General features: G+C 45.5%; 1 protein-coding gene and 1 long non-coding RNA gene across 4 annotated transcripts; both read left to right on the plus strand.

The window, feature by feature from the left end:
• Window positions 1–34537: 34537 nt before the first annotated feature.
• LOC143764452 (uncharacterized) lies at window positions 34538–95543 on the plus strand. Of its 3 annotated transcripts, none has more exons than XR_013213201.1 (4): window positions 34538–34663; window positions 34839–34986; window positions 35270–35368; window positions 95334–95543. It is a non-coding gene; the product is annotated as an uncharacterized LOC143764452 (long non-coding RNA). The 3 variants fall into 3 exon arrangements; XR_013213200.1 differs by lacking the exon at window positions 95334–95543 and adding an exon at window positions 66637–67176; XR_013213199.1 differs by lacking the exon at window positions 95334–95543 and having other exon boundaries at window positions 35270–35433.
• Window positions 95544–95806: 263 nt separating this feature from the next.
• PERM1 (PPARGC1 and ESRR induced regulator, muscle 1) lies at window positions 95807–111025 on the plus strand. Its single transcript, XM_077250024.1, has 4 exons — window positions 95807–95999; window positions 107650–109311; window positions 109404–109520; window positions 110471–111025. Exons 2-4 carry the CDS (start codon window positions 107652–107654, stop codon window positions 110572–110574), a joined length of 1881 nt encoding a protein of 626 aa, XP_077106139.1. The 5' UTR covers window positions 95807–95999; window positions 107650–107651; the 3' UTR covers window positions 110575–111025.
• Window positions 111026–114423: the final 3398 nt, after the last annotated feature.

Below are 114423 nucleotides of genomic sequence, written 5' to 3' on the forward strand. Positions count from 1 at the left end.
TTCATCCTAACATACAAGGTGTATTCCAAGTTCAGAGCTAAATTCTGGAAAAGATTTCCATTCTAGAAGAAGAGATAAGTCCAATGTTATCTTAGAACATAAGCAAGAGGTTCATCATAGATCATGAGATCCATCCGTGAACAAAAGGTCCACCCTAAGCTCAGAGTTTCATCCAAGAACAAAAGGTCCACCCTAGGCTCAGAGCTTCGTTCGAGAACAAAAAGTTCACCCTAGGCTCTGAGCTTCATCCAAGAACAAAAGGTCCACCCTAAGCTCAGAGCTTCATCCAAGAACAAATAGTCCACCCTAAACTCAGAGCTTCATCCTAGAACAAAAGGTCCACCCTAAGTTCAGAGCTTCAGCCAAGAAAAAAAAGTCCACCCTAGACTCAGAGCTTCATCCAAGAAAAAAAGGTCCACCCGTAGACTCAGAGCTTCATCCAAGAACAAAAAGTCTGTTATACTACAAGAGGTTAAGTCTAGAATAAGAGATCTATCTTAGAACAAGAAGACAATCCTAGAACAAAAACCCCTAAATTAAAAATGAATTTTCATGTTATACTTGGCACAAACTTATCAAGTATGGGCGTATCACTAAAGTAATACGTAAATGTTTTAGTCACAGCAATCAGGATGACATTTCAGGTGCTGCATGCTACCGTTATGCTCTCCTTCATGTTATTTTTGGCTCATCTTCTCCTGCTGAAACCACTCTAGCTTCTCATAGGTTAAATCCCAATTTGATATTGGTCTCAAATGTGTAAAAATAAAAGTTTAAAATAAAGAAACTTTGCAGCTGGATAAATACCAAAAGGGAACTTGCCCAAGCCAAAATCAACCCCCGCAGTAGGACTTGCATCTTACAGGGGATATCCCTCTATACCAAAGAAAAGAAAACAACATCATTAGCTTTTCTGGAAAATTTATTACTTACACTTTTTCCTATGATTTGGCATTTAAAAAAGTGAAATAGAAGATAAATAAAATGTAAAACTTTTACAGATGTGTTTATTGTGTTCTCATATTTCTACATATGTGAAGCATGTTTTTATAAAATGACTGTATAATATTGCAGGTTGCAATATGCCCATCAAGGATGACAGGACATCAGTAGGAGAAGGGGCACATCACTGAAAATTGACATTAGGGTAAGAAACATGTTGCTGAGATTTGACTCCTAGGTTAATGTTGCCGTTTATTAGATGCATAGAGCAAATGCCTTGCCTAAAAAGACCAGATCAGCCTGGTGTACTTACTTTGAAAAATAATATAATAATATAAAATAATTTAATTGGATCATTGTGCTGTCTATTGATTGACCTATAATAGATCTTTTTAAATTGCTCCTTTAAAATTCTTAATATGATGCCTCATTTGGCCTGTCAAACTCTTGGGGCCTTGTCTCCATGTGTAAAAACGCTGCTTTTTTTTTCTACAGGTGCTTGCACTAAAATACATAATAGGAATCTGCTCTGATTTTTTTTTTTTTTTCTGCATATTTTTAATGCATTCTCTCTCTTTTTATGTGTTTTTGGTGCAGATTTCATGCTTTTTTTAGTACAAAAATGCTGGATTTCTGCACAATTACGTTCTTTATGTATATTTTTCAGACTCATAAAAAAAACTACCGTATATGGAAAAATGCACAAAAAAACACAGTTTAACGGCGTCTTCAAATGCACAGTGGGCATGACTTTTCATGAGAACACAAAGGCTGCAGATTTTCTGCACACACAAAAATAAACACACTGGAAAAAAATACAGTGTTTTTATGCCACGTTGAAACATCGCCAAACTATTTCTGGACTAGTTGGTTGACAGCCAATTTGGTTAAAATATCCAAATTAACGGAGATGAGTTGCAATACTATATCACTCTCCACAAGGAGAAATGTTACCCCTTAGGCTATGTGCACACGTAGGAAATGTGGTGCAGAATTTTCTGCACTAAATCTGCATCTCCTGGCAGAATCCGCAGGTGCAGATTTTCTGCAGTTTTTGTGCGTTTTTGTTGCGGATTTTGTGCAGTTTTTGTGCAGATTTTACCACTACGGATTTTTATCATGGAGGGGTGCAGAAACGCTGCAGAACTGCACAAAAGAAGTGACATGCACTTTTTTTAAATCTGCAGCAATTCCGCACTGATTTTTCTGCACAGCTTTTTTTTTTTTACCATTGATTTACATTGTACTGTAAATCACAGTGCGGAACTGCACCTTTTCTGCGCAGAAAAATCCGCTGCAGTTCTGCAGGAAATCTGCAACGTGTGCACATAGCCTGAGGCTACTTTCACACTTGTCCGTCGGCATGGGGCCGTTGCAAACCGTCGGCCTGACGCACTGACGGACGGTGTGCTAATTAAGCACAACGTGGGCAGCGGATGCAGTTTTACAACGCATCCGCTGCCCAGTGTGATGAGCGGGGAGGAGGGGGTGGAGTTTCGGCCGTGCATGCGAGGTCGAAAATGGCGGACGCGACGCACGAAAAAACGATACATGTAACGTTTTTTGTGCCGATAGTCCGCCAAAACACGACGCATCCGTCGCACGATGGATGCGACGTGTGGCCATACGTCGCAATGCGTCGCTAATGAAAGTCTATGGAGAAAAAACGCATCCTGCGGGCAACTTTGCAGGATGCGTTTTTTCTCCAAAACGACGCATTGCGACATCCGTCGCACAACGCAAGTGTGAAAGTAGCCTGACACACAAGCCCAGAGCCTCTCTGCAGACACAATTTACATATTTAAATTCCCAGAGGAGCATGCATGGCCTATAAGTCTCCTCACTCTGCCAGGTCTGGCTTGTCACTCTCCACAAGGAGTAATGTTACCCCTTACAACCAAGTCCAGAGCCTCTCACCCAGTCAAATCTGATCTCATACTGTGCACTGATGAGGGGCAACACCCTGAAACACCGTGTCTGAAAATTGAGATTCTGGTTTGGCTTTTATCCTAAAGGCCCCGTCTCACATAGCGAGATCGCTAGCGAGATCGCTGCTGAGTCACTAGTTTTGTGACGCAACAGCGACCTCAGTAGCGATCTCGCTATGTGTGACACGTACCAGCGATCAGGCCCCTGCTGTGAGATCGCTGGTCGTGTCGGAATGGCCTGGACCTTTTTTTGGTCGTTGAGGTCCCGCTGACAGCGCTGAATCGGTGTGTGTGACACCGATCCAGCAATGTCTTCACTGGTAACCAGGGTAAACATCGGGTTACTAAGCGCAGGGCCGCGCTTAGTAACCCGATGTTTACCCTGGTTACCAGCGTAAATGTAAAAAATAACAAACAGTACATACTCGCCTTCTGATGTCCGTCAGGTCCCTTGCCGTCTGCTTCCTGCTCTGAGTGCCGCCGTACAGTGAGAGCAGAGCACAGCAGTGACGTCACCGCTGCGCTCTGCTCTCACTGTACGGCACTCAGAGCAGGAAGCAGACGGCGAGGGACCTGACGGACATCAGAAGGCGAGTATGTACTGTTTGTTATTTTTTACATTTACGCTGGTAACCAGGGTAAACATCGGGTTACTAAGCGCGGCCCTGCGCTTAGTAACCCGATGTTTACCCTGGTTACCCGGGTGCTGCAGGGGGACTTCGGCATCGTTGAAGACAGTTTCAACGATGCCGAAGTCGTTCCCCTGATCGTTGGTCGCTGGAGAGAGCTGTCTGTGTGACAGCTCCCCAGCGACCACACAGCGACTTACCAACGATCACGGCCAGGTCGTATCGCTGGTCGTGATCGTTGGTAAATCGCTATGTGAGACGGGGCCTTAAGTCGTATGGCAAGGCTCGTTAAAGAGTCGGTATTGACTTTTAGGATCGCTGCTTCTAATGACACGAGAGTACTAGTCCTCTTGCTCTCTGAAGAAACAATTTGCATATTTAATTTCCCAGGAGAGCATGCATGGCTTATACGTCTTCTCACTTTGACATGCCAGGCTTGGCTTGGCACTCTCTAAAAGGAGAAATATTACCCCTTTGACCCCAATACTATATGATTAGAACTGATGATACGGGATCTCAATGGAACTTCAGGGTTCCACTTTTAGATGAGCTGAACTTTCACTATTTCACCATAGCTGGCGATCACCTCAAATAACATGATGTCTCTTTATCTCAAGATACATTAAGGTCAATAACTGCATAGAACATGACACATTTCCAATCTGTTGCATATGATTTACTTTAGACTTGTTCTGTTTTTTTATGGTTTGTTATCCTCTTTCTTTATGTTTTATTGTTGCGCTTACAAACAGTGCACACATTAAATAAAGGAAAGGAAAAGAATCTGGTGTGTAAATATGATCATACAATGACCTGCAACACGTACGGTATTGGGGCATGGAATAGCATTGCAAGCCCACGAGCCACGTTTCTCTTCTATGAGTCTAAGGGTACGTGTCCACGTTCAGGATGGCCGGCGGTATCGCCGGAGCGGCGAAGCCGCTCGGCGTTAAGCCCCGCCCCCTTTCTGGGACGCAATGATGCCGGATGTGTTAACTGTACACATCCGGGATCATTGCACCCTCGCATAGCGCCCTGTGATATTACTTGCGGCGACGCAGCGTTGTCGCAGGTAGCATGGACATGCTGCGATCTGAAAAGACGCGCAGCATGTCATGAGTCGCAGGGAAGTCGGATGCGTGTTTCCACGCATAGTGGACACGGGATTTCATAAAATCCCCTCCACTATGCTGGAACATCTGGACGCTGCGTGTTTGACCCTGCAGCTCTGCGCAGCGTCAAACAAGCAGCGTTTACTGACCGTGGACACATACCCTAAGGGTATGTGTCCACATTCAGGAAACGCTGCGTTTTTTACGCAGCACTGAGCCGCAGCGTCAAAAACGCAGCGTCCAGATGTTACAGCATAGTGGAGGGGATTTAATGAAATCCCGTCTCCACTGTGCAGGAAAAAACGCATGTGTTTTTCCCGCGAAAACGCACATGCGGTGCGTTTTTTAAGATCGCAGCATGTTGCTACAATGAGCAAAACACGCAGGTACACCGCAGGTGACCTGCCAGCGACCTCAGGTGCATTTTTGGTCAGGATTTTACTTGCATAAAATCCTGACCAAAGCCTGAAGCAAAACTGAACGTGGACACATACCCTTAGGGTATGGCTCCACGGTCCGGAGGGGCGGCGGTATCGCCGCAGCGGCTTCGCCGCTCGGCGCTAAGCCCCGCCCCCTTTCTGGGACGCGATGGTGCCGGATGTGTACAGTACACATCCGGGATCATCGCACCCCTCGCCATAGGGCCCTGTGATATGCCTTGCGGGGACGCTGCGTCCCCGCAAGGTGTACGGACATGCTGCGATCTGAAAAGACGCGCAGCATGTCCGGAGTCGCAGGGCCGCCGCGTGCGGGTTTCCACGCATAGTGAAGACGGGATTTCATAAAATCCCCTCCACTATGCTGGAACATCTGGACGCTGCTTGTTTGACGCTGCAGCGTCAAACAAGCAGCATTTACTTACCGTGGAAACATACCCTTAGGGTATGTGTCCACGTTCAGGATTGCTTCAGGATTTGGTCAGGATTTTCCATCAGTATTTGTAAGCCAAAACCAGGAGTGGAACAATTAGAGGAAAAGTATAATAGAAACATATGCACCACTTAAGCATTTATCACCCACTCCTGGTTTTGGCTTACAAATACTGATGGAAAATCCTGACCAAATCCTGATGCAATCCTGAACGTGGACACATACCCTAACAATCGAGAATAGGACAGCAGTCATTTGGAGTCCTGCCTCAAACCATGTTGCCAAATGCAAAAAAAAGGCTGTCCTTTGTCGGCTCCGTTTTTTCTCCAGGTGTCTACAGAAGAATATGCAATAGCAACCTGCCCTTTATTGCATTTATGCTGCAGTTTTCCCACTTCTTGCTACATTTTCCACCCATTGACTTGATGGGGTAGTGAAAAAACGCTGAAAAAGGCACCAAAAATGCAGGTATCATGTTTTATTGCATTTTTTGTGCAAAACACAATACTATAGAAAAGGACTATTTTTTTTCAACACTAAACTTTATCAGCAGGCACAAGAGACAAATCTAGCATGCCAAAACCGCATAAAAAAGCACAAAAAACGCGAAAATCACAAGAAAAACCAAGGAAAACATGCTGTTTTTCCTGCAGCTTCTTTCCTGCCAAGAGATCAGGTTTTGCTGCAGAAAAAAAAAACACAGCAAAAATGCCTAGTGTGACCTTAGCCTTAATGAACTATGGAACCAACAGTCCTAGCAAGCCCACACCACCGACTACATGCGACTTACACGGGCGTAAGACCCTCACAGCACAAATCCACACACCCAGCCACGACCTGCACTTTCATGTAGCGCAGCGGGTCGTAAAAGGTGACCATGCTACGCTGCTGTAGATACAAAAATTAGATTGTGAGCTTCACTACAGGCAGGGACTGGCAATTATATTACTTTTTTTGTCCAGAGCTGTGGAATATGTTAGCAAGATATTATATAATGGAAAATTAATTAACGAATGGAGATAAATTGTCCTGCACATCTCAGGTGGAGGTGGTAATATGTTTTTTTCTCTTTTGCACCTTGTTCTCACAAAGTTGTATAGTTTCCTGGAAATTCTCCTCGGAGCATTATTACAGCATTGCTTGGTTATTTCCTTCTGCAAAAGTTCAATGTAAATGGAGGAAGGTGTCAATTTTATTTTTATCATATCTTTGACAAACAATTCACTGCTTGGGCACCAATGGCGTAACTAGATTTGGATAGGCACCAAACTTTTGAATGGGGGTCTCCATTCACTCATTATTCCAGTGCACCCACTTCCCGCTGATCAACTCATCATTCCTCGACACATTAGCCCCCCAGACTTGTCATTCTGCAGCAGCCAACCATCATCTTGTCATTCTGTTCCTGAATCCATCATTACATAATACGTCATCACTAGAGTTGAGCAAATTTTTAAAAATGCGGTTCCGATTATGATCGGCAACGAATATTGTTTTTGCAATATTCGCTGAATGTCGTTGGAGTCAATGGGAGCAGAATTAACCAATATGTTCGGAGCCGTTCATCAAATATATATTCGGCACGAGTAGGTTACCAATATGGCACGAATAAGGCAAATTCAAATTCAGCGACCGATTCCGAACCCCCCAGCTCATCATTCCGTGACAACTATCACCCCCTCACTCTGCCCTATGACATCAAATCAAACCCCTAAAGTGAATTCATTCCCACCTCGCAGCCCAGAACATTAAAAAAAATATCTTATTAAAAGGCAGACATCAAATGGCAGGAGCCATCTGCTTCTGTGCAGGCCCACAACCCCTGATTCATTTGGGAAAATGTATGTAACTGGGTGGAAAAACAAGATCGTAATTACCAATCCATAGTTACAATACCAATTCACTGGAGGATGCGGCCTGCAATGGAGGCAGCACAGGCGCAAAGCACTGATGACCACTCGCACATTGACCATCCGTGGGGGGTGGATGATAACTATAAGGTTACGTTCACACGATCAGTATTTGGTGAGTTTTTTACCTCAGTATTTGTGAGTCAAAATCAGGAGTGGAACAATCAGAGGAAAAGTCTAATAGAAACACGTCACCTCATCTGTATTTTTCACCCACTCCTGGTTTTGGCTTATAAATACTGAGGTAAAATATTGACCAAATACTGAACATATGAACATGGTCTTATGGATGCACACAAAGAGGGCTTGTTCAAGGTGCTGGCCAACTATCAGGGATGGTCATCAGGATTTTGCACCTGTGCTGCCTCTATAGCATTGGGGCCTGCCTGCAGTAAATTAATATGCTGACCATGCATTGGTAAGTACGGCTTTATTTGTCGGTTTGATGTCATTTTCAGGGGTTGTTTCGGGGACTCGAACATATTATTCGAGCACGCGGAAGAAACTCTGTTAGCACACGAGCATGCTCCGATATCACCTTATCCAAGCACGTTCGCTCATCACTAGTTGCCATGACAGCTGAAGTCCCCAATGCTTGCCATGATGATTCTCCTGTGAAAGTGTTTAGCTGGCGTTCATAGAAGACCGTGATTTTCACTATATACATATCAGTGCTGATCTCTTGCTATATATAGCACAAGCGATTAGAGGATCGAAGGTTCAAATCCCCTTAATGGACTAACAATTACACTGAAAAGTGAGAAAAAGTGTTTTTAAAAATATGAAGGAAAAAAAAAAAATACAAAAGTTGAAACTCACCCCCTTTTGCAACATTAAAAATAAAGAAATTAGAAAAATAAAAATGAAAAAATAATAAATCCACTGCAATTATTAAAACTGCATTTGGCCTTTTAGCATTTTTTTTTTAATGGGGAAACGCATGTTGTGAAGCTTCCACATGTCATCTGTCTGTCATATAAATGTAGTAAAACTGACATATACCGTAGTTGACATGTGGAACATCGTATGGGTGAAAAATCATTAAAAAAGATGAAAAATGGCCTCTTAGACTAGTGGAATAGTCAGCGGCTACTACAATAACGGACTCTGACTCTGTCTGCACGAGTCAATCGTCAGGTTCCCTTTAATTATGAATTTTTCACACTGAAATCATGCAATTTATTTGTTAGTTTAAGAAAAAAAAATATTGACCGAGAATATTTTGCTAAAAGCTTTTTACTCCAAAAGGAAGCACCATCTGGCTTCCAAAACCCGAGAGCATAAAAAGAATTCCTAATAGTGACCCGATGCTAACGACCGAGGGTTAACGCCCCGCATACATGAAGGATCTTGTAAACCCGTGAAAAAAGATGAAAGGACTGTGTTCTGCGGAGCAGCTGTATCCACTTGTATCACCTCCAGAACCCACTGATAAAAGGCCTGGTATAGGCGCAGCACGGGCCGCCATAGGTCAAATCCACACTTTCCATGAATAAAGAGAGCAAAGGACTCGTCGCACTCAACATACAGCGCACAATGGGAGGAAGGAAGCGCGCTCAGCTATAGCGGGTCCTTTAATCAAAGATCTGAGTATTAGGATGTTAGAGACAGAAGAGGAAGATAAGGTTCCTGAATCAGTGTTACAAGTGCATGGAGGGGGCTCAGGGGGGATTTCATGGCCCTTAAATAAAACACAATATTAAGGCACGTGACACATATGATAAACATCTTCCTGGTTTTGTCAAGGAGCCACACGTCCCTGTATGTAGAAGCCCTAAAGATGTCAAAAGATCATTTATTCAGCATCCCTTCACCCAGCATGAGAATAGTGCACCCTAGTGGCCACTACCAGAACTGTACAACACCTTGGCTTGCATACTAATATATAGTGCTATTATATTGGCGGTAGCATCGTGCCGCCGGATCGTCCATCTAAATGGGCTCACAATCTCCATTCTAGTTCATCTCAAGGGTGTTGGATGTGGTTTAGGTCATGTTCTTCCATACCAAGATCCTCAAACCTGTCTCTATCCCCTTCACCACCTTGGGATTTTCCATTTTTGTGTTTTTGCTTTTTGCTCCCTTTCTTCCCAGAGTCATAACTTTTTTTTTTTGTTTGTTTCCATCAATACGGCCATGTGAGGACTTGTTTTTTTTGCTGGACGAGTTGTACTTTTGAACAACACCATTGGTGTGCTGGAAAACGGAAAAAAAAAATCCAAGTCTTGTGAAATTGCCCAAAAAATGCAATTCCACAATCTTTATGTTTTTTTATTTACCATGTACACTAAATGCTAAAACTGACCTGCCATTATAATTCTCCAGGTCAGTACGAATTTGCAAATACCAAACATGTATAGGTTGTTTTTTATTTAAGTGGTGAAAAACAAATCCAAAGTTTCAAAAAAAAAAATGGCGCCATGTTCCAAGAACCGTAGCGCCTGTAATCTTCGGGATCTGGGGCTGGTGAGGGCTTATTTTTTGCATGCTAAGCTGACGTTTTTATGTATATTATTTTGAGGTAGATATGATGTTTTGATCGCCTGTTATTTCATTTTATTGCAATGTTGAAGCGACCAAAAAAAAAAGTAATTGTTTTTTTTATTTTTTTTTCTCTCATTAAACCATTTACTGATCAGATTAATTCTTTTCATATTTTGATCGGCTGATTCTGAACACAGCGGTACCAAAAATATGTGTAATTTTTTTATTATTGTTTTATTTTGAATGGTGCAATAGGGGGGTCATTTGAACTTTTTATATCTTTTTAATTTTTATTTTTTTGTTTTACAATTTTTACTTGCTTCAACAGTCCCCTTAGGAGACTTGAAGCTGCGTGTTCTGATCACTTGTGCTACACATAGCAGAGCTTCATCCCTGACCAGGCTCGGACTGGCCCACTGGAGAACCGGAGGATTCTCCGGTGGGCCCAGGCACTGACACTGGCATACTGGCCAGCAGCTGCCTATGGCCAGTGCTATGGGGCCCCTGAGTCAAGGAGGCCCGCCCTGTGCCAGTAGCAGCAGCTGGAGACAGGATCCTGTCCCCGCTGCTAAAGCAAAATGAATATTCACGCTTCCCCACGCCCCAATGGGCGTGGAGAGGCGTGAATACCATTTCTCTTTAATAGCGGGCAGCGTTAGCCGCAGGCTGCAGCTAACACTGCCCGCATGTAAAGCCCCATCACTGCACCACACACACACAGCACCGCACACATACACACATGCAGGCACACAGACTCACACAGAGCAGCTCACCTCCCAGCGTCCTGCTTCCTGTCTGAGACAGCCCAGCTGGATGACATCATCACCCACTGCTGCTGCGGTGAGGTGTGTGTGTACGGTGAAGGACAATGATTGGTGGGGGGAGACAATGATGGAGGTGATGGGCAATTATGGAGGTGAATAGGCAATGATGGTGGGGGAGGCAATGATGGTGGGGAGGCAATGATGGAGGTGATGGTCAATGATGGTGATGGGGGAGGCAATGATGGAGGTGATGGGTAATGATGGAGGTGATAGGCAATGATGGAGGTGATGGGCAATGATGGTGGTGAGGGGAGGCAATGATGGAGATGATGGGCAATGGTGGTGGTGAGAGGCAATGATGGAGGTGATGAAATGGGCAATGATGGTGGTGGGGGGAGGCAATGATGGAGGTGATGAAGGAGGTGCTGAAATGGACAATGATGATGGGGGAGGAAGCAATGATGCAGGTGGTGGAATGGGCAGTGATGGAGGTGGTGGGGGAGAATGATGGGGTGGAGGGGGAGAAGGCAATGATGGAGGTGGTGATGAGGACAATGATGGGGGTGGAGAGGGGCTGCATTATACTTTATGAGGGGGCTACAGTATATTCTGTGGGGGATTGCATTATTCTCAGCGTACTACATTATATTATGGGGGGCTGCATAATACTATATGAGGGGTTACAGTATACTCTATGGGGGGCTGCATTATATTTTGTGGTGGGGCTACATTATTCTCTCAGGGGACTACATTATATTATGGGGGGCTACATCATACTATATGAGGGGGCTACAGTATACTCAATGGGGGGCTGCATTATATTCTGTGGTGGGGCTGCATTCTCTCAGGGTGCTACATTATATTCTATGGTGGGGACTGCGTTATACCTGAGGGGGTTGCATTATATTTTGTGGGGTGCTGCATTATATTCTATGAGAGGGGACTGCATTATATTTTATGAGGGGGCTGCATTATATTCTGTGAGGGGGCTACCCCAACCCTTGCTACATAATTAAGACGTGAACTACCTTATATTATACTCTGATGATATTAGGGCTTTTACCCCACAATTGGTGGTCTTGTATCCATTTCTATGTAGCTACATATTGGGCCCCAAGAATGATTTTCTCTGTTGGGCCAAAGTGCTCCAGTCCGACGCTGACCCTGACATGTGTAGAAGAAATAATCATCTGCTATGAACGCCGGCAATAGGGCAGCGCTCATAGTAGATTGGCAATGACAAGCACAGGCTTCTCCTGCAGACCCCTGGTTGTCATGCCAACCCATCGGCGCCCCATGATCATGTAACAGGGGTGTCGATGGGCAGGGTTAGTGATCATCTTCCTGCCCATGTTAGAGATTGACAGCAGCACTTAACATGTTAAGGCCGGGATCACACACAACGAGATATGTCCAAGTCTAGCAGGTTAAAACCAAGCTCTGGCACCGGCACTCCAGAGCGGAGCGTGCTGCCGCATAGCAATACATGGAGCTGCATGCTCCGCTCCGGAGTGCCGGTGCCAGAGCTTGGTTTACACCTGCGAGACTCGGCCGTATCTCGCTGTAGTGTGACTCCAGCCTAACAGTCGCAGATGGATAGAAAACCGTTGCATGAACCGATGTGTCTCAACTTGAAGTTTAGGTACTGTATATTAGTTCAAGCTAGTGTCATAACTAAAGTCTGAAGCCGGCAGCTGACTCCAGTGTGTCGGCATGGGTGGCACATGATGTCACTGCCTTGTGCTGCGTGTCACTGGCAGGCCAAAATCAGCTGTCGACCTTTGATTAGCCGGCAGCGTGTATTGCAGTGCAGGGAGTCGGAGGGTCTCTGATCTGCAATACATTTGATGTGAATGTGCAGCTGGAGCGCCCCCAGACGCAGGGCTGCGGGGTACTCGGTACCGGGCCTCTCTGTCTCAGTTCTGGGGTGGTCACGGTGGCTAGACCCGGTCCGTGACCCTGCTAAGGGGCATCCAATGAAAGGTGTGATGATGGTGCGTGGTGCGGGTCGCGATGAATAATGAGGACACAGGGTTGCAGTCTCTTTACCTCTTTACTGAAGGCTTCAGGATCCTCAATCCAGAGTACTGCTAACAGGGCTGGCTGAGACCGGCCGGTCCGAAGGCACATCCAGAGTGCCTACCTTCTAGCGCCTGTGTGTTGTAGTACCTCCCTGCTGAGCACCACGGGATAGTCCTCACAACTGTTGTGTCTGTTTCTGATGTTCTTTCTCTCTCTCCGTCCCCCAGATGATATGGCTAGGACGCACCCGTATGACGGGGTAGGCCTAGAGTTATTCTGGGACCCTAGAGACGCCCCTCTCCCACAATTGCCTCCTTTGTCTTCGTTAGGTGATTTAGGTGAGACAGACAACCTATAGTTAACTGTCCTGCCGCTGTTTGAAGTAATACGTAGAGCAGGGGTGTCAAACTGCATTCCTCAAGGGCTGCAAACAGGTCATGTTTTCAGGATTTCCTTGTATTGCACAGGTGATCATTTAATCACCTGCACAGAATGATTCCAGCACCTTGTGCAATGAGAAGGAAATCTTGAAAACACGCATGGTTTGAGGCCCTTGAGAAATGCAGTTTGACACCCCTGACGTAGAGTCCCTTACTTCCTCGGTGCTCCGGCCACCGGCTACGCGCCTCAGTAGGATGTTGCCTCGATCTTACGGCACGACTCCTACTGGCTTTATCTCCTTTGTACTGTGATCTCGCTTCTCACTTCTCCGCAATATACTCCACTTTCGTGTCCTTTCTTAGGAGTCTGCCGCTATGGACTCAAGCATGGCTCCGTAACGTTCTGTCTGTCCTACACATCCAAGGATGCACATCCAGGTGAAATTGATGTCAGCAGGCCCCCATTTCCACAGTTACTCCCCTGGCTCAAGCCAGACCCCCAAAACTCATTCATACCCCCCAGATTAGACTCTTAATCTCATTCAGACCTTAAACCATGCCCCTAATATTCGGACAAAAAAGACCCAAGACTCATTCTGACCCCCGACCAGATGCTTCTAATTGTCACGTGGATAAAGTGCATGATAGACAGCTCATAATAGGGCTTTCATGGACAGGAATGGCACTAGCCCTTCCGTCTACCTTATCCAAAGGGGTTACCCTGGCCAATTATACTATCACGCAGCTCTGTGCATGGAAGCCTGGCAGTTGTTAAAGGGGTTTCTAGAGATGGCATTAGTCTATGGGACTCGTGGTGCTGTCCAGGTTGGGAGCTTGGGTGTTATCTTCTTATTTGTGTTGGCTCCTTGCTGTTAGCATTGGGTGGACCTCCTAGCTATTTAAGCTCCTGGATTCCTGTTTCCCGCTGTGGGCCCATTTCCACCTCCAAAGTAAGTGAAATCGTGTATTATGATGAGCTATTGGACTGCAAAGGGCCCATATACAGTTTTTACACAGAAGCTCTTTTTTGTCTGTGTCCACCAGTGGAGTCACCTATCACAACATTGATCAGTTAAGGAAAGCGTCCCTTCCCTCCTCTTCCCCTGGGCAGTTCCATAGTTTAGCATACCTGTAGGCCCAGCCATGAAATCTCTGAATTTTCCCATAAAACTGTGCACTATTGCACAAAAGCTGTCCAATAACATCACAAAAGGAGATTTGTTCTGCGGTTTTGCATATTTTCAGTTTGTAAATACCTTTAGCTAACTTGTTTGGGATGCCTTTCAGGGGATTATCACTCACTGAGGTCGTGAATGTCACCAGCAGTTTGCTCCTTTATTAAGCTATTATTTAAGGAGCATTTACCTATCTTTCCAGCAAAACAGGGGGTCTTTCTTACAGATGAGTAGACGCAGGTGTCACACTCAGTTATGCCTTGTCCTTTGACAGAACAATTACTTGCATTGTCCTACAGGAAAGAAATATATCTTGGTACCGTGTTAGCCAGTAGATAGAAAAATATTTAGAATTGAGAGTCCTCAGTGGTTGATACCTTTTAATGGCTAACTGAAAAGATGGTAACAAATTGCAAGCTTTCGAGACTACATACGTCTCTTCATCAGGCAAAGACTAAAACAAATTCTGAAGAATCACATATTTATGCACAACATAGTATAGAGAAAAAAAAAAAAAAAAAAAAAAAAAAAAACTATACTATGTTGTGCATAAATATGTGATTCTTCAGAATTTGTTTTAGTCTTTGCCTGATGAAGAGACGTATGTAGTCTCGAAAGCTTGCAATTTGTTACCATCTTTTCAGTTAGCCATTAAAAGGTATCAACCACTGAGGACTCTCAATTCTAAATATTTTTGCATTGTCCTGTCATTCATTGAAGTGACAAACCTGCCTCCTATCTTTTTTTGGGTGGGAAGAGGGCGTTTTTTGGAACCATTGGTGACTCTATACAGAAAACCTTGGCTAACTATAAGTATTCATTCACACCAGGCTGTTACTTTCAGCAAGTTCTACTCATGTAGCTGTAAAAAAAAAAAAAATAATAATCCGAAGGGGGCCATCATGGGGTAATTCGACACTCCAATTTTACCTTCTCCGCTAATAGTCTACTGTTTTGTTATAGAGGCAGTAAAGTATGAAAATATCTAGGATATATGAACAATATCAATCCATATACATTAGAGATAAGTTGTTCAAACCCACCAATTTTGGCAATTCCTGCATTAAAATGGAGGGGGGAGATTGGGAGCAACAGCTATCTGCTAAATTAATTTTTATCCAACATCTATTAAGGGGTATGTGGACTTTAAGCCTTAATTAAGAAAAGCAGGGAAGGGATGATAAATTACTACAATATTCAAATTAACTTGGATGCCATAAACTGTGAGCTCACCTTATAGTGTTGTGTGGAGGACACAATACCTATTGAAAGTGATGGTATATCCAGCTGCAGCTGCTGACCCTGCAGGGGTAGAAGGATCCACATTGTCTTTGCAAGTATTGAGTATCCAAGAAGTATCATTTCTCCATGTGGAGATTGACATGCTAAGCATGCCAAGATGAGGAGACTTAAAGCCGCAATGCTCCTCTGGGAAATATGCAAATTATGCAAATTGTCTCTTCAGAGAGGAAGAGAACTAGAACTCTAGTGCCACCTATTGGAAGGTAGCAATCCTAAAGTCAATGTTGACCATTTAACGAGCCTTGTCACCTGACTTAAGATAATAGCCAAACCACAATCTCAGTTTGCAGACACTGTGTTTTGGGGTACTGCCCTTCGTCAGTGCAAAGTGGAGACCTGGTTTGGCTGTGTGAGAGGCGTCCGACCGATATCCAAGAAGTATTGAGTAGTAATTCCAATGGTGATAGGATGTTCCAGTTATGCCTCTAAAATCATCCAAATTACAAAGGTCTATGCACGAAGCCTTTATCGTGATGTATAAAACTACGTGTTTTGGCACTTAACCAGAGTCATCCTCAGGTTTTATCTAGATTTCGTCATTGGAATTCCTATTCAAATTATTTTGTAATTGTCCATTTTAAGGCTAGTTTTACACCTAACAATTAAAGGGGCTGACCATTTTTTACAACCCTTCTTAGCAGGGTCCCTAATAAATAAGTGATCAATGGTAATCTGCATTGAAACCTGATAGAAAGTGATCAATTTATCTGCAGTGTCACCATTGGAGAAATGAGGCATTACATGCTACTATGCAAAATCATTATAATTCACTAGATGGTGGCCCGATTCTAACTCATCGGGTATTCTAGAATATGCATGTCCACGTAGAATATTGCGCCCAGCCACGTAGTATATTGCCCAGCCACGTAGTATATTGCACAGCGACGAAGTATACAGCACAGAGCCATGTAGTATACAGACTTAAAATAAAAAATAAACATATACTCACCTTCCGAAGGCCCGTTGAAGTCCTGGCCCTGTGTGCGGTGCACGCGGCAGCTTCTGGTCCCAGGGTTGGTATGAGCGCAGGACCTGTGGTGATGTCGCGGTCACATGACCGTGACGTCATGGCAGGTCCTTCTCGCGTACCATCCTTGGCACCGGAACCTGCCGCTTGCATGGAGCGGTCGCCGAAGCGTCGCGAGGAGCGGGAAAAGCGGCGGAAGGTGAGTATATAATTTTTATTTTTTTTTAATTATTTTTAACATTAGATCTTTTTACTATTGATGCTGCATAGGCAGCATCAATAGTAAAAATTTGGTCACACAGGGTTAATAGCAGCGTTATAATGGAGTGCGTTACACCGTGGCATAACGCGGTCCGTTAGCGCTGCCATTAACCCTGTGTGAGCGCTGACTGGAGGGGATTATGGTGCGGGCACTGACTGCGGGGAGGAAGGAGCGGCCATTTTGGCGTCGAACTGTGCCCGTCGCTGATTGGTCGTGGCAAAACAGCCACGACCAATCAGCGAGTTGGATTTCCGTGACAGACAGAGGCCGCGACCAATGAATGTCTGTGACAGACAGACAGACAGACAGATGGAAGTACCCCTTAGACAATTATATAGTAGATGAGAAGGAAAATACAAAGGTGTTTTACAACAAGTCAAGGCTTTTTGGTTTCGTTGAAGAACTTAGATGAGAAGCGAAAGGAAGGGTGGTCAGATAATAGAGTAGACATTAAGTGAAAAGGGGAAAGATCATTGATTAATTTTTCCTTTGTTCAGGACCCCAAAGCTGGAAGGCAACAGTGCTGACCACTGAAATACCATGATACTCTTCAATTATAAAGAACTTTTATTATTTTCTTACTATAATTGAAAATATGAAATTCCATGAATAAATCATCTTTAAAGACTATAAACCTCCATTCCTTTGATTGTAAATTTCTTTGTGACTATTCATAGTATGTAGCCATGGCTGTTGAGCACAGATTTCTGTTGTCTCCAATTGGGAAGTGGGGAGGAGACAAGACAATTAGTGACCCCTTTAATAATACTTAATAACACATCCAATGCTCTCTGGCTTTCTTAACGATGGAGGAGATTATAAATTGGCGCTCTTATATGTCTTGTATGTCCCATGTTCTACAACTTACCAGTATAATTACCAGCAGTATCACTGTCAGCAGTTCTCAAGTGTAACAGGGTATCTTTAGGTCAGCGAATTATTTTGGCTATTTTTGGAAGTGTCACATTTTGCGTATTAATTAGTAAGTAAAGCAGAGAAAGTAATTATCGCGCCTAACCAGATATTTAACAGTTGATAATGAGTAATAGCGGCATAGAAATTGGTGAATAATACCCGCGAGACGTTGTCAGAATGCAAATTTGGTAGGTTAGGTTGTCACAAAATTGTATATACTGTGTATGTGTGTGTGTGTATGTGTGTATATATAATATATATAATTTTTTTATTTTTTTTTACATATTACAAGCAAGTTAACCTAGAAAAAAAACTGTAACAAGTCCTTGAATTGTCCAATAAATATGGTTCCTTACAGGGGACAGGCTCTCTTTAAGGAGACCACTTGTGCACAGTGTCTTTTCTGCAATGCTCTATGAGGAAAAAAAGATGCAATAAGAAAGATAATTCTATTAGTTCCACCTTTCCAAAGCAGTAGTCAACCAGTTTTTCCTAGAATTATGTGGGACATAAGGCTGGAATTCGCCATTTAAAAAAAAAAAAGGGGGGAAGCAGAATTTCGTCAACTCCTAAACTTGATTGCAAAAGGCAGTGCCGTGCCTCTTCTGTTCTAATTCTCCATGGCCATTTTTATAGATGCCTCTAAATTATATATAGTAATTGCTTCCTCTTCATCTAAAACACAAAATGAAGCAATGTAGCAAACATTCTCGATTAAACATATCCCACATTTTCATATCTACCATGGTGACAGTCAACAAACCCAACCTGAGTGGTCACCTCCAGTAGTCGTTCTCCGGTCAGACAGAAGGGAGTATCACTGCAGGATCTGACTACGCTAGAGACTGTTTGTAGTCTGTAACCAGGGAAACACAATCCCTTCACAGTAGCTGGCGATAAGAAAATATAAGATTTTTGTTTTCAACAGTATGAAGTTTTGTTTTCCCAAACCTTTTTATAAAGGTGCCTGTTAAGAAAAAATAAAATTAATAAGAAATGGTTACAAAAGTAGACCTGAGCAACCCATTTTGTGGTGAATCACATTTGCCTCAAATTTTGAAAAAAATCCTGTTTTTTTTAGGAGTTTTTTTGGCTTTTATTTTTAAATTTGCTTCTTGCATATGCAACAAAGTGGCAAAGTGGTATTTGGCTAATATTTTGCTGGATACTAACAGTCAAAAAAATGTTTATATAACTTAAGTTGAGAGGGGGGTCACTTTTTTTTTTCTTTTACATTCATTATGCTTTAGGGTCTGGAGAGACCCCAGAGAAAAAATTTGCACATTTGATTCTCATCAAATAAACTTGAAATTCCCAGGTTGAATTGGAATAAATCTGCCGAATTCTAATTTCATCAGTTTCGAACATCACACATAGATGACACATTATTTAAAGGGAACCTGCCATCAGATTCATGACGACCACTCTTAGGGTACCGTCACACAGTGCCATTTTGATCGCTACGACGGTACGATTCGTGACGTTCTAGCGATATCGTTACGATATCGCAGTGTCTGACACGCAGCAGCGATCAGGGATCCTGCTGAGAATCGTACGTCGTAGCAGATCGTTTGGAACTTTCTTTCGTCGCTTGATCACCCGCTGACATCGCTGGATCGTTGTGTGTGACAGCGATCCAGCGATGTGTTCGCTTGTAACCAGGGTAAACATCGGGTAACTAAGCGCAGGGCCGCGCTTAGTAACCCGATGTTTACCGTGGTTACCAGCGTAAAAGTAAAAAAAAAACAAACAGTACATACTTACATTCCGGTGTCTGTCCTCCGGCGTCTCAGCTTCTCTGCACTGTGAGCGCCGGCCAGCCAGAAAGCGAGCACAGCGGTGACGTCTGACGTCACCGCTGTGCTTTCCGGCTGCTGTGCTTACACAGTGGAGAGAAGCAGAACGCCGGAGGACAGACACCGGTATGTAAGTATGTACTGTTTGTTTTTTTTACGTTTACGCTGGTAACCAGGGTAAACATCAGGTTACTAAGCGCGGCCCTGCGCTTAGTTACCCGATGTTTACCCTGGTTACCCGGGGACTTCGGCATCGCTCCAGCGCCGTGATTGCAACGTGTGACCGCAGTCTACGACGCTGGAGCGATAATCATACGACGCTGCGACGTCACGGATCGTGCCGTCGTAGCGATTAAAATGGTACTGTGTGACGGTACCCTTACCAGCACTGCTCCAAGTGATTAGCTGTGGATGCTGTAGTCGCTCTCTTCACCTTTGACCTTATGGAGGATTGTGATCATCCTCTTTTTGGCATATTTGTAACCACTACCTGCATATCAATTTATTCGTGATGGAGTGCTGCCCTAAACTTGCTATTTTTCTGCTCCAGGTGATTGACAGGTCTCATACTATTGTGTACATGGAGAAAGGCCAGCCAATTGCCTATAGAAGCGCTGGGCAGAGACGGCCAGGAGGAGAGCCGGACTAGTCTGATCTCAGGCTATGTCCTCATCCAGATCTTCTAAGTAGATTATCTCTGAAAATGCTGGAGCATTTAGGAGAAGAATGTACCTGGGTGAAATTGTGCAGCCAGGATCTAAGTTCTGCTGCTCGTGGTTTGGAAGCCAAAATTATAATAGAAACACATCACCATTTCTGCATGTTTCACCCCCTCCTGACTTTGACTTTCAAATACTGACGTAAAATACTGACCTACCGGTAATACTGAACGTGTGAACGTGGCCCTATATTTCCAGCAATGTGGATGGGATTTATAGAAATCTCATGTGCTTTTTTTTTTTTTAACGCAATGTAAACCGACCCTTCGATAAAGACTTAGAAATAGATTCTGCTCCTAAATTCACATCAAATACTGCGTCAAATACTCTTTAAATAAGTTTCCGACAGAATTAGATGACTCCCGTAGTGCACAGTACTGTTTTTTCCACTTTTCCATGTTATTTTTAACATTTCCCATTAAAACTAACAAGAAGCTTATTCAAAGAGTATTTGAAGCATTTTTTTACGTGGACTTGCAGTAAAATCCTCTTCTAAATCCTCGTAAAAATGCTGTGTGAATAGGCCCTAAAGAGGAATAGATCATGGGTGTTTTGTTTACTGCCTAATGTTTCAGAACTCCCATAAACTCATTCACTTCCTACTTTCTGGAATGCCAAACAGGTTAGGAGACCCCATTCTCCTGATGTATGAGGCCTCCAGAGATGTCTACATACTGCACCATTAGTATTTGCCAGTCCCTGCTCCTCAGGGGCCGCCCACTACTCTTCTGGGAGTGGCTGCTCACTGATGAAGGGGGCTGTTTGTCTGGTTTGTTTCTCTAGTTGGCCAATCAGCTTTTTTCTGCGCTTCAGCCAAGAGTCTGTCTTACTATTAAAATGAGCCAGGCAACCATCATATCTTATCACAAAATCCGCACCTGGAGAAGGGAGGATGCCTGTGTTGGAAATAATAATGCAGAATTAGGGGTTTTGGGACCATGAATCTAAAGTAGGGAAACAGGTGAAGATTTAATAATTAAAGTATATTAGGAAATTTAATTAATTTCTGATTCCTAGTTGTAGCGCCCCCACTGCCGCAGGGCCGAGGGGTACCCGGTACCGGGCCTCCGAGTCTCTGCTCTGGGGTTGTCACGGTGGCTAGGCCCGGTCCGTGACCCTGCTGAGGGGCGTACAGTAATAGGTGTGGATAGATGATGGTGGTGGTGATGCTGTAGTGGTGCGGTGCAGTAAATAACGAGGACACCAGGTTGCAGTCTCTTTACCTCTTTACTGAAGATCTCTGGGTCCTCAGTCCGGAATCCGGATAACCAGGCTGCGCAAGTCCGGCCGGTCCAATGGCACCTCCACAGTTCTCTTAACAGGTGGAAATCTGTGCCTTCCTGCTAGCGCTATGTGTTGCGGTCCTTCCCTGCTGTGCTTACGGAAAGTCCCCACAACTGTTGTGTCTGTTTCTTAAGTTCCCTCACAACTCGATTAGATGATGTTCTGCTAATCCTCCGTCCCTCCCTGATGTTACGGTTAGGACGGCACCCGTATGACGGGTAGGCTCGGAGCTCTTCCGGGACCCTAGAGTTGCCCCTCTCCACAAGTTGCCCCCCAAGACTGCATAGGTGATTTAGGTGAGACAGCCTGCCTTAGACTGACTGTCCTGTCGTTGGTTTAGAGTATTGCCTGAAGCTGAATATTGTAATACTCCCTCGGCGTTCCGGCCGCCGGTTGTGCGCCTCAGTAGGATGTTGCCTCGGTCTCACAGCACGACTCCTTTTGGTATTCTCCTTCTTGCTTTGATCTTGTTTCTCACTCAGCACAATCTATGTCGCTTCCAATCCCTCCTTGGGCACCGCCGCTATGCTGAGCAGGCACGGTCCCGTTACGTTCGCTCAAGTTGCCAGGCCTCTGTCAGGATCCCACCCCTGACAGGGACCCTACCGAATCTTCTCCCACAACACCCTCTGCCACAAGGTGTTGCCTGGTTCCAACCCAGTCAGCTTTCTGATCTAACTTCCTGCCTGATCCCCAGTTTACCCACAATGGTGGGGAGTGGCCTAATGAATAGAACCCTTAGCTCCCCCTGGAGGCCCGGCTGTGAAATGTATTGGTGTCTGTGATACCTGGTCAGATGAACTCCTTCAGTGCCATCAGACGTACCATAGCTCCCCTTAGTGGCGGAGCCACAGTACTGCAGCGACCAGGACTCTGGGGCGCTGCACTAATCATAGTCCCAAAAGCTCCACTTCTGCAATGGTTCCAACACCGGCGCAGAGTGCATCATGAAGGGGCTGGTTGCATGGCTCAATTCAATATCTAAGCCAGCCCCAAAGCTAATGCTGAGACAGAGAAGGAGATTGATTTGGCTTTTGTAAAGAACCAGACAGCCCCTTTCATCGCGTCATTAGGAAGTTCATAATGAACACTGAGTTGAACCTTTTGGGACCACGAGAGGGGGTCTGACATTAAAATAAAGTATATTAGTAAGTTCAATTAATTTCTATTTGTCGAAAAACACAAATTAAAATGATGTCCCAGTCACCAGAACCCCTTTAAGGCTCCTCGAGCCCCAAACAAGTGAAGTCTAAATGATCTCTAGGATGTTACCATATGCAAGGGGAAGACAGCAGGTGCCAGACAATAATTTTTACGCCTCTAAACAGTGTTGATTCAAAGATAAAGCCATGTGCACTACTACTAGTGGTGCCCAGGTAGGTTCCCACACCATGTAATATTAGAAGAAAGAATCTGGCACTCAACTTAATGCTTGTGAGATTTTAATCGTAGTAGCCAAAAACGTTTCGGTCCTATATCTGGACCTTCATCAGTTACGTACTGTGATGAAAAAAGTAAATGACTGTAGTGTCATATAAGGCACAGCATGGTCTGCGTCTGGTATTTGCGCAGATAGGTTTAGGCACACAGAATGGACTTATTCACGCTGATATCTGAAACCTATCTGCGCAAATACCAGACACAGACCATGCTGTGCCTTATATGACACTACAGTCATTTACTTTTTTCATCACAGTACGTAACTGATGAAGGTCCAGATATAGGACCGAAACGTTTTTGGCTACTACGATTAAAATCTCACAAGCATTAAGTTGAGTGCCAGGTTCTTTCTTCTAAACAGTGTTGGACTGGGATGCCACAAGCCCACCCGTAAAATGAACTCTAGGGCCGCATTTTTCAGCTACATGCAAATATGACTTAATCTTCATTCACAAATTTCCATAGCAATAAAATGGGTAGATTAAAAGATGTTAAATTAATAAGATGCCGCCTTTGTCTGTACATAGCGAATCAAATGTATTTTCCCAAGTACTACTCATATAAGAGGATAGTTAACACTCCTGCATGGGGGCCCACCAGAGGATTCTCCTGTTTTCCTGTGGGCCAGTCCGAGCCTGCTTCTAAATACCATTTACTATGTACATATGTAAAAATCTGCCTGATTCAGGCCATTCACAGAATCTACGTAATGGATGTGTGTAGAATAAATACAAGTTTTAATAATCGGCACATTCCGCGTCGAAGGAGCCGACCCGCTCTACACCCATATGAACGCATTGAACATTCTCATACAAAAAGGTTTTTGTCCCACCACACGTGCGCTGTGATTAACTTCTCAAACCTCTTTTGTGTCTTTGTGTTATTCTTATACTGCTCCGCACATCATACAGAAAATATTTCGGCTTTTTAAAGTATCTTTTATTGTAAATCCTTCTGTTCTGCGGTTTGGAAACTTGTCTGTGTCTGTTCGGGAATAAATATGATGATGTGGGTGATTTCCAAGTAGCCTGGGGCAGATCTTCTATCTCTGTAATGACAATATGTGAAGCTACTCAAAAGATGCAGAAGAGCTGAATGTGTTTCTTGTGTGTGCTAGGGCTTATATATTCCAGGGTGTGAGCATTATATGTCCAGTGTCAGAGGGATGATGCTGAGAGCGGCTCTGAGATATCCGGGTTCAGGAGGAGGTTATGATTGTGCAGAAGACGATCTCCGAGGAGGGAGCTGCTTACATTGATTTCTCTGTGAGCATCTCCATCCTCATAGCCACAGGCTACAGCACAAACTTTGCTCGTTCTTGAACCCCAATGTCTCAGAGGTGAATAATATGGACATAGGATTGAGAAAAAAAAAAGTATGAGCATTATACAGTATGTTTTCTCCTAGAATACAACTCCTGCGTGAAAATGTGGCTGGCTTCGGGCAAAAGTGCATATGTTTCCAATAGGATGAGAGAAGTTGCTGGCAGACAAAATTAAAGGGGTTGTCCACAACTCAGACAATAATCCTTATATTTCCCCCTTGCAAAATTAAAAAACATACCCCACTCCGGTGCCGATGCCGTTCCATCAGGAGCATCCTTCAGCAACACATTGAATGACACCTCCTTCCTGTTCTCCATGTGCCATCAGTGTCGGCACTGGACCTCACAAAGATCTTATGACATGGATTCGGCGCTGGCATCACTATCGCCGCCCGTGGACTAATCACATACATCCGGAAGATGTGAGAGAGCAAGGGTTGAGAAGGGTTGTCCGAGTAGTGGAAACCCCTTTTTAACTTGCCGAGTTCCTTTTTTCCTGACATCATCTATCAGGGAAGTGCACGAGGTTCTGCCCTGGTCCTGCCAAAAGGAGTAGCTTTGGCCAACATGAATCTAATGTTTACATGGGCCTCTAAATTTTCTGTACACATTAGATAAATTTAGGCAAAACCCATGGATTTTGGTAAACTAGAGCAACCATCTAATGTGTATAGTGCATCCTAAATCCACCAAAACCAACAACGTTGGTGGAAACTACAATACGGAAAGTTAAAATTTAACGCAATTCAATCTTTTTGTTCCCAGGGAAGAAAAGCAGCTTTTCCCCTCTTCCCAGTCAGAATACATGCACACTAAAACACGTCAAGCATGCATGAGTATGAGACAGTCTACAAAATTAACTCGAGTGTTTGGCAGACTGCAATCTTATTTTCATGGTCAGCTTGTATTTCAACTTATCTAACTTGTTTTAAGAGGAAGAATCTTGTAATAAATCAAGCACGTCACTGGAAGCAAGGATTGCCAAGCTACAAGTTTCCTACTTTGGACACATCATACAAAGAGAGCGATCACTGGAGAAGGACATCATGGTCAGAAGAATAGAAGGAACAAGGTGAAGAGGAAGATCAGTAACCTTGTGGCTTGGTACTATCAAAATTACAGCAGAGAAGACTCTGGTGGCTTACACAAGATCGATCTTCCTACAGAACGTTCATCCATCAAGTCATCATGGCTCGGGATCGAGTCAAAGGCCATTAAATGAAATAATAATCCTGTTTCTTCCCAAAGATAAGTAGGGATTTCTGGTGCTTAATGGAAACTACTTAGTCAACTTGAACTTTGGACCAAACAGTTGCAATGTCAAGGGCTATATATTGCTTCTTTTTTAGATATTATTCAATCATGGATGAGACATTGCTAAAGAAGAAAATCTTGGACTGAATACAAGAGCTGGTGCTCAGTTGTTTCCTGCATATTCACTTTCTTCATGAGAATCCCTTGGTCACACCTGCCATGGTCATGATTTTGAGATATGTTCTCCATGAGGACTTTTTAAACCTTCAAGTGTTGTCTTTTCACAGCTTTTGTTTTGCTGGTTTAATAGGATGGGAGGGCTGAATACACAGCTAGGTGACACTTGTCTCCAGAAGATAATGTCCTGTATTACTACTAATTAATGTTCCCTTCATTGTAACAACAGAGGTTAACAGCCTGAGCAAAGTAAGAAAAATCACACATGGTTTGCAAACAACATCAAGAATGCAAATTCACAGTGATGTGTCAGATTAGATGGAGGCAACCAGGAATGGAAAGCAGCACATTGGTGTGAGCCAGTGGAGACCACTTTCCAAGAATGGAATAAAAAGCTGGTTATGTGGGCAAACTGGACCATGCAGAGTCATGGGAACCCGGGGCAAAGAGTGCACGTAACGTGACTAACTCTGTAGTGCTGTCCCATATAAGATGTTGGATACATCTATAGGAAAGGCTATCAATATCAGATCTGGACCTCCACCGACCACCTGTTGTAACTGATGTAGATATTGAGCGGAGCTGAACAGCAGACGTGTAGCAGCCCCTGCTGAGAGCTGCAGGTCAGCTTTTGTTCTCTTGGGCTATGTGCACACGTTGCGGATTAGCCTTAGGAATTTCTGGTGCGGATTCTGCCTCTCCTGGCAGAAAACGCAGCTGCGGATTTGTCGCGTTCTTTGTGCGGATCCGCAGCGTTTTTCTGTGCGTTTTTTGCTGCGTTTTTTTGCGGATTTGCTGCGTTTTTTACCCCTGCGGATTTCTATAATGGAATGGGTACAAAAAGCTGCATATCCGCAAAAAAGAAGTGACCTGCTACTTCTTTTAAACCGCAGCGTTTCCGCAGCGGATTTTCCGCAACTTGTGCACAGCTTTTCTTTTTTCTCATTGATTTACATTGTACTGTAAATCAATTGCGGATCTGCAGCGTTTCTGCACCGCAAAAAACTCTGCGGATCCGCAGAGAATCCGCAACGTGTGCACATAGCCTTACATAGGAGCTGAGCCGCAGTTCTTAGCAGCGGCTGCTACACGTGAGCTGTTTAGCTCCATTCAATGTTTACATCCGACTGCCACCAGGGATAACTACAGCTGATCAGTGGGGGTGTCGGACTCCCATGATCTGATATCCAAAGGATATGGTTTCATTATTGCATGTCAGGATACTGCAACCCATCGAAAGTCTAATCTCTAGAAACTCACATCTTGCTCACGTCTTCTGGATATACAACCAAATTACAGTTTTTTATTCTCTATAACCTAATCTTGGGGACCACAGTTTAAAACTGTTGATGGTTCCTGGCATCCTTAAAGGGGTTGTCCGGACTCAGAGTGACTGCAGACTTGTAGCCTATGTGACTGCAGACTTGTGATTCCTCACATCACGCGCACTGTGTGCTGTGAGGATTCTCCAGTACCAGAGGCGGATGTGTGACCATAAGTAAGTGATTTGCATACGTGCAGTCACTTGCCGACTAGATGGGCGCTGCCTCACTCAGTACAAGTGTATAGAGCGAAGCCGGACAAGTGTATAGAGCGATGCCGGACAAGTCTAGTTGGAATGTGGCCGAAAGTATGCAAATCGCATACTTGTGGTCACATGATCGTCCACTTACAATGCGGCAACTGAGAATCCTCACAGTGAGCAGCACTTGTACCCTAAGGCGGGATAACTACTTTAATGCCATTTTACTAGTTGATAAGTGTTCTCTGAGCAGTAGGACCCCCTCAGAGCTGCTCTGCTTTATTAATAGGCAGGAAAATCCTGCATTACACCTTTATGAGACTTGCCTCAATGATTCCTCCCCTGCTCTCGATTATTTGATTTTGGAATAAGACAAGCGTCCCATTTTAGGGCCCAATATTGATGACTTTGTGGGACTGGATCAATTGCTCCTCTCCATTCTGCAAGGATCTGGGCGATCAGGAAATCGCTGATCAAATATTGACTTTTTTTCCCTGTTTCTATATGTTCTGCCTGAGTTGCTTCTATCACTTAAGTTTTAATCTTTCTATACCTAATCAAGATGATGCAGTAAATGCTAAGATGCTTAATCCCTCTTAAAAGCTTAATTGCCTACTGGTGGGAAGAAGTGAGTCAAGTATTTATCATTATGGATAACTTTTTCTTTTTTTTTTTTTCTCTAGCTATAAGCAGTGCTCTGCATGTGCTCCAGATTACAGGCTTATCCTCACATCCTCTGCTCTGATGCTCCTGAGTGCATTGGGGGGGGGGAAGGTTGTGAATCATATTGAACGAAGCAACTGATCTTAAGTACAATCGGCACCAAACTCCACTGTAAATACGGGACTGAGCTGAGAGCGCAACTTTTCTTCTTTTTTTTTTTATCCGGGAGTTAAACCTGCTGCCATATAGGCTTCCATATTCATGAGCTCCTCTAGTGATTCTAGTGATAATCTCCTGCTGATAAAACCATGAACTAATCACAGAATGCTAGAATTCTAGAATGTTAGAGTTGGAAGGGACCACCAGGGTCATCGTGTCCAACCCCCTGCTCAATGCGGGAGTCACTAAACCATCTCAGACAGATGTCTGTCCAGCCTCTGTTTGAAGACTTCCATTGAAGGAGAACTCGCCATCTCTCGTGGCCGCCTGTGCCACTCATTGATCACCCTCACTGTCCAAAAGCTTTTTCTAATATCTAATCTGTATCTTCTCCCTTTCTTGTCTTTCCTTGTGCAAAAGAGAATGATGATCCCTCTACACGGTGACAGCCCTTTAGATATTTGTAGACTGCTATTAAGTCTCCTCTTCATTTTTGCAAGTTAAACATTCCCAGATCCTTTAACTGTTCCTCGTAGGACATAGTTTACAGTCCGCTCACCATCCTGGTTGCTCTTCTCTGAACTTGATCGAGTTTTTCAATGTCTTTTTTTAAAATGTGGTGTCCAGAACTAAGCAAACTATAGTAAGCAGCCTAGTAAGTGATACATCTCAGCAATCAGGGTCTATACCCCTAGTTCATGCTGTTTTCATATTCCTTTTAAGGCCTTTTGATATGGGCAGATAGTCGGGCGAATATGCATTTGTAAGCCCCTGTTGATGAATGATCATTTGACGGCTCATTTTTATCTAATGTGTATAGGGGCCATTACTGTCCCAGTTGACACTGTTGCACTTAAAGGGATTGTCCACCAATTTTTGAATGATGACCGGTCCTGAGGATAGGTTATCAATGTCTGATCGGCCCAGGTCAGACACGCGGCATCCCCACCAATCAGCTGTTATCAGTGTCGGCGGCGGCCGGAAGTACTCACTTGAGGAGCTGCATTTTATTCCCTTTTATTTAAATGGGAAAAAAATGGTGAAAGAACTGACACAGCATAGACTTGAAAAATACGCTTTCAAGATACAAATCTGCCAGGAAGAAATAAAAGCAGCGTGTGCATGAGATTTCAGAAACCTCATTTTGTTTACTTTTTCAATGGTAAAAACGCAACGTGTGAACAAGTCCTTCCAGGACAAAGCACTTAAATTCTTCTCTGAGCGGTTTGTTGGTTCTGTCATAGGTGAATTTGCTGCTTGGATACATTAATTGGTACAATACTAAATACACATGTGAGTTTTTGGGTTTTTTTTGGTGGGGAAAGTGGTTGAATACTATGGGTGTTTATAGGAAAAATTGGAGATTGTGCCACAGGGTGGGACGCCATAGATACAGCATTCTGCAATTATTGGAAGAAAATTGGGGATTAAAGTAACTGAAAAATAATTTTTATTAAAAACACTGTCCGGTTTGGATCTGGGAAGCACAATTCACAAGGATAACCTTTTCTTTTCAGGTTTATATATTATGTGTATTGGAATAAAATGGATGATAGATTGTTTTTATCATTTCCAGTGTTGTTATAAAGCTCAAACAGATCCCAGGGACTAAGCGTAGAAATTGCAAATAAAACCACCTGCCGAGCTGGGGGGCTTCCAGTGACTTGAGACTTTATTCCCTTTCCCAGTGGGACGGCAGGTTTTCAGCAACTATAAAGGCTACCTGGAAAAGTCCAGATAATGGCAGGTTAGATGAAAGGAAGCAGCTTTGTCCCTAAAATAAAGCCACTTAATAGAGTATCAGCATGAGAAACCAAATTGGAACTGGAGTGTGGATAGGGAACAATGGGGATTGCAGCTCAGTTAGAAAATGAATTGTTTCGCAGATTCTCCGCATCCTGCTCCGGAGCAAATCTTTGGCCCATCCTATCTTGTGTGCGGAGTGAACTCATTAGCTTTCACTAAGTGCTCTCTCATTAGCTGTAGGGCATTGCTACTTTTATAACGGGCGTTGACACATACTGTAAAGTTGGCCATACACGTTAGATGGCTGTTGATCGAACGATCATTCAGTCAACAGTTATTTTGACCGGCTCCCGTTTCGCCGAGCGCTCTTGTGTTCTCTACAAGAAAGCCGCCGATTGACACATGGACCAAGAGCTTATCTCATTAATGCGATCGGCAGTCCGAAATCACTTATGCCTGATCAACACCACTCCCGACCATCATTTGGCCGGCATCCTCCATTACCGTCGTTCGAACCTGTCAATATTGACGGGTTTGTCCGACATAAACCTAATCTGTATGGCCAACTGTTCGATAATCACTTTACAGAGCCCCTTCTTGAATGGAGCAGAGGTGCTCATGGGGCTTCCGGGAAATAGCGGAGTGTCGTACTCGGCGTTCTCCATCAGTCCCATAGAGCATGAATTTAGTGGGGTCAAGTGTTTGCATCTCCGTTTCCTTCATGATGGGATTCTGTAAAGTTCATTTCCGCAGATCGCTGGGGATCAAGAAAGTATGGATAGGGGATAACTAATGATTTCGGGAATAACCTTTCAGATAGTTATTGCATAGAGGTAAGCCACCGCAGATGGAGATGGTCCATACATATTACACTGAAGCTGGATAATAATCTAATAGCTCTTTACTTTCAGGTATGTCGGATTGACCTGACGATCACGTATTCCCCAGGGAGAGGGCATCTGGCAGTAAATTATTACCCTATTTTCTTTGACCATAAGGGTATGTATATGACGGATTGGACAATTTAATGTCCCTGACCAGCTCTCTATGTAGTCCATCCCTTCAGAATGACGTCATAAAAGTCTAAATAAGTACCACCCTAAGCCAGGTGGAATTGTTTCAACCCCTTAAAGAGGATATGTCTCTTGCTGTAATATATTTGTTACCTGGTACAAATGTCGCCATTCTCCTGAATTTGGCGTTTTTTTCCTTTTCCTTTTGCAGCTCTCCATTCCTGAGATATACAGATAAGAAAAGGCCATATAAATCTAGGGTTTTTTCACAAGTGGGTGTGGTTCTCAGAGAAGTCGCCCATAGAACAGAGATTAGAACCGCACCCAGTTAGCGAAAAAGACTAAATTTCCATACAGGGAAGAGGAGGCTATATCTCAGGAACTGAGAGGCGCAGGAAGAAAAGAAAAACGTCTCCAGATTCCGGAGAACAGCGGCATTTACACCAGGTAAATAAATTACATATTTGTTGCAAGTGATAAATTCTCTTTAAGATCATTAATTTGTATTGTATAATAGATGCACACTAAAGCAAATTCCATGAGCTATAATGTCCTGCGATTTCCACATAGATCTAACACTACCCTTCCAAAATTCACAGACTCCGCTGTTTCATCTTTCTGTCTTCAACTTTTCATACTTTCTATTTTTGCATGTAATTATATTTGCACCTCTCTATTACTCTATATGATTTTTTTCCTACATTTGTCTGTTATACAGCCAATACAGGCCACTAACAGCATGGCACATTCATGACTTTTGGATATGGGATGGACCCCACTCCATCTTAAAACCACCATAACTACTGTAAACCTAGGTACTAAAATAAATACACAAAACACATTATTTTGGTTGTCAAAATGGCCACAGCTTTTATTCAAATCACAGGATTAAATAATCACAGTAGGAGTCAGGTGGAGTGCTAGTACATTGGGATTCACAAGTACTGCGATATCCCCAGCTGTCTGACATACAGCACCAGGACAGACAGCCATAAAGGGGTGGCACGCACTGGCTTGCCATTCAAGCAGAGCCAGTAAACTTTCAGGGCACCAATGACCCTATTATCCTCACTCCTGTGCTTAACCACTGTGCCCGCCCCTGATTGATGTTACCATTACAACGTCCTTGAGGCTGGCCACCAAAGCCGAGCCTGCTCACCACCATGAGGTTTTACATTTTCTATTAGTTAAAATGAGTCCACCTTAACTTGTCTGCAACTTCCACCTGACTCCTAAACCGCAAAGCCGTGACGGGTTATAAATTCCAAGTCTCATTTGACACTTTTTTTTAAATAATTAAATCATTTTTGTAAACTTAAAAACTAAAAGTCCCTGCAAAAGCACTAATGGGACTAAACTTGGCAAACCCCCGACTCACAAAGAGTCATCCTACAGCACTCAGAGAGGAAAAACCCCCTGTGGAGGAAACCTCCAGGGAACCATGGCTGAAGGATTGCCCTTCCCTTGGGCTTAGAAGCCAATATACAATTGAACATGGTACAAGATATACAATGACAAATTCAAAAATACAATAAAACATTTATCATTATACAAGCAATAATTAAAAAGTTTAAGGACAAAGATTATTAACAGGGCGGGAGGGCGGGTAATGTTTCCTCCTGTCCATCCTGTCAGAGAAAGAGGGAGAGCCAGAGTTGCCTCCCCTATATAAGCCCCACCCTCCTCACAGTAATACACCAGGCACAAACATCTAAACTTCCTCTTAAAGCAACAGCACTCTTGTTTAAAATCTACACCGCAATACAAACAAAAGCTGCAGGAGTTCTCGGTCCACCCATCCCCAAGTCATGTCCACCTCCGTCTAGTCTCCGGTGGTTTCTTTCCAACGCTTTTCGATACGACTGTGGGTAGCCAATGAGCAGGGCCAGTTTTGGGATTGCTGCTTTCCACAGGTGGCGCTATAGAGTTCTAGTCCTCTTCCTCTCTGATGAGACAATTCACATATTTAATTTCCCAGATGAGCATTACATGGCTTATAAGTCTCCTCACTCTGACTCCACAAGGAAAAATGTTACTCCTTAGACCCCAGTTCATATGTACAGTGTTTAGAGTGGGGTCTTTTTCTGAGCAGGTTTTGAAAAATACCAAAAAAGTGCATGTCGCTTATTTGGAGTGGGTCCTGATGAAATCCACTCCAAACTATTCACTGTCCAATCAGAAGGCTACAAAGACAATTCAGGAAAAAAAAATTTTTCCCAATCACTTCAAACAAAAAAAGCTACAAAAACTTCCCAAATGGGGTGTACAGAAAAAACTCACCCTTTTTGACCATCTCAAAAAAACCCTCTAATGGAGCATACCCCCAATATGACACAATAAACGCAATAGACATATTGTAAGATCAGACACCACAAGGCGAAATAAGATAGAAAATTCTGCAATGCAACGAGATGAGTGGAAATAAAAAATAAAGGCTAAATGGAATTATGGAGAAGGACATCAGCGGCACATTTCATCTGAAGTGGCTCTCATCAGATAAGAAGTAAGGCTCCGTCCTACACACGAAACTCTGAAGAATAAGAAGACACATTATCTCCCGCACTTCAGCAATGAACTAAATGCCATTATGTCCTGATGTTAATTTACTAGAGCACTGTCTTAATATACCGGACAGGTGCACCGAGGTCCTGCATTCCCGGCCTCCCGAAGAATAGGGCTGATTTGCAGATTAATCAGAAGGATATTGTATGCAATAAAATATTCAGCCACTTAGATATTCATGCTTCGTAGCCCCCAGCTACACCACATTTACGACTTCCTGCACATGTACTCCACCAGCTTCCAACACAGAGAAAAGGAGCTAATGAGGGGGAAAATGACCAAATAATGGGAAGAAAGTTGTTTCCATTAGTCGCATCTGTGCAAAAAGGGGGGAAAAAAAACACCAGTCTAATAAAGTTTCTTTTATTAGGGGTCCATTTAAATATTGTAAAAGAGAACTTTGTTGGCCTTGTGTCCATTCTTCTGTTCCAGGTCGGAGAACATCTGCTTCCCTTTTGATCCCAGAAGAGTTTGTTTTCACCAATATTATGTAGTTTTCTTACAAATTAAAGTGGTCCCGTCATGCACTAAATCGTGAGCAAATCGTCACTGGATATTATGTAAGGTTTTTCGGCATGTAATACCGTATCTATTGCATGTATTCAAATTGCCCAATTTGCAAGTGAAAATATATTAGAAGGCAATATTTTGGGAGGCTCGGAATGGAGGGGGGATGTCACATTATCCATCAGCTCTAAATATAAATGGTTCTAAGGGACTTGTTTTTAATCATTTCAAAGACCAAATTATGTGGTAGGAGAAATGTATCCCAATGTATACAGTTAGCGGCATAGCTAGAGTCCAATGGGCCCATGTTGGTCAGATGTTTGGGCCCTTGCAGCTCTCTAGACCCAATAAAGATTCATGATGTTCGGAGCGAAAATTTAATAATGTCCCCCGTCTTGGCCCTTTACATAATAATGTCCTCCCATCCTGGGACCCTTCCTATAATAAGTCCTCCATCCTGGGCAACGTCCAGTAATAATGTCCCCTATCCTGGGCTCCTCCAGTAATAATGCCTCCCATCCTTGGCCCCATCCTGGGCCCCTTCCTGATATAATGTCCCTATCCTGGGCCCTTTCCGTTATTCTCCAGCACATTCTAAAAAGAAACAAATTATATTTCTTACCTTCCCCCACTTCGACGATGTGCGGCATCCTCCTCTATAGCCGGAGCAGAACTGACAGTTGACTTTGGCAAACCGTCATTACCATGTGCCACCCATCATGAGAAAGCCAACGCACTTGACCACCCAGCAGCGTGTCTTGCATCACCGGAATCTGGCAGGTCTCTGCATCACAATACATTTCAGCTGAGTATCCATCCGAGGACTCACATCCAGGTGAAATTGGCACCAGTGTCGTAAGGTTGCGGTCGCACACTTCGTGACTGTGATCGTTATGTCCTAAGTGCCCATGTTCGATCGCTATCCAGAAGTAAACCAAGAGAGTGTACAATGTGGATACATGTACATCAACTGTATTGAAAGTCATTTCTAACTTTAGTTTCCTTCACAGTCCCTGGATAATACCTTCCCCTCCACATGGGAGGCGACGGCCACTAATGCCAAAGCATCTGTTGACAGGTATTGTGCGCATCCTAGTCTACTTCATACCAGCCAACCATGAATGAAGCCAGGAAAGCGGCTGTTCAGTCCCACGTCAGGTGTGTCTCTAACCTCCCAATGCCGAAGCGAGAGGTGCTGTATATCCTCATTTAATGACAGCAATTCCACCTGTTAAACAATCCAAAGTGTCGATAAAGAATAATCAATGTCATATAAATTAATTTTTATGGGGTATAAGCTTGGGATCCTACCTAATGTACTTGGTGGACATAACAATGTCTTGCTTCCAATGTACAGTATATCCCAATATTGTGCTATGTAAAGCGATATGGAAGAGGTTACTGGTGCATAAATAGTAATAATGTGCTTCCCCCATTACAGAGTGATGGCATATCACCATACCGTTACACATCCTGAGGATGAAGGATCCTACTAAACACAAGAACTCAAGCAAAACCAAAGAAATAAGCTGGAACAAATGTTAGTAAGTCCAATGTGTAGGAGCACGATCACACTGTGGCCATTTAACAGCCAAAATGTATGACAAAAATAAAATGAACAAATACAGGACAGAGAGTAAGTAAATAATTAGTAATAGCACATGTAAATAACATAGTGTACTGACTTGAAACAATATTGATCAAAAGAGTGTAAAAGCCATCCCACCTCAACATGGTGTACCCAATCAGGATGGACCCTAAAGGCCCCGTCTCACATAGTGAGATCGCTAGCGAGATCGCTGCTGAGTCACAAGTTTTGTGACGCAACAGCGACCTCAGTAGCGATCTCGCTATGTGTGACACGTACCAGCGATCAGGCCCCTGCTGTGAGATCGCTGGTCGTGTCGGAATGGCCTGGACCTTTTTTTGGTCGTTGAGGCCCCGCTGACATCGCTGAATCGGTGTGTGTGACACCGATCCAGCGATGTCTTCACTGGTAACCAGGGTAAACATCGGGTTACTAAGCGCACGGCCGCGCTTAGTAACCCGATGTTTACCCTGGTTACCAGCGTAAATGTAAAAAAAAAAAAACAGTACATACTCACCATCTGATGTCCGTCAGGTCCCTTGCCGTCTGCTTCCTGCTCTGACTGTCTGCCGGCCGTACAGCGAGAGCGCAGCACAGCAGTGACGTCACCGCTGCGCTCTGCTCTCACTGTACGGTGGCTCAGTCAGAGCGGGAAGCAGACGGCAAGGGACCTGACGGACACTGAAAGGCGAGTATGTACTGTTTGTTTTTTTTGGTAACCAGGGTAAACATCGGGTTACTAAGCGCGGCCCTGCGCTTAGTAACCCGATGTTTACCCTGGTTACCCGGGTGCTGCAGGGGGACTTCGGCATCGTTGAAGACAGTTTCAACGATGCCGAAGTCGTTCCCCTGATCGTTGGTCGCTGGAGAGAGCTGTCTGTGTGACAGCTCCCCAGCGACCACACAACGACTTACCAACGATCACGGCCAGGTCGTATCGCTGGTCGTGATCGTTGGTAAATCGCTATGTGAGACGGGGCCTTAACTCTCGTAGTTCACCTCACTTTGTCAGCAGACCTCAAAATAGATGGAGGAAGAGCAGGATCTAGACCTAACTGTTTTGCACCTGCCCATGGGAAGCTATCTAGAAAAGATGGACAGTCCAAAATGGGGAAGTCACATTTTTGTATGTACAAAGTGCAAAAAATTAAAGCAAGACCAAAGAAATGAGCCGGAACACATGTTAGAATAAGTGAAATGTGTAGGTGCAGAATCACACTGGCCATTTAACAGACAAAAACAAAATGAGCAAATACTGTACAGTAAGTAAATAGTAATAGTACATGTAAATAACATAGGGGACTTGGTTGAAACTATTTTGCTTAAAAGAGCATAAAAGCCATCCCACCCCGACAAGATGTACAAATTTAGGATGGACCCTAACTCTTGTACTTCACCTCACTATGTGTCAGTAGATCTCCAAATAGATTTATATATACAATTTGCCTCTTCTGAGAAAAAGAGGACTTAACTCTATAGCGCCACCTGTTGGAAGTAGCGATCCTACAAGTCACAATCAACCCTTTAACGAGTCGTGCAATATGACTTAGGATAAAAGCCAAATCAATATCTCAATTCGCAGACACGGTGTTTCGGGCTGTTGGCCCTCGTCAGTGCGAAGCATGAGAACTGATTTGGCTAGGTGAGAGGCTCTGGACTGGGGTCTAAGGGGTAACGTTTCTCCTTATGGAGAGTGACATACCATCTCTGGCTTGTCAAGGTAAGGAGGCTTATTTGCCGTACAATGCTCCTCTGGGAATTTAAATATTCAAATTGCCTCTTCTGAGAAAAAGAGGACTTGTCTAAGGGGTAACGTTTCTCCTTATTTTCCCAGTCCAGAGCCTCTCACCTAGCCAAATCAGTTCTCATGCTTCACACTGACGAGGGCCAACAGCCCGAAACACCATGTATGTGAATTGAGATACTGATTTGGCTTTTATCCTAAGTCATATTGCACGACTTCTTAGGCTACGTTCACATTTGCGTTGTGCGCCGCAGCGTCGGCGCCGCAACGCACAACGCAAACAAAAACGCAGCAAAACGCATGCACAACGCTGCGTTTTGCGCCGCATGCGTCCTTTTTTTTTATTGATTTTGGACGCAGCAAAAATGCAACTTGCTGCGTCCTCTGCGCCCGGACGCGGGCGCCGCAGGGACGCATGCGGCGCAAAACGCAAGTGCGACGCATGTCCATGCGCCCCCATGTTAAATATAGGGGCGCATGACGCATGCGGCGGCGCCCGACGCTGCGGCGCAGACCGCAAATGTGAACGTAGACTTAAAGGGTTGATTGTGACTTGTAGGATCGCTACTTCCAACAGGTGGCGCTATAGAGTTAAGTCCTCTTTTTCTCAGAAGAGGCAATTTGCATATTTAATTTCCCAGAGGAGCATTGCACGGCGAATAAGCCTCTTTACCTTGACAAGCCAGCTGGTATGTCACTCTCCATAAGGAGAAACGTTACCCCTTAGACAAATAGATTTAGGCAGAGCAGGATCCAGATCTCTTAAAACTCAGAAAAAACAGGTTTTTAGAACTTTGTCTGAGTTTTAGCTATAATAACAGAAAATATCTATAACATTACATTTTTCCTGGATTCAATTAATAGAAAAAGACGCTCCATACCCTAAATAAAAAATCATTGCATAGATGTAATTTGTGGTAGATACATTTAATTTTTTATTTGTTGTTATAGGTTTCATGTCTTAAGAATAACGCTGAACAAGGCCCCAGGTTATGTTTACTAAAGGGCAATTAATTCTGTGTTTCTACCTGCCCAGATTGCATCATATAAGATGTGGGCTGTCTGGCAAATATGCAGCCAAGCCAAAGTCTATATATTGTCTTACTATGTATGTATGCATGTACAGTACAGACCAAAAGTTTGGACACATCTTCTCATTTAAAGATTTTTCACACTGAAGGCATCAAAACTATGAATTAACACACGTGGAATTATATACTTAACAAAAAAGTGTGAAACAACTGAAATTACGTCTTATATTCTAGGTTCTTCAAAGTAGCCACCTTTTGCTTTGATGACTGCTTTGCACACTCTTGGCATTCTCTCGATGAGCTTCAAGAGGTAGTCACCAGAAATGGTCTTCCAACAATCTTGAAGGAGTTCCCAGAGATGCTTAGCACTTCTTGGCCCTTTTGCCTTCACTCTGCGGTCCAGCTCACCCCAAACCATCTCGATTGGGTTCAGGTCTGGTGACTGCGGAGGCCAGGTCATCTGGCGTAGCACCCCATCACTCTTCTTCTTGGTCAAATAGCCCTTACACAGACTGGAGGTGTGTTTGGGGTCATTGTCCTGTTGAAAAATAAATGATGGTCCGACTAAACGCAAACCGGATGGAATAGCATGCCGCTGCAAGATGCTGTGGTAGCCATGCTGGTTCAGTATGCCTTCAATTTTGAATAAATCCCCAACAGTGTCACCAGCAAAGCACCCCCACACCATCACACCTCCTCCTCCATGCTTCACGGTGGGAACCAGGCATGTAGAGTCCATCCGTTCACCTTTTCTGCGTCGCACAAAGACATGGAACCAAAGATCTCAAATTTGGACTCATCAGACCAAAGCTCAGATTTCCACTGGTCTAATGTCCATTCCTTGTGTTCTTTAGCCCAAACAAGTCTCTTCTGCTTGTTGCCTGTCCTTAGCAGTGGTTTCCTAACAGCTATTTTACCATGAAGGCCTGCTGCACAAAGTCTCCTCTTAACAGTTGTAGAGATGTGTCTGCTGATAGAACTCTGTGTGGCATAGACCTGGTCTCTAATCTGAGCTGCTGTTAACCTGCGATTTCTGAGGCTGGTAATCTCGGATAAACTTCTCCTCAGAAGCAGAGGTGACTCTTGTTCTTCCTTTCCTGGGGCAGTCCTCATGTGAGCCAGTTTCTTTGTAGCGCTTGATGGTTTTTGCACTGCACTTGGGGACACTTTCAAAGTTTTCCCAATTTTTCAGACTGACTGACCTTCATTTCTTAAAGTAATGATGGCCACTCGTTTTTCTTTACTTAGCTGCTTTTTTCTTGCCATAATACAAATTCTAACAGTCTATTCAGTAGGACTATCAGCTGTGTATCCACCAGACTTCTGCACAACACAACTGATGGTCCCAACCCCATTTATAAGTCAAGAAATCCCCCTTATTATACCTGACAGGGCACACCTGTGAAGTGAAAACCATTCCCGGTGACTACCTCTTGAAGCTCATCAAGAGAATGCCAAGAGTGTACAAAGCAGTCATCAAAGCAAAAGGTGGCTACTTTGAAGAACCTAGAATATAAGACATAATTTCAGTTGTTTCACACTTCTTTAAGTATATAATTCCACATGTGTTAATTCATAGTTTTGATGCCTTCAGTGTGAATGTACAATTTTCAAAGTCATGAAAATACTGAAAAATCTTTAAATGAGAAGGTGTGTCAAACTTTTGGTCTGTACTGTATGTAATATATATATATTATACTAGATGGTAGCCCGATTCTAACGCATCGGGTATTCTAGAATATGTATAAAGTGTATTTATGAAGATGTTAGAATAATACATTGAATACACAGGATTCGGCCGGACTGCGCCTGTCGCTGATTGTTTACAGCCGGCCACATAGTAAATAGCACAGCCACGTAGTATATAGCACGGCCCACAGAGTATATAGCACGGCCCACAGAGTATATAGCACTGCCCACGGAGTATATAGCACAGTCACGTAGTATATAACACAGCCCACGGAGTATATAGCACAGCCACGTAGCGTATAACAGCCCACATAGCATATACTACGTGAGCTGTGTTATATAACAGCCCACGCACACAGTATATAACACAGCCCATGTAGTGTATAACACAGCCCACGTAGTGTATAACACAGGCCACGTAGTGTATAACACAGGCCACATAGTGGATAACACAGCCCACGTAGTATATTGCACAGCCCACGTAGTATATTGCACAGCCCACGTAGTATATTGCACAGCCCACGCAGTATTTTGCACAGCCCACGCAGTACATTGCACAGCCCACGCAGTACATTGCACAGCCCACGCAGTACATTGCACAGCCCACGCAGTACATTGCACAGCCCACATAGTATATAGCACAGCCCACGTAGTATATAGCACAGCCCACGCAGTATATATTGCACAGCCCACGTAGTATATTGCACAGCCCACGTAGTATATTGCAATGTGGGCATCATATCCCTGTTAAAAAAAAAGAATTAAAATAAAAAATAGTTATATACTCACCCTCCGTTGGCCCCCGAATCCAGGCGAAGCATTTACCGATGCTCCTCATGCGCTCCGGTCCCAAGAGTGCATTGCGCTCTCGCGAGATGATGGCGTAGCAGTCTCGCGAGACCGCTACGTCATCTCGCGAGACCGCAATGCATGGAGTGGTCACCGGAGCGTCGCGAGGAGCGGGAAAGGCCTGTTCTGGATCCGAGGGGCCGACGGACGGTGAGTATATAACTATTTTTTTTTTTATTATTATTAACATTAGATCTTTTTACTATTGATGCCGCATAGGCAGCATCAATAGTAAAAAGTTGGTCACACAGGGTTAATAGCAGCGTTAACGGACTGCGTTACACCGCGGCATAACGCGGTCCGTTAACGCTGCCATTAACCCTGTGTGAGCGCTGACTGGGGGGGAGTATGGACTGCGGGCACTGACTGCGGGGAGTAAGGAGCGGCCATTTTGCCACCGGACTGTGCCCGTCGCTGATTGGTCGCAGCAAAACGGCCACGACCAAACAGCGACTTGGGATTTCCGTGACAGAAAGAAAGAAAGACAGAAAGACGGAAGTAGACCTTAGACAATTATATAGTGGATATACACTCACTGGCCACTTTATTAGGTACACCTGTCCAACTTCTTGTTAACACTTAATTTCTAATCAGCCAATCACATGGCGGCAACTCAGTGCATTTAGGCATGTAGACATGGTCAAGACAATCTCCTGCAGTTCAAACCGAGCATCAGTATGGGGAAGAAAGGTGATTTGAGTGCCTTTGAACGTGGCATGGTTGTTGGTGCCAGAAGGGCTGGTCTGAGTATTTCAGAAACTGCTGATCTACTGGGATTTTCACGCACAACCATCTCTAGGGTTTACAGAGAATGGTCCGAAAAAGAAAAAAAATCCAGTGAGCGGCAGTTCTGTGGGCGGAAATGCCTTGTTGATGCCAGAGGTCAGAGGAGAATGGGCAGACTGGTTCGAGCTGATAGAAAGGCAACAGTGACTCAAATCGCCACCTGTTACAACCAAGGTAGGCCTAAGAGCATCTCTGAACGCACAGTGCGTCGAACTTTGAGGCAGATGGGCTACAGCAGCAGAAGACCACACCGGGTACCACTCCTTTCAGCTAAGAACAGGAAACTGAGGCTACAATTTGTACAAGCTCATCGAAATTGGACAGTAGAAGATTGGAAAAACGTTGCTTGGTCTGATGAGTCTCGATTTCTGCTGCGACATTCGGATGGTAGGGTCAGAATTTGGCGTAAACAACATGAAAGCATGGATCCATCCTGCCTTGTATGGAGCATCTTTGGGATGTGCAGCCGACAAATCTGCGGCAACTGTGTGATGCCATCCTGTCAATATGGACCAAAATCTCTGAGGAATGCTTCCAGCACCTTGTTGAATCTATGCCACGAAGAATTGAGGCAGTTCTGAAGGCAAAAGGGGGTCCAACCCGTTACTAGCATGGTGTACCTAATAAAGTGGCCGGTGAGTGTATATATATACATATATATATCCTTGAAAAAGGATATTACATCCGAAACGTTGCCACGCCATTCAGGCATTAAAGTCCACTTATTTTTTCAATCTTTTTGTGCTGCTTTCCTTTTTTTTTAATCTACCATTGGTGACCATTGGATTGCTGGTTGAGAGAGCTTTGCACACTTTGTAAGGTAGTGTTGATGCCGTTCCAATTTTTTTCTTTATATATATATATATATATATATATATATATATATATATATATATATTCATTCATATTTAGTACATAACTCACTATGTCCCAATAAGATACTGACTTTTCTCATTTGGTCTTCTTATGGAGGATGAGGAAATCTATGCAAAAGTATTAATTAATGCTCATCCATCGCACACGGGTAGCCAAAGTCACAAAAAATTAGGTTTTACGAAACCCCTCAAACACTGTATTGGTGGGACATGGTAGATGCCTAATTATCAAATAATCTGAAACATCGGCTGGTTGAAGGCAAGCATTCAGAATTTGTCTTGAATTTCTAGGGAACCTAGGGAGATAACAGACCGATCCCAGACTAGACCCCAAATTAACAGACCATAGACTAGGCTGTAGAACAAATGCAAAACCTCAGAATAATTATAGACCCTAGATGTGACCCTAGAATATATATATGAAAATATATATACGCTAGATGAGAGCCTAGAATAAAAATAGACCCCCAGACCAGTATGTTGAATATTTGCAGACCCCAGATGAGATCTTTGAATAAACAGAAACTCTAGACAAGCTTCTGTTATAAGAGTCAGGGCGCTCCCACGTCTAATTCATGTCAGGAGCACCATGACTCACCAGCCAAAACAGCGACTTTGTGCCAATGACCCCAGATAGGGCCGAAACATTTAATGTGTCGCTCAGTTTCCTTCACCTGTAAGTTCAATTTTATGTCTGCACGCGAAAATAATATTTTCTTTGCATCACTGAAATATAAGTGTGCTGCAAAATTTCTATCTACTTGTTCCAGGGGTTTGCACCTACTTCCGCTAGCACCTCGACATCCCACTGTGTACATGCCAATTCTCCTCATCAGATCCCAAACCGGATCCCAGAATGAATTCAGACTTTAGGCTAAGCATCTAAAAAAAATGCAGACCCCAGTCCAGACTTCTAAAATAAACACAGACCCCAGATACCAAACATTATTCCTGCAACATGAAGTCTTCTCCCTTCCCGGGCGCCACAGTGCCACCTCAGTCATCGTCTTGGCGCTAAGAACTTGGCTGTGGTATCGGAGGAGAGTGTAGGAAAGCGAAACAACAAACAGAGGGGGTGCATTTTCTATAAGATGAGATGTACCCAAGAGTATGTCAGGTACTTATTTTTACATAAGACTATAGTGGAGTTCACGTTACAAGGTGGGTCGTGTAGTGAAGTCCATGCACCTCAATACCTCGGTTTTCGTATATTTGTGGTGGAGCGGCTCTACACAGTCTGGACTGATTTGCACAGTCTGTTTGTTCCATTGTACTGTTTCCTCTTCCAAGTTTCATACTGATAGAAAAGACATCAATCCAAAAGATATTACCTCCCAGTATACTAGGAAAGTCAACCCATGTGCGGATAGATGGAAGTTATTGTGATCATTCGCCAACAAGTGTGCGTGTGTCAGGAATTTACCATGAAAAGTTGCCTCAGCTGCAGAGGAAAGAATATCATATTTACCTAACTGGTTTTAATTATCAGAACAGAACTGGCCAGACCAGCACTCATGGCAACATTGATAAAATTCCAGCGTATTCCATGGATATGTTATTGTTCCAATATGTACGAGTTTGTGGAAAAATTCAGAGATGAGAAACCAATTTTCAAGGAAATATAGAAATAAATCCTTTACGGTTCCTTGGGGGGTGGTACCCAACTTTCCTACATAAATGAATGGGAAACGTTCATGAGAGATTGTTGTATACCTAAGAATATTTGCCATTCAAGAGTTTACATAACAAAGGTGTGGATTAGTGATGAGCGAGTATACTCGTTGCTTGGGTTTTCCCGAGCACGCTCGGGTGGTCTCCGAGTATTTATGACTGCTCGGAGATTTAGTTTTTGTTGACGCAGCTGCATGATTTACGGCTGATAGCCATCCTGAGTACATGTGGGGGTCTCCTGGTTGCTAGGGAATCCCCACATGTAATCAAGCTGTCTAACAGTCGCAAATCATGCAGCTGCGGCAAGGAAAACTAAATCTCCGAGCAGTCACAAATACTCGGACATCACCCAAGGGTGCTCTGGAAAACCCGAGCAACGAGAATACTCGCTTATCACTAGTGTGGATATATAGGTATACAGGTCCTTCTCAAAAAATTAGCATATAGTGTTAAATTTCATTATTTACCATAATGTAATGATTACAATTAAACTTTCATATATTATAGATTCATTATCCACCAACTGAAATTTGTCAGGTCTTTTATTGTTTTAATACTGATGATTTTGGCATACAACTCCTGATAACCCAAAAAACCTGTCTCAATAAATTAGCATATTTCACCCGTCCAATCAAATAAAAGTGTTTTTTAATAACAAACAAAAAAAACATCAAATAATAATGTTCAGTTATGCACTCAATACTTGGTCGGGAATCCTTTGGCAGAAATGACTGCTTCAATGCGGCGTGGCATGGAGGCAATCAGCCTGTGACACTGCTGAGATGTTATGGAGGCCCAGGATGCTTCAATAGCGGCCTTAAGCTCATCCAGAGTGTTGGGTCTTGCGTCTCTCAACTTTCTCTTCACAATATCCCACAGATTCTCTATGGGGTTCAAGTCAGGAGAGTTGGCAGGCCAATTGAGCACAGTAATACCATGGTCAGTAAACCATTTACCAGTGGTTTTGGCACTGTGAGCAGGTGCCAGGTCGTGCTGAAAAATGAAATCTTCATCTCCATAAAGCATTTCAGCCGATGGAAGCATGAAGTGCTCCAAAATCTCCTGATAGCTAGCTGCATTGACCCTGCCCTTGATGAAACACAGTGGACCAACACCAGCAGCTGACATGGCAGGCATTTTGGCATTTCCTTCTCCCCAGTCTTCCTCCAGACTCTGGCACCTTGATTTCCGAATGACATGCAAAATTTGCTTTCATCAGAAAAAAGTACTTGGGACCACTTAGCAACAGTCCAGTGCTGCTTCTCTGTAGCCCAGGTCAGGCGCTTCTGCCGCTGTTTATGGTTCAAAAGTGGCTTTACCTGGGGAATGCGGCACCTGTAGCCCATTTCCTGCACACGCCTGTGCACGGTGGCTCTGGATGTTTCCACACCAGACTCAGTCCACTGCTTCCTCAGGTTCCCCAAGGTCTGGAATCGGTCCTTCTCCACAATCTTCCTCAGGGTCCGGTCACCTCTTCTCGTTGTACAGCGTTTTCTGCCACATTGTTTCCTTCCAACAGACTTACCATTGAGGTGCCTTGATACAGCACTCTGGGAACAGCCTATTTGTTGAGAAATTTCTTTCTGGGTCTTACCCTCTTGCTTGAGGGTGTCAATGATGGCCTTCTTGACATCTGTCAGGTCGCTAGTCTTACCCATGATGGGGGTTTTGAGTAATGAACCAGGCAGGGAGTTTTTAAAAGCCTCAGGTATCTTTTGCATGTGTTTAGAGTTAATTAGTTGATTCAGAAGATTAGGGTAATAGGTCGTTTAGAGAACCTTTTCTTGATATGCTAATTTATTGAGACAGGTTTTTTGGGTTATCAGGAGTTGTAGGCCAAAATCATCAGTATTAAAACAATAAAAGACCTGACAAATTTCAGTTGGTGGATAATGAATCTATAATATATGAAAGTTTAATTGTAATCATTACATTATGGTAAATAATGAAATTTAACACTATATGCTAATTTTTTGAGAAGGACCTGTATAAGGTAAGTCACTGATTTTTTTTTTTTTTTTTTTTTTTCAAATGCAGGAATAAAGAACAAGTAAAAAACACTTGATAGTAGAGGACAACTCAATGTAATGTATTAGCAAGTCTATTAAGCATGATAGGTGTGGGGGCAGTGTGCCAGATGTCACCTTAAAATCTAAGTGCTTTAAATTTCACCTCTGCAAGTGATGTTTTGGGGGAAATTTACTTTACAGCCACTGAAATGGAAATATATTAATTTCTCATTACGGGTCAAATGTTGTGATTTTGCTTTTTCAGCCTCAAATGCATGCAGTTGCCTAAAGCCAGTTGAATGGAGGATGAGATGGGTATCAAGCAGGAGTATGACCTGAACTCCCAGAATGTATTTGAGGAGCACTTATTGTGTGACTATCTTTTTTTGCAGGCTTTTACTAAGTACTTTAATTAATCAAGGGTCTATAGAATACCTCTGGCCTTTGGGGACTTTGCAATATCGGACTGGCGTGCATAGGGCCCACCAGTGGAATTTACTCCGGAGGCCCACCCTTCAGCTTCTGTTCTTTTTAGGTCTTGTGTTTGCTCATGAACATGAGAATTTTAGCCCAAAATTAAGTGTGTTCTTCTCCCATGATGAAGCCCAGTGACAGTGTGTGGATGATAGCTTATATTGCAGAGTCGGTTCTACCCCTTTTCAGTTCAGTTTGGGGGTAAGGAAAAATATGATGACAGGAGGAAATTATATAACCTGCTCCACTCCTGATACTCATGGCACTGTTTTGAGCCGTAGTCCTAATCAAAGCGCGTCCCGTAAATTTGGAGCTAGACCACAACTGCAAAAATAGTCAATTTGGTGCAATATACTGCTTATATTTCTCATGATGCTCTGGGCAGTCAGAATATCTAATTTTTCAAGAGGATTTAGTCTGCCAAGAGTGAGGATGGTCACAAATTGTGTGGTGAATCAGCAAAGTGGTTAAGCTTATTATGCACATCGCTTTTACTTGGTATAGGGGCCCACCTGGAAATTCACCGGCTCACTGGTGGGCTAGTCTGAGCCAAATCTTTGTACACTGTCTTAAGATTCAAATAGGTAGCCCCCTGGTCACACGTGTAATCATGTATCCTTTAATGATATTGAATCCTGGAGATGCTGTCACCGGAGCCCTAGACATAATCAACAAACTTTCACATGACTGAAACTGATACTGTCTAGAGTTCAGAAGGGCAAAGGTACAGCAGTCAGTAGAAGTGCAGAGGATTTTGACTGCGTACTTTGTTTATCAGAATGTAGAGATCATTTGCAGAGGGGAGATGGGAACAACTCTCTCCTCCATGGGACGAATGTATTGGGCCTGTTAAAATCCAACATGCCTGATTCTTCTTTGCACTAACTAGTCCATGAGCCGGGCCAGATATCGGTACCACCCGGAGTGACTAATTTTCTTTGGTATTTTTAGGTAGATGCATGTCTGTAGTTTATTTTTTGATATGATAGCCCTTACATATACGTAGCTTATTAACCCCTTCAGCCCTAGGCCTATTTGTACCCAAGTGCCTAAGCCAATCTGACCTGTGCCACTTCATGGGCTAATAACTTTGGAACGCTTTCACCTATCCAAGCCATTCTGAGATTGTTTTCTCGTGACATATTGTACTTCACGTCAGTGCTAAATGGGAGTCAATATATTTTACCTTTCTATATAAAAAAATGCTAAATATTCGGAAATTTTGGAAAAATCGGCAATTTTTTAACTTTGAAATTCTCTGCTTTTTACAAAAATACTGATACCCCCCATAATAGTTATTAATTTACACTCCCCACATGTTTACTTCATATTGGCATCATTTTGAAAATGAAACCTTATTGTTTTACGACGTAATAGGGCTTATAGTTTTATGCGCAATTTTTCACATTTACAGCAAAACCCACTTTTCAAAGGACCAAGTCACTTCTGAAGTCACTTTAAGGGGCTTACATAACAGAAACCACCCATAAATTACCCCATTTTGCAAACTACACCCCTCAAGCTGTTCAAAACTCATTTTTAAAAACTGTTAACCCTTTAGGTGTTCCACAGGAATTTTAGCAGAATGAAGGCGAAATTTCAAAATTTCATTTTTTTTCCAGATATTACATTGTAATCCAATTTTACCTGCAACCTAGCAAGGGTTAACGGCAAACCCAAACTTGGTTACCCTAATTCTGCAGTTTATAGAAACACCCCACATGTACTCGTAAACTAAAGTATGGGCACACAGCACAGCTCAACACGGAAGGAGCGCTATGTGGTTTTTGGGTGGCGGATTCACTGGAAGAAATCTAGGGGGCCATGTCACATTTGAAGGCTGCCTGAGGTACCCCCACAGTGGAAACCCCAAAAAGTGACCCTATTTTGGAAACTACACCCCCAAGGAATCTTTTAGGGGGTATAGTGACCACTTTGACCCAACCAGTGTTTCACAGTAGTTGGAAACACTTGGTTGAGAAAATGGAAAAAGTGCATTTTTTACATGAAGGTGTCATTTTAGGCTCATTTTTTTATTTTTAAGAGGTGTACCAGCAAAAAATGCACCCCACTATTTGTTCACCAATCTCTCCCGAACACAACAACACCCGATATGTTGTCGTACACTGCAGTATTGGGGAACGGCAGGCCTCGGAAGGGAAGGAGCGCCAAATGACTTTTGGAGTGCAAATTTTACTGGAAGAAATCTAGGGGGCTATGTCACATTTGAAGACACCCTGAGGTGCCCCAACACACGCACACACACTGACACATACACGTTCTGTGCTGAACAGGACTCTCCGGTCTTCTCTGCAGAGCTCCTATCTCCCTCTGTAGAGGCTGACACCTATTTCAGGATGCAGGCCTTAGAGATCTGTGTGTTGAATCCGGTGTAATCGCTGAAGGATCAGTGTCTGGAGTGATGGACGGCCGGAGGTACAACAGAGCAGTGAGACTACACAAGCTGGTCTATGAAGCACTTATGAGGCTTGCATGGAAAAACTTCCTTCCATGGCTAGAAGAAAACCATGCAAGGGACCTTCACCATCTGGATGAAACACTGAAGAACATCACAAACTTTCGCATCAGTGTGTCGCAGGGATCCTTCGAAAAGCTCTTGGATAATGAATCTTGCACACTTACCCTGAAGCTCTTTCAAGTTTATCTTGAGACCCTCAGAAATGAACAACTCTCAGCATTCTGGATGTCATACTTGGACATGGTCGAGACCATGCTGGCCCTGGTTCGAGCTTCAAGAGAAGGCAACTGGATGCTTCACCTAGGAGCAATCCGACAGATGATACCATGGTGTTTTGCCTATGACAAGGTCAACTATGCCCGATACCTAACCTATTACTATGCCACAATGTCTCGGCTGCCCATAGAACACCCAGAGGTCCATGAATACTTCATGCAAGGTGGCTTTTCGGTCCAGATCGGTAGCAAGAATCCTTTTGGACGAATTCCTGTGGACCAGACCATTGAAGAGACAATCAACAAAGACACCCAGACACCAGGGGGCACAAAAGGCTTCAGCCTCAAAGTTGGAGCTGTTTCCAGGTTCTACCTGACATCAGAGTACCGCAGTATGTACTTGAGGCAGCTGAGGGCCCTGGTAGGCCAACAATATACTGACTTCAGCCATTCAGACCTACAGGTGTCTAGGATTAGAAGAGATGAAGCCGATGTCCAATCTTTCGTTCAACTGCTGGAGACAGGTTGGGTGAACCCCTTCAACAAAGAGCATAATGGTGAACTTATCAGTTTGTCAACAGCGACTGTAGCACCACCAGATGTAGCCAAAGACCTTCAAGGGGCATACAGTATAGGAGAGGATGCATATCAAACATTCAAGGATGAGCGTTTGGGTACCGATAAGCCAACTACATTGTTTCATGACAAGATGACGAAGAACAAACTTAAAACGTTCTCTAACATCCAAATGAAGACACGCAGACAAGGTCTTGGCAAGGAGGTAATTTTGAAGGCTGACAGAAACCTATTTGGCCAGATGATACTTGTAGCTGAGAACAGAAAGCTACAAATGAGTGATGTCTTGACTCATCCCCTGGGTCCATTGCCATGGGCACTTGCCAATGGTGATGGGTCTATCCGCAAGACCAACAAGGCTGCCCTCGCAAGGGAGTTGGAGAGGAATGCTCGTCCTGCAGAAGTGATCCCCGAGCCCTCTGCAACCATCATTGATGGGATGAGCCTGGTTCAGAAACTGAAGGGAAACAATGCAACATTTGGCCAGCTAGCAGGCACAGCAATGAGTCGCGCTATCCATGAGGGTGCTAAGAGCAAGCGCATTGATATTGTCTTTGACGTCTACAAGGAGACATCCATCAAAGATACAGAAAGAGTCAACAGATATGAAGGCACAGGGATCCATTTCAAGAACATTCAACATGGGCACAACATCCAGCAGTGGAAAAAGCTTCTAAGTAGTTCCTCCAACAAGGCAAGTCTCATAAAGTTTCTGGTAGAAGAATGGAAGGCGAAACACCACAGGGAGAAGCTTGAGGAGAAGGAGCTGTATGTCACATGTGAGCAGCTCTGCTTTAAGATCACCAAAGAACAGTGGGAAGAGGCTGCTGACCTTAAGTCAAATCAAGAAGAAGCAGACACACGCCTCCTTCTCCATGCTCTTCATGCAGCAGAATCTGGTTACAAGTCGGTCATCATCACTTCGGAGGATACTGATGTCATGGTCCTGTGTCTGGGCATGTGCCACAAAATCCCATCCCACCTGTTCCAGAAATGCGGTACACAGAACCGGACAAGATTCCTGGATATCACCACTCTGAGCCGAACATTGGGAGGCAGCGTATGTGATTCATTGATTGGTATGCATGCATTTACAGGCTGTGACACCGTCAGTGCATTCGCTGGCCGTGGGAAGATGACGACACTCAAGCAGTTGAAGATGAACAAGACATACCAGGATGCCTTTCAGGAAGTTGGTCGTTCATGGGAAGTGTCTACCGAACTTTTTGAGAAGTTACAGGAAATCACCTGCCACATGTACCTGCCAACTACCCAAACAACTGATGTAAGCAGGCTCCGTTATCAGCTGTTCTGTGCCAGACGTGGAGTGGTAGAGTCAAGTCAACTCCCTCCTTGCCAGGACTGCCTTTTCATGCATGCACTGCGTGCAAACTACCAGGCTGCGATCTGGAGGAGAAGTCTGCAGAGCCAGCCATGGGTTGCAAACCCAACAGACTGCGGTTGGATGATAGATAACGACGGAAAGCTTGTTGTCAAGTGGATGCAAGGGGCACCAGCACCAGAAGCTATTATACAGCTACTGTCCTGCAAGTGTGTGCGGTCATGTGAACTTCCTCAGTGTACTTGCCTCAGCAATGGCCTGAAGTGCACAGACATGTGCAGATTACAGACATGCCAGAACAAGGGTACTGAAGACGAGCCAGTAGAACAACAGTCAGATTCAGAGTCCGATGTTGAAGATATTATGGAGTAACATATATATATATATATATATATATATATATATATATATATATATATATGCACATGACATGTTCAGTGTGTATTTACATAACTTGGATTAAATTTTGTTACAAATACTACATCTAGTCACTCCGGGTGGTACCGATATCGTCATATTTGGTTCTTGGCTCATGCTAAAATTCCTGTGGAACACCTAAAGGGTTAACAGTTTTTAAAAATGAGTTTTGAACAGCTTGAGGGGTGTAGTTTGCAAAATGGGGTAATTTATGGGTGGTTTCTGTTATGTAAGCCCCTTAAAGTGACTTCAGAAGTGACTTGGTCCTTTGAAAAGTGGGTTTTGCTGTAAATGTGAAAAATTGCGCATAAAACTATAAGCCCTATTACGTCGTAAAACAATAAGGTTTCATTTTCAAAATGATGCCAATATGAAGTAAACATGTGGGGAGTGTAAATTAATAACTATTATGGGGGGTATCAGTATTTTTGTAAAAAGCAGAGAATTTCAAAGTTAAAAAATTGCCGATTTTTCCAAAATTTCCGAATATTTAGCATTTTTTTATATAGAAAGGTAAAATATATTGACTCCCATTTAGCACTGACGTGAAGTACAATATGTCACGAGAAAACAATCTCAGAATGGCTTGGATAGGTGAAAGCGTTCCAAAGTTATTAGCCCATGAAGTGGCACAGGTCAGATTGGCTTAGGCACTTGGGTACAAATAGGCCTAGGGCTGAAGGGGTTAATAAGCTACGTATATGTAAGGGCTATCATATCAAAAAATAAACTACAGACATGCATCTACCTAAAAATACCAAAGAGAATTAGTCACTCCGCTTGGTACCGATATCGTCAAATTTGGTTCTTGGCTCATGGACTAAACCTCTTTCAGTTAGAGAGACATGGTCAACGCCATAAACGATAGTTGATTGGTACAAAATTGGTGGGTTTGGTTTCCTTTCATCTAATTGGTATAAGCTCTTTTAGAGTTTGCTCACATGGTGTGATTTTGCAGCATTTTTGTATGCAGGAAAAAACCACAGCATTTCTGAAATTTCTGCTCATTTTTTTCCTTGCAGATTTGCAGAGTATTTTTTTCAAATCTACAGCATGTCAATTCTATCAGTAATTTTTGGCAGCATTTTTAATCCATTCAAATGAATTGGAAAGAAGTGCATGTAAAAAAATGCATAAAAAATGACCATATTTTATGGAGCATTTTTTCTGCCAGCACTTTTTTTCCTGCAGAAAAATTGCTGCAAATAGTGAACGTATTTACATATCCTTTTGGTCCAACATTGTTTTGTTTCTTGACTGCCAACCAATAGTCTGGAGAAAACGATAACGCAGAAATAGAGAATGAGAAGTCTAAGGTTGGTTGGGGAAAATTAAGGACATATCTTGGGTTGTATGAAGTCTATGAAGAAATATTGAGATGGTTGAGACCAGTGTAGCGCATGCAGGCGAGAGGTCTGATCATGATCACTACACAGAAGAAGGGTATTGAAGTTTGAAGCAGGTTGTCCAGTTTCTTTCTGATAGTGATAGATGCTATTATGCAGGTTGCTAACTTCAGGCTATCCTTTACTTCCATCTCGGGAAGGTCCTTTTCTCACCAAACCTCTCTCTCTTTTCCTAACCGTGCACCCAACAGCCAGGCCAATCTTCTCTTTGGCTCCACTGATTTAGCCGTTTGCTTTTTGAGCCTGAAAGTAGAATGTGTTGGAACCTTAGCTTCTTCCACTATCAACAGAGATCTCATGAAATGCAATTGTCAACAGCCTGACATCAGTGAAAATGGTTTATATAAACATATTAAGGATGAGCTGTAATAGACATTGAAGGCAACAGAAGTGTTAATTGTAGCTCTTAGAATCACTTTCCTATGGTCAATCCCCCACCACAGTGGTTTTTACTCTGAGAAAAGTGCCAATTGGGCACTGAAACGCGTTGGTGTGAATAAAAAAAACTTGCTTATACTCTCCAGATCTCATCCTTTCCATGAGCACAGCCCGCACATTGTGTTAATCTCCTCTTTGCCAAATTGTTATCTGGACAAAACTTTGCTCCAATCTGCAGCTATGGCACATTATCCTTACACAACCCTTATAGGTGAGCGCTACCATCACCATCGCCCACATCATGTTCATTACGGTACTGCCTTATCTGTGCGCATTTGTCCCATCTAGATCTTCCTGATCCCCAACCAGTCTCTTAAAATGACAGCAGATAACTTGGATATTCATACATGGCAGTGGCAAAATACAAAACTCATCAGTTTGTATAAATGAGCCCAGGGCACATCCCACGACTTCCTCCAGATGTAATGAATACTGTTTTTTGCACCTCCTATGAGCCAAGGATGTAAAAACCTTTGCTCGATGTGACTATTCAGAAAGTTGAAAAACATACCCACTGGCTGGGTCAATACCTTTCCCTAGATCCAAGGCACAGAGACCCTTATGGATCTAAACTGCTGGATGCACATTCATAGAAGAGTTTACAACAATGTAATATATCTTCTTTGCAGGTGATGTGGTGGGGGTCTTCCAGGTTCTGGATCAATAGCAGAACCCAGTTCCTTTGGACTTTGAACACCATTCCATGCTGGCTCGGAGCTTTTATTTTCCCATGTCAGAAAGACTTCTAATTAGTCCAATATCCAGTGGTATTCGGAGTTCCTGGTTACACCAGTTGCCCATTTTTCTAGGTTAAATTAAGTTCTTTCACATCTACTAAGATACTAAGATGCTGAAGGTGATCAATCATCCCTGCCTTTCATAAAAATTGGTGCATGAATATCTCATCATCCCAATCACACAAAACGGTAGCATCTCATGTGGAGGGCCCAAACCACAGTCCTCAGCTGTTAATCCGCCAGGGTTTTGGCTGCCGATCTGTCAGGTTGGCCCACCGCCGAGCATAAATCATTGTTATGAGTCTTAAGCCAACCTCAACCAGGCTGTTAGAAAAGACAGGAACATAACTTACATATTATGTCATACATGGCAAAGGCAACAAACGCATAACTCGAGAGTTTACATAAAGGGGCCTGGGGTCAGGTGTAGATAGGAGGTTATGCATTAGAGCTGTCTTTTGATCATGAATAGTTCCTGGTAGGATAAAACTTGATTTATCTTCAAAAGAGAAACTTCCAACACTTCATCTCCACAAGCATCAAACTTCTACAACCACAGAACCCCTCCGTGACCCTCTATAAAGCGTTGTTTCTCCATGTCATCTCTCATCATTTATGACCGCAATTGAAGTCTACAACATGCGGACAACCCCAAGTTTATTTTTCTCCATGCTGTGCTTTCTCTCCATGGTTGGTAAGGGTTATTTATTCTTTACTTTCCTTCTTTTTTAACATTTGTAATTTTGAAACCCGTGCATCCCCCATCTTCCCCAACCCCATCATTTGCAGGGAAAGCTTTAATCTTCGAAACAAGAGTTTTGTCTTCTTACCTCCTGCCGGTGGATTTGCAGTAAGACAATAGGCTGTTTACACTAATAGACCAACATGGATACATGCAGCACAGAGGAAAGAAGGTGGAATTCAACATTTCTCCATCTGTTTCCAAAACCAATATTGACCCAAGACCCCTGCTTGGCTTCTTTAGTTAAATTGCTAGCAGACAAATCAAGTACTTTTTTCATCCCAGACCCCAGGAGTTTGGTCTAGTGGTGCCCTCCACAAAGAGAGTGAGTGAAGGATGTCTTGCCAGTGGCACATGCAAAGGAGCCAGTATTCCCTTAAGCAAATGGCAGGGGAGTTACTTTATAATAGAACCAAGAATTGTGCAACTTTTTTTTAAGTATTGGTTTGATAAATGGGATTTCTTTTTGGGGTCTAGACTTGTCCAAAGCAGAGGAGAAGATGGTGGTCAGTCTTCATCGAGGTCCAGGACCACTTCTAATGACTGAAAATGTTTCAGAGATGAGGTCAATGTTCACAAATATCATGTAGCCAGTAAGTCATGAGAAACTTTATAAACCTCTTTAGGTCTTTAAGAACAAAACTTTTTATTACGTCTTAAAAATATTGGAAATTGTCTGAGTTGGCTATTTATACAAACATTAGAAAAGAGACCATTCTGGACCTACGCTTCTGCTACGTTTTTCCTGAAGTGTAATCTTCCTGATAATGGAGTTGTCTTTCAAATATCTTTCACTTCTGGGTGTTTATATATAGATTTTTAAGCGAATCAGGTCAATATATTGACAAATGAGACAGATCACGTTTTTTTAAATCCATTATTTTCAAAAATCCATTCAAAATGATATTACTATAGGCAGGTAATGTATTAAGCATCACAGACAATTGGTATCAGAGCAAATTATCAATGTTAGAATGACAATTCAGTCAAGAAGACTAATGGATCTCCATCGTGATCTGTGGCCTGGCCTGGACTTCCATTAATGAACGACTTTTCAATTATACCACCCAACAACCCCAAAAATCCAGCATGGTAACTCCGCTTTTCCACAGATATCTCTTTGCAGATGGGATTTGCACCCAGGATCTCAGCATTGCAAGGACAATATCTACAAGGAGTTTGTATCTTCTCCCCGTGTTGGGGTCTCCAGTTTCTTCCCACGCTCCAAAAACATACTGATAGGGAATCTAGAATGTGATCTCCGGTGGGGACAGTGATGAAGATATTTGTAAATTGCTGTGGAATTAACGGCGTTTTTTAAGTGAGCAAAGTAAAGAAAGAAAAGAAAGAAAGAAAGAAAATGGGGGCACCGACCAACTGATTGTTGTGTGAGATGTCGATTGATCGGACATGTCTGATTCCTGTCTGCCAATTGCTTTGTTCTCCTGGAGATAAGGCACCCACAGAGATGTCTGTTGGCTGGTTTCTCATGGAACAGAGGAGTGCTTCTGTGTCATGGAGCAACCACTGAGATGGCTGTCGGCCAAGCAATTGGTCAAAGTATTGTTCGACTGACAGCCATCTAATGTGTATGGGTTCCTAAAAGGAGCTTTATGGTTGGATAGATAGACTTATCGATCAACCATGTTTGTAGACACCTGTACATGAGGATCCACCTGCTGAGTTAAGAGTTATACCCAAGATAGTAAGTTATTCCTTACTCCTAAAATAGGGGATAACTTAAATAATAAATAATAATCTTTATTTTTATATAGCGCTAACATATTCCGCAGCGCTTTACAGTTTGCACACATTATCATCGCTGTCCCCAATGGGGCTCACAATCTAAATTCCCTAACAGTATATTTTTGGAACTTACTTAACTTACTACCGTAATTGCTGGGGTCCGAAAGCTGGAACTTCTAGTAATCACGAGAATTGGGTTCTGAAAATTCTGATCATGACTGGATCAGAGGTGCGTATGCTCAACCTCCTCTAAATTTGTCTAAGGCACTGCCAAAGGTCAGTTCTTAGTCCCTTAGAAAATAAATGGGGAAAGCAAAAGATGGGGTTGTGAGTTCCAGAACCTCATTTTTGAGAATCAAGGAGATGGACAACCCAGGAATCAGTAAATTATCCCTTATCCATCCATTTTGGGATTAACCCTATAAACTCTAGTTACCAATTCCACAGTTGATTCTAAACCTCTAGAAATCGTATCTTCTGGCTGATTAAATACAGATAAAATTTCCAGCCCTTTGTCTATAAAAGCTTTGCTTTTTCTTCTTCCTTTTTTTTTTCCGTTGTGAATTACATTTCTCAGAAGAAACAGAAAGTAGGAGAAAGCGATATTGCATGATCTTCATGCTAATGGGTATATTACACCATTAGCTCAAATTATAGGAGCTGGTGAAATAAGCATTGTGAAGTCCCCAGAGCCTCTGACTAACCTTTAATTAAACTGATTGCTTTTTGAGAATTCTTTATTAGCCTCCTAACTTCCTATTAGGGGAAGCAATAGAAAGTCGTAATAGAAGTCCTGTAGGTACCTGCGCTTATTGATGTTGAGTGAATTGAAGGGGAACCGTGAATTTACATTGCCAAGGGGCGGCATATTTACCCTCTGCTGGGAGAGAGCTGGGTCAGTGTTGGAGGGAATTACCCCGAGGCAGCGCACGGGCACAGATGATTAACTGAGGCAGGAGCCCCTGCCATGATGCAGCTCCTTCCCTATGGTGGTGCTGAGTAAACAGTATTAGTCTCTGAGGGAGGGGGAGGTATACTGACAGCATGCTGAGCGTGTGCAGACCTATGTGGTAGCATCAGGCGGGCACCATGAAAGCACCCCTGCTATTCTGGGCTTATGCATTTGCAAAATCTGGATAAAGGATTTTTGCATAACACACGATTTAACATGGGGAGCAAAAATTGGAGGGAGGGAGGAGTGCAAATCGTTAACATGAGGATGACACGGGATTGAGGTGTAAAGGTAAATTCTGGAATCTAAAGAGGAATTCTAAATTCATAGTTGCAGCGCTGGGGTCCTGGGTTCAAATCCCACCAAGGACAACATCTGTAAGGAGTTTGTATGTCCTCCCCGTGTTTGAGTGGGTTTCCTCCTGGATCTCCAAATATTTTTTATGTGTGTATATATATTTTTTTTCGAAGAGCGAACATTGCGCAGATGAGAATCCAAAAATGCATATTTTGTCCCGCCACATTGATAACGCATAAAATCATCTTTGGTGAACATTGAGTAAAATTAGAGTAACATCATAAAATTAGCTGACGCGTTTCGCATGGTTATCTTGTTCTTAATCATGGCATCGTGCAGTTTCTTAAAGTGGACAACCCATTGAAAAATATTTTAAATTCTAAAGGTATGTGTCCACCGTCCGTAATGACGGCTCTTTGGACGGAGCGGAAAACTCGCTCCGCCCAAAGCGCCGCCCCCTTCTGTACGCACGTTGATTCCGGATGTGTTCATTGCACACATCCGAAATCTCCACACCCCATACATAGGGCCCTGTGATTTACCTTGCGGCAACGGAGCGTCGTCGCAAGGTAAACAAACATACTGCGATAAAATCCCCTCCACTATGCTGTAACATCTGGACGCTGCGGGTTGAACGCTGTGGTTGTACACAGCGTTCAATCCGCAGCTAATCCGGATGTAATTCGGCCCGTGAACACATACCCTTATGGGTTGGGGTATTATAATTAATTATTAGAATTATTTTTATATAGTAAAAACAATAGATTTCTTTTTTAAAACTATATTCTGTTTTTACTTTTTTTTTTTTTTTTTTTTTAAAAGCTTTCTATAAAAGCAAAGTTTAATAGCCTAGTCCACAAAAAATAGGAATATTTTTCACTTTAAGAAACTGCACCAGAGACTCACCCTTTGAAACAATTTAAAAAAAAATTGCATTTGCGGAAATATCAAGATATATTTGCATTGTTATTTATTTATTTTTTTTAAATGATAGCGCATTTTATGCTAAGTCATAATTTGGATGATAAATTCTCATTTGTGTGAATGGGAAGAAAAAAAATATCCCATGCTTACAATATAAAATAAAAAACGAGTCTAAATATGATAAATTTCTTTTGCTGCCGTAAGTAAAATGCAGCAGATATTACTGCCTCGGCTGGAGATTTTCCACTAGACCTTAGCTGATATTATTTTCCAGCAGCCTTATGGTCGTCCCCTGTAATCATTAGTTACCGGTGACTCATGCGCTATTAAGTGGACATTATAAAGCTCGGCAGAGGTCTTTATGAACTGTGGGGGCTTTGTCTAACATAACAGAGATGTTATTACTTTCATTGCCGAGTCAGTAATGTGCCTCTCGCCACGGCCGGGGTTTTACACGTGTGATCCGGTTGCTTGGGAGACTGCCGGGGACGGATGCTGCGCCACTCTCGTGTAATAATTAGTTTGGTTGCTACAGGGAACCCTGGAATTATTTGTCATAGGAGATGTTGACGTCGACGTTTCTTGGAAAACCATCCTCAGGTGTGATGAAATGGAGAATGTGAATGCTCAGCCGACACAGCACAGAGCTGCGAGGATGTCATGATCCCCGGTCCGTGAATCAGACGCCCCCGGCGCCTCGCCACTCTGATCCACAACATTCAGACAGATATTCTTCCTTTTGCAGATTTTCTATTTTGCACTTGTGCAATTTAAATTATAACCCAGGGCAGGGTAAGGGTATATTCACACTGAGGGTTTTTCAAGTTATCAAAAACTAGGATTTCTCAAATGGAAGCTACTCCTTCTTTGGGGGTTTTTTTCAGAATATTTTTTTTCAGAAGCATTTTTTTTCAGCCCTTTGATTGGAAAGAGCCTTGTATTGAGCATTTTCCATCAGGAGTCGATTCAAAGAAGTGACACCCACCTTCTTTTTTTCTACCAGTTGTTTGAAAGCCTAAAATAGACATATCAAAGTAATTACATCAGTCCATTGACCCAAGTGGAACTGATACAAATAAACCAGGTGAGTCCCAAAATCACAAATACAATAGGTTTGGGCACCCCAGAAGAAGCCAGCTCTGTTTGGGTGAAACCCTTGGTCGAGCATTATTGATCAAAGTTCCCATGAGGTGGCTAGCTATGGATGTTTTACTAAGTCGCTTTTTAATATGTGCTTTTGTGATAAATCTTTTACACCTTGATTATCTGGCATATTTGTACTACACTGCTCAAAAAAATACAGGGAACACTAAAATACCACATCCTAGATATCTCTGAATGAAATATTCCAGTTCCAAGTTTTTATTCATTGCAAAGTGGAATGTGTTCATAACAATAAAACATAACAATTATCAATGTAAATCAAAATGAATATTCCATGGAGGTCTGGATTTGGAATGATACTCAAAATCAAAGTGGAAAATCAAATTACAGGCTGATCCAACTTCAATGGAAATGCCTCATGACAAGGAAAAGATGCTCAGTATTGTGTGTGGCCTCAACGTGCCTGTATGATTTGCCTACAATGCCTGGGCATGCTCCTGATGAGGTGGCTGTTGGTCTCCTGAGGGATCTCCTCCCAGACCTGGACTAAAGTATCCGCCAACTCCTGGACAGTCTGTGGTGCAACGTGACGTTGGTGGATGGAGAGAGACATGATGTCCCAGATGTGCTCAATCGGATTCAGGTCTGGGGAATGGGCGGGCCAGTCCATAGTTTCAATGCCTTCATCTTGCAGGAACTGCTGACACACTCCAGCCACATGAGGATTGGCATTGTCCTGCATTAGGAGGAACCCAGGGCCAACCGCACCAGCATATGGTCTCACAAGGGGTCTGAGGATCTCATCTCAGTACCTAATGGCAGTCAGGCTACCTCTGGCGAGCATATGGAGGGCTGTGCGGCCCTCCAAAGAAATGCCACTCCACACCATTACTGACCCACTGCCAAACCGGTCATGCTGAAGGATGTTGCAGGCAGCAGATCGCTCTCCACGGTGTCTCCAGACTCTGTCACGTCTGTCACATGAGCTCAGTGTGAACCTGCTTTCATCTGTGAAGAGCACAGGGCGCCAGTGGCGAATTTGGCAATCCTGTGGCAAATGCCAAGCGCCCTGCACAGTGTTGGGCTGTGAGCACAACCCCCATCTGTGGATAATAATAATAATAATTTTTATTTATATAGCGCCAACATATTCCGCAGCACTTTACAATTAAGCGGGGACATGTACAAACAAATTCAATACAAGTTAAGACAATTTAAACATTGACATTAGGAGTGAGGTCCCTGCTCGCAAGCTTACAATCTACAAGGAAATGGGGGGACACAATAGGTGAAAAGTGCTTGTTATTTCAGGTCTGGCAATCTATAATATAACGCTGGGAGCGTCACTCTGTCCGAAGCCTCTATAGACTGCGCAAGCGCAAGCGCCGGCGCAGTCTGGACCGCACAGAGCGACGCTCCCAGGAGATCGCGGTATGCGTAAGCGCTGAACGCACACCGCGATCTCCACCGGACAAGCAGGGACGAGCCAGGAGGCGGAGGGTGAGTATACTTACCTGACCCGTTCCACCGACGCGCTTCCGGGCCGTGACTGTCCCCCTGATCCCGGAATCGGCGCCTGCGCAGTCCGCGCTTTCCGGCGCCATTTTCTTGAAGACACATTGCAGTGTCTTCAAGAAAATGGCGCCGGAAAGCGCGGACTGCGCAGGCGCCGACTCCGGGAGCAGGACCGAGAAAATGGCCGCACCCAGCACAGCCGCCGCGCCCAGCACAGCCGCCGCGCCCAGCACAGCCGCCGCGCCCAGCACAGCCGCCGCGCCCAGCACAGCCGACCATAGATGCCCACAGCCACGCACAGGCGCCCACAGCCACGCACAGCCGCCGCACCCAGCACAGCTGCCCACAGCCACGCACAGCCACCCATAGCCACGCACAGCCGCCGCACCCAGCACAGCCGCCCACAGCCACGCACAGCCGCCGCACCCAGCACAGCCGACCACAGCCGCCGCACCCAGCACAGCCGCCCACAGCCACGCACAGCCGCCGCACCCAGCACAGCCGCCCACAGCCACGCACAGCCGCCCACAGCCACGCACAGCCGCACCCAGCACAGCCGCCCACAGCCACGTACAGCCACCCATAGCCACGCACAGCCGCCGCACCCAGCACAGCCGACCACAGCCGCCGCACCCAGCACAGACGCCCACAGCCACGCACAGCCCACAGCCACGCACAGCCGCCGCACCCAGCACATCCGCCGCACCCAGCACAGCCATGCACAGCCGCCACAGCCACGCACAGCCGCCTACAGCCACGCACAGCCTCCCACAGCCACGCACAGCTGCCCACAGCCACGGACAGCCGCCGCACCCAGCACAGCCGCCGCACCCAGCACAGCCGCCGCACCCAGCACAGCCGCCCACAGCCACGCACAGCCGCCCACAGCCACGCACAGCCGCCCACAGCCACGCACAGCCGCCGCACCCAGCACAGCCGCCCACAGCCACGCACAACCGCTGCACCCAGCACAGCCACCCACAGCCGCCGCACCCAGCACAGCCGCCGCACCCAGCACATCCGCCGCACCCAGCACAGCCGCCACAGCCACGCACAGCCGCCACAGCCATGCACAGCCTCCGCACCCAGCACAGCCACGCACAGCCGCCTACAGCCACGGACAGCCGCACCCAGCACAGCCGACCACAGCCACGCACAGCCGCCGCACCCAGCACAGCCGCCCACAGCCACGCACAGCCGCACCCAGCACAGCCGACCACAGCCACGCACAGCCGCCGCACCCAGCACAGCCGCCCACAGCCACGTACAGCCACCCATAGCCACGCACAGCCGCCGCACCCAGCACAGCCGACCACAGCCGCCGCACCCAGCACAGCCGCCCACAGCCACGCACAGCCCACAGCCACGCACAGCCGCCGCACCCAGCACAGCCGCCGCACCCAGCACAGCCGCCGCACCCAGCACAGCCGCCGCACCCAGCACATCCGCCGCACCCAGCACAGCCATGCACAGCCGCCTACAGCCACGCACAGCCTCCCACAGCCACGCACAGCCGCCCACAGCCACGGACAGCCGCCGCACCCAGCACAGCCGCCGCACCCAGCACAGCCGCCCACAGCCACGCACAGCCGCCCACAGCCGCCGCACCCAGCACAGCCGCCCACAGCCACGCACAACCGCTGCACCCAGCACAGCCACCCACAGCCGCCGCACCCAGCACAGCCGCCGCACCCAGCACAGCCACGCACAGCCGCCACAGCCATGCACAGCCTCCGCACCCAGCACAGCCACGCACAGCCGCCTACAGCCACGGACAGCTGCCGCACCCAGCACAGCCACCGCACCCAGCACAGCCGCCGCACCCAGCACAGCCGCCCACAGCCACGCACAGCCGCCGCACCCAGCACAGCCTCCCACAGCCGCCTACAGCCACGCACAGCCGCTGCACCCAGCACAGCCGCTGCACCCAGCACAGCCGCCGCACCCAGCACAGCCGTCCACAGCTGCCGCACCCAGCACAGCCGCCCGCACCCAGCACAGCCACGTCACATACAGCCGCCCGCACTCAGCACAGCCACATACAGCCGCCCGCACTCAGCACAGCCGCCCGCACTCAGCACAGCCGCCCGCACTGATGGGGGCGCAGGATGGAGCAGCACGTGATAGGATGGGGGCGCAGGATGGGAGCACATGACAGGATGGGGATGAGGATGGAGCAGCACATGACACGGTGGAGCAGCACATGACAGGATGGGGGCGCAGGATGGAGCAGCACATGACACGGTGGAGCAGCACATGACAGGATGGGGATGCAGGATGGAGCAGCACATGACACGGTGGAGCAGCACATGACAGGATGGGGGCGCAGGATGGAGCAGCACATGACACGGTGGAGCAGCACATGACAGGATGGGGGCGCAGGATGGAGCAGCATATGACAGGATGGGAGCAGCACATACCAGGATGGAGACCATATTCCAATATAAATGCTCGCCACCCGGGCGTAGAACGGGTTCAATAGCTAGTTATAATAAATAGGGATTTTCATATAAAGCTGCATGATCCGGTCATCAGCCCGTGTGTTTAAGTGCAATAGTCAAGTATCAAGTGCAGCTGTTATGTGCATGGAGGGTGTGGAGACAGATGAATAGTAGGGTGCAGATTCAGAATAATATTTGGAAGGAAGGAACAGGGCAAAGTTAGTTTACTGAGTAGTTGATGTAGTAGGCTTGTTTGAAGAGATGGGTTTTTAAAGCGCGCTTGAACAGGTCGAGGCAAGGTATCAGTCTGATCTTCTGGGGAAGTACATTCCAGAGAGCTGGCGCAGCACGAGAGAAGTCTTTGAGATGGAGGTGCGAGGTTCGGATTACAGGGGATGTTAGTCTTGGGTCATTTGTAGAACGGAGGGCACGTGTAGGGCGATAGACAGAGATGAGACAGGAGATATAAGGCGGTGCAGAACTGTGGAGAGCTTTGTGGGTAAGATCATCCTCATGGAGTCAGTTTCTAACCGTTTGTGCAGACATATGCACATTTGTGGCCTGCTGGTGGTCATTTTGCAGGGCTCTGGCAGTGCTGCTCCTGTTCCTCCTTGCACAAAGGCGGAGGTTGTTGCCCTCCTTTGGCCCCCTCAACATCTCCTGGTGTACTGGCCTGTCACCTGGTAGCGCCTCCAGCCTCAGAGAACTACGCTGACAGACACGGCAAACCTTCTTGCCACAGCTCGCATTGATGTGCCATCCTGGATGAGCTGCACTACCTGAGCCACTTGTGTGGGTTGTAGAGTCCGTCTCATGCTACCACAAGTGTGAAAGCACAACCAACATTCACGTGACCAAAACATCAGCCAGAAAGTATTGGTACTGAGATGTGGTCTGTGGTCCCCCACCTGCAAAACCACTCCTTTATAGGGGGTGTCTTGATAATTGCCAATAATTTCCATCTGTTGTCTATTCCATTTGCACAACAACATGTGAAATTGATTGTCAAACAGTGTTGCTTCCTAAGTGGACAGTTTGATTTCACAGAAGTTTGATTTACTTGGAGTTAGATTCTGTTGTTTAAGTGTTCCCTTTATTTTTTTGAGCAGTGTATATACCGTACTTTTTTTTAATCAGGCAGCCATGTTTCGCAACTTATGAAGCCACGGGACAATGAAGATCTTTGATTCGGTTACATTAGTATGCCGATGGTGGTAAATGTGCCTAATTTGCAGTGGTTCACAGTGGACATTGCCTTTCTTGGTTTTTGAGGCGGCGGTGAGTGTTCACCATCACCATTCTGGACTTTCTTCATACTTCTGTAGTGAAGTACTCCTGTTTTTTTTGTTTGTTTTTTTTGTGTGAAAGTTTTGAAGCATCTAAAACACTAAACATATGAACAGCAAGTTGTTTTTTTCACATAAATCAATAGGAGGAGGCCCTTGTCCCCTGTAAAAACAAAAATATTCACCTTACCCCTAATCTACCGATGCCCATGTCCCCTGCAAAATTAACAAAAATCATAAATAACTATATCCCTCACCTGTCCGAACTGCAGATAAGGCATACTGTCCCACACTATTCCATCTCTGCGATATGTGGTTTTCAACCTGATTGGTGCAATGATGCGACCCTCCATGCTGAAAACCATGGAAGAATGAGGTCATAGAGGTCACTGCCGGTCATTGAAGCACCATTCCCCAGCTTTCACTGTGAGTGGCCCGATGAACTGTGGTGACTTAAATAGAATATAATAGATTTAAGAAAATAGAATAGAAGACGTAAAAAAATAAATGTCAGTGAACATTTATTAAAGGTGATTCTGGCAGCTAAATATGAAAGAGTTCTTTACAGTTACTGCAGTGAGAATGTGGACTGCTCTACCCCAATAGGTAATAATGGCAGATACTATATTAGCATTTATAAAAGTGCTTGATGCTTTTCTCATAACCAGTGGCATTGTGGGTTATAAATAATTCAGGGGTGTCGCAAAGGAAGTGGAATTGTGCATTTTGTTGAGATATTGGACTTCAGAGGGCCCAAATACTGTTTATGCACAGGGAGTTGGTGGAAACCATCGGACTGCACTTGTATGACATCTGAGTACAGTATGATTTTCACAGACTGACAGAATGGAGAAGATGGAGAAATATTTTTTTTCAATATCCTCCTCATCCGAGAAAATTGGATCACGTGGATCTGGTCAGAGTGTGATTAGCATAATTAGCCTGATTCTTTTGGATCAGAGAAAATACTGTTATGTGACCGTAACCAAGCAGACATGCACACTAACCCTATACAGAAACCTATAGTCTCCCCTGCACTTCCCCCAGCCCTGGAATGCTGGGATCTCCCACCAAGTAGAGTATGACGTCTTATATCTCCCCTGGGAAAGATCAACACCGCAAGCTGCTTCACCTCTCACACAAAACCCATCTCTAGGGAGCCGTCTCCGAAGAAGTCAAATCACGTGCAAAAACAAATCCAAACAAGCTGGGGGGAAAATAGACATAAAAGGACAGTTTAGCCCTTACACGTGTGGGAAATATAAACGGGAAGGAGGCACGAAACGAACAGAGACCCAACGAGAAGGCCACTGATGGACTGAAGGAATGGTGACATCCATCACTATAGCACTGCAGTGGCACAAGGTCACATTGTAAAGGAACACAAGTGTAACTAGTCATGAGCAAATTCACATATTGGTAGTGATATGCCATCGATCATAAATTACTTTTTCTTTCTTTTTTTCATGTTTTAGACCAGAATTTCTTAAGGTACCTTCACACTCAACAACTTTCCAACGAGAACAACAACGATCCGTGACGTTGCAGCGTCCTGGATAGCGATCTCATTGTGTTTGACACGAAGCAGCGATCTGGATCCCGCTGTTATATCGCTGGTCGGAGCTAGAAGTCCAGAACTTTATTTGGTCGCTAGATCGGCGTGTATCGTCATGTTTGACAGCAAAAGCAACTTATGTCAGCAATGTTTTTACATGGAGCGTGAACGAGAAGTGAGTCGCCGTTACGTCACTGGATCGCTCCTGCATCATTCTGGAGCTGCTGTGTTTGACGTCTGTACAGCGACCTAACAGGGACGCTCCAGCGATCTAGTTTAGGTCGGATCGTTGTCTATATCGCTGGAGCGTCGCTTAGTGTAACGGTACCTTTAGCCTTTTTCAGCAACAAAGTACCTTCTATTGTTCCCTGGCAAGAGTTGGGGTCCATGGCCCCTAGTGGGGCCTAATCTGCTCAAATTTCAATTTGACACCTCTGGCGTACATGTAGAGGAGACAAAAAAGCACAAAAAGAGGACTTAAAAATCCTCCAAAAATTCAAAAACAGTAGAAAAAAGGCGGCGATGTTTACCTGCCCAGGCCTCCAAACAAATGCACTATCAGGATGCAGTGGACCCATGTAGTTAAGATGGAGGCAACACAGGTGCAAAAATACCGATGAGACGACCACTCGCGGCCTGCCAATCCTATGGAGGGGGTGATTGCTTGGTCGTATGCTGCCAAACTGCAGAAAGAGATACATGTGGACGTATATAAAGACTAGCTGTTTCAAGCCAGCTAATGCTCGGCACGCTCATTGCTATCTAATTAATGCTGCTAGTGATTAAACTAAAGTAAATAATGACAACATTCAATAGCGCTTACGCAGGTGGTAAATTAACTTAAAATCAAGTTAATAACAATAATAATCATAAAAAATCTGAATAATACTAATAATACATTTTATTCACAGTGTAAAATCAAAAACAAACTGGATTCAGTAAGATGTGCGTTTTTTATTCATTCCGGCATCTAAACAAATTTCATAACGAAACATAAATTAAGTTTAAATTTCTCTGTAAACACAATTAAATGTATAGTCATTTTCGTCATTTTCAAAGATCTTTCCTTGACTTCTACCAGGTACAATTTGAACTGAAAGACCTTTACAACTTGTTACTCTAGAGAATGCAGTGTATAATTGACCATGTATAGTACCACTTCCGCAGCACGATGCAAACTTTGCACTGTGTAATTTTTCATTCCAAAAGTGAGATGCACCGCAATCACTACACGCTCGTATATCAGCTTCCCTTCTTTCTGTCACTCGGTTGATATAAACCTTGTGATATCTTACTCTGTCCTTATCAATCTGCTCAGGTGTTCGTTGTTAACCAATCCTACGATTTAGTCGATATTGTTGTCGATCAGCTACTGCATCTTTTCCTGCGGCCTGTGAGATGGACCTGGCGACTCTTCTTGGCTCATTTTGTTTGGGAGAATGCGGATGCAATTAAATGTACGTTTACCTTGGCTGAAGTGGTTGAATTACATAGAAAGGAAATGCTGCATGTGGTAATGTGGGGGGCGGAGACTCGTGTGGTAATGTGTGGGGACAGAGCCTCGAGTGGTAATGTGGGGGAACGGAGCCTCGTGTGGTAATGTGGGGGAATGGAGCCTCGTGTGGTAATGTAGGGGAATGGAGCCTCGTGTGGTAATGTGTGGGGACAGAGCCTCGTGTGGTAATGTGGGGGGGCGGAGCCTCGTGTGGTAATGTGGGGGGGCGGAGCCTCGTGTGGTAATGTGTGGGGATGGAGCCTCGTGTGGTAATGTGTGGGGATGGAGCCTCGTGTGGTAATGTGTGGGGATGGAGCCTCGTGTGGTAATGTGTGGGGATGGAGCCTCGTGTGGTAATGTGTGGGGACGGAGCCTCGTGTGGTAATGTGGGGGGGCGGAGCCTCGTGTGGTAATGTGTGGGGGCGGAGCCTCGTGTGGTAATGTGTGGGGACGGAGCCTCGTGTGGTAATGTGTGGGGACGGAGCCTCGTGTGGTAATGTGGGGATGGAGCCTCGTGTGGTAATGTGGGGGAACGGAGCCTCGTGTGGTAATGTGGGGGAACGGAGCCTCGTGTGGTAATGTGGGGGAATTGGAGCCTCGTGTGGTAATGTAGGGGAATGGAGCCTCGTGTGGTAATGTGTGGGGACAGAGCCTCATGTGGTAATGTGGGGGGGCGGAGCCTCGTGTGGTAATGTGTGGGGACAGAGCCTCGTGTGATAATGTGTGGGGATGGAGCCTCGTGTGGTAATGTGTGGGGGACGGAGCCTCATGTGGTAAGGTGGGGGGCGGGATTATGTGTGGTTATGTGGTGGGAGGCGGGATTATCTGTGGTGGGGGGCGGGATTATGTGTTGTAATGTTGTGGGGGAATGGGATTATCTGTGGTAATGTGGTGGGGGGGCGGGAATATGTGTGGTGGTGTGGGGGGGGCGAGATTATGTGTGGTGGGGGGGTGGGATTATGTGTGGTGATGTGGGGGGGCGGGATTAAGTGTGGTGATGTGGTGGGGGGTGGGATTATGTGAGGTGATGTGGTGGGGGGTGGGATTTAGTGTGGTGATGTGGTGGGGGGGCGGTATTGCGTGTGGTAATGTGGTGGGCAGGATTGTGTGTGGTAATGTGGTGGGGGGACGGGATTGTGTGTGGTAATGTGGTGGGGGCAGAATTGTGTGTGGTGATGTGGGGGGGAGCTACTGTGCAGGGGCAGGATTAGCGAGTGTGATGTTGTGGGGGGCGGGATTATGTGTGGTGATGTGTTGGGGGCAGGATTATGTGTGGTGATGTGGGTGGGATTATGTGTGGTGATGTGGTGGGGAGCGGGATTGTGTGTGGTAATGTGGTGGGGGGTGGGATTGTGTGTGGTAATGGGGTGGGGGGCGGGATTGTGTGTGGTGATGTTGTGGGGGGTGGAGCTACTGTGCAGGGGGCGGGATTAGCAAGTGTGATGTGGTGGGGGGCAGGATTGTATGTGGTGGGGGGCGGGATTATCTGTGGTGATGTGTTGGGGGGGTGGGATTATGTGTGATGATGTGGTGGGTGGGCGGGAATGTGTGTGGTAATGTGGTGGGGGGTGGGATTATTTGTGGTAATGTGGTGGGGGGCGGGATTGTGTGTGGTAATGGGCTGGGGGGCGGGAATGTGTGTGGTGATATTGTGGGGGGCGGAGCTACTGTGCAGGGGGTGGGATTAGCAAGTGTGATGTGGTGGGGGGGCAGGATTGTGTGTGGTGATGTGGTGGGGGGTGGGATTATGTGTGATGATGTGGTGGGTGGGCGGGATTGTGTGTAGTAATGTGGTGGGGTGCGGGATTATGTGTGGTAGTGTGGTGGGGGGCGGGATTGTGTGTGGTAATGTGGTGGGGGGCGGGAATGTGTGTGGTGATATTGTGGGGGGCGGAGCTACTGTGCAGGGGGTGGGATTAGCAAGTGTGATGTGGTGGGGGGGCAGGATTGTGTGTGGTGATGTGGTGGGGGGAGGGATTATGTGTGGTGATGTGGTGCGGATTGTGTGTGGTAATGTGGTGGGGGGCGGGATTGTGTGTGGTAATGTGGTAGGGGGCGGGATTGTTGTTGTGAACTATACCTTTTGGCTCCCTCTTGTGGTCACTAGCGATTTGGCACTTGGATTTTCTTTTACCAGGTTGGTACTCACCTGCTTCGTTAGACCATGGGTGTTGCTATTTAAACTTCCTGGATTCTCAGTCCAGTGCCTGGCATCGTTGTAATCAGTTCACTTCTGTTTGCTCCTGTCTTCAGGTCCTGGTTCTTTGCAAGATAAGCTAAGTCCTGCTTTCGTACTTTTGATCATTTGCATTGTTCTTATTTTTTGTCCAGCTTGTACAAAATGTGATTCCTGATATCGCTGGAAGCTCTAGGGGGCTGATATTCTCCCCCCACACCGTCAGTCGGTTTGGGGGTTCTTGGATATTCAGCGTGGATATTTTGCAGGGTTTTTTGCTGACCATATAAGTCTTCTTACTATATTCTGCTATTAGTCAGTGGGCCTCTCTTTGCTAAATCTAGTTCATTCTTACGTTTGTCTTTTCTTCTTACCTCACCGTTATTATTTGTTGGGGGCTTGTATTACTTTGGGGTCTTTTCTCTGGAGGCAAGAGAGGTCTTATTTTCCCTGATAGGGTTAGTTAGTTCTCCGGCTGGCGCGAGACGTCTAGGATCAACGTAGGCACGTTCCCCGGCTGCTGTTAGTGTTTGCCAGTATGCCAGGCCTATAAATAGTTAATGCATTGCTGAAGTGGGATTAAAAGAAAAGAATTTCTGAGTTTTTTGTTTTTTTTTCCCCTTTATCTCTGAGTGGCTTGAAACTTTGCTGCAGACATGAATGTTCAGACCTTGATTACTAGTGTGGATCAGCTTGCTGCACGTGTGCAGGGCATTCAGGATTTTGTTGTTAGCAGTCCTATGTCAGAGCCTAAGATACCTATTCCTGAGCTGTTCTCTGGAGATCGATTTTAAATTTAGGAATTTTAGGAATAATTGTAAATTGTTTCTATCTTTGAAACCTCGTTCGTCTGGAGATTCAGCTCAGCAAGTAAAAATTGTTATCTCCTTCTTGCGTGGCGACCCTCAGGATTGGGCTTTCTCGTTAGCGCCAGGAGATCCGGCATTGGCGGATGTTGATGCGTTTTTTCTGGCGCTCGGATTGCTTTATGAGGAGCCTAATCTTGAAATTCAGGCAGAAGAAGCTCTACTGGCCATCTCTCAGGGCCAGGATGAAGCTGAGGTGTACTGCCAAAAATTTCGGAAGTGGTCCGTGCTTACTCGATGGAATGAATGTGCTCTGGCCGCAAATTTCAGAAATGGCCTTTCTGAAGCCATTAAGAATGTGATGGTGGGTTTTACAATTCCTACAAGTCTGAATGATTCTATGGCGCTGGCTATTCAGATTGATCGGCGTTTGCGGGAGCGCAAATCCGCTAAACCTCTGGCGGTGTTGTCTGAACAGACACCTGTCTCAATGCAATGTGATAGAATCCTGACTAGAACCGAACGACAAAATCATAGACGTCAGAACGGGCTGCGTTTTTACTGTGGTGATTCTACACATGTTATATCAGCATGCTCTAAACGCCTAACCAAGGTTGTCAGTCCTGTCACCATTGGTAATTTGCAGCCTAAATTTATTTTGTCTGTGACTTTAATTTGTTCATTGTCTTCCTACCCTGTTATGGCATTTGTGGATTCAGGTGCTGCCCTGAGTCTTATGGACTTGTCGTTTGCCAAACGCTGCGGTTTTGTCCTGGAGCCTTTAAAAGTTCCGATTCCTCTCAGAGGAATTGATGCTACGCCACTGGCGGAAAATAAACCGCAGTATTGGACACAAGTGACCATGTGCATGACTCCTGAACATCGGGAGGTGATTCGTTTTCTTGTTCTGCATAAAATGAATGATTTGGTCGTTTTAGGTCTGCCATGGTTACAGACCCATAATCCTGTTTTGGATTGGAAGGCTATGTCTGTGTCAAGTTGGGGTTGTCAGGGAATTCATTGCGATTCTCCGCCGGTGTCTATTGCTACTTCTATTCCTTCAGAAGTTCCTGAGTATTTGTGTGACTATCAGGATGTATTCAGTGAGTCCAGGTCCAGTGCTCTTCCTCCTCATAGGGACTGTGACTGCGCTATAGATTTGATTCCTGGCAGTAAATTTCCTAAGGGACGATTATTTAATTTGTCTGTACCCGAGCATGCCGCGATGCGTTCTTATGTCAAGGAATCTTTGGAGAAGGGGCATATTCGTCCATCCTCTTCCCCTCTCGGTGCGGGATTCTTTTTTGTGGCCAAGAAAGACGGGTCTTTGAGACCTTGTATAGACTATCGGCTTCTGAATAAAATCACTGTTAAGTTTCAGTATCCTTTGCCACTATTGTCAGACTTGTTTGGTCGGATTAAGGGTGCCAAGTGGTTCACCAAGATAGATCTTCGTGGGGCGTACAACCTTGTGCGCATTAGGCAGGGAGATGAATGGAAAACTGCATTCAATACGCCCGAAGGTCATTTTGAATACTTGGTGATGCCCTTTGGGCTCTCTAATGCCCCTTCAGTGTTTCAGTCTTTTATGCATGATATCTTCCGGAAGTATCTGGAAAAATTTTTGATTGTGTATCTGGATGATATTCTAGTTTTCTCGGATGATTGGGATTCTCATGTGAAGCAGGTCAGGATGGTGTTTCAGGTTTTGCGTGATAACGCTTTGTTTGTGAAGGGCTCAAAGTGTCTCTTTGGAGTGCAGAAGGTTTCCTTTTTGGGTTTTATTTTCTCCCCTTCTGCTGTGGAGATGGACCCAGTCAAGGTCCGAGCTATTCATGATTGGACTCAGCCCACTTCTGTTAAGAGTCTTCAGAAGTTCTTGGGGTTTGCTAATTTCTACCGTCGCTTTATCGCTAATTTTTCTAGCGTTGTTAAACCTTTGACGGATATGACCAAGAAAGGTTCTGATGTGGCTAATTGGGCTCCTGCAGCCGTGGAGGCCTTCCAGGAGCTGAAGCGCCGGTTTACTTCGGCGCCTGTTTTGTGCCAGCCTGATGTCTCACTTCCCTTTCAGGTTGAAGTGGATGCTTCTGAGATTGGTGCTGGGGCTGTTTTGTCGCAGAGAGGCTTTGGTTCCTCTGTGATGAGACCATGTGCTTTTTTCTCTAGGAAGTTTTCGCCTGCTGAGCGGAACTATGATGTTGGTAATCGGGAGTTGTTGGCCATGAAGTGGGCATTTGAGGAGTGGCGTCATTGGCTCGAGGGTGCTAAGCATCGTGTGGTGGCCTTGACTGATCACAAAAATCTGATGTATCTCGAGTCTGCTAAGCGCCTGAATCCTAGACAGGCTCGTTGGTCATTGTTTTTCTCTCGTTTTGACTTTGTGGTCTCGTACCTGCCTGGTTCGAAGAATGTTAAGGCTGATGCTCTTTCTAGGAGCTTTGTGCCTGACTCTCCTGGAGTCTCGGAGCCGGCTGGTATTCTTAAAGAGGGAGTAATCGTGTCGGCCATATCTCCTGATTTGCGACGTGTGTTGCAGAGATTTCAGGCTGGTAGACCTGACTCTTGTCCACCCGACAGACTGTTTGTTCCTGATAAATGGACCAGCAAAGTCATTTCCGAGGTTCATTCCTCGGTGTTGGCAGGGCATCCGGGAATTTTTGGTACCCGAGATTTGGTGGCTAGGTCCTTTTGGTGGCCTTCCTTGTCACGGGATGTGCGGTCATTTGTGCAGTTCTGTGGGACTTGTGCTCGGGCTAAGCCTTGTTGTTCTCGTGCTAGCGGGTTGCTTCTGCCCTTGCCCGTCCCGAAGAGGCCTTGGACACACATTTCCATGGATTTCATTTCTGATCTTCCGGTGTCTCAAGGAATGTCTGTCATTTGGGTGGTGTGTGATCGTTTTTCCAAGATGGTCCATTTAGTACCCTTGCCTAAGTTGCCTTCCTCTTCCGATCTGGTTCCTTTGTTTTTTCAGAATGTGGTTCGGTTACACGGCATTCCGGAGAATATCGTGTCCGACAGAGGATCCCAGTTTGTGTCCAGATTCTGGCGATCTTTTTGTGCTAAAATGGGCATTGATTTGTCGTTTTCATCTGCCTTCCATCCTCAGACTAATGGTCAAACGGAGCGAACTAATCAGACACTGGAGGCTTATTTGAGATGTTTTGTTTCTGCGGACCAGGATGATTGGGTGACCTTCTTGCCATTGGCGGAGTTTGCCCTTAATAATCGGGCTAGTTCCGCTACTTTGGTTTCGCCATTCTTCTGCAACTCTGGTTTTCATCCTCGTTTCTCCTCGGGTCATGTTGAGTCTTCTGACTGTCCTGGGGTGGATTCCGTGGTGGATAGGTTGCAGCGGATTTGGAATCATGTGGTGGACAACTTGAAGTTGTCACAGGAGAAGGCTCAGCGTTTTGCCAACCGCCGCCGCGGTGTGGGCCCCCGACTTCATGTTGGGGATTTGGTTTGGTTGTCTTCTTGGTAGGTCCCTCTGAAGGTTTCCTCTCCTAAGTTTAAGCCTCGCTTTATTGGTCCTTATAAAATTTTGGAAGTTCTTAACCCGGTTTCTTTTCGTTTGGATCTTCCGGTGTCGTTTGCCATTCACAACGTGTTCCATAGGTCTTTGTTGCGGCGGTACGTTGTGCCTGTGGTTCCTGCTGTTGAGCCTCCTGCTCCGGTGTTGGTTGAGGGCGAGTTGGAGTATGTAGTGGAGAAGATCTTGGATTCTCGTCTCTCTAGACGGAGGCTTCAGTATTTGGTCAAATGGAAGGGCTATGGTCAGGAGGATAATTCCTGGGTGGCCGCCTCTGATGTTCATGCGGCCGATTTGGTTCGTGCCTTCCACGCTGCTCATCCTGGTCGCCCTGGTGGTCATGGTGAGGGTTCGGTGACCCCTCCTTAAAGGGGGGGTACTGTTGTGAACTATACCTTTTGGCTCCCTCTTGTGGTCACTAGCGATTTGGCACTTGGATTTTCTTTTACCAGGTTGGTACTCACCTGCTTCGTTAGACCATGGGTGTTGCTATTTAAACTTCCTGGATTCTCAGTCCAGTGCCTGGCATCGTTGTAATCAGTTCACTTCTGTTTGCTCCTGTCTTCAGGTCCTGGTTCTTTGCAAGATAAGCTAAGTCCTGCTTTCGTACTTTTGATCATTTGCATTGTTCTTATTTTTTGTCCAGCTTGTACAAAATGTGATTCCTGATATCGCTGGAAGCTCTAGGGGGCTGATATTCTCCCCCCACACCGTCAGTCGGTTTGGGGGTTCTTGGATATTCAGCGTGGATATTTTGCAGGGTTTTTTGCTGACCATATAAGTCTTCTTACTATATTCTGCTATTAGTCAGTGGGCCTCTCTTTGCTAAATCTAGTTCATTCTTACATTTGTCTTTTCTTCTTACCTCACCGTTATTATTTGTTGGGGGCTTGTATTACTTTGGGGTCTTTTCTCTGGAGGCAAGAGAGGTCTTATTTTCCCTGATAGGGTTAGTTAGTTCTCCGGCTGGCGCGAGACGTCTAGGATCAACGTAGGCACGTTCCCCGGCTGCGGTTAGTGTTTGCGCTAGGATCAGGTATATGGTCAGCCTAGTTACCACTTCCCTATGAGCGAGTATTTATGTTTTGCAGACTTTGCGGTAATTTCTGAGGTCCCCTGCCATTGGGACCATAACAGATTGTGTGTGGTAATGTGGTAGGGGCAGGAATGTGTGTGGTAATGGGGTGAGGGCGGGATTGTGTATGGTAATGTGGTAGGGGCGGGATTGTGTGTGGTAATGGGGTGGGGGCAGGATTGTGTATGGTAATGTGGTGGGGAGCGGGATTGTGTGTGGTAATGGGGTGGGGATGGGATTGTGTGTGGTAATGTGGTGGGGGGTGGGATTGTGTGGTGATGTGGTGGGGGGCGGGATTATGTGTGGTGATGTGGTGTGCATTGTGTATGGTAATGTGGTGGGGGGCGGGATTGTGTGTGGTAATGTGGTGGGGGGCGGGATTGTGTGTGGTAATGTGGTGGGGGGAGGGATTGTGTGTGGTAATGTGGTGGAGGGTGGGATTGTGTGGTGACGTGGTGGGGGGCGGGATTATGCATGGTGATGTGGTGTGGATTGTGTATGGTAATGTGGTGGGGGAGGGATTGTGTGTGGTAATGTGGTGGGGGGCGGGATTGTGTGTGTGTATTGTGGTGGGGGGAAGGATTGTGTATGGTAATGTGGTGGGGGGCGGGATTGTGTGTGGTAATGTGGTGGGGGGCGGGATTGTATGTGGTAATGGGGTGGATGGCGGGATTGTGTGTGGTGATGTTGTGGAGGGTGGAGCTACTGTGCAGGGGGCGTGATTAGCAAGTGTGATGTGGTGGGGGCAGGATTGTGTGTGGTGATGTGGTGGGGGGCGGGATTATCTGTGGTGATGTGTTGGGGGGGTGGGATTATGTGTGATGTGGTGGGCGGCAGGATTGTGTGTGGTAATGTGGTGGGGGCGGGATTATTTGTGGTAATGTGGTGGGGGGCGGGATTGTGTGTGGTAATGTGGTGGGGGGCGGGATTATGTGTGGTAATGTGATGGGGCGGGATTATGTGTGGTATTGTGGTGGGGGCGGGATTGTGTGTGGTAATGTGGTGGGGGCAGGATTGTGTGTGGTAATGTGGTGGGGGGCGGGATTGTGTGTGGTAATGTGGGGGGCGGGATTATGTGTGGTGATGTGGTGCGGATTGTGTGTGGTAATGTGGTGGGGGCGGGATTGTGTATGGTAATGTGGTGGGGGAGGGATTGTGTGTTGTAATTTGGTGGGGGGCGGGATTGTGTGTGGTAATGTGGTGGGGGCGGGATTGTGTGTGGTAATGTGGTGGGGGGGTGGGATTGTGTGTGGTAATGTGGTGGGGGGCGGGATTGTGTGTGGTAATGTGGTGGGGGGCGGGATTGTGTGTGGTAATGTGGGGGGGTAGGATTGTGTGTGGTAATGTGGTGGGGGGGCGGGATTGTGTGTGGTAATGTGGTGGGGGGGCGGGATTGTGTGTGGTAATGTGGTGGGGGGGCGGGATTGTGTGTGGTAATGTGGTGGGGGGGCGGGATTGTGTGAGGTGGTGGGGGGTGGAGCTACTGTGCAGGGGGCAGGATTAGCGAGTAATCACGATGCCTCTTATAGATATAGATGACTTACAGTAATTATTAATGCTTAAGATTTAACCCCTTCATGACCAGAGCTTTTTTTTGGTTTTGCGTTTTCATTTTTCGCTCCCCTCCTTCCCAGAGCCATAACTTGTTTTTAATTTTTCCATCAATATGGCCATGTGAGGGCTTTTTTTTTTTTTTCGGGACGAGTTGTACTTTTGAACGACACCATTGGTTTTAGCATGTTGTGTACTACAAAAAAAGGGCAATCCCACACTTGTTTTTTGTTTGGCTTTTTTGCTAGGTTCACTAAATGCTAAAACTGACCTGCCATTATGATTCTCCAGGTTATTACAAGTTCATAGACACCAAACATGTCTAAGTTCTTTGTTTATCTAATTGATGAAAAAAAATTACAAACTTTGCTTTAAAAAAAAAAAAAGAGCAATATTCCGATACCTGTAGCGTTTCCATTTTCTGTGATCTCGGTTTGGGTGAGGGCTTATTTTTTGTGTGCCGAGCTGATATTTTTAATGATACCATTTTGGTGCAGATACGATCTTTTTATCGCCCATTTATTGCTTTTTAATGCAATGTCGCGGCGACCCAAAAAATTTAATTCTGGCTTTTTGACTTTGACTTTTTTTATTAATACGTCTGATGTCAGTAAGGGGTTAAAATGCCAATAGGGGCAATGTAAGCCGTGCTGTTAGTGGTAATACCTTGGCTCTTAGTGACCCCCTCAGACAGTCATCTAAGCTGAGATAATGCACATGTCAGCACCTCCCTGCCACTTCAAACCATTAAAAGCAGGAAGTTTCTCCAAGTTTAAGAGGCAGAAAATGACACTATATGTCTGCAAGTTTTCACTGGGGGACAAGAAAAACCACTGTTCTATATAGGGTGACCTTTCAAAATTATTACTTCTCAAGGGCTCAATGTAGCCCAGTTTGAGAAAATGCACTAAAATGTTTTTTTTTTCTTTGTTTACAGCCTTCCCATTTAACGATATCAAGTTTGCAGCGACAAAGAATCCGCATTAAAGATATGACATGTCACTTTTTTTTCCCATGGTGAGGTTTTCAAACATCTAGGAAGCTCATGGGTGGTCCCCTCTATTCTTTGTTTACTTCCTGCAGCCAATCACTGGCCTCAGAGGTTATGAAATCATGTATGACATGAGGCCAGGGATTGGCTGCAGTAGACACATGGCTGTATGTGACATCATCACTACGGGGAGGTAAACGGATCACTTGTGACCAATGGAGCATGGTGCTGGAGCTGCAGGGTATTAAACGGGTAATTTGTTTAAAAAAAATGTCTTTTCATAACGTAAGCATTATTTAAAAAAAAAACAAGGACAATTAAATTAATTACAAAAAAATCAGTAATACTAGTTAAGCTACTCATAAAACATTCTTTTAATGCACAGAAATAATTAGTAAATTGATGCATTTCCCATCATTAAAAGTTATCATGCAACCTAAGGATCAGTGATAACTTGTGAGTGGTCGAGGTCGAACGGAACTTATCCCGGGTATGGAGGGTTGAAATGAGCCATCGCTCCCCGGTTTCATTGTCGCACTGTATACGTCGAGGAAGGCAGCTTTGGCGCAGGACTCAGTCAGCCGTTGACGTTGGCTCTTTGGAAATCTCGCGGCTAGCTGAGTTCTTGATCCTCCGCTGCTTCCCTGGGCATACGCCGTGCGCCGATGAAATCGGGGAGTGTACACCAAGCTTACATCATATTGCCAGGGAGGCATAGACTTACAACGAGCCGGCGGTGACACTGCTCTTACAAAACATGTCACTAACTCCCAGAGGGGTGTAAAAACATAGTTAGCGGGATGATTAGTTGGGGTAAAGCCATGCCCCCATGACTTGTCACCAAAAATATTAGTGGAGCGGCCCCCGAACGCAGGGCAGCGGGGTACTCGGTACCGGGTCTCTCGGTTCTGGGGATGTCACGGTGGCCCGACCCGATCCGTGGCCCTGCTAAGGGGCGCCCAATTAAAGATGTAGGTGACGGTGTAGGTCGCAGTAAATAACAAGGACACAGGGTTGCAGTCTCTTTACCTCTTTACTGAAGGCTTCGGCATCCGCAATCCAGAGCACTGTTAACAGGGCTGGCTGAGACCGGCCGGTCCGAAGGCACATCCAGAGTTCCCTTTGCAGGTGGAAATCAGTAGCCTTCCTACTAGCGCCTGTGTGTTGTAGTACCTCCCTGCTGAGCACCACGGGATAGTCCTCACAACTGTCGTGTTTGTTTCTGTTCTTTCTCTCCGTCCCCCAGATGATATGGATAGGACGTACCCGTATGACGGGGTAGGCCTGGAGTTATTTTATAGGGACCCTAGAGACGCCCCTCTCCCACAATTGCCTCCGTTGTCTTCATTAGGTGTAAAAGGTGAGACAGCCAACCTAAAGTTAACTGCCCTGCCGTAGTTCAAATTAATGCATAGAGCTTATTACTTCCTCGGTGCTCTGGCTACGCGCCTCAGAAGGATGTTGCCGATCTTGGGGCACGACTCCTTCTGGTTCTATAGCTTTTGTGCTGTGATCTCGTTTCTCACTTCTCCACAATATATTTCGCTTCGTGTCCTTTCTTAGGAGACTGCCGCTATAAGGTACAGGCACGGCTCCGTAACGATCTGTCTGTGCTAGGCCGCTGTCAGGATCCCACCCCTGACAGGTCCTCTCCCGAACTCTCCCGGGCTGCTTTCTCCCTCACTTCCTATCCAACCCCCAGTTTTACCCATGTGTGAGGAGTGGCCTAATAGATAGGACCTTTGGCTCCCCCTGGTGGCCGGAGTGTGAAGTGTAATGTGTGACTGTGATACCTGGTCAGGTGAACTCTTTTAGTGCCATCAGACGTACCATCACTCCCCTTAGCGGCAGAGCGACGTTACTGCAATGACCAGGACTCTGGGGCGCTGCACTCCCCCCCCCCCCCCCCCCGTTAAATCCAGTACTCCCGGACTGGGAAAAGAAGAACAACAATACATGTTAGTAAAAGACATACAAAATTTTTGAAATGCTATGAGCAAGTAAATATAACAGTGCTTCCCTTTACGGGAGGTGAGGACACTTGAACATTGCGAAAGTTTTGGTCATGCACAGTTCATGACTCCCAGTTCAGTGGGTGCAAACTTGAAACAGCAGGGATCCCTTTTGAAAGCTTTGGAGCAATTCACTGTCCATTACTCCATTGTCCATTTTTAAATCTGTAACAAAGATATTTACACCAACATTTTCAACCAAATAGCAACTATCGTTAATATTTCCAAGTTTTGTAGCGGAGTGGAGTTTGATTCTTGGTGCTACGTGTAGACCTCCGCACTGCAGGGGTTGCTATTCGCCTAACAGGGCCCGCTGCGCTTGCTATCGCTGGTGTAGTGCACGGTCTTCTAGCTACACTTCTAGTGAGTCTGGGTAGCACTGGCACGCTGGAGCTCCCAGGGCTGCTGCTACTAATGGTGGGTATGGCAGATTCACCGATAGCAGAGGGAGGACTTGCCGGTTCAACGGTTGGCATGGCATCCTCTGGTGGAGTCTGCTGTGATTGCGGGTCCGGATGATCTGGCACCACATTTAGTTCCGGCGGTTTCAGTTGACGAAACGTTAAGACAGGTACCACGATGGCCTGATTTATTTGAGTCCAGGACTGGGGAAAATCGCCAATAACAGTGTGTATCATCTTCTCCTCTTCTACAGGTGGAGAGGTTCCTGGATCTGTTTCCTTCTCTCTTAACTTATCAGGGCATATTTTAAGGTGGTCTCTGGATATTGCCGTTGAGGTTTCCCCTCCATCTTTGCTGATGAGACAGACCTTCGTATTGTCAAAATCGGATGGCAGGATGGTATACGGTTCCGCTTCCCACTGGTCGTCAAGCTTGTGTAATCTCCTCTTCCGTTTGAGTACTTGCTCACCGGGTGACAAGGGAATCACAGGAGCATGCTGGTTGTAGTCCCTTTCTTGTTTTTGTCTGGCTTGGCCAGACTTCTTTCCACGCATTCCTGTATTTTGCGGTACCTTTGCTGCCTTTCTGTATCCCAATCGGCATCTGGCGAGGTATCTTCGGGGGTTAGGACCCCCATGTCTAGATCAACAGGTAACTTGCTAGATCTTCCTCGCATCAGGTACGCTGGAGTGCAGTTGGTGGAATTCACTGGGATGTGGTTGTACATGTCTACCAAGTCAGGCAACTTTGTTGGCCACAAGTTCCGTTCCTCGACAGGCAAGGTCTTCAGTAAGTCGATTACCACTTGGTTCATTTTCTCACACATCCCGTTGGTTTGTGGATGGTACGGTGTGGTTCTGATATTTTTACACCCGTACAGATTGCAGAACTCCTGGAACACCTCCGCTTCAAATGCTGGCCCCTGATCAGTCAGTACCTTCTCCGGGTACCCATGTGGTCTACAGAAGTACTGCTGGAAGGTTTTGGCGGCCGTCCTGGCCGTTAGATCTTTGTCCGGCACAACTACCAGGAATCTAGAGTAGTGATCCACGATGGTAAGAGCGTAGACATAGCCTGACGGCTAGGTGTTAGCTTCACATGATCTAGCGCGACCAGTTCGAGCGGCCGTTTGGTGATGATAGGCTGCAAGGGAGCCCGTTGGCTGTCACAGTCCTTCCTGCGTAGGCTACATGGGCCACACTCTCGACACCACTTCTCAATGGCTTTCTTCATGCCAATCCAGTAGAACCTCCCACGGAGTAGCCTCTCCAACTTCCTCCATCCGAAGTGTCCTGCCCAATCGTGGTACGCTCCCAGAACCATTGGCGCATCTTGCCTTGGGACCACTATCTGTCATACCAATTCATGGGTGCGGGGGTCGATGCTTCTCCGGCACAGCTTACCATCGTGAATAAACAGTTTGCTTCTCCCCTTCCACAGCTGTTATGTCTCTTGTAGATCATCCGGGCCGGGATGCAAACCTGCCTGCGTCAGGAGCTCTTTCACCTGACGGACCGCGGGGTCACCATCCTGGGTCTCTGCCCATCCATGGTGGGGCAGGGGATTCAGCGTGGTGTCCTGCTTGTTCTTGCGCCTGTTCTCCACATGATGGGAACACTGGGTGGCCTTGGGGCGATGGAAAGCAGGCAGCTCTACCTCTTCAAGTGCCTCCGGGTCTTCCCCCGTTTCTGGCAAGTTGGGCATCCGGGACAATGCATCGGCATTCGCATTCTTGTGCCCTGCCCGGTACTTGATGGTGAAGTCGTAATTGGACAGCCGGGCCATCCACCGCTGTTCCAAGGCACCGAATTTTGCTGTGTCCAAATGCGTTAGTGGATTATTATCCATGAAGACGGTGAATTTCGCTGAGGCCAGGTAGTGCTTGAACCTCTCCGTCACTGCCCAAACGATGGCGAGGAACTCCAGCTTAAAGGAACTATAGTTGTCAGGGTTCCTTTCAGTGGGACGAAGCTTCCTGCTGGCGTAAGCAATTACCCTCTCCTTGCCTTTCTGGACCTGAGACAACACGGCTCCCAACCCCACGTTGCTGGCGTCCGTGTACAGCACAAACGGTTGGTCATATTCAGGGTAGGCCAGTACCTCTTCTCCCGTTAGCGCCGACTTTAAACAAGTGAAGGATCCCTCCAGTCCATCGTTCCAGTCAAATGGGGTATTCCTACACTTGGTCTTCTTGGACTGGCCCACCAACAGGTCTTACAAGGGTACGGCTTTCTTGGTGAAGTCCTTGATAAATCTCCTGTAGTAGCCTACCAACCCGAGGAACTGCCGGACTTCATGGAGGTTGCTGGGCTTCAGCCAGTCCTTGATCACAGTAACCTTTTCGGGGTCTGGGGCCACTCCTTCAGCACTCACCACATGGCCCAGGTACTGCACTTTGGGTTTTAGCAGATGGCATTTGGACAGTTTCACCTTTAAGCCAAAGTTGGACAGGGCTTCAAACACCTCGGCCAGGTGCTTCAGATGGTCTTCATAGGTCTTGGAGAAGACAATGACATCGTCCAGATATAGCAGCACGGTTTCAAAGTTCTTATGTCCCAGACAGCACTCCATCATCCTCTGGAACGTTCCCGGGGCGTTGCACAGCCCGAAGGGCATGTAGTTGAACTCGCAGAGCCCCATCGGCGTTGTGAAGGCCGTCTTTTCCTTGTCCGCCTCTGCCACGGGAACCTGCCAGTACCCACTGGTGAGATCCAAGGTAGAGAAGTAGTTAGCAGATTTTAAAGCAGCCAAGGACTCCTCTATCCTGGGCAGTGGGTATGCATCCTTATGTGTAATGCGATTTAGCTGCCTATAATCAACACACATCCTCATGGTGCCATCTTTCTTCCTAACGAGGACTAACGGAGCTGCCCAGGGGCTACAACTGTCTCTCACTACCCCAGCCTCCTTCATCTCTCGCAACATGTCTTTGGCACACTGATAATGAGCTGGGGGTACAGGACGGTATCTCTTTTATGGGTGGATGATCTCCTGTGGGGATATGATGTTGAATCCCTTTTACCTGCCCGAAATCTAGGGGGTGCTTGCTGAATACCCGCTCATACTCAGGAACCACCCTGCAGGCCCCCTGTTTCTGGTGAGGTGGGGTAGAGTCAGTGCCCACGTGCAATTCCCAACACCACTCTTTCAGTTGCCCTGCAGAACCGTTGTTCTCCGCCGGATTGGACGGGACCAAGGGTCCGGATGCCTGTATCACACTATTATTAACAGTAAACAGTTTGGCAAGTGTGGCATATTTGGTTAGGTGGACTTCTTCCTCCCCACAGTTGAGAACACGTACTGGCACCCTCCCCTTGCGGACGTCAACCACCCCTCTGGCTGTCAGGAGGGTAGGCCTATTATCTGAATATACAGGTTCTACCAGGGCCTGATAGTCTTTACCCCTGAGGCCCAGTGGCGTATCTAGGGGGGGGCAGCCGGGGCATGTGCCCCGGGCGCAGCCGGCAGGGGGCGCAGTCGGGCCGCCTAATTCGGCGGTCCGCAATGTCTCCCCCGGCAGCGGCATTCTGCCGCCCCCGGTCTGGGAGTCAGTTGTTCTCTGTGCCGACTGTCAAGCTGACAGCCGGCACAGAGAAGCTGCAGAGTGCCGGCTCCCAATGTGTGCAGAGGGGGAGGGGAGCCCCTGCAGAGTGGCTGCGGCGGGCAGGGAGAAATCCCTGCAGCTTCGCTGCCCAGCGATCTGTCTTCCTGCTTCCTCTTGCTTCCTCTCACACAGACGCGCCGCTGGATGACGTCATCATTCAGCGGCCGGCTGTGTCAGAGGAAGGCGATGGAGCTGCTGCGGCAGAGCGCGAGGAGAGGTGAGAGGTGTGTGTGTGTATGTGAGTGTGTGTGTGAATGTGTGTGTATATGTGCGTGTGTGAATGTGTGTAGGTGGTGTGTGTATGTATGTGTGTGTGTGTGTGGCTCAGTTTTGGGTGTGTGTGTGTGTGTGTGTATCGCGCTGCAGGGGAATGTACAGAGAAGTGAATGGTGTGTGTGTGTTGGGGGAGGAGAGGGCAACGATGGGGCTGACAGGGAGAGAGCAATGATGGGGATGGTGGAGGAGGAGAGGACAATGATGGGGCTGACGGGGGGCATATGTCCTTGGGGGGGGGGGGCGCCAAAATGAATTCTTGCCCCGGGTGCCAGAAACTAGCTATGGCTGCCCGACACCATATTAACATTTCACTCCTGGGGGGTATCGCAATGGGGTTTGAATCACTCACTGTGACACGGCCAATTTCACCACCAGTCAGCTCCACCTGCTGTCTCTGCATCAGAGCCCTGATTTCTTTCTGCAGGGCACGTTGTTCACTGTAACCAGCTGTTTCTGCTACCTGCTGTAACAAGACAATAACCTCTGCAAGACAATTTTCTATGACATTAGTACCAATGGTCATCATGGGATTACATTCACGTCAGTCAATATCAACAATTACAATCCCTTGGGCCTCCAATTCCACCCGCCCCACTTTAATGGTGACCTCTTTATACCCCACTTGTGGCAATAGCTGGCCATTACTGGCTATTATGGTGAAATCATCATCGGGGTCACGAGTAATGTCGGTGTCCTCCCAATAACGTTTATAAAGGATGTAAGGCATAGTCGTCACCTGAGAACCGGTGTCCAACAAAGCGTTCATGGGGATACCGTCGATCACGATGGGAAGAACTGGTCGCCCTCCAATGTATTTGGTTCTCCAATTTTGCTGGCCTGATCTTCCTACTCCTGGGGGTTGGCCCTCTGCCCCAGGGGTTGCTCGTTTAAATGACAGTACCTTGCAAGGTGGCCCACCTGGTGGCAGCGGCGGCAGATAGGTCATCCGTCCCGATGGAAGCGATCGTCGTCCCTGCCTCTGGTCGGCGGAATCCTCCTCTGTCACTGCCAGGGGACATCCTCCGGTCTGGAAGCCAGCTGGATCTTCTCCTTGGGGGCCTCCTGTAGGGACTGTACGGTCCGGGCTAGGGCAGCAACGCTCTTGATCAGCTCCTGCATCTGGAGGCATAGTCCTGCAGGGGAATCGTCTTCCAGGATCTGGGCATCGGCCTCAGTGGAAACTGGAGCATCTGGCGCCACCTCCTGGTGGTACGTGAGAGCTTGACACCTGGGAAGTACTGCACGGCTGGGCTGTCGCTCCTGTAGCGCCTGGATGGCTTTATCTTTGAATTGCGCGAAAGTCAGGTCTGGATTCTGCATGGTCAGGAAGTGCAGTTGGGCCCTTTGGTGACTGCACAGGAGCCCCTCGATGAACCGCTCCTTCAGGAGTTGTTCCTCATCTTGCATGCTGTTTGGGTCATTCTGCTTGATGGCCCGCAGTGCCTCCTGGAGATTAAGGGCATAGTCCCGTAAGCTATCCGGTGGCCTCTGCTTGCACCCATAAAACGTCAATTTAATTTCAGTAGCGGTGCGGGTGTCAAAGGTGGTCTTAAGCTTTGCAAAGACCTGCTGCGCAGTCCTCTTATCCGCGGCGGGCCAGGACTTCACTTCTCTCAGAGCCGCTCCAAAGAGTTGGCCTGTTATCATATGAACTTTCTGAGGCTCTGTCAGGGGATAAAACTCAAGCAGGCTGCAGTTCCCCTCTTTAAAGTCAGTTAATGTATGTGATTCTCCAGAATATCGCGGGAGCCAGGCTGCTACCGGTAGGTGCGGCATGGAGAAGGGCATTATGGCTGCTGTAGCTGCGGCAGTATCTGGCGGGCTGCTGGGGGCGGCAAGCTCTGTGTAACCCGGCGGTGGTACAAGGCCTGCGGCTGCGCCTACTGCGGGGCTCGGAGGTGCCTCTGAGTCTGCGGCTGCGACCGCCGCCTCCGCTCCTCCGGGATCAGACATGGCCGCTCCTCCCCTCTGCTAACCTGGTGGAAGTCGGGGTTCCTCTTCCGGAATCGGCACCTCACCGCGTCTTCTTGCTCCGGGCTCTTTTCGGCCGGCTCTGCCCATGAAGCTATGGCTCCTCCCCTCGTGCCCCACACGGCGCGGCGATGGCGGATTTTGGCGGCAAACAGCAATACACAGTCTTTGCAATAAATCACGAGTCAGCACAAATCAGTCACAGTTCCAAGGCACACATGACCTGATTTTCAGGCTTAAGTAGATCCTGTTCGTGATGCCAAGTTGGAGCGGCCCCCAAACGCAGGGCAGCGGGGTACTCGGTACCGGGTCTCTCGGTTCTGGGGATGTCACGGTGGCCTGACCCAGTCTGTGGCCCTGCTAAGGGGCGCCCAATTAAAGATGTAGGTGACGGTGTAGGTCGCAGTAAATAACGAGGACACAGGGTTGCAGTCTCTTTACCTCTTTACTGAAGGCTTCGGCATCCGCAATCCAGAGCACTGTTAACAGGGCTGGCTGAGACCGGCCGGTCCGAAGGCACATCCAGAGTTCCCTTTGCAGGTGGAAATCAGTAGCCTTCCTACTAGCGCCTGTGTGTTGTAGTACCTCCCTGCTGAGCACCACGGGATAGTCCTCACAACTGTTGTGTTTGTTTCTGTTCTTTCTCTCCGTCCCCCAGATGATATGGATAGGACGTACCCGTATGACGGGGTAGGCCTGGAGTTATTTTATAGGGACCCTAGAGACGCCCCTCTCCCACAATTGCCTCCGTTGTCTTCATTAGGTGTAAAAGGTGAGACAGCCAACCTAAAGTTAACTGCCCGGCCGTAGTTCAAAGTAATGCGTAGAGCCTATTACTTCCTCGGTGCTCCGGCCACCGGCTACGTGCCTCAGAAGGATGTTGCCGATCTTGGGGCACGACTCCTTCTGGTTCTATCGCCTTTGTGCTGTGATCTCGTTTCTCACTTCTCCACAATATACTTCGCTTCGTGTCCTTTCTTAGGAGACTACCGCTATAAGGTACAGGCACGGCTCCGTAACGATCTGTCTGTGCTAGGCCGCTGTCAGGATCCCACCCCTGACAGGTCCTCTCCCGAACTCTCCCGGGCTGCTTTCTCGCTCACTTCCTATGCAACCCCCAGTTTTACCCATGTGTGAGGAGTGGCCTAATAGATAGGACCTTTGGCTCCCCCTTGTGGCCGGAGTGTGAAGTGTAATGTGTGACTGTGATACCTGGTCAGGTGAACTCTTTTAGTGCCATCAGACGTACCATCACTCCCCTTAGCGGCAGAGCGACGTTACTGCAACGACCAGGACTCTGGGGCGCTGCACTAGCATAACATCACTACTTTTAGGCATATTCAGAGATCTACAAGGAGCAAAAAGGGGCTTGTTAAGAAGTATATAAAGGGATCAATAAATATATGGTGGCGGTTTGGGAGGGCGGGGGCTGGGGAAGCTGGTGGGTTCCCTTTAAGACATCACTAAAAGCGATGCACTTTGAACAAAAGTAGTTGGATCTACGGTAAAATATTGGAAAAGTAATCATAAAGTTTAGACTAATAGTTTTCCGGCCAAAAAGAAGGGGTCAACTTCACAGTTAGATTTTGAGATAATAAAGAAAGATGTGTATGGGCGAATCAGCCCCATCTATTAGTACCACAGCTGTTTGGGGAACGTGGTTTGAGCAGCCTCCAGATCCTCTCCCATGTAACTGCCTGATCCAGTCCCCCCCTTCATCTCCATCTACAAACAGCAGAAACATCTCACATTCCCAGACCAGTGACAGCTCCATGCACATGTTCCCCTGTGCTTGGTAATAGCTGCCCCGGCTCTGCACTTTGACCACCCAGTCTTGTTGGCCTCCTCCCTGTTTCCCAGGGGGTTGGTGTTAGGGAGGGCTGCTTTTGGGTCAGGTTCCAAGGACTATACAAGCAGCAGCCGCCTGGAATCCTCTGCTTCCTCCCAGACCCCCACCTGCATCAGTGGGAAAAAAACATAAAGCCAGACACTTCTTGGAAGCCAGGAATACAAGCCAGCCAGGGTCAGTTGTAGTCTGCGGAGACGGATTACCTTAATCTATGGGTTCAAAGACCCCCTCAAATCCCATAGTGAAACCATCAGGGGCTGCCTGTCAGCCAGGTGGGTGAGAGCGATCAGGGGGAGTCAAACACATTAGTAGGGATTTTTTTTTTTTTTTAAAGGCCACTTACATTCCACATCTGTTCCACATCAGAATGGAAAATGGTTCTTTATTTATCCTACTTATTTAAATGTAGCTGTCAGTAACAGCAAAATGAAATATAAGTGGGTTTTTCGGCCAAAGAGCTTGCAGTCTGAGCAGAAACCCGTGATCCCACATACCATAGTGACCGAAGGCAAACAGACAACGAGCTATAGGAAGTATGAGTAATGGCAAAATATTACTTTGTGTCTCACATGGACCTTGTGGAAAGGTAACAGAGCATTTCGTGATGGGGATGTGTGCACCATGCAGCCATGGAGTAGTAAAGTATGTCCAAACTGAAAAATACAGATACTTTCTGTAGTCTTTTAATTCCAGAAGGCTCAATGAACAAGAGAAGCCACTTCCTGTCTCACATAGCCACTTCCTATCAACGATAGCCACTTCCTGTCTCACATAGCCACTTCCTGTCTCACATAGCCACTTCCTGTCAGCTATCGGAACTTCCTGTCTATCATTGCCAGTGCCATTTCCTGACTGACATAGCCACATCAGCCATAGTCACTTCCTGTCTATCATTGCCACTCTCTGTCTCACATAGCCACTTTGTCTGAAATAGCCACTTCCTGTCAACTATGGCGACTTCCTGTCAGGTATTAACAATTCTCATCAGCCACTGACACTTCCTGTCTGCCATAGCCACTTCCTGTCAGTCATTGACACTTCCTGCCCGAAATAGCCATATCCTGTCAGATATGGCCACTTCCTGTCTGACATAGCCACTTCCTGTAAGCTGTAGCCACTTCCTGTCAGCCGTAGCCACTTCCTGTCATCCGTAGCCTCTTCTTGTCATCCATAGCCATTTCCTGTCAAATGTTAGACAGCCAAAACACATATGAGGATTTCTTGTTTGTTATATAATCCCCGCATGTGTTTCAGCTATCTAACAACCATGAGACATGCAGCCGTGGGGACTCGAACATATTTTTCGAACATGCCAAAGACACTCTGTTAGCACCCGAGCATGTTGTGATCACACGTTATCCGAACACTTTCGCTCAACACTACAGGCAACCCCTTCCTCTTTTGTAGCTGAACTTTACTACGGTCAGTCTTTTTCTCGCTTTCACCGTACGAGCCATCGGTCTTCCACACCCAAGACAGCCATGGAGCAAACTGTGCTCCAGGAGACTTGCAAAAGCGTCATCTTGTGTCCCCTGCTTTATAATACAGCCTTCTTCCACCTTTAAAACACCTTCCAAGACTGAATGGCAGGAAATCCCAAATTTCATTATCCTCTGCCATGTCACATGTATTGTCCAGACAAGACACAATTAGCATGAGGAATCGTGCACCCAGGATTTGTCATGTGTCCCTAATTATTCCAGGGGATCCAATCACATGTAAGAGGGTAGAAGGCTCATTTTTTTTTTTTTTCAAATCTGAAAACTCAAAAACAGTGAAACAATAGTGATAGAAACCCAATGGCCACTGGTGGATTCTCCGCATCGGGGAGATATTTAAAATACAATATTTGTTATATTTTTAGATAATTTTTACTAATTATATTCATGTTATTGTTAAAGTCATCGTTTGAATAAATGTGCTAAAAGTTTCTTGCATGATGTTTTTTTTTTTTGTTTCTTAAATCAAAATGATTTGTTTGCAGCAAATTTTATCTGTTTTTTCAATACAGTTCGAAAATATCCGCCGTGATGTAATCGTGCAAAACACAACATAGCGAGTTCTGATTTCTTTCAATACACATGAAATGATGCCCTCTTGTGTTCAAAGGAAAACACCAGAAACCTCTTTTACTTTTTTTAGGTTTAACCACAAGGGACCGTCTATTGGTTTGCATTATTTATACATTTGTACCTTTAAACTCTTCCTTTGTTATTGAACAACCAGTTATTAATGGTGCCAAGGTGCTGCACAAATTTTAAACAAAAATTATATATTCCTACCCAGACTACACGGATTTGGGATGTCGAACAGCCTCAAGACATGCAGCTGCGGGGGCTTGAACATGCTTTTCGAGCACACCGAAGTCACTTGGTTAGCACCAGAGCATGCTCAGATAACACCTTATCCCAGCACGTTCGCTCATAATTACTGAGGTCCCACTAATAGGATCACGATCGTGGCTAAAATCCTCCAATGCCCCATCTTGATGGATGATATGGTGAAGTCTTGGGAAGTCATTGCCGTAACTTTTAGGCGATCACTTCCCGCCAGTGACATTATGGGGATGTCAGCGAAGTCTAAGATACCCACTGTCTGGTCAATACAGAAATAGTGGCTTAAAACAAAAAAAATATACAAAAATGTACACCCTGGGTCATACATCCAAAATGATTGCGTGTCCATGATAAAGAAGATTTTATGTGGTAGGTCAGACTGGGATAGCGATGTGATGTGAAGAAGAACACCACCCCATAGACATAACCGGCGCAGGACCCCAGTAACAGACCCCAACACGCAGCCGTCCACATGATGTCATGGTCCGAGCACGCAGCCTGCTCTGTCTCAGTCTGGATCCGGTCCCACATTACACACAAGAATGTGATTATTCCCTGCGCGGCCTTATTAGCACCTTCAGAGAGCGACCTGTGCCTGACGGGTTCTCTGCTTTCATGTGAAGGGGTTAATGGTTCCCAGATGTAATCTGACAGACCACACAAAGCCCATCGCTCAGCACCTTGCCTACATTGACATTGGACAGTGCGTGTTTGTGCGCCTCCCGCTGCTCCACCTCACGGGCAGCGATGACGCGGTATATCATGTGCACACGCTTACGCCTGGTGCGGATTTACCTCATGTGAATGCACTTTTTCTATTGCACAGGTGGATTTCGGGTGAACTAAATGCATGTATGTATAGGGACAGAAATGGGGTTGTCACGTCTCTTTTTTACGCAGGAAAAAAAAACTGCGAAAAATACAAACGGTTTTGACGAATGCAATTTTTCCATTCATTTGAATGGGTGAAGAACAATAAACCAATAGGAAAAAAAGTAACCAAAATGTAGCAGAAAATCGCCATGAATTCAGAGTACGTTACGGGTCTTCATGACCGGTATCCAAAAGGCCAAAAATGGAGGATTGTAATCCAGCGCCAATAAAAATTAAAAATACATAAAAATTCAAAGTATAAAACCAACAAGGAGCTCGGGACGTCGCACCTAACGCGTTTTGCACCATACTTGTCCGTACTCATGTCATGACCCTTTAGCCCGTTGCTGATCTGCCGCGGCCCAGTGCTGATGGGATATGATGTAGCCGGGTAGAGGCTGGATGTTACTGTTCCTCTTGACACCTCACAATGGCAGGTGGTGCTCGTTCAACATCAGGGGAACAATGCTCCTTCTACCGGATCAGGGCGTGAGAGGATGAGCTGTGAGGAAGGTGTGATCGGTAATCTGCTCTGATCGCTGACGTAGGTTCTTCACTTCCCTGATCCTGACACATCTGCTATTGTTAGATTCTTATTGTCAACCGATGCACAAGATGTAAAGCTGGTAGAACCGGACCCGGAGTCTGACCGACCCCAGACGAAAAACTCCAAAAAAGTCTTTGTAGTCTTCGTGCACACAGAGTCCTTTTCGCTGAGTTTTCTCAGCAAAACCTGCTAGTTTTTGAGGAGAATTAGGAGAGTTTCTGCTCCACGATGTCATAAAAACCTCTGTGTGAACATACCCGGAAAATATTTCCGCTTGTTTCTATCGAACGTGAAAAATGAAGAAATCTTACACTAAATGAATCCACCAGTCCCATGGTCAAAAGTGATCACCAATGCACAGGATAGGTGAAAATGTCTGCTAGAGACGCCGCCGCTCACAAGGGCAGGGTCCCAGGGCCCCCGCATGGATGCCGCTCCATTCACAGTCTTTATGGAAAGAGTGCGGCTTTGGAATCTGGTAATAAGTGCTGCATGGTAGTAGTAGGTGCGTAGCATTAGCTGTCGAGGCGAGTATATCGTGCCCCCTTAACCAATGATAAGATAAATAATGCTCCCTGAAAACGTAATGATGCCCATTGAGTGCCCTCTCCAAAAGTAACAGTGCAACTTCTCGGCCACTACCTGCAAAACCAGAAAGTTTTTGCTACTCTAATCTGAGTGACCTTGTTGCACTTGGATAATGATGTCTCGTCAGGGCTGGCCCGAGAGATTTCGCCCTAGGCAAAACTATTTTGTTGCGCCCCTACTACTTTTAACATACCTTCCAACTTTTGAAGATGGGAAAGAGGGACAAAGTTTGCGGCGCACTTTGCGTGCCGTGGTAAATTTTAGGCCACGCCTCTGACCACACCCATTCATAACTAGCCACACCCATATCCACATCCCAACCACACCCATTTAGCACTGCTGATCACACTGTTTCATAAAGAGTAATTATAAACAAAAAAATATGGCCACACAGTGCTCCATACTGTATAATGGCAACACATGATGCTCCATACTGTATAATGGCTGCACATGATGCTCCATACTGTATAATGACCGCACATGATGCTCCATACTGTACATTGGCCGCACATGATACTTCGTACCGTATAATGGCCACACATAGCTACTCCTACACACGGGCTCCGCTCCATACACCTCATACACACACGACTCCGCTCCGTACACCTCATACACACGGCTCCGCTCCGTACACCTCATACACACACGGCTTCGCTCCATACACCTCATACACATTCAGCTCCGCTCCATACACCTTTTGCCTTTTGAAAAGATTTTTTTTTTTTTCTATTTTTTCTCTGGCGCCCCCTTAGGGTCGGCGCCCTAGGCGGCCAACCTAGTTCGCCTATACGTTCGGGCCGGCCCTGCGTCTTGTGGACCTGCAGGTTGAAGAGTGGTGGCTCTTCTGGGGTCATTGACATAGAGGCACTCGCCTAGACATCCAGTCACCTGGCCAGAAGTCCGGGATATGTGCACCGCCCCAGATGCTCGGCGCCACTGACACCACTGCTACTTTTTGTGCCCCTAAAAATGTAGCCCCCAGAACAATGGCCTCTATGCCACCTATCCACATACACACACTCTACTCCAATGCCTGGCAGATACCTAAACAGCACTGTTAAAAAAGATGTGTGTGCACCCAGTGTGGAATCAGGGCTGCAAAGTCCTGGACTGGAGCTTACAATGATAGGAATACATTAAAGAAAATCTGCAATGTGCCCCAAACACTGCAGCAAAGTTCTGTAATAAAAAATAGAGAGCGTGAAGAAGAATTTCTGAAAAAGAGATTGTAATTCTATAAATAAACCCCTCTAAATACTATAACTGTGCGCCCCTGGGGTATAATCCAGGCACTGGAGGGTGCCATTCATTACTGGTGGGTGCCAATCAAGTCTAAAATCTGAGAATTAAATCTTTAAAATTAATCATACCGATAACAGCAGTGAGTTGATGTTTTCCATTCTCAATTTTTGACACCAGGTGGCAGCACAGGACCACACATTGCTTGAAAATAAGCCTGAAGGCCCATGCACCCTGTACTGTTATCATTTCCCGATAACCATGCAGCCTAAACAGGCTGCTGATCACCAAACAAGCAAAACACTCATTCATTGGGTGAAATGATTTTTTGCTTTGCGCAAAAAAAAAAAATTGTTCTTGGCAGCACAACAGCATCGGTGCTGCCGAGAACAATGGCACTGAACGATCTACTACTGCTTGTTCAGTGCCTGTGTAAACTGGCTATTAAACCACCGTCGATCAGAAAAAGGAACCGATTAACTGCCGTTTACTGCCACCGGTCAGCGAATCATGTGAATCCGCATCATACCGGACAGATGCCCTCTGTAATATACAGCCGGCGTCTGCCTGCTAGGGCAGTAATAGGAGCTAGTCTTGATTGTTGGTGTTGTTTAACTATTTAAGTGCTGCTGACAATCACTGCCAGTGGCATCTAGATAGCAAGATTGCCTCCTCCTATTGACCCCCCCCCATCATGGGATGCGATTGTAGGATCACCGATGGTTTACCCTGCAATCCTGAAGCCCCTCGCTGTCGCCATCTTGGCACTTCTCTGAAGCTCAGCTTCAGGCTGAGCTTCATTGGAGTCCTTGATCTACACTGAATACTGTGGTATGGGGGCACTGTAGTATATACTATAATCAATCTGATGATCAAAAGGATCAAGTCCCCTAAGGGGACTAAAAAAAAATATAGAAAGGAAGTAGAAGAAAAAATGTTTTGAAAAATATTTTTACAAAATTTTAGTTCACTATTTAAAATATATATTAAAAAGTTGGTATCTGTAATTGTACTCACCGGGAGAATCATGTTGCCCGATAATTTTTATCGCAAAATTAACGCTGTAAAAACAAAACCTGAAAACTTGGTGAAATTGCAATTTTTTTTTTCACAATTTCATCCCTTTTGGATTTTTTTTTCATATGTCAGTCTGTGATATAGTAAAATGAATGATGTCACTCGGAACTACAACTTATTCATGCTTGGATTTATTGTGAGCGGCAATTTTTACGATATGGATTAAAAGTTTTTTGAAAATATTTGAATTAATAAAAATCTTCTGTTTGTTATAAAGGCAGGAACGACCCTGAAGTATTTTGTCAAAGCTAAGGATGAGCGGACCCGTGAAGGTTTGGGTTCTATCGAACTTTAGCCCAAAGTTCCGTTTTGGTACCAGAACTGTTCCCGAACTTGAACCTCATAGAAATCAATGGGGATCTGAACTTTGGAGCTGGAGGAAAATACTCTCTCTCTGAAGTCCGTGTTTGGAGTCCAGCACCAGTAGGATCCCAAACAGTTCAGGTTCGCTTATCTGTAGTCAAGACTGCAGGTTTGTAAGATTTTGGGTATGTGACTTTTTTTTGTTTTTGTACAGCTTTCAATATGAACAATATCCATTCCTTCCACGTTGCTGTATTTGAAGATGATTAAAAGTTATTGCAAAGTTTACTTTTTGTTTTGCAGTGGATCTTTAAATGTAGCAGTCCACCCCTCGCCGGCGCCGTCACGTAACTTGTAAGTTGCTGGTGTGGGCACTGTCCATGGTCACTATTTATAGATGTGCATTCCCCGAGGGTTTGGGTCCCGTGCTTCGTAGCAGGAGCCGGGGCCCTATTTTCAGCACCTGCATAGACATGACTGTCGTGACAGGTAACCCCATGTGTCCAGCTGCACGTAGCCAACCGGGCTACTAAAGACCCTTCCAAAGGGGGCTGCTTTCCTTCATGCGCCCGACTACAAGGTAAGAAGCAGCCATTGCGTCGTCTTCAGACTTATGTAACATTAGAACGTGTTTTAAGATTTGCTGATGGATCTGGCCACCGGGGGAACTTGAGAAGTAAAGTTTTAGTCCTTCGTTCTAGTAGGAACATACAGATGAAGGACCTTTATAAGGGGGGGGGGGGGGGGGGGGATGATGCCAAACCTTAATGTTACAAGGCAGCAAAAGTCAGGGGTGAAAATAGCCCAAAATTCATTTAGGTGGAGTTTCCCTTTAAACGGAACAGGAGTCAAACACGGGTGACCAGGAACATATACCGTAACAGCGTCGTGACAGCGCTTAATCTGCAGAGTTTACATCAATTGTGTCGGAAACTTACGGAACCTTTAAGGCGCCTTTGAGACATTTGAAGGTCATTTTGCGACAACTTCAATCCTACAACAGCTTTTCATCACGGGATTTGATACATGCTTCTTCTACCGAGTGCCTTTTTTTTTTTCTACAAAGTCGTATTGATCAACAGGAGCAATCCCTATTAGAGCAATCACGGCACTGAAATTATCCCCTTGCCTATCAGCTTTCGGAGCGTAGTTGTAGCCATCCAGATTGCAGGACGTGATCGTAGATACACAATAGGCAGTTATCATCTTCCTGAAAATAAAAAAAAAAGAATTCGGATCACAGACTATTTTGATGGATTGTAGCTGAAGGCTATAACTACCTGCAAAATGGTATTAGGTGTCTGTATTGTGGTAGGCCATTTAGTTTCCTTTCATAATAACCTCCGGGTGACCTTGCACTTGCCTAGACATGAGCCGTCTTCCCATGCTCATTGATCAGACATGACATAATGTATGAGAAATGACACACATGAGAAGGCTGTTTTCTTATACAGGTGTTACGGCCGATCAGTATTGCACTGATACACATGGCTAGATGGGATACATTTTTGTGAAAAACTTTGCTGAAATTAATTGCACGGCTTCATAGGTCCTGATACATCAATAAAAATGATACCTGTTTTGTAGAAATCCGATGTGTCATTGCTGAGAAATCAACCTCTAAACTCGCAAATTTGCCTGGAAGTGCTTTGGGGGCATGTTGAAGCACTTAATGTATTGACACGCCCAGCGTCAGACTGGAGCACCTTGGGCCCACCAGAGAAAATCATTCTTGGGGCCCACTATGTTGCTACATAGAAATAAAGACCACCAATTGTGCGGTAAAACTTGCTAATATCAGTGTATAATATAAGGTAGTACATGTCTTAATTATGTAGCAGGGGTTGGGGTAGAATCATAGAGGGGTAGCCCCCTCATAGAATATAATGCAGCCTCCCTCACAAAATAATGTAGCCCCCTCATAAAATATAATGCAGCCCCCTCTCATAGAATATAATGCAGCACCCCCAAAATATAATGCAACCCCCTCAGGTATAATGCAGTCCCCACCATAGAATATAATGTAGCACCCTCATAGGGTATAATGCAGCCCCCCTCATATAGTATAATGCAGCCCACCACAGAATATAATGCAGCCTCCCCATAGAGTATACTGTAGCCCCCTCATAGGGCATAATGCTGCTCTTCATATAGTATGATGTAGCCCCCAGAATATAATGTAGTCACCTGAGAGAATAATGCAGCCCCACCACAGAATATAAATGTAGCCCCCTCATATAGTAATATGTAGCCCCCCAGAATATAATGTAGTCCCTGAGAGAATAATGTAGCCCCACCACAGAATGTAATGCAGCCCCCCATAGAGTATAATGTAGCCCCCTCATATAGTATGATCTAGCCCCTCAGAATATAATGTAGCCCCCTGAGAGAATAATGCAGCCCCACCAGACTGTAATGCAGCCCCCCCCACAGAATATAATGTAGCCCCCTCAAAGTATAATGCAGCCCCTCTCCACCCAATCATTGTCCTCATCCCCACCTCCATCATTGCCTTCTCCCCCACCACCCCTATCATTCTCCCCCACCACCCCATCACTGCCCATTCCACCACCTCCATCATTGCTTCCTCCCCACCACCATCATTGTCCATTTCATCACCTCCATCATTGCCACCCCCCACCATCATTGCCCATCACCTCCATCATTGCCTCCCCCACCATCATTGCTCATCACCTCCATCATTGCCTCCCTGTTATGATCCGGTGACTTCGGAGACGCATGAACTTTCTCTGGAGAAGGTGGAAACTGTACTGACCGCAAAACCTGAACTAACATCGCAACTAGAAGTAGCCGTGGGGTGTGCCTAACAAACCCTAGACACCTCGACACAGCCGGAGGACTAAATACCCCTATAGATAGAAATAGGAATACTACCTTGCTTCAGAGCAGAACCCCAAAGGATAGGCAGACCCCCACGAATATTGACTGTGAGTAGGAGAGGAAAGACACACACAGGCAGAAAACAGGATTCAGCAAAAGAGGCCACTCTAGCTAAATAGGGAAAGATAGGACAGAATACTAAGCGGTCAGTATTAAAACCCTTCCAAAAATATCCACAGCAGATAATACAAAAGTTCCACAATCTAACTAAAGACATGGAATGTATATCTGCCACTCCAGAGAATCCAACAAGACTGAGAAAATACTGACACAATCTAAGCTGGACAAAAAAACACTGAATAGCACAGAAATATTAAGCACACAGCATGTGTGCCAAAGAAACAAAACCAGACACTTATCTTTGCTGATTTGGCAGAAGGCAGAAGGAACCAAACCAGGACCAAAACCTCCCAACAACCATGGACAACTGGCAAGGACTAATGAATCCTGCACGCCTAAATACCCCAGGCAGAACTGCAATCAGCAGATACACCTGACCAGGACTGCAACTCAGGGGCAACTGCATTACCACCTACAACCACCGGAGGGAGCCCAAAAGCAGAATTCACAACAGTACCCCCCTTGAGGAGGGGTCACCGAACCCTCACCAGAGCCCCCAGGCCGATCAGGACGAGCCAGATGAAAAGCATGAACCAAATCAGCAGCATGGACATCAGAGGCAAAAACCCAAGAATTATCCTCCTGGCCATAACCCTTCCATTTGACAAGATACTGAAGTTTCCGCCTCGAAAAATGAGAATCCAAAATCTTCTCAACAACATACTCCAACTCCCCATCAACCAACACAGGGGCCGGAGGAACAACAGAGGGAACAACGGGTACCACATATTTCCGCAATAAAGATCTATGGAAGACATTATGGATAGCAAAAGAGGCCGGAAGCGCCAATCGAAAAGACACAGGATTAATAATCCCAGAAATCTTATAAGGACCAATAAACCGAGGCTTAAACTTAGGAGAAGAAACCTTCATAGGAACATGACGGGAAGACAACCAGACCAGATCCCCAACCTGAAGCCGGGAACCAACACACCGACGACGGTTAGCAAAACGTTGAGCCTCCTCCTGAGACAACACCAAATTGTCCACCACATGAGCCCAAATCTGCTGCAACCTGTCAACCACAGAATCCACACCAGGACAGTCAGAAGGCTCAACCTGCCCAGAAGAAAAACGAGGATGAAAACCAAAATTACAAAAAAAAGGCGAAACCAAAGTAGCCGAACTAGCCCGATTATTAAGGGCAAACTCGGCCAATGGCAAAAGGCCACCCAATCATCCTGATCAGCAGACACAAAGCATCTCAAATAAGTCTCCAAGGTCTGATTAGTTCGCTCGGTTTGGCCATTTGTCTGAGGATGAAATGCAGAGGAAAAAGATAAATCAATGCCCAGCCTAGCACAAAAGGCCCGCCAAAACCTAGAAACAAACTGGGAACCTCTGTCAGACACAATATTCTCCGGAATACCATGCAAACGAACCACATGCTGAAAAAACAACGAAACTAAATCTGAAGAGGAAGGCAATTTAGGCAAAGGCACCAAATGAACCATCTTAGAAAACCGGTCACAAACAACCCAGAAAACCGACGTCCTCTGGGAAACCGGATGATCAGAAATAAAATCCATAGAAATATGCGTCCAGGGCCTCTCAGGGACCGGCAATGGCAAAAGCAACCCACTAGCACGGGAACAACAAGGCTTGGCCCGCGCACAAGTCCCACAGGACTGCACAAAAGAACGCACATCACGTGATAAAGAAGGCCACCAAAAGGACCTACCAACCAAGTCTCTGGTACCAAAAATACCAGGATGACCAGCCAACACAGAACAGTGAACCTCAGAAATCACTCTACTAGTCCATCTGTCAGGAACAAACAGTTTCCCCACTGGACAACGATCAGGTCTGTCAGCCTGAAATTCCTGAAGAACCCGTCGTAAATCAGGGGAAATAGCAGAAAGAACCACCCCTTCTTTCAAAATGCCGACCGGTTCAAGGACCTCAGGAGAATCAGGCAAAAAACTCCTAGAAAGGGCATCAGCCTTAATATTCTTGGAACCCGGAAGATACGAGACCACAAAATCAAAACGAGAAAAAAAAACAAGGACCATCGAGCCTGTCTAGGATTCAGCCGCTTGGCAGACTCGAGGTATGATTCTTATGATCGGTCAAGACCACAATACGGTGCTTAGCTCCCTCAAGCCAATGTCGCCACTCCTCAAATGCCCACTTCATAGCCAACAACTCCCGATTGCCAACATCATAATTGCGTTCAGCAGGCGAAAATTTTCAGGAAAAGAATGCACACGGTTTCATCAAGGAACCAACATGATCCCTCTGGGACAAAACGGCCCCTGCGCCAATCTCAGAAGCGTCAATCTCAACCTGAAACGGAAGGGAAACATCCGGTTGGCGCAATACCAGAGCAGAAGTAAATCGACGTTTAAACTCCTGAAAGGCAGAAACAGCCGCAGAGGACCAATTCGCCACATCAGCGCCTTTTTTCGTCAAATCGGTCAAGGGTTTAACCACGCTGGAAAAGTTAGCAATGAAACGGCGATAAAAATTTGCAAAACCCAAAAATTTCTGAAGGCTCTTTACGGACGTGGGTTGAATCCAATCATGAATGGCCTGAACCTTAACCGGATCCATCTCAATAGATGAAGGAGAAAAAATAAAACCCAAAAAAGAAACCTTCTGCACCCCAAAGAGACACTTAGACTCCTTCACAAACAAAGCATTGTCACGAAGGATCTGAAATACCATCCTGACCTGTTCCACATGAGACTCCCAATCATCAGAAAAAATCAAAATATCGTCCAAATATACAATCAAGAATTTATCAATATAAGTCCGGAAGATATCATGCATGAAAGATTGAAAAACAGATGGAGCATTAGTGAGCCCGAACGGCATCACAAGGTATTCAAAATGGCCTTCGGGCGTATTGAACGCAGTTTTCCATTCATCACCCTGCTTAATACGAACAAGATTATACACCCCCCGAAGGTCAATCTTTGTAAACCAACTAGCCCCCTTAATCCTAGCAAACAAATCGGAAAGCAAAGGTAAAGGGTATTGAAACTTGACCGTGATCTTATTCAAGAGGCGATAATACAGGGTCTCAAGGAGCCATCTTTCTTAGCAACAAAAAAAAATCCTGCTCCAATCAGTGAAGAAGATGGCCGAATATGCCCTTTCTCCAAAGACTCCTTAACATAACTCCGCATAGCGGTATGTTCAGGCACAGACAGGTTGAAGAGTCGGCCCTTAGGAAACTTTCAGCCTGGAATCAAATCAATAGCACAATCACAATCCCTGTGCGGTGGAAGAGAACTGGACTTGGGCTCATCAAACACATCCTGAAAATCAGACAAAAACTCTGGAATTTCGGAAGAGGAAGAAGAGGAGATGGACATTAAAGGAACATCATTATGAACCCCCTGACAACCCCAACTAGTCACAGACATAGACTTCCAATCCAACACAGGATTATGTACCTGCAACCACGGAAAACCCAACACGATAGCATCATGTAAATTATGCAATACCAGAAATCGACAATCTTCCTGATGGGCTGGCGCCATGCGCATGGTCACCTGTGTCTAAAACTGGGGCTTATTTTTAGCCAAAGGTGTAGCATCAATGCCCCTTAAAGGAATAAGGTTCTGCAAGGGCTGCAAGGGGAAACCACAATGCCTGGCAAACTCAAGGTCCATTAAGTTCAAAGCGGCGCCTGAATCCACAAACGCCAAGACAGAAAATGATGACAATGAGCAGATCAAGGACACCGATAACAGAAATTTAGGTTGTACAGTACTGATGGTAAATGAACTAGCGATCCTCTTTGTCCGTTTAGGGCAGACTGAAATAACATGAGAAGCGTCGCCACAATAATAACACAACCTATTCTGACGTCTGAGTCCTTGTCGTTCTGTCCTAGACAGAATCCTATCACACTGCATTGGCTCAGGACTCTGCTCTGAGGACAATGCCACAGCGCGCACAGTTCTGCGCTCCCGTAAGCCGATCAATCTGAATGGCCAAAGACATAGAATCACTCAGACCGACAGGCGTGGGAAACCCCACCATAACATCGTTAACAGATTCAGAAAGACCCTTTCTGAAAATTGCAGCCAAAGCATCATCATTCCATTTAGTCAACACAGACCATTTTCTAAATTTCTGACAATACAATTCTGCCGCCTCTTGACCCTGAGATAGAGCCAACAAGGTCTTCTCCGCTTGATCCACAGAATTAGGTTCATCATATAATAGTCCTAAAGCCTGAAAAAAGGAATCTACATTAAGCAAAGCCGGATTCCCAGATTCCAGGGAAAATGCCCAATCCTGTGGATCACCACGCAGCAGGGAAATGACGATTTTAACCTGCTGAATAGAATCCCCAGAGGATCGAGGTCTCAAAGCAAAAAACAGTTTACAGTTGTTTTTAAAACTCAAAAATTTGGACCTGTCACTAAAAAAACAAATCAGGAGTAGGAATCTTCGGCTCTAAAACAGGAGTCTGAACAATATAATCAGAAATTCCCTGTACCCTAGCAGCAAGCTGGTCTACACGAGAAGCTAATTCCTGAACATCCATGCTAACACAAGACTCCTTAGCCACCCAGAGAAAAAGAGGGAAGAAAAGGCAAAGCAAACTGCAGAAAAAAAAATGACTCAACACCTTTCTTCCCTTCTTCTGAGATGCATTTAACTCATAGTGGGCCAGTTGTACTGTTATGATCCGGTGACTTTGGAGACGCATGAACTTTCTCTGGAGAAGGTGGAAACTGTACTGACCGCAAAACCTGAACTAACATCGCAACTAGAAGTAGCCGTGGGGTGTGCCTAACAAACCCTAGACACCTCGACACAGCCGGAGGACTAAATACCCCTATAGATAGAAATAGGAATACTACCTTGCCTCAGAGCAGAACCCCAAAGGATAGGCAGATCCCCACAAATATTGACTGTGAGTAGGAGAGGAAAGACACACACAGGCAGAAAACAGGATTCAGCAAAAGAGGCCACTCTAGCTAAATAGGGAAAGATAGGACAGAATACTAAGCGGTCAGTATTAAAACCCTTCCAAAAATATCCACAGCAGATAATACAAAAGTTCCACAATCTAACTAAAGACATGGAATGTATATCTGCCACTCCAGAGAATCCAACAAGACTGAGAAAATACTGACACAATCTAAGCTGGACAAAAAAAACACTGAATAGCACAGAAATATTAAGCACACAGCATGTGTGCCAAAGAAACAAAACCAGACACTTATCTTTGCTGATTTGGCAGAAGGCAGAAGGAACCAAACCAGGACCAAAACCTCCCAACAACCATGGACAACTGGCAAGGACTAATGAATCCTGCACGCCTAAATACCCCAGGCAGAACTGCAATCAGCAGATACACCTGACCAGGACTGCAACTCAGGGGCAACTGCATTACCACCTACAACCACCGGAGGGAGCCCAAAAGCAGAATTCACAACACCTCCCCCACCATCATTACCTCTCACCACCATCATTGCCCATCACCTCCATCATTGCCTCCCCCACCATCATTGCCCATCATCTCCATCATTGCCCATCACCTCCATCATTGCCTCCCCCACCATCATTGCCTATCACTGCCATCATTGCCTCTCCCCACCATCATTGCCTCCCCGACCATCATTGCCTATCACCTCCATCATTACCTCCCCCACCGCCATCATTGCCCATCACCTCCATTATTGGTGCCCGCCATCACTGCCTAATCACCGCCATCATTGCCTCCCCCAAAATCATTGCCCATCACCTCCATCATCACCTCCATCATTGCCCCCCACCATCATTGCCTCCCCCCACCATCATTGCCCATCACTTCCATCATTGCCCATCACCTCCATCATTGCCCATCACCTGCATCATTGCCCATCACCTGCATCATTGCCTCCCCCCACCAATATCATTGTCCTTTCCCACCACCCCTCACACATGCACATGCAGGCACACAGACACACAGCACAGCTCACCTCCACGCAGCAGCAGCACATCCTAACAGCCTCTTCCCCATCGGCAGCTTTCTGTCTGCGACAGTGCACTGGATGATGATGATGTCATCCAGTTGGGCTATCTCAGACAGGTAGCAGGATGCTGGGATGTGCTGCACTGTGTGTCTGTGTGCCTGCGTATGTTTGGGTATGTGGTACGATGCTTTGTGTGTGTGGTACGGTGCTTTGTGTGTATGCGTGCGGATGTGGTGCGGTGCGGTGCGTTGTGTGTGTGTGTGTGTGTGTGTGTGGTGCGGTGGTGGGGCTTTACATGCGGGCAGTGTTAACTGCAGCCTGTGGCTAACGCTGCCTGCTATTAAAGAGAAATGGTATTCATGACTCTCCACGCCCATAGGGGTGTGGGGGAAGTGTGAATATTCATTTTGCTTTAGCAGCGGGGACAGGATCCTGTCTCCAGCTGCTGCTACGCTGGCACAGGGTGGGCCCCCTTGACTCAGGGACCCCATATCCACTGGCTGAGGGCCCCTGGAGCAGTGGGGGCCCTTGAAGCAGTGGGAGCCCTAGGCAGCTGCTGGCCAGTATGCTAGCAGGTGTCAGTTCCTGGGCCCACCAGAGAATCCTCCGGTTCTCTGGTGGGTCAGTCCTAGCCTGGACACGCCCCCAATGCACCTACAGGCAAATTTGCACGTGGCTTCAATACTCAATTTCTCAGCTCTCGCACATCGGATTTTTACAAGACTGGTATCATTTTTATAGTTGTTCTAGGACCTAAATGGCCATATCACATATCTGGCTCTTTTTCATATATAGTGGAGATATATATATATTATATATTCTATTTATATATTCTATTTATTCCACCATACAAGATTGAAAATGAATAATGCGACTATACTGATATCACTGTAGGTCAAGGAGGCATGTCTACGACATTCATATCAGATAAAAACACTGATCAGTAACACTATAAAGGGGAAAAAGTACAAAATTTTGCCCACAATACAATGTCAATCTCTTTAAAACCTTAAAGTTAAATTACTCGCTAAAAAAAACTAAGTGCCTCATAAAAAATCTCCAATCTCCCCTGATTCTGTCACTGTTTTCCATTTTGTGATACGTTGCTCCCTTGCAGAGATATTCACATTTGTTGCTTCTGGAGTGCAGTATGTGAAATCTCTGCTTGCAGTTCAACCAGGTGTTTCTTCAGAGTCTTCTCTGGGGGCGTATGCTTTCATCCCTGCCGTCCAGATGCAGCCAATCACAGATCACCAGCTGATCTAGCAATCTCAGGCGCTGCTGAACTGTGATTAGCAGCAACTGAGAGAGGTGACCGTGCATGGCCCCAGAGAAGACTGTGAAATCTCTGCTTGCAGTTCAACTGGGTGTTTCTTCAGAGTTTTCTGGGGGCTTGTGATTTCACTCTTCCCTAACAGACGCTGCCAATCACAGATCGCCAGCTATTCTAGCAGTCTCAGACCTTGTTGAGCTGAGATTAGCAGCAACTGGGATGGAGGGGTGAAATAGCACACCCCCCAGGTAAGACTATGTGAAATCTCTGCTTGCAGTTCAACTGGGTATTTCTTTACATACAAAAGAAACAAATGTGAATATCTCTGTAATTGAATAACGCAGTGCAACATGGAAAAAAGCAGCAGAATAAAGAGTACATAGGGATTTTTGCAAAGTATTAAACTCAATTTTTTGAGCAAGTCACAGATCCTATTAAAAAAAAATTGTCACCTTAGAAACATAATTTATTTTAACCATGATTAACAAAAAAAAATATTCTTCCCCTTCCTTTAGGTGCCATTCCAGGGTTATAAGTTAATCACAATTATTATTAAATTATTCTTGTTTTGAAAAATAAATTAGGTAAAATAAAAAAGATGAAAAAATTTTGTTTTTTTAAAGCTAGATTGATAAAGTATTATAATTAATGGAAACCTAAAAGAAAAAAGGCAAACTGAACCCAACATTTACCAACAGAAAACCCCCATTGAAATCAAGTCAATGTAGCAACAGATTGCATTTTGTCAATTTCACAACAATCCACATATGGTCTAATCTTTTATTTCATTTGTCCTGTACATCCTCACACTGAGGCACATGTCTAGGGAGAGACATAGCGTCACTTGCATGAAAAGAATGCAAGAACTGAAGTGAAAACTGACACAGACATTACAGGGATTGTCAGACCTTATGATATTGATGACTTATGTCTAGGGTAGCACATCAATATCAGATTTGTGGCGGTCCGACATCTGGCACCCCCACCAATCAGCTGCTTATACTGAGCAATGGATGGTGCTGAGAACTGCTCCTCTTCGATAAGATCTGAGCTTCAGTTCTTGGTCCAGCATTCTCCAAATTGTTGTTCTTCCTTTAGAATGGTTTATGTTATTTTAAAGGGGTTGTCCGGGACTTTAACATTGATTGTCCAATCCATCCTCAGGACAGGTCATCATTGATTGGTCGAGGTGCGACTCCTGGCATTACTGACGATCAGTTGTTCCCGGTGTTGACGGCGGCTGTAACTGCTCTGTTATGGAGTTGCAGAGCACAACTCCATCGACTGTAAATGGCTACAGCCGGCACTGCACATCCGCCCCCTATTCAAATCAATAGGGGATGGATGTGAATATTCAATTAAAGAGGGGGCGGATGTACAGTACCCAGCCACGACCACTATTATATCAACAGAGCTGTACAGCTCCGTAACTGAACAGTTTTGACTACCGCCAACACCAGGAACAGCATTTGGCGGAGATGCTGAGCGTCGCACCGATCAAACATTAATGACCTATCCTTAGGATAGGCCATCAATGACAAAGTCCTAGAAAAACCCTTTGTCATATTAAATATATAGTCCAATCTGTGGAAAGCATGGTATAGAGAAGGGGGAGCTGAGAATATTGATATATAGCTTTGTGGGAAGAAACTCTGTAAAACTTTTTTCATTATATTTTCTGCCCCTTTAAGGTTTGAGTCCAGTGGGCAGTCCTAATCACTGACAGCTATCTCTCTACACACCCACTTGACTCGTAAGCATAAAAAGGGCTGGTGTTTAAATGGATTAATTAAAAGTTGAGAGATTCGATTCCTAACAAAACGTATTTGTTTTACTAATTTCTCTTAGAATTCTCTGAAAATCCTTATCTTCTTGGCTTCTCCTCCTCTGTACTATAATACCCCCAGATCGGACACCATGTTCAATGTGACATGTTCTCTTTAAGTGTTTTTATTCAATTCATAGCCAATACTTTTTGCTAACATCTCTGCTGTGCATTTTTTTTTTTATTACAGCTATGGATAACTTTGAATATAGTATTCAGATTAATGACCGCGACTGGGAGGAATTTTACTCCACGGCTGAGGAATGTGGCTTAATGCAGGTGTCCTTGGCCACAGAAGAACTCTGGTTGAGTGACACCGAACAAGATGCCGCCAGTTGCGCCCTATCCAACAAGCCCAAGTTCGTCCGCATCAGTTTATGTCCACCACCGAAAGAGGAATATCCTGCTCTACCTGTCTCCCAGCCAGTTGTATCTCAGTACGGGCAAACAAGCAACAGGTGGCTAAGCCTGGATGAAGACCTTCTGTCAGGTAGTGAAGATGAAGAGGAGTTTGGATCTGTCAGCAGATTTCTTTGCCAAAAGGAGTATATGCGGCAAAAGAAGGAGTTGGAGCAGATGATAGACATTCCACTTCCAAAGTCAGTAGACCATGGTGATTTAACCATCCCACTGAAGGAAAATTCAAGGATGAATTTAGTAGGAGAAGATTCAGTTGAATATATGAAAACTGTGAACATTGACCAAAATATTCAATATGTAGTACACCCCCAACAGAATTTGTGTAAAACCACACAAGTGGAATTAGGACACTCTGATGCTGGACCGATGGTGTCCTCATGGCCTGATGAAAATCCAAGACCCAGTGGCAACGTAAATTATCCTAATAACTCGCCTTATTGTGCACATAAGACTGAAACTTGTTCCTCGGTAAATGGTTACCTACAAGGAGAGAACATTCCTGGTGTAAATAGCAGCAAAGATGAGACAAGAAGTCCAATGTGGCATTCGGGATATGAAGCTACAATGTCTGGATGCCTAAGCAAAGATGACTATTCCAATACAGAACATGAGATGTTTGATGTTCCAAGAATTCTTGAAGAACCTCTGTCCTCCAAGCATAATGGACTCATCTACTACACCATGGAAAAAGACACCTTAGATATTAGTTGTGAGGTTACTTCAGAAGCCGGTGTAAATTCCTCAGCCGTCGAGCAAAATGTCCCAACCTCAACTATCGAAGAGCTACCAACATTCATCTCCCAGCCAGATAGCTTAGATTTTGAAGTGAAGGCTACATCAAGCGCACATGACCCGGTCATTGACCATGCATCCCACACACGCAGCATAGTACCAGTCAGTGCTACCATAAATGCTTGGAGGAATCAGACGCCACTAAGTTGTCCATCCTCGCCCTACTGTAGGAAGACAATTCTGACTTTACCAGAAATGTATGACTTTTTCTTTGGTGACGTTTCAGACACCGTTTCTCTTGAGACAGAATTAAACATGGCAAGTAATGAAGGAATCGTGTACACTCCCGAGATGTATGAATATTTCTTTCTTGAGACAGAGGAAGAAAATAGAGCTGAAAGCAAAGGTGGCAGCACCAGTGAAGCATCAAGTACAGATTTGGTTTCAACCTCCTCAGTAGCTGCTACTTGGCCTGAGGCCTGTGAGTTTTTCTTTGCTGATGGGCCTCAAGATCATTACAAGGAGGGCATTTTGGTCGGTATACCATCTTCCCAAGTACAAAGTGCCGCAGACATGATTCAGTCCTTCATTCCTAAAGGACTAAAAAGATTCTCGGTGAGGAGAGTACATCCCCGGAGACACCCACATGGGGGTCTTCTTCCTCAAAAACATCATGGCGAATCTGAAAAATCAGCATCAGGTAACAGTTCGACTTCAGAAAAAACATTATCAAAGCTCTGATGAAAACCACTGTGGGGTGTGATAACGCTTTGCTTCAATGTCTGTTTACAGGCTCTATTGCCCCATATTTGTCCCCGAGCAGGAGCGATGCATGCTTGGTGTTCCTTGCCTTTGCATCTTGGGCTGTGAAATCTTCAGACTTGCAATCTTCAGATGGATGGAAAACAGGTGTGTCCAAAATTCTTGCGGAATAGTTTTGAAAAATGATTTTTTTCTACTGGCATGACACACTTTACATCTGACCAGGAAAATGGTCTCCGGGAAACCATCAGCATTGATCAATGGCAGACATATTACTTCCATATTTACGATAAATGCTCTGCTTTGGCTGACAATGTGAAGTAACAATTATCATCTGTACTCATTGAAATCTAGGAAGGGCTAGGACCATTTCCATTAGAATTTCAATTTGGACTCTTTAAAAAGGGTTCAATTTCCTGATGCAAAACACCCAAATCTTTGACGACTTGGTATGAAATAAGTCTCTGCTAAGGCCAAATCTGTCAGCAATTTTTTGAACAGCAGGACGTAGAGGTTGAGATCCTGATTCCAGTGATGTGTCACTTACTGGGCTGCTAGGTGTAGTTCTGATAGAATCCCTGCTTTCTCTGTTGTAGATGTAGCGGGGCTCAGAATGCTGAGCTGTGTATAACCTCGCCAGCCCCACTGATTGGCGGTTTCCTGTGTACACAGTACAATGTCAGAAAGTAGCCAATTGGTGCTGGGGGTGGGGTTACACAGATTAGCTGGACTGTTTTGCATGTGACCTAGTCAGACAGTGATTGCATTGAAACTACAGCGAGCTGTTGAGCAAGTGACAAATCCCTGGAATCAGGCACCCTGCCCATATATTAAGCTGCTCTCATATAAACTCACAAAAAAACTGTCGACAGTTTCTCTATAATAGCAGTTTTGCAGTAGCTTACAGTATTTATGACATAATCCCTCTAGGTGCTGCTGGAGATAAGGTTTTGGATAGAATCAGTCTCCTTCCCCTTCTGGCAGCTGACATCATATTCATGTCTTATTTGCCCCACAGAACACATTCTCACCTATACTGTCATTTGGGGATTTAATTACACTTTATACAAGTTTGTTTTTTTGGTTTGTATTTCCAGCTCTGCTGGCGAATATCGGCGCAGTCTCTGCAATTCAATATTTACGGAGACGAAGCAGAAGAACCTGGCAGGAATCTTCACCACCCATTGGAGATGAAACCTAGACTTCCCAGCAAGACGATCAACAGCTCCAAGGAATGGTCTCCAGCTTGCACGATGACTATTTGTTCCCGTCGCTCTCAGATTTGGAACGTTAAGCCAAGCTGATGCTCAATGCTACAGTACAGAATGTATCCATGAATTAACGTCACAGCACCTGGGGCCAGAAAGGCAGGAGATGTTTTGAGGAGGACACGTTCAGGTCGGCAGGTGTGGCCAGGTATGTCTGCTGGGAACAGTATGTGGAATTGTGGACTGCGGAGGTAACGAGAATTACTGCAAGTTCTCAGCAAGTTATAGACTAATCTGAGAGTTCTCAAATCCAATGACTGATACTTGATGTCAAAAGTCAGCGGAAATGCAAGTGTGTTCTGTACTGCGATCCTTCTGCCTCCAGTGTTGCTGTGATACATAATAAATTCTATCTGATCCATCATGGACATGATATATATATATATATTTATCTATCCTCTACATCAGAGGTGTCAAACTTCATTCCTCGAGGGCCTCAAACGATGAGTGTTTTCTAGATTTCCTTAGCATTCCACAAGGTGCTGGAATCATTCTGTGCAGGTGATTAAATTATCACCTGTGCAATACAAGGAAATCCTGAAAACATGACCTGTTTGCGACCCTCGAAGGAATGCAGTTTGACACCTCTGCTCTACATTTCCGCCTTCCCCTCCTCTATTCATTTATCGCTGCATTTAATTCACAAAGTCAATGTGTCCAGTGATGAAAAGACAGATGTAGCAGAAAGAAAAAAAAAAAAGGTCCTAACTTCACATGGGTAGAAAGCTGTCAATCAGTGGTGTGGGGCGGGGTTATACAGGGCTCAGCATATAGAGAACTGCTAGATCTGAAGCAGAAAAAACTGATTTTTAATCAAAATTACAGCAAGTAGACTAGTAAGTGACATAGCTGGAATCAGGGTCTCTGCCCCTACATCATACTGCTCTCAGATGACCAAGTAAAAATCTGGTGATAGATTGCCTTTAAAGGAGAACCCATCACCACATTAAAAGTGGCCAATTTTTGCTCTTATTTTTTATTCCCACCGTTTCATTGATCAATTTTTTTTTTTTAAATCCACAATCTGGCTTTACAATTATGGCCATTTTTTTATTTAGAGCCAATTTTCTGGTCTTTCCCAAGTAATAATGTTGAGCAGACACACCTCTAGAAAAACTGAGCCACGCCTGCTTCGTAGAGTCCACAAAATTTAGCACCGAGATCAAATACCTGAGGAAAAAAAAAAAACATAACACGGGAATGGGGAACGAAAACTGGCCACCTTGAGCTGGTTACTAAGCACATACCCTTACAGAATGAAAAGTTATGCAAATAAGCTGGCATTTTTAGGTTGACCATTTTGCTTACTGTCAATATAATGATAATAAAAAGGACCTCCAGTAGAGAAAATTTAGAATACTGACACTTCTTTAAGGGGTTGTCCAGGATTGGGGGTCAAATCTGTATTCACTTGATGACTGCAGACTTGTTAATCCTGACTATGCCAGGAGCAGATGGGCGCGTGACCGCAAGTGTGCGATTTACATACATGTAGTCCCATGAGGTCTAGACGTGTGCAGCCTCGCTCAATGTAAGTGAACTGAGCTAAGCCGCACTTGTCTAGTAGGAGTGTGGCCAGAAGTATGCAATTTACATACATGTCACATGCCAACTAGACGTGTGAAGCCTTCCTCACAGTGAGTGAACTGAGCGAAACCACACGTCTAGTAGGAATGTGGCCAGAAGTATGCAATTTACATATATGTAGTCACGTGCCAACTAGACGTATGCAGCCTCGCTCAGGGTGAGTGAACTGCGCAAAGCCGCACATGTCTAGTAGGAATGTGGCTTGAAGTATGCAAATTGCTTATTTGCAGTCACATTACCGAACCCTTTCAGTGCCGGAGAATCCTGACAGGGCGCACTGTGAATATACTATATCTACTATATAATTGTCTAAGGGTCACTTCCGTCTTTGTCTGTCTGTCACGGATATTCATTGGTCGCGGCCTCTGTCTGTCATGGAAATCCAAGTCGCCGATTGGTCGTGGCAAAACAGCCACGACCAATCAGCGACAGGCACAGTCCGGTGGCAAAATGGCCACTCCTTCCTCCCCGCAGTCAGTGCCAGCTCCCTACTCCCCGCAGTCAGTGCTCAGCGCCCGCTCCATACTCCCCTCCAATCAACGCTCACACACGGTTAATGGCAGCGATAACGGACCGCGTTATGCCGTGGTGTAGCGCACTCCGTTAACGCTGCTATTAACCCTGTGTGATCAACTTTTTACTATTGATGCTGCCTATGCAGCATCAATGGTAAAAAGATCTAATGTTAAAAATAATAATAAAAAAAAAAAAAATCGTTATATACTCACCGTCCGTTGGCCCCTCGGATCCAGAAGCGGCCTTTCCAGCTCCTCGTGACGCTCTGGTGACCGTTCCATGCATTGCGATCTCGCGAGATGATGACGTAGCGGTCTCGCGAGATGGCTGCATCATCATCTCGAGAGACCGCAATGCACTCTTGAGACCGGAGCGCACGAGGAGCGTCGGTAACTGAATTCGCCTATATTCGCCTGAATATAGTGAGTATATAACTATTTTTTATTTTATTTATTTTTTAACAGGGATATGATGCCCACATTGCAATATACTACATGGCTGTGCTATATGCTATGTGAGCTGTTATACACTCTGTGGGCTGTGCTATATACTACATGGATGGCCGCGAACAATCAGCGACAGGCGCAGTCCTGTCCGAATTGGCGCAGGATTTGAACCACGCTTCGCTAATTGGTCGCGACCGGCCAAATCCTGTGTATTCAATGTATGCTAAAATCTTCATAAATAAACTACATACATATTCTAGAATACCCGATGCATTAGTCGGGCTACCATAAAAAAAAAAATAATTATATAATATATATATATATATATATAAATATATATATATTAAATATATATATATATATATATATATATATATATATATATATATATATATATATATACATACACACACCATTAAATTTGCATGAATGCATGATATGTACCGTAATTGTGTTTTTTTTTCTGGTTGGAGATTATCATTAATTTCTAGTGAGGGTGTTAACCCCTTACTGAGCAGCTCGCAGGACATTTAGGTCTATTATCCGGTATTTTGGGGGCGGCTTTATAAGCAAACGTTTCAAGTTCTGTTTGCATCAATATCATTGCATATTCAGAAAGTTGTTCAACAACTGGTGCCCAAATATTGGGAGTAGTAGTACATATAACCGGTCATGTAGTAAGTGGAGAAGCTGCTGAACAGCGTGTTATAGACTTGTCAGGCTGCAGAACACGAGGTCCTCTCTTCGCTGTCGAGTTTTCTGCTCATTTAGATGACAGAGAACCTGTCGGGGACGTGGGGAATGATTCGCCGAGCTCAACTTTCCTCTGCTTGTGACCTTCAATGAATGTTCTACTATCCCACATGACCTGACACAAAACCGCGTCTTCCTGGGAACAACATGTGGGTGACACTCTACACCAGCGCTCTCCGCCTCGGCGTTCTCTTCCCACAGCACGCTTGACATTTGGCAGCTCTGTGATAAAGTCAGACAGGTGTATCTGAGGAATAGCTGCTGCCTATGTGACAGCGCGGCTCCGATTCCCACAGTCCCTCCGGCATTAACCTTACCAACCACCAATGTCATTATCCTCCCTATTCCCAGTCCTCGTCATGTCACAGTAAGACGTCTCTACCTCTGAGGTGTCAGCACCTCTGAGAGCCATTATTACAGAAAGGCCAAGGTACAGTTTCACCCCCGTGCGTATATGTCAGGAAGAGGTCAGATTTAATA

The sequence above is a fragment of the Ranitomeya variabilis genome, chromosome 4 (genome assembly GCF_051348905.1).
Source record: "Ranitomeya variabilis isolate aRanVar5 chromosome 4, aRanVar5.hap1, whole genome shotgun sequence".
In the NCBI taxonomy this organism is placed as follows: Eukaryota; Metazoa; Chordata; class Amphibia; order Anura; family Dendrobatidae; genus Ranitomeya; species Ranitomeya variabilis.

Excerpts from the sequence above, each read along its gene's own strand:
- PERM1 (XM_077250024.1), top strand. The coding sequence starts at position 107,652 with ATGGATAACTTTGAATATAGTATTCAGATTAATGACCGCGACTGGGAG. Across the intron at positions 109,312-109,403 it reads ATCTGAAAAATCAGCATCAG|GCTCTATTGCCCCATATTTG; the intron begins GTAACAGTTCGA and ends GTCTGTTTACAG. Across the intron at positions 109,521-110,470 it reads TTCAGATGGATGGAAAACAG|CTCTGCTGGCGAATATCGGC; the intron begins GTGTGTCCAAAA and ends TTGTATTTCCAG.